Source organism: Aotus nancymaae, unplaced genomic scaffold (assembly GCF_030222135.1).
Source record: "Aotus nancymaae isolate 86718 unplaced genomic scaffold, 86718_ANA_hifiasm-v0.15.2.pri h1tg000062l, whole genome shotgun sequence".
NCBI lineage: Eukaryota > Metazoa > Chordata > Mammalia > Primates > Aotidae > Aotus > Aotus nancymaae.
In genome coordinates, this window is record NW_026988476.1 from 22,048,295 (window position 1) to 22,192,473 (window position 144,179).

The window sequence follows — 144,179 nt, forward strand, 5'->3', positions numbered from 1 at the left end:
TCTGCAAATCTTATCCCGCCTTTAGGGGTCAGCTCAAGTTCCTACTTGTTCATTAATCTCTTTATCTAATCTGACCATATTTACTAATTAATTTACTAATTAGTTTCATCTTCATCAAATGAATTTTTCCACCTAGACTACATAGTCATTGTCAAAGACCACAACTGTCTACTTCTTTGCATATTTCATGGTTCTAGGGTGCAAAAGCATTTTGTAGACAGCTTTAAGTTTGTATATTGAGTGTCATATAACAAAACATCAGGAACTGTATTCCCCATGACATTCCCAATTACGTTCATGGACTTGGAGATTCCAAGCATGAATGTAACTGTATAAATAAAACTGTGGTAACAGGGGGAGTTCAAATTTAATATTATTTAAAAGGATGGAATTGGTAATATTAAAGAAAGGTAAATTGTTTCATATCATTGTATGCTCGTAAGTATCTAGCATTTTTAGTGTGCCTTCTGTTTAAAACACTTTAACATAAAAAGAACAGACTGACTTTCATAATGGGGACAAATATGTATAAATTAGTAAGCCAAATATGGACATTCCTAATGATAAAGTCATCTTTATGATGATTGACTATAATAATAGATTGAAATTGAACTTCATGGAACCCTGTAGTGAGAAATGGTCCAGTTAGACACCATGCTTGGAACGAGAGAGAGGACATATATTCTAGGTTTGGGACATTTTAAGTATTTTTCCAGCATTTGGACTGAGAGCTTTAACAGCACTTCCCTAAAATGCTTGTGTTCAATTTCATTAGGAAAAATGAAATACAATCCTCCTTCTAGGCCAATGGAGAGTATTATCAGAGATGATAAAATCAGTAAAGTATATCAAAGGACTAAATAGAGGAAAGGGCTGTGTTCAAAGATGGCCAGTGCTAATTCATTTCATTTGCTGAAAATAAAGCAAACAAATTTAAAGTTGAAATAAGGCATACATTAATAATGAAGTGTAAAACTTCATTGTTATGATGGTTGATATAATTTTTTAAAGTTCAATAAATACTAATTAATTACCAAGTACATATTTAGCCTTGTACATCACACCTAACAGCAATAGAAGTAGTACTATACAACCTTTGTAATTTGAAAACTCTGGGAAATTAATTTTTCTGAATAGCCTACTTTTTATACCAGATAAAGTCTCCCTACTTAAAAATATAACTACTTTGGATGCTAGGATTGAATGTCCTTCTTCTTTCATCAAAGAAATAAATATAATGTATTTTGCTTAATGACTGCTTTGAAAATTATTTACTTCCTTAAAAAAAAATCCTATCGATAAGTACTTTCAGTTACTATCACCTTGAAGGAGCAGGAGGAAGACAACTTAGAAGAGTCACACGTGATTTTATAAATACAAAAACAGCAGACATTTGTTCATACAATTATACTTTCTCTAGTGTTACAATCAAAGTTTGATTGTGAGCACTCTTTACAATCATAGTGGAAAAATCCTTTAGACTCACCTTCGGCCACTGGCACTGATACAGGCATCACAGTGATGCAGACCATCCTGGTGATGTGTAGGGCATGAAGGTGTTGCAGACATGGTGATGCAGACATCATGGTGATTCCAGGCCATCATAGTGATACAGACATCATGGTGATGCAGTCATTGTGGTGACACAGATATCATAGTGCTGCCATCATCATAGTGCTGCAGTCAGCATGGTCATGCAGGCATCATGATAACTTCTGCTTTTCATTCCCTACATTACTGATCTTGTTCTCCATAGCACCTTTCATATTTTCAATATAGTTTCAAGACACATGAAAGAATACTTAATTTTCTTATGCATTTATACTGCTTAACATAGACTTTGACTTTCCTCACTTGAATTACACATTAATTATTCAAAGAAAAATAAAGCCTTTCTTTAAAGTTGCCAAATGGCCAGGCGGGGTGGCTCATGCCTGCAATCCCAGCAATTTGGGAGGCCAAGGCAGGCAGATCCCCTGAGATCAGGAGTTCGAGAGCAGCCTGGCCAACATGGCAAAACCCCGTCTCTACTAAAAATAAATAAATAAATAAAGTAGCCAACAGCTTTTGAACTGGTAAAAGATCTTTCTAGATAAATGTCAGACCAACCTTGTTTGAAAATTTTGTGATCTCTTCCCAGCAATTAGGCAGTTTCTTTTGCCTTGCCCACATTGCCAGGCCTCTATATGCTCTGTTATAATAACATGCTGTGAAGTAGTAAGAGATATATATGTATTGATCTCTGCCCCCAGTTCCTGACAGAGCTCCCAAAACCTTTGTAAATAGGGGTGCTAAGACCATCTTTTGTTCTCATATTTGGTCTTTGACCCTGGTCTCTAAGACCTATGTCATTTCTTGGGTATAAGAGCACGTTTTGTTCCCGTGAGGTGATTCTTTGTGAGCTTCTAGATGAGCTAATAATCTTTCATGCCTGCATGACAAACCCTCCATAAAAATCCCAAAAGAACAGTGTTCGGAGCCACACACAGCGGCTCACACCTATAACCCCAGCACTTTGGGAGGCTGAGGCAGGATGATAGCTTGAAGCCAGGCATTTGAGGCCAGCCTGAGCAACAAAGTGAGACCCCATCTCTACAAAAAAATTTAAAAATTAGCTGGGCATGGTGGTGCGCACCTGTAATCTTAGCTAATTGGGACGCTGTGGCAGGAGGGTCACTTGATCCCAGGAGTTTGAGGCTGTGGTAAGCTATGTTCATGCCACTGCACTCCAGCTTAGGCAACAGAGGGAGACCCTGTCTCTTAAAAATAAAAAATAAACCAGAGTTCAGAGAGTTTCGAGGTTGGTGAACATGCTGGGAGAGTGATGTACCCCTACTCCAAGGGGATACAAGCTCCTACACTCGGGACCCTTCCAAACCTCACTCTATTTATCTCTTTCTCCAGCTCTTCATTTATATCCTTTAAAATATCCTTTGCAATAAGTTGGAAATAGTAAGTAAACTATTTACTTGGGTTCTGTAAGCTGCTCTAGCAAATTATCCAACCTGAAGAGGTAGTCATGGGAGCCTCTGATTTGTAGCCAAGTCAGACAGAAGTTGTGAGTAACCTGGGGTCCTACTACTTGTTACTGGCATTTGAAATGGGGGACAGTCTTGTTAGACTAATTTCTTAACCTGTGGGATCTGTTTCTATCTCCACATAGATAGTATCGGATTTGAATTAAATTGTAGGATGCCCAGGTGGGACAGAGAATTGCTTGGTATGGGGAAACCCACACATCTGGTATCAGAAAAGAAGCATGTAGAGTGGTGTAAGTATAAAGTAGGAGGAAATAGTTTGATTGTATTTCTATATACACTTCTCATTTCAAGTCTCCATCCAGTGTAATCTTTGAAATCCTTTTAAGCAACAAATTAAAGTTAAGTCAACCTTAGATGGCTCCATTAATGCAGGCCGCCCAACTGAAGATGTAATTTAATGACTGATACCCTTAATGCACAGGCAGTTTCCCATGTGTATAGTCAATGACAACCTGTCTGTGCTTATTTCTTTGCCTGATGGCTTGCAAGCATTTTGCAACATCAGTTTTAAGATGTGTCTCAATTTCAGATGTGATGAAGATGGATTCTGTCTCTACCTTCTGTTTAAATTTGGGGATCTGGTTTTTATCCTTACTGACAACTGCTTCCTCTTGGCACTGTCAAGCAGTCTTCCAAGAGTAATTCTCCTGGTTTTTTGGAGCCTAAAATCATAGTCCAGTAGCCTTTATTGAAGCTGTCTAGAGACCCCCCTCCCCTTACTTCCTGGTTCTCAGTTCCAGTCTGGTTTGGTGAGGATGCTGGATAGCAAGGTTTCAGCAATTGCTAATCTGCGGAGATCCTTGCTGTGATCAAAAGTGAAATCCTTCACCTGTCTGGTAGATCCCATCCCCTAAACCAAGAAAACTGTTCCACCAGTTTATTCTTTCACCTCCTGCCTATCCTGCATCATCAGTTTTTGATTCTCTACCTCATTTCCATTATCATACATAGTATTATTTCTCCATCTTAAATAAAATTTGTTTTTTTTCTTGATCCTTCCACTTCCCCTTCCAGCAACTGCCTTGTTTGTTGACTTTTTTTTTTTTTTGCAGTATAACATCAAAAAAATTATCTATATCCACCATCTTTAATTTCTCTTTTCCTTTTCTTTTGCAAAGTCATTTTTATTCTGGAAATAATCTCAAAGTTACAGAAGAGTTATAAGTATGGTGCAGAGAATTTTGTTTTCTCCTGACCCAGTTGAGAATAAGTTGCCAAAGATGTCCTGTCACCTCTGAATACTGTAATGTGCATTTTCTACAAGTAAGGACATTTTTCTACATATTCATAATACAATGATCAGAATCAGGAAATTAACATTGATTCATTACTACCTTCTAACCCTAAGATCCCATGTAAGTATGCAAATCGTCTCAGTAATGTCCCTTTTAGCGAGAGGACCCAGTTCAGAATCATGTGTTGCATTTTGTTGTCCTGTCTGTCACAGTTCTTTAGACTTCCTTGACCTCCATGACCTTGTCATTTTTGGAGATTATATGCCATTTATTTTTTAGAATGTCATTCAGTTTGGGTTTGTCAGATAATTATCTATAATTAAATTCAGGTAACAAAACTTTGGCATTAATATCATAGAACTAATGGAGTATTAATTTCATTGCATTCTATTATTGGTGGGACATTATCTCAAATTGTCACTGATGGGTAATGTTAACTTTCATTACCTAACTAATGCAGTTTTTTCCAGATTTCTCCACACAAAACTATTTATTTTCTTTTGTAGTTAAAAAATATTTGGAATTTGGGAAGGAATTTCCTCTTTTATTCAGAGGTTTACAGTCTGCTACTATCATCATGTATTTTGATGTTTCAATTGGCACAGACTGAAAGTGGTTACTGTGTCCTTTTCACATGCTTCCATCATACTTTGAGTATTTTCTTAGTTTTTGGCATAGGAAGATGTTCTAGGCTCCCCTGGTTTTCCCTGCTCCAGTCCTGGAATCATCCTTGTCTCTGAAGAGCGCTGGTTCCTGGTTCCTTTGAGAATGGTATTTAGATACCAAGATCTAGATGCCAAATGTGCTCACTGCTGAAGTGTTGCTGCCCTGCCGGACCTCTCAGTCAGTGGATAGAACCAGAGAATACAGTCATACAGTCTCTCTCTCTCTCTCTCTCTCCCTCCCTCCCTCCCTCAATCCCTCCCTCCCTCCCTCTCCCCCCCCCACCCCTCCATTTATATTTCCTTCTATACCTGTATGTATCTGTATATGTAACCATAAGTTCACACCAACACCCCCAATTCCTATCCTACACTGCAGGGTTCATTCCAGTTTTCTGCTTTCTGTATTTGTAACTCCCTTTACCTGCAGTGAGTTACCTGGCTTCCCTTATCCTTGTTTGGTCACTCTCTTGTAGGGCCTCCTCTCTCCACATGGATGCCTTGCACATCATTCAGACTTCTATACTCCTTAGCAAACCGGACCCTGCATAGATGCTCTTCTTATCCTGCTTCAGCTCTGACATTCCACCATGAGTCCCTGACCTAGTGCAGAGGCCTAACTTGCTTGGTCCCACCTAATAGTTTTAAGATTGTATTGTTCAGGAAGAAGAAGAAGAAGACCTATTTACTCTTAAACCCATTCCAATGAGGCTTTCACACCCACCATTCCACTGAAGCTTCTCTCATCAGGATCACCAATGACTCTAGACTGCTAACTCTAATAGTTATCAGTTTTCATCTTACTCAAGTGTCATGGTAGCATTTGACTCATTATGACTCATTATGACTTGAAACACTTCCTTTATTTGCCTCTTGGTACTCCTCACTGTCACAGGCTACTCCTTATAATTCTCCTCTGGTTTGTCTTAGGCTCTCCAACTTATTACATTTAAGTGTCCTAGGGTTCGTTAGTTGCTTATCTACTTTCTTGGTGATTTTGTTAGTTTCCAAGGCTTTGTGTACCATCTCTGCCCAATTATCTGTCTCAAACTCCAGCATCATACATCTCACTAATAGACATTTCAATTTCAATCTGTCTAAAACTGCATTCTTGATCTTCACCCCCAAAAGCCTCCTGTCATAGCCCTACCCAGCTCAACTGATGGCAAGTTTATTTTTCATTTGCTTGGTCCAAACACTTAGAGTTATTCTTAATTTTCCTTTTTTTAAATTCATACCATGTGTCTAATCCATTAGAAAATCCTGGTGATTCTATATTCAAATGCTATTTATCCAGAATTAGACTACTTTGTACCATCTCTGCTATTACTACTGTATTCTGAATCCCTGTTGCCTTTCACTTTGATTAAAACAGTAGCCTCCAGGGTGGTCTCTGCTTCTACTTGACTCCCATAAAGTGCTGTTCTCAACACAGCATTCTGAGTCCTTCTTTATAATGTAAGTCAATGGGTCAACATTTATTTTATTGTACCTTTCATTTTATAAGTTTCTACCCAAAGATTGATTACGTTCTTAATTAAGCCTAACTATTGCAACCTATTCCCCAGACCCTTACGCAGTCACCAACACACTCTCTCAATCCCCTTTACCCGGATCTACTTTTTCATTTTCTTATAAAACTTACTACCTTCCAACATCCTCTATATAACCATTATGTTTCATTGCCTATTCTCACCATTCTCCCACTCAAATACTATATAAGCAATTTGATTATGCTGTGCACTGGTGTAGTTTGATTTATGTTTCTTCATTTGGGGTTTCCTGAGTTACTTGAACCTGTGGATTTGTAGTTTTCATTAAAGTTGGAAATTTTTCAGCCCTTATACCTTCAAATACTCTTTCTTTGTCTTTCATTCCCCGTATCTCTCTGCTCCTTCAGGGACTCCAATTATATGTGTAGTTATCTCCTATCTCAGTGTGTTTTGTTCATTTTTTTCAGTCTACTTTCTATGCTTCATTTTGGATAGTTTCTACTACTGTCTTCAAGTTTGCTAATCTTTCTTCTACAATGGTTAATCTGCTAATTCTATTCATTGTATTTTTAATATCAGATATTGTATTTTTTCATCTCTACATATTTGATTTATGCCTTTTTATGTCTTCCATATGTCTTTTTATCATATGTTGATTTATTCTACCTTCTAGATCATGTGGACAGTATTAACAATTGTTATTTTAACAGTATTTGTATTATAATGTTATCATCAGTGTCAATCCTAGATCCTTTTTCTTGGGACTGACTTTTCTCTTCATTACAGGAGACATTTTTTTCTGCTTATTTGTATGCCTGGCAATTTTTTTTATTGGATTCTAGACATTGTATATTTTATCTTGGGACATATTGGAATTTTATGTTTCTTTAAATATTTGGAGGTTTCATTCTGGGCTACAGCTAAGTTACTTGTAAACATTTTTATCTATTCAAGGCTTACTTTTCAACTTTGATAGGTGGGTCCGAAACATTTAACATGGCACCGCTAATGACGTAATAACCTTGTTAGGGCTCTACTCAATGTCTTGTGTGCTAGGAAGCCTTTCTACTCTGGCCCTGTGTGATCTCCAGGATTGTTTTACTTGCTCCTTCCTGATATTCTTTGCATGGCTTCAAGTGGTTTTCTCCTATGCATGTGCCAATCAGTATTCAGCTAAAAACTCAAGATGAATCCTCCAGAGGCCTCAAGATCTTTCTTTCCCCCAGTGTAATTCTGTCTTCTCTGCTATTCTCTCCTCAATTCAGGGAGATTGCTGAACTCTGTCTGGGTACTCCTTCCCTGTGCGGTGGCAGGCAGTAAGCCGGGGCAACTGTAGAATGTATCTTATCTCCTTCTTTCAGGGATCACTCCTCTGTGCTGCCTGTTGTCTAATAGTTAAAAATTATTTCTTCATATATTCTGCCCAGTTTTTAATTTGAGGCAGGAGAGTTTAGTTGGCTCCTGTTACTCCATCATAGTCAGAATCGGAAGTATAGAATGCTATATAAGCTCTACAGGGATAGGCGTCTTTGTCTATTTTGTTCTCTGATTATTGCAAGTATCCAGACTACACCTGGCATATTAGATGCTCAGTAAATGTTCATTGCATGAAATATCTGTTGAAGAAGATTATGTTTGAGAACTCCTTCAGCAGTTACTATGAGTGTTGAATATGTGTCAGGCACTGATTATACAGTGGTAAATAACACAGGTGTGTTTCCTGCCTTCGTGAAGCCCAGAGCCTAAAGGGAAAGCAAATGTTAAACAGCAAATAAACAGTGTTCATAATTATAAATTGTGATAGCAATTTATAATTTTCTGTGAAAGAAAAGAATGTGAGAAAGTACTCTCAGAGAGAATAATGAGGAAAGTCACTGCGGATGAGGTGATCCGTGAAGGTTCTGCACGGAGGTAGTATGTTCTAGGGTACTAAATAAGTGACGCTCTGAGGCAAAAAAGAACTTGGAGTTTTGGAAAGTAATGGAGATGTGTGGGAGGGAAGAATGCCACAACATGAAATTGGAGAGAGGGGCTGACCCAAAACATGGACTACTTCTACAAATTACAATGAGAAGTTATTCAAGGTTTTAAATAAGGGAATGATAGGACTCCATTCATATTTTTAAAATATCTTTCTAGCAACAGTCTGGAGAATACTTCTCCTGCATAGTTATGAACACAGGAAGTCATTTAAAACTGAGATAATTGAAGATTTTTTGCGGTATCGGCTCATTTGGCTGTCTGCTCAAGACTATGGTCTCCTTCTCAGAATTATGATTTTAAATTACAAAAGAGACTAATTATTTTGACATGAGGGTCATTAGAATATTTTTATAAAACATTTTAAAGAACATTCATTAAAATATTTAAAATATCAATATTTAAAAATACATGTGATGTAGTTATACATAGGTACTCCTTTGTTAACTGATTATATAAGATCTAATAGGTCTATAATCGTAAGGTGGATGAACATAAATGCAATGTTGAGGTGTCTGCAATGAATATAATGTGATTGAAAGTATCTGGTTTCGTCAGTGACCAAGTCACATGTACTGCTAGGGCTACTGCAGTGTATTGTCTATATTTATAATGAGAGGAAATGCTAAATTTCCATTTGAGGTTAGTGAAAATTAAAGATGTAAATTGTTTCTATTATTTGAAGTTCACATACCACCCCCTGAATTCTATCTGTGGACCCCTTGGGTAATCCAGATTAATTGCTTTTTATTTGCAAAGTTATTTTAGTAATCACAGAGAGAGAAGACTGCAGTATGAACTGGGGTAGCTGCAATAGAGCTAACAGGAAGGGAACCAAACTTGAGATATCTTTGGAGGAAGAGTCAACAGACAGAAAGAGAGAGATCTTCTAGAGTTATTGGGAAATCTTCGTGGAAGAAGTAGGCATAGGAATGTGAAAGCAGCTGTGTGTAAATGGTAGCAGGGATTGTCAGAAAGCAGAAAGATCTGCTAGGCACACTATTGCTGTGAGTCATGATAAGGCAAGCGACAAGGAAGACAGCCCAGGTTAGAAAAGAGGAATGTTCGTGAAGATTAAGTCGGGGACACTGAGACTCACAACTCAGTAGCTCAGGAGCTGTGGGACCTGGGGCAAACACTTAATGAAGCCTCCACTTCACATATTTAAGATGAGAATGATAATAGCTTGTGACCCCATAATGTTATTGTAAGGATTAAATAAGATACCTTATGTAAAGTGGTTAGCACAGCTCTGACACATAGCAAGGGCTGATAAATATTAACAATTATTCTAATTACTGCTGGGATTCTGACACTCTGTTGGACCATTGCCCACAGGAGATTGCAATCTTGTTGAGGAAACAAGATAAAACACATAATATATTTTAAGAAGGAAACCATTCAGAATCAAATGTTCAAATATAAGGATAGGAGCAACTCTAAGTTATTAAATTTTCCTAGTATAGCACTTCCTGTATCATCAAAAGCTTCTGAAAATTCATGCTACATAGTCGCATGTGAGTGTCGCTAATGAGTAGGAATGAACGGTGCCGGTTCTTAACAAATAAGTTTTGGAGATCACTGATTGTCTCTGCTGCCTCACAGCTGAGCTCCTGTTTGGTGTAACTATGACTATTGCTCAGACAAGAAGAAAGAACGAAGAAAAAAAGTGATCTTAATTCAGTCTGAAAATCTGTCCTTTGTTTTCATTTAGGGGAGCTAAGACAAACAGGCTGTTTCCTTTCATTTTGTCATAGAAGCACCTCATAAAGAATTTGAATTTCAACCTTTGCAACTGGGCCCACATTGGAGTAGTTTATATGCAGATGACTGTGGCTTAATGGCAACACATTAGGGTTCAAGTTCTTTTTCTGCCGTGTGCTTTGCTGTATGATATTGAACAACTTATATAACCTGCTGAGCCTCAATTCTTCATCTATAAAAAGAGGATAATAATTCTTACCTCAGGATTATTGTGAAGATCAAAAGAGGAAATTTAATTCAATATCTGGAACAATGTAGGTACACAATAAAAATATTTTTATAAGCACTGTAATGTCTATTCAAGAGTGAGACTGATTTTTACACACATATCATGTATTGGGTTGACTAGTGCCCCCTACCATTTATGCCCACCTGAATCTTAGAATGTGACCTTACTTGGAAAGAGGGTATTTGTAGATGAAATCAAATTAAGAGGAAACATACCGGATTAGGGTAACCCTAACTGGTGAGATGGGAAATTTGGACACACAGAGAAGATAATGCCATATAAAGACAGAGACATTCAGGAGAGAATTCCATGTGAAAATAGAGACAGAGATTGGAGTGATATGTCTGCAAGCCAAGGGACATCAGAGATTGCCAGCAACCACCAGACACTAGGAGAGAAGCATGGAACAGATTCTCTCTCAGAGCCTCCAGAAGGGACAAACCATGCTGATGCCTTGATTTCAAACTGCTAGTCTCTAACAGAATAAGTTTCTTTTACGTCACCCAGTTTGTGATGACTTGTTCAAGACAGCCAGAGGAAATGAATACACGAAGCGATGCCTATACCTCTTTGTTTCAATCAGAGTCGGCTAGATTCTGTTACATTAGTAACAGAAGGCCCCCTACCCTTCATTCTTAGGGGTTTGTAACAGCACAAGCTCACTTCTCACTCCTACCACATGTCAATGATAAATCAGCTGCCAGGCCAAGGCTTTCATAGTAGTACAGTGGTGTTGCTTTCCTGTCACTTTCATCAGGGACGCTGGCAGATGGAGCAGCCTCTGTCCGGAATGTTGCCTCTATCTGTTCTGTGGCAAAGGGAATAGAGAGTTCAAAAATTCAAGGGTTTATGGGATTAGAAGAGGAAACTGATTCTCCTACCCAATCAGTAAATCATAAAGTTGAAGTAGCCTTAAGTAACAAAGGCCGGGTGTGGTGGCTCACACCTGCAATCCCAGGACTCCCAGAAGGTGAGGCAGGAGGATGGCTTGAGTTCAGACATTCAAGACCACCAGCCTGGGCAACATCACAAGAAAATTTTTGAAAAACCAGCCAGGCATGGTGGCATGCACCTGTAGTCCCAGCTACTCAGGAGCCTGAGGCAGGAGTAACAAAGGTTTAATCAACCCTGCCCTGGGACAAGAAACAAATCAAGGGTGTGGCCACTATGCCATTTGTTAAAACCTCTGCATCAATTAAGAGGGTTCCTTATAAATTATTTTAGTTGGACAAAGTGGCAGAGAGGAAGGGACATGGCAAACTATGCATTGGCTCTTAAAGCTTCTGCCCATAAGCAATCCACACGAATTCAGCAAGCTCGTGTCACTGGGCAGGTTTGATGTTATCATGTGGGCATGTATGTCTCACTTGTAGGGAGGGGCAGTGAATATCTGTATTAATAATATAATTCACCCCAATCTTACTTTAGATTGTCCTGTCAGTAGTTGCTTGAAAGGCTTTCATAGTAGTATAGTCGTGTTGCTTTCACATGGAAATGTGTTATATAATGTAATAAATTTGACCCCAAATGGCATTCCCCGTGTTGATCATTTACCTAGTCCCCAGATGTAGCCATAGATGACTTTTAGTTTATTTCCTGAAACTAAATCCAGCCTCTCAAGTAGTAAAAATTTCCTGTGGTGAAGATAGTCAAAGGAAGGTACTATAGGGAACTCCTAACAAGTAGCTACAAATAGTTGTAAGAAATGACAGCATCTGGCCAGGCAGGGTGGCTCACACCTGTAATCCCAGCACTTTGGGAGGCCGAGGCGGGCAGTTCACAAGGTCAGAAGTTTGAGACCAGCCTGACCAACACAGTGAAACTCCGTCTCTACTAAAAATACAAAAATTAGCTAGGCATGGTGGCGCACACCTGTAATCCTAGCTACTCAGGAGGCTGAGGCAGAAGAATCACTTGAACCCAGGAAGCAGAGGTTACAGTGAGCTGAGATCACACCATTGCACTCCAGCCTGGGCAACGAGCAAAACTCCATCTCAAAAAAAAAAAAAAAAAGAAAAAGAAATGACAGCATCACCAGACACAGCATGACTACAAAATGATAATGGCTAGCCTGTGTGGAAAATTTGCTATGTGCCAGACACTACATGATTTATACAGATTATTTCATTTAATCCTTGTGACCAGGGCTGGGACTAGGGTGGAACAATGAGATATTGGGGCACAAAAGTGAAGGAGGGCCAGGCGTGGTGGCTGATGCCTATAATCCCAGCACTTTCGGAGGCCAAGGCAGGTGAATCCCTTGGGGCCAGGAGTTTGAGACCAGCCTGGCCAACATGGCAAAACCCCATCTCTACCAAAAGTACAGAAAATTAGCCAGGCACTGTGGCACACACCTGTAGTCTCTGCTACTAGGATGGCTGAGGCAAGAGAATCACTGGAACCTATGAGGCAGAGGTTGCAGTGAGCTGAGATTGAACCACTGTACTCCAGCCTGGGCAACAGAGCAAGACTCCATCTAAAAAAAAAAATAAGAAGAAGAAGAAGGAGACAGCCACTCATGGGGCTGTGCAAGTGCCAGGTTGACATCTGCATGCCTCTGCTAGCAAGTGCCTCCTTCACTTTTGCACCCTAAGTGCCTCACTCACCTTACCCTAGTCCCAGACTTGCTGGCAACAATCCTGTGAGGTTGGTATCATCAGCTTTCACCTTTGCAGATGAGGAAGCGGAGGCCTTTAGAGGCTGAGTATCTTGCGTCACTTTCACACAGCGATGGAGCAAGGATCTGATGCCAGGATATTGGCCTCCAAAGTCTTGGGTCTTGACTGACTGTGTCAGACTCTAGTGTTGGTTGTTTCTGTCTCCCTCTCCAGGTGTCCAAGGCAGCTGCAGATTTGATGGCCTACTGTGAAGCGCATGCCAAGGAAGACCCCCTCCTGACCCCTGTTCCGGCTTCAGAAAACCCGTTTAGGGAGAAGAAGTTTTTCTGTGCCATCCTTTAAGTCTTCAAGAGGAGCCTGAAGAGCCTCCGGGCTCCTGGGACATTGATATAGAGTTTTTAGCAAAGTGGGCACCTTTCTAGTCCACGGCATTTGAAGAGAGCGAGGAGAACCATCCTGGAAACTCCAGGCTATGCATGTTTAAAGATCTGGTCCCTTTTATGAGAATGCAAGCCGATCCACATCCTGAGTTAAGAGATCTGATTCTGCGGAACTGCCTGGAGGAGGGGAATATACAAAAATACAATTGGTGTCACTTCTTTTCTGCTGTCCCCCAATGCCCCCAAAAATCCTCATGTTTCTGCTTCATATTTTAAAAAATAACAATTAAAACAGACAGCTGTACTGAGGTAAGATAAGTATGACCTTTTTGGGATGAATATTGTCTTTAGAATACCCTTTGATAAGCTGAGCTGTCCCGTGTAGCCGCAATTTGGTTTGATGGCCTTGATGTTTAGTCATTGTGCCTTTCTTTTTCTTGCTTTCTTCTCCTCTACTCCTCCTTCCACCCCTCCCCATTAGAGTAGTGTTGAGATAAGGCTGGACTTGTCTGTCAGATTGAACTCCAGGAACGATCACACAAAATGTTTAGGGAGATGTTCCCCGTGGTGTATCCTCACGGTAACAACGACAAAAAATGCCGGTTGTCTGTGTTCTCTTTTCACTATTCCTAACGTGTACATGATAGCTTTGATTCTGCAAGTAAAAGTAAATCATGTGTTGTGACTGGTGCTTTCATATATTTGTGACAATTTTTGAGTAATACTGCATGAAACTGTCCCTATGTTACATCCATTCAGAAGTTTTGTTGTTTTACTCTAAAGCAGGGAAAGGAAATGAGAAGGAAAAGCCCTGGGGAGGAAAGAAAAATCTCAGTATTTTGAAAATTGAGATTACTTCAGAGCCTTAGCCACGCCTAAAATACCTCCTAGTTAATAGTGGTATAAATGCCTCTTCAATACGTTTTCCAGAATCCAAAGTATTTTGGTTGATCCAGGATCCAGGGCAGCACAGCTGTCACCAAGCAGGAGCGTTAAGGATTCGCCATGAGTTGGGAAGTGCTTTTGCCATGAGTATGAGCAAGTTCCCTCTTTCCCTGAATCATGGACATTATAGATTAGAAGAACGTTTTTTGTGTTCTTAAGAAAACCATGGGCCTCCTTTGTTCGGATCTCAGAAGAAATAAACCCACAGCCCCAGAGAAAGTGACCATTCTCAGAACTCCAGCTGCTCACCCTCCAGGTAGAAGGACCCCAAGTCGCCACTCTCTGGGCGGCAGGTGAGGTCCCCACAGTCGGCTCTACCAGGAAGAGTTCTGGCTCTTTTGTCCACTGAGATGATCTTGGTTTTTCACTTCTCCAATTTTTAAATAGAATCTTTGTGTTGTTCTCCATATTGTTTGTTAGTCTCTAGGTCTTTATTTACAACTTCCTTGCAACTAGAGCACTCCTTTCCCAAGATACGGTATAGTGAGAGTAATTTTTCGCCATAGCTGTAGTCTCCATCAGTAACAGCAGGCCCTGGAAGCCTTGATCACCTTTTTCTGTGTCATTTTCAGTCAAAGAGGGCCTCTCTTACATCTTGTTTGCTTTCAAATCCCAAGATACCATCTCTGTTTCCCGATTAATTTTATTCTCCTCTCTTTCTTCTCTATTCTCTTTCTCCTGTTGAAAAGAAAAGCATGAAAAAGGAAGAGAAAAAGATTTGCTTTGCCAAGGACAGATTTTGAAACAAACTAGGTCAATGTTTTCCTTAGCTCCTTCATGGGCATGCTGGTGAAAGAATAAATACATCCAATTAAAGCTTATGCTGGGGTGGGGGAGAAGAAGATACTGAAACATTTGTGAAATGTGTGAATGCACTTCTGTAACCAGATGCTTCTGTTCTTCTGTTCAAATTGTGGGGAGTTTGTTACAGTCAGGATGCCCATGAAGATTTAGGGGTTTAAAAAAAACCTAGCAGAGTATTTATTAAACTACAGCATTGTACAATTAGCTTAGTAACACTGTGGAATCAGCTAAAACATATCACATTTTTTAAATGGGCCAAAAAAATGAATTGAATATATGGTCACATGAAAACAACTGTGAATGAATAAAACACTCTTTGGCCCAGATGATTTCCACTATTCGCAGCATTTCTTTTTCTCAGAAGGACTCTTTATATTTCCATGTAAATTTAGATCTTTGGAGTAATTAAGAGGGAATTAGAATTTCTAGGGAGCATTTTAAGGAAAATGTTTTGGCTTTTTCATAATTTTATGTATTACAGTATGGAATTATAATACCAAAATATTTATATGAGTTTTGGCTTATTGGTATTTGTACTTATTCAGGGGAAAAAGTCTTTTGATTACTTATGCCTCTAAAGAGCTTAATTTATTTAGAAATTCAACAATCATTTTCACCAGCATAATTTTCTCTTTAGGGGTAACCAACAGGAAAAGTCAGCTTAATTATTTAAGGCCCTAGTTTCTACATACAATATATTCGATAGTAATGAAAATCTGCCATGGAATTAACTAATAAGCAGTAACAATAAACTTCATATTTAGAATGCAAAGTCTATAAAGAACAAAACCATCTTACATCATCCTCAATATTAACTCCTTTAAAAACTGTTATTTTTTAAAAATTTGAAACCAAATACTGTTTAAATCAGAAGATGCAAATAAATACTTTGATCTGTGCTTGATTTTGTTAATAATATTTGAAGGAGATCGCCTACCAAGGACAAATTCAACAATAAATTTAAAAATCAAACAACAGTATCTCCATACACTTATAGTCACACACGGAATTTTGAGAAAATAAAGCATGCTGTCTTTAGGAATTTTTATACTTTATCTTTCTTCCTAAATATTTGCTTCTAGCTGCTCCTGGCAATGGTGAATTGTTATATATGCATTAATGTTTTGCAGCCCAAAAGTTGTTCACATCTTTCCTATATAAGATCTTTGGAGTGTGTGTTTCAAAGAGAAATACAGAAATGTTAAAGCAGGAAAACCTGAATGTGATGTGCACATTTCATCCCACATGGACAATGTATGTGTTTTAATAAATGGAATTTTCAGATTCATTTCATACGCAGTCAATTTCATTGTGAAGGCCTGTGGACCAGCTCACCCATGGATTCCATGGCTAATTTGAAAAGGATCTGATGGTATGATTGGATAGGGAAATAGGAATCCATTGATTTTCTTTAGGATTGTGTTAATAGAGAGGTCCTGAAGAAGAAAAAACTTGACAGTCTAAAAGCATTTCTTACAGAGTCTGTACATCTTGGGTAAAGCCCCTGGGGACAGAGAAAGGTGGGGGCTGTGAGGAGAGTCCTGGGCTATGCAGACAGAGGAACTATATTTACACTTTGGCTTGCTGCAGATATGCCACAGTGGGCTTTTTCCCTTATGAAAAATAAAAACTAAACAACAGAAGTGCTGTTCTCTGTAGCTGTCCATGATTAAAAGGAGTACAGGAGAAGCTAAGTCCTTAGAGCTCTAGAGGCAGCAGCTCCTTGGCGATCTTAGTCAAGAAAGACTCCTGAATGTCCCTCAGATGATGCCAGTGAGTAATAGACCCTGTTAGTAAAGAAGGAGACACTGGATCTCCTGGGACTTGTGCCAGCAACAGCAGCATCTGTAAACCACGGATGAAGGGGACCACTTGGAGTTTGCACACTAGCGCACCACTGCCATCAGTGTTTCTCAAACTGTGGTCCATGGACCACTTGCTTCAGAATTACTAATACCTGGAATGCCTCTTTATAAGGCAGATCCTGAGCTCCCCATGAACTCAGAATCTCTGGCAGTGACTCAAGAACATGCATTCCATTGCATGCTATAGACTGAGGACCCTACAGTATTTATGACAGCTAGCTTTTCATACTGCCAAAGGAAAGGCACAAACAACTCATTAATATTCTCGTTATTCTTCCCACAGCCCCCAGAAGTGGCTGCATAGGCATGAACATGTAACTGAAGGGTGAGAATCTAGCCAGCAAAACTAGACATGCCACACTGAGGAAGACGCTGCTGGGCTTTGACTCTGCTCCTGTTTTGTTGTGCCCCTGTGGGAGGACTGCCTCCAGTTTTCTTTCTTTAATAAGCTGGTCACATTGTAGACAGCACTTACAATGACAGAGGGAATTGGAGCTGGGTCAGCTCCAATCCACAAATTGCAAATAATTTGCCAAGGGAAATCCCTTTCCCTTCGGTTCTGCCCCAAATCTACATTTTCTTCTATTTAGAACCAGGAGACTTAGGCAGAATTTATTTTAATGAAGAAGGCCGTGGGCTCCTGGGCTTTTCCTTGCAAGAACTACTGCTGCTTCTCCCTGGAAGACATAAGAAAAGCCAGGAGGCGGGGTGTTGGGTCTCCACCATGAAGCAACAGAAAGACGGTGCCCGGGGAGCTCAGTCCACACTGTGCTCACGCATTAGCATGCGATAGAGAACCAGAACTAGGCCCCAGCGCTCCCACGCGACCTCGGGCAAGTCCTTTAACCTCTCCTGCTATACAGTGGGGACAAGAATACCTGATTCATTTATCTCACAAGATGGTCAAAACAAATGAAGGAGGCTGGGTGCCATGCTCATAACTGTAATCCCAGCAGTTTGGGAGGCTGAGGCAGGTGGATCACTTGAGGTCAGAAATTGAAGACCACCCTGGCCAACATGGTGAAACCCCATCTCTACTAAAAATACAAAAATTAGCTGAGTGTGGTGGTGGGCACCTGTAATCCCAGCTACTTGGGAGGCTGAGACACGAGAATTGCTTGAATCTGGGAGGCAGAGGTTGCAGTGAGACAAGATCATGCCACTGCAGTCTAGTCCCAGTGACAGAGCAAGATTCCATCTCAAAAATAAAAACTTTAAAAAAAAATGAAAGAGGTAAAGGGGCATTATAAAGGCAGAGGTGGTAAAGAACCATTAAACTCTACTTGACAGCAACCTTCGAAGAGAGGAAACTGCTTGATAGCTCCTGCTCACCTCTTAACTCGCCTCCTTTCTCTCTAGCCCCTGAATGCCCTGGTTGAGACCCTCAGTGCCTCATATCTGAATTCCCGCCACACCAACCAGTATGGCCATTCTAACGCTCATCCCCTCCGACTTTCAGCCACCCCAGTTGACCCTGAGTATTCATTAATCAGGACTTCTTTGGTTGCAAGTGACAGAAACCTATGCTCCAAAATAGGTCCCACTTCAAGCTCACTGCAACCTCCGCCTCCTGGGTTCAAGTGATTCTCCTTCCTCAGCCTCCTGAGTAGCTGGGATTACAGGCGCCCACCACCATGCCTGGCTAATTTTTGCACTTTTAGTAGAGACGGGGTTTTGCCGTGTTGGCCAGGCTGGTCTCAAACTCCTGACCTCAGGTGATCAGCCCACCTCAGCCTCCCAAAATGCTGAGATTACAGGCATGAGCCACCACGCCCAGCCGAGAATCTTGTCTCTAGGGTAATATAACCTTTAGGAAGTAGAAAACACTGGGTGGGTGGGCTTCTCTTTAATCTTTCTCTCATTTTAGGGCAGCTAAGAATGAAGCTCTCCCCTGCAAAGGGGTCAGCAGTTGGCTCTGCGCACAAAACAGTGGGCCAAAGCTGAGTGGAGGTTGTCACCTCTCCTCCTCCAACCTGTGCTGGTTCCATGCCTTCACAACATCATGGGGACATTATCTTCAGCCAGCAGTCCTTTGGCTTTGGTGATACCACCATGCTCCAACCTGGAAGTCAGATTTCGTGGGCTTCAGGCCCAGGGGCCGGAGGAAATGCATTGCTGGCTGCATCACCTTGATTTAGCCCTGGGGGAAAGGGCCTTTCCACTGTCCCTGGGAACACTATCTCTAATTCTCCTTCCCTGTGTCTGCATTTGTCTATTTACATTCAGCTATAAATTAACTAGAACGTTCAATAAAATTAAAACTTCAGTTCATTAGCTGAACTAGCCACATTTTAAGTGCCCAATAGCCACATGCAGCTGGTGGCTATTGTTTTGGACAGCGCAGATCCAGAGCAGTGCCACGACTGTGCAAGTTTCTGTTGGACAGTGCCGCTCTAGCATCATAGTTAGCAACCATTTTCCATCACAAATAACTGACACAATATACCTTCCTTTTGAGCCCAAATTTTGAGAAAATATCAAAAAGTTTAAGAAAGTAAAAGTAGTATAATGACCCCTAACAATGACAAAATTGGCCATTGGTCATGGGAAGTCATTGGTCATGGGAAATCATACAGGCTGTAGCATAGAAGAGATAGGCTGCAGATTATATGTCATTCTTGGAATCCTCTAAGTCATATATTCACCCATTTCTCTGACTCACAAACATACCGTAATAATAATCATAATGATCATAACAGTAGCTGCAACAGTACAGTGAACATTTACTAAGTACTTACCTTTGAGCAAAGCACAATGCTAGACATTTTATAGACGGCCCTTCGTCTAATTTTCACAATAACTGTAGGACATGGATATTATTTATCTCCTGCAGCAGATAGCTTTGTGCCTCATGACACATCCACGATCCACTGCTGATTTCAGCCACAGCTGCAGTGGAGAGGTCTCTGCAAGCTCATTTTTCCCAGTGAAAATGGGTGCCCTGGGGCAATTCTCAACCAACGAGGGAGGAGCCTGGAGAAATGTCTCAGGCCTCCACCCTTTCAAAGAGACATCTTTGGATGCATTTTACATAGTTTCTCTGTGCATCCCTAAGAGGATGCTCAATCCTCAATCAGTCACAACAGTAACCAGCTCAATAATATGCCATATTGCTTTTTCCTACTTAAATCTGCCTCATTTTCTCTCTTCCTACATATCTTCTTTCCAGGATCACCCTCAACATGATCTTTAATGAATAAACTACCTGCATCCAGGTCCTTGGCGCAGGCTCTGCTTTGGGAGGAACTCAAACTAGCTTACCGCTACTTCATAGATGAGGAACTTAGGGTTTAGAACAGTTGACGTTTCTCTAAATTCTCATTGCCATGAAGTGGCAGATCAAGGATACAAACCTAGGTTTCTCCCAATTCCAAAGATTTAACACTTAACTATGATCTTCAGTGTAAATCAGAATGTAAGTACGTAAGAGGGAGGTGATAATAAAAACTCTGAATCTGTTCTTATTTATAGAATAAATGGATTATTTATAAGCTTCAAATCTCTGAGTTACTTCTCTAAAATGAAGAAATCAATGAGCTCGTGTCAATATTTACCTTTCCTTCACAGTGGTCATTTGATACCTAGAAAGTATCAGCAGTAGCTTCCAGGTTCATCTTGCACTGAAAATATTTCCTGGTATCAAGAGGGCTGTGCAAGGAAGAACAGGAAGAGTGATTCTAACAGGGAAGGCGCAGAGTGTTGATGTTTTTCTTCAGGACTTTCAGGAGGAAAAACTCCCTTTCTTTCCTGACTACTCTTCTAATAATTGCTTCTCTGTCATCTCAAAGCCCAGTGACCCTCCAAGGGTCAGAAGCAGGGTCATCTGAGTAACAGTGGAAGCTTCCAGAGGCTTCACTCTCCAAGCCAGGATTTAAGAAAAAGATCAAGAAAGAATTTCAGGACAAAGGCCCTTGCAAATGCAGTTTTGAGAACTCACTCCGAGCTTCTTTGGGAAAAAAGAATAGGGCTTGTTTCCTTCCCCCACCGTCACTCCATTTCCTGTCCCCACTCGAGCTTGTAACACAGAATCCCAGCACAGATCAGCAGATGCTGCTACACATGCATACACTTGCATATGGCACACACCAGGAAAGGCTGTTCCAGAATGCTAGGGAAAACCAACTGTCACTCCAAGAAGGGACGAGCATGATGTACTGGCACACTCACCACATAAAATCACTACTCCCACCTCTACGTCACCTTGGTTTACTTTATAACATCAGTTCTCAAAGAGCATTCCAATGTCTCTTGAGGGTCCTTGAGACCCTTATAGGGGACCTACAAGGTCAGAACTATTTTCCTAATATTATTATGATGTTATTTGCCTTTTCTGTTCGCCTTCTTTCATTCATAATTGGAGATTTTAGAGGCTACGTATTGACGTCACAACAGATTTAATGCAGATGCACTGGCTTCTTTCACAAAGGAGGAGACGAGGCAGTTGAGCATCTACTAGACGTGATTCAGTTGCATGTCTAAAACAAGAATTCTTTTGCATTGCTATCGGTCATCTATAATTTACAGTTACAAAATAGTTCAAAGGCAAGGAAAGCACTGAGCTCCTACAGCGATAACTCCGAGCGAAGTGCTGAGGCTCATGCCTGTAGTCCCAGCTACTCAGGAGGCTGAGGCAGGATCAGGCTGAGGCGGGAGGATCGCTTGAGCTCAGTTCAGCCGAGGAAACATAGTAAGACCCTGTTTCTAAAAACAAAAAAGAGAAAGAAAAGAATTAGATAACTTGGAAGAGTAATACTCTAAACAGTGCATTATTTTCTATTGAAGTATAGGTTTTGCCTTACAGCTGAGACCCCTCTCAGGTGCCAGGCACTGAGCTAAGCTAAGTAATTCAGAAAAAAGAAGAACTTAGTTTGTATCCTGCTCTCCAAGGCCTTACAATCCATTCCTGTTATGTCCCATCACTATCACTGAAGAGCACCTCTGTTCTCACAGAAAGAAATGGCATTTCTTAGGGTTTACCTCTATCTGTTAGGTAATAAAAACTAACATCAACTTAGTACCTACTGTGTTTCAGTCCCTCAACACACTCCCTAAAGCCCTATCAGATGATAATATCCCCTCATATTACAGAAGAGGAAACAGAAGCTAGAGAGTTAAGTCACATGCCAAAAAGCTCAACCAGTAAGGTTCTTTCGGGGCTCAAACCTCAGTAGATCCGGCTCCACCTTCACTCTCTCCCTTAATCTGGTGCCAGTCCAGCAAAGGGACTCCTTGGCAAGAAATGCATGATGTAGTTAGTATTCACACCAGAAAGAGCAATTGTATTGACCCTTGAGAATCATGGGTTTTTATTAACCCCCTTAACTCAGTCAGAATTTTTAACAGCACTTTGCTTAGCAATAGACATGGTAGGTCCTGAAAGAGATGTCTTGCTTCCTTTGTCTTTCTTGAGGTGGATAACTATTTCTGGATGGTCTAGGAAGAAGAATTCATAAAGATATTCTCTCAGAGAGACACGCATATGACAGATGGAGTTTAGAAGTTGGGCTGAGGATTGGCTCAGAGCAGGAATTGGCAAACCACAGCCTATGGGCCAAATCTGGCTAGTTTTTAGATGGCCTATGAGTTAATAATGGTTTTGCTGTTTTAATGATAATAAATCGTTTAAAAATATTTTTGTGACACGAAAATTACATGAAATTCAAATTTCAGAGTCTATAAATTTTCATTAGAATACAGCCACACCCACTAGTTTCATGTTTTCTGTGCTTGCTTTTAAGCTACAAGGTTCACGTCCCAAGACAGCTTCCTAAAACAGATTCGGAAAGCAGGGTGATGTTACAATTGACCAGAGCAAAAATTTAAAAAGACACATTTAAAGATCAGAAATAATGAAATGAATTTGCAAATGGATGAAAAACTGGCTTCCTTACCAAAGGGGAGACAAGTCAGTTGAGCTTCCACTAGACAGAATTCACTTGCATGTCTAAAACAAGCTTCTGTTGCGTTGCTATCAGTTATCTACAATTTACAGTTACAAAATAGCTCAAAGGCAAGGAAAGGCACTGAGCTCCACAGAAGAAGAATTAGATAACTTTGAGCCAAGTGTGATGGCACATGCCTATAGTCCCAGCTACTCGGGCAAATAGTTCTTCTATTTGCAAGATTGTCATAGAAACTGTATGCCCTACAAAAGGGAAAATATCTGTTATCTGGCCCTCTGCAGAAAAAGTTTGCCAATTCTGGCTTAGAGTGACTTTTGTTTCAGAATAATTTCTCAGGAACCCCAGAGTGAGTAGTTCAGAAGGACTTCAAGATGGCATGTCCTATATGCCACAGTGCTCAGAATTACTGGAGGAAATTCTATTATTTTAGGAGATTCAGTAAGAAGACCAAACACCACTAGAGGCTTAAAATCCTAGTCTGAATACCACTTTGGGAAGGTCCTCGTCTGGGTTTCCCGCAGTTGGCACCGCTATCATTCCATGGCTGTTCTGGTTCATGTCCTGTGGAAGTTCACGTGCCTTTACCATTAATTACAATAATTACAACTAAGTGGTGCCTCCTGTGTGGGAATTTGCCATCCCTGACAGAAGACTTGCAAATCGTTCTTCTTTCTCAAGAGCACACTCTGCTGGTCAGTTCTCAGAAGGCGCCACATCATCGCGTCTTCCTCTGCAGATACTCTTTGCAGTCAGAAGCCGAAGGTTATTTTGATCTAGAAAACAAAAGTATTTTAGCTATTGCCTCCATGGCTGTTCGAATTTTCAAGCACATGGGCATTAATATCTCAAGATGTAGAACTTCTTTACTGTAGAAGACGGTGAAAGAACAAAACTCCCTTTGAATGCAGACCTTTGAATGCAAAGTAACAATCCCCTAGGTGAGCAGGAAAGGCATAGATAAGCATTCCCTTGTTGCATGCTGTCTCCCCAAATTACTTGATAATAAGGCAAAGCTGAGTGCATGGTTTCCGCCATAAGGAAGTCTCAATAGAAGAAGAGCAAAGTCTTATTTATGAAAACTCTGACGCTTAAGGCAGATCTTTAATGTGGGAGAGGGAGGTCTGATTAGAATAAGGACTGTGGGCTGCGGAGACCGCATGCGCCCCGTGAACAGCCTCACCCTTGCCGCTCCGCGCCGGTCCACACCTGCCGCCAGCTCACCATGGATGATGATATCGCGGCACTCGTTGTTGACAAGGGCTCCAGTATGTGCAAGGATGGCTTCGTGGGCGACGACGCTCCCCGGGCCATCTTCCCCTCTATCGTGGGGCGTTCCAGGCACCAGGGCATGATGGTGAGCATGGGTCAGAAGGACTCCCACGTGGGTGACAAGGCCCAGAGCAAGAGAGGCATTCTGACCCTGAAGTACCCCATCGAGCTCGGCACTGTCACCAGCTGGGACGACATGGAGAAGATTTGGCACCACACTTTCTACAATGAGCTGCATGTGGCTCCTGAGGAGAACCCCGTGCTGCTTACTAAGGCCCCCCTGAACCCCAAGGCCAACAGTGAGATGACCCAGATCATGTTTGAGACCTTCAACACCCCAGCCATGTACGTGGCCATCCAGGCCGTGCTGTCCTTGTATGCCTCTGGCCTTACCACTGGCACCGTGATGGACTCTGGTGATGAGGTCACCCACACTGTGCCCATCTATGAGGGGTATGCCCTCCCCCACGCCATCCTGTGTCTGGACCTGGCTGGCTGGGACCTGACTGACTACCTCATGAAGATCCTCACCGAGCACGGCTACAGCTTCACTACCATGGCTGAGTGGGAAATCGTGCGTGACATCAAGGAGTAGCTGTGCTAAGTCGCCCTGGACTTCCAGCAGGAGATGGCCACAGCGGCCTCCAGCTCCTGCCTGGAGAAGAGCTATGAGCTGCCTGAAGGCCAGGTCATCAGCATTGGCAACGAGCAGTTCCGCTGCCCTGAGCCGCTCTTCCAGCCTGCTTTCCTGGGCATGGAATCTTGTGGCATCCACGAAACTACCTTCAACTCCATCATGAAATGTGAGGTGGACATCAGCAAAGACCTGTACGCCCACACAGTGCTGTCTGGCGGCACCACCATGTACCCTGGCATTGCCGACAGGATGCAGAAGGAGATCACTGCCCTGGCGCCCAGCACGATGAAGATCAAGATCGTTGCTCCTCCCGAGTGCAAGTACTCCGTGTGGATCGGCAGCTCCAGCCCGGCCTCGCTGTCCAGCTTCCAGCAGGTGTGGATCAGCAAGCAGGAGTAAGACGAGTCCGGCCCTTCCATCATCCACCACAGATGCTTCCAGGCAGACTATGACTTAGTTGTGGTGCACCCTTTCTTGACAAAACCTAACTTGCGCAGAAAACAAGGTGAGATTGGCATGGCTTTATTTGTTTTTTGGTTGGGTTTGGTTTTTTTTTTTTTTTTCTTTTTTGGCTTGACTCAGGATTTAAAAACTGGAACAGTGAAGATGACAGCAGTCAGTTAGAGCAAGCATCCCCCAAGGTTCTACAATGTGGCCAAGGGCTTGATTGTACATTGTTCTTTTTTTTAAAGTCATTCCAAATATGGTGAGATGCATTGTTATGGGAAGTTCCTTGCCCTCCCAAAAGCCACCGCACTTCTCTCTAAGGAGAATGGCCCAGTCCTCTCCCAAGTCCACACAGAAGCTTTTGTTGTAAATTATGGAATGAAAAAATTTTTTAAATTTAGCCTTAATACTTTTTTTATTTTGTTTTATTTTGAAAGATTTTAGCCTCAGTGGCTACCCCTTTTTTGTCCCTCAACTTGAGATGTATGAAGGCTTTTGGTCTCCCTGGGAGTGAGTGGAGGCAGCCAGCGCTTACCTGTACACTGACTTGAGACCAGTTGAATAAAATGCACACCTTAAACATGAAAAAAAAATACGATTGTGACATAATCGTTTAGGATTGGTGGACGCAGCAAGGGAATGCGAATCTAGGAATGTAAACTGTTGATGGCTTGAGACTTTTCAGAAAGTTCTCCTATGAAGCATAAAGATTTACAACTTGGCTTTTCCAGGGCAAAGTCTCTGGACTAGTAAAGTTGTGGTCCTGAAGGTGATGGGATAATAAATGGCTGGGTAGGGTTTTCAGCCTCAGAGGATGGTGACTGTCATCTAGGAGGCCCAGTGTGAAGGATGTGAGCATAGCCATTGCCCCAGTGACTTAGGACAAAATGTTGGGCCTGCTCTGGGCTTCCAGCTTTGTTAGGGGTGACTGGAAGTGTGTTTATACCTCTTTCAGTGTGTTTGGACACGGGAACTCTGCAGTTATAAGGTAGCCTACTAGGAAAAGGGTTGATCTTTCTAGGCGGCTACAATTCTGGTTTGACATGAGCATCTGTGTTAGACTGGAAGGTGCCAAGGTGAATGAGAGACAGATCCTTGGGATCCTGCCCCTACTGGGGAGGAGCTCTGCAGAGGCCCACGTTAGAGAGCTACAGAAGGTGCACAGTGGACAGTGCCCAGGCTTGGTTGGATGTGGAGAAAAGTCAGGGAAACCTGCCCATGGTTGATGTCAAAACTGAGATTCAAAGGGTGATAGGAACTCACTAGGCTGGGAAAGGATCAAGGGAAATGCAAGAGAACCAGGGGGTTTATTGTGGAGGGTGAGGTGTTAAGTTTTGGCCACGTTGGCTGTGAGGTGCAGAGAATGGGGCTGCCCCAGAAATGCAAAATTGGAGCTTCTCTGAGAGGTGGGGATTGAACAAGGGGGTTTAGGCTTCACTGGCAGGGACAAAGAGGAAGGCATGGAAAATCCCTGGAAAAGCTAAAATCACCAAAGGAAAGAGCATAAATCAAGAGTAGAGACAGACACCCCCTGGGGAAAACTGTGATGCTTATGCTGCAGCATCAGTGGTTCAAGAAAGCTGGCCAGCTTCAACCTTCCTATGCCTCTCCCTCCAGGGCCAGAGGTTGTCAGAGGAGCCAGAAAACTATCTTGGGACATAAGCCTGTCCCAACATCTCGGGGCCACCTGCCCAGTGGAGAGGGCCATGGACAACACGAGGTATGTGCTTGGGAAAAGAAGGAAAAGAACTCCCCCACCTCACAGGGTGGGACCAAGGAGGACAGAGAAGGTAATTAGTTTTTGTGGAGCAGAAGATTTGGCCTATTTCTTACTCTGAATTTAGTCAACTCAATGCCTGAAAGGTTGGGAAACAGGAGTGGGAAAGAAATCGTTCCAAATGAAGGCTGCCTCTCGGGGGATCCTGCTGTGCAGGCTGCAGGAAAAGCAGGGGTGTGCCTGGGCTGTTGCTCAGGTCTCAGGGGTTGAGCAGAAACAAAGAATGGTCCTGAAGGGGGACAGGGCAGAGCAGCGGCCCAGGACCGGGCCCAAGTTAGGAATTCATGTGTAGAAAAGGTTAGGACAAGGAAACCCACGACGTTCTCTGTGACAGCTGTTCTCAATCTTGAGCACATCAGAGTCAGCTGTAGGGCTTGTTAAAACACAGACTGCTGGCCCAACCCTCGGGTTTCAGATTCAGTAAGTCTGGGCTGGGGCTGGGGAATGTGCAGTTCTAACGAGTCCCCGGTGATGCTGTTGCTGCCAATCCAGGGACCAGCATTGAAAACCGTCGGTCTATGAGATCCCCAAAAGGGGTTGCTATGGTTTGAACATCCTCCAGAAGTTCATGTGTCAAAAACATGGTCTCCAATGCTGCAGTGCAGAGAGGTGGATCCGCGTTTGCCATCTTTTAGGTAGGCAGGTGAGGCTGAGCTGCCCAGCTTCACAGGCCACACTGTGGCAGAGAATCAGTGTCCCCTGGGCTCCTGAGGCCATAGAGTTCTTGTCACTTGGATGGTGTGGGAGCAGTGAGATTTTCCTGTATGACTAAGAGCAGCATAACCCTGACATAGAAAATCTATAAACCTGTGCACCAACAACCAAAGAGTGGACAGAGATGAGAATGGCCCAGGGGATGCCAGTGTGGGTCAGCAAGGACATGGAAGTGCTCTGCTAACTATCACCCATTCCTTGGCATGTCAGAAGTGCCCCCAAATTTAGATGCAACCCTTGAAAAAGGAGATCATAATGGATTCATCACAAATTGACAGTGATTTAACTTCTAAATTATGTGAAAAGAAGTTCAAAGCGGAAATTAGGTTCACATGTATGGTCTGTTTTGTATCAGTTCTTCAGCAATGGCTGGAATGAACCACCTAGGAGAGACTTTACTTCACTGCCCATCTCCAGGAGATCCATACTTTTTTAAAAACCAAATTCCAACTCTTTTCCAAATGTGAGGAAAGGGTGTGAAAATGGCAGCAGCTTTAGAAACATACTGCACTGAGCTTTAAGTCTAAGGCTGCCAGAAATTTGGGCTCATTGGGGAAATAGCTCAAACCCTCATTAACAATCTAAATTATTTATTCCTACCTAGTCATTAGTGGGACCAATGAGGTCAGGTCCCAGTTTCCACCAGTGCCACCAGGGAAACTCTACATGATTACAGCTGGAAAGGGAAGGATGAGTGAGATTTCTTTTCCCTGGCATTTGCTAACACCCACACCCAGCACTGAATATTAGATACCGAGCACTAAATTCCCAGGAGGCTGCTGCTCTTATTCGCCAGAGCTAAAGTAGGAATGACCCAGCAAACATGAAAAATAAAGAGAAACGAAGTGTTCAAGTAGAAATTGTTATAAAGAGCAAAATTTTTCCCTTTATTATCGAACCTCAATAGAGTAGCACATTTATGATATTTTCCAGGGAGATTTTTAAAAGAAAAGATGTATAAAGAAACTATCGTGCTTTTTCTGAGCCTAGGACAGGAATTGAGGCCAGAATCTCACTGGAAAATCAAAAAATCTCTTTGAGTTAAAAGTCACAGTGGTGGAGCTGGGAAGTATATGTCTTCTCTGCTAGCAGCTATATTCCTCCCTTTCTTTCTCATGTGCTCTTTCTCTCAGGCTTAGAATTTATTTTTCTATAATTGAAAAATGATCCTAGTGACTGTTCAGCTCTTCCAGCAATGCTAAGTAGTAAACAGGAGGTATGAAGGTAAGTCTCAATCACCCACAATAATGGCTGGAAAGAGAGTAATTTGCAACAGATAATCCCCCGCATCCATTATGCTACACCAGACAATGCAACAACTTCTGACATTCACCGGTTGCCACTCACCTCATCACTGCAATGGCTTCCTAAACTGGTCTCCTAGCTTCTCACTCTCCACCAGCTCCATTCATTCTCCACACAGTAGCCAGGATCTTACAACCCAAGCCACAGCTTGTCACTCCCGTTTAAAACCTTCAGTGGCCTCCTGGTACACATGGAATAAAGTCCATACTCCACACCATGGCCTTCCTCCTCACTTAACATCAATACCCCCAGCTCCTGGCTAACAGCCCTCCTACTGCCCTGATCTTCCTTCAGCTCCACAGAAGCAAACCCTTCCCAACAAAGGGCCTTTTTGCTCATGCTTTGCCCTTTCCCTCATTGGGAAATCTAGGAACAGCTCATATTTTATCGCTGGCTTAGATGTCACCTCCTAGATGAGGCCTTCTCTGACGACCCTGTCTAATGTAGGTCCCTTTGTGTTGATCTCTGTCTCCTTTGCCTTGTTGTGTTCCTGTTGGTCTGTAAGCTCCATGAAGGAGAGGATCATGTCTTTCTTCATCATTATATCCCAAGTGTCCACCATGGTACATATTACATGCTGAATGAATGAATGAATGAATGTTCACCACCCTCACTCTTTACCCAGGTCTGACATCCTCCTTACCTGACTCATTGTGAGCTACCTAGGCCTTTAGATGTTGATATAGTTTGGATGTTGTTCCTGCCCAAGTCTCACATTGAATTGTAATCTTCAATGTTGGAGGTAGGGTCTGATGGAATGCCACTGAATCATGGGGGCAAATTTCTCATGGATGGTTTAGCACTATCCCCTTGGTCCTGTCCTCATGATAGCGGAGTGAGTTCTCATGAGATCAGGTCATTTAAATGTGGTGGCACTTCCCCCACGCCCGCCTTGCTCCTGTTCTGGCCATGTGACATGCCTGCTCCCACTTCCCCTTCTGCCGTGATTGTAAGTTTCCTGAGGCCTAGCAAATACCAGAAGCCTAGCAAATATCAGCCATCATGCTTCCGGTACATGCCAAACTGTGAGCTAACTAAGCCTTCTTTCTTTATAAATTACCAAGTCTTGGCTATTTTTTAATAGCAATGTGCAAGTGGCCTAATACATATGTCATGAACACAAAATACTTGTGTCAGATTTTGAAGTAGAAGATGGAATATCTTGTATTCTCCATCAAAACAGACTTTTATTTAAAATGTTCACAAGTCTGAAAGCCATGGCAGGCTTAGGGCAAATCTGTAGGAGTTCACCATCCCCTGCCTCCTCTACAGCTTGCAGTTTGAACTCAGTGCTGTGGTTTTAGAACCCTGGCAAGTCTGAACCTAAAGTAAAGCCTGCTGTTTGGCACGCAGCTGTCAAGACAATGCTGTCTACAAGTTGGTCAAAGGATTTTTGGGGAACAAGATTTCCCAGCCCTCTAAGGTCCCTGCAGTAGTACCCCCTGTCTGATTCCTAGATCTTGGAGAAAGACCAGTTCTCAAGAATTTGAAAGAAAGGAAAAGGTCAGGCTTTTGTGGACCTCTCAGCAACTCTGCCTGGGGGGTCACTGAGGTGCTAGGGAAAGGAATATGCAGGGGAGATTTGTAAAGTAGATGATCTAAATTTGACTCTATGCTGGTCAATATCATATGCTATCATAACCTTTGCCTTATTCATTACCTGCTTTCAAACATTCAGAGGTGGCTTTTCTGTAACTTTTGGGAGAAGAATCCACATAATCCTATCATCCAAATGTTGATCCCTGTTGCTCTGCCCCCAACCCTGCCTCCCTAAACCCTCTCCTCTCCATCTTTTGGGACACTGCATATTCCTTGTTCTCTTAATCCTTCCAACCACTTTTCCCATATTCTATGACTCTTCCTCCTACTTCTTCTTGAATATGAATACTGGGTTTTCCCAAGATGAAGTCTTCAGTCCTCTTTTCTTTCCCTGTCTTCTCAGGGCGCTCACTATAATGGTTTCTAACTACAGCTTTATGCTGATGACTCCCCGGTGGACATCTCATCCACTCACTCACATTCATTCCTGACATTTCAGCAGTGATTAGGGGCTATACCTACCAGGACTTCAAATTCAACAGGTCCAGAAGGTAATTCTTCAGCTTCCGCAGACTGGTTCCCTTCTACTGGTGCTCCTGTTTCTATGCAAGAATTCACTGCCATCACATCTCTGATAGGTGACCTTCCGGAAGTCCCCTTTAAGCCATGCACCTCCTTCTCATCTTATGTTGAGTCCCACCAAGTCCATGGATCATCTCTTTTATTTCTCTCTGGAATCTGTCCTCATGTTAGAGCTATTAAGTTGTAAGTTACAAAACCCCAACCAAATCTGGCTCAAGTACAAAAAAATACTTTATTGGATCACATCTCAGAAAAGTTGCATCTAGCCCCCTACCAGACATTTTTGGGAATGGTCTGTCTCTGCCTCTTGGCTGTATTTTCCTCTGTGTTGTTTTCACTGTTTGACAAGTGTTTCCTCTGAGGTATTAGATGTGGAAGATGAATGCTTTATGTTCTCTGTATGACAACATAAATTTCCATTCATTCCTATTCCTTTTCCACCAATAAAATTGGGCTCTACTGCCCTGCCATTTTGCTTTTAATGCTAACCTATGATATTCCAGAGCCTGATGTTAAAAAGAAGCACATTTTCATATTTAACATAAAGAGTCTCAGAAAGAGATGAAGGAGATGTTCTCTCATCAGGAGGCTTCCCCAGGGAGAGAGACCTTTCTGCATTATACAACTTGTCCCAAAAATTCTGATTTCATGGGATGTTCAATTGATAACATTCACTGGAATATTTTTGTACACTATAGAGACATTTGTGGCTATTCCTAATTATTATCAACTTGTTCTGTTCACTGTCTTTGGAAGACTAATTTGAACAAAGGTTTCTAGTAAAACAGCTAAGACTTTAAAAGATGTTACAAGTTGTAAAACTGTCCTTCAAAGAGCAACTTGTACCTCTGATTGGTTGCCTTTCTTGATAACGTGTTGCCCTGGCAATACTGTTGAAATGGCCACCTCCACATTTCCGAAACCATACATGCCCTTGCAAATATTTTAGGTTTTGTGAGTCACGTGGTCTCTGTTGCATTTATTCAACTCTGCCCTTGTAGCACCAAAGCAGCCAGTTAGCAAATGGGCATAGCTGTGTTCCAATACAACTTTATTCATGAACACTGAAATTTGAATTTGATATAGCTTTCCCATGTCATAAATATTCTTCTTTTGATTTTCCAACCATTTAAAAATATGAAAACCATTCTTATCTTGCTTTTTCACTGAGTACTCTATCTAGAAATCTCTTTCCCCAGATATTTGTGTTAGGTAAGATATTTCCTTACCTCCTTCTAGCCTTTCCTTACGCATCACTGTCTCAATGAGGCCTAACCTGACCATCTTGTCTAAAACTGCAACACCCATTATATCCTACTTTTCCCAGGATCCCACTCCTATTTCTTACCCCCTTACCTTGTTATGATTTTCCTATAGTGCTTAGAAGCTTCTGAATAGTAATTATTTGTGATTGTACTGTTTGTCTTCCCTTGCCCAATGATAAGCTCCCTGAGGTCAGGGATTGTTGTGTTTAAGTTCTCAGATGCCTCCAAAATACCTACAAGATTGCCTGGCATGTAACTGTCACTCTAAACACTTTATTGAACAATTCAACAGATGAACTAATGGCCTATCAAACCTCTGATGAACCATTAGATTGGAGTTCAGGTCATTTGATAATAAAAGTTGGTTTCCAGATCCTTCTACCAAAAAGACACATGCATCCTAATGTTCGTCGCAGCACTATTCACAATAGCAAAGACATGGAATCAACCTAGATGCCCATCAAAAGCTGAATGGATAAAGAAAATATGGTACATATATCCCATGGAATACTATGCAGCCATAAAAAGAACAAATATTATGTCCAAATTTGCAGCAATATGGATGCAGCTGAAGGCCATTATCCTAAGCAAATTAATGTAGGAACAGAAAACCAAATACCACATGTTCTCACTTATAAGTGGGAGCTAAACACGAGGTACTCAGGAAAACACACCAAAAAAGATGGTTTTCTTTTCTTGAAGTACACAGAGAGCTTGGTCTTTATAAATGGAATTGTGTAAGATTTACTTTCTGTTGGACACTTCATTCACAATAGGCCAAGGAACTCCTTCAAATTCAGAGAATAAAAAAGATAACTGGGTTTTAAAATAAAAAATAGATTAATATTTATAATGTGTTATACTTATTTTCCAAAATTTGGTTTATCCCATGCCCCAGTATGATGGGTCCCTTTAGCATTCTACATCATCTGAATCTCCCTCTAACCTCCCCACTCCTGGTGGTGGCCAGAGCTGATGACCAGGGACAGTCTTAAGTTGCTGACAATTGGGACCCTGAAGTAGAGAGACTAGGGCAGGAGCAAACAACTTCATATTTTGCATTGAAAGGTCAATTTCCAAAAAAAAAAAATTGGTAAGTTTTTTCTTATTTTTTAAAAAGAAATTCATTGTCTGCAATTGCATTTCTCCCCCTTTTAATTTATTATTTATATGTAAGTATTAGTTTTCCTTCCTTGATTGGTTCATTTTTTTCATTTTTTGGTTAGTACTTCATTAATTATACAACTAGCATGTACCACAATATGAGATTATAGCTGCATCTTTGATCAAATTTTGTTGGAAATGAGACACTCTTGAACTGGTTTTCTTGATTCACTCGATAAGCAACTTAATTGGAAAATATAGATTGTCTTATTGTGCCCCCTTAAAACTAAAACCGTTTTCTGGCCTCTATACTTCTTTTTATTATTATTATTTTTGAGATGAGGTCTTGCATGTTGCCCAGGTTGGCATGATCATGGCTCACTCCAGCCTCAACCTTGCAGGCTGAAGCGATCCTCTCCCCCTTAGCCTCCTGAGTAGCTGGGTCCACAGGCACACACCAGCATGCCCAGCTAATTTTGTTGTTGTTGTTGTTGTTCTTGTTGTTGTTGTTGTAGAGACAAGGTCTCACTATGTCACCTAGGCTGGTCTCAAACTCCTGGGCTTGAACTATCCTCCTATCTCAGCTTCCCAAACTGCTGGAACTACAGGCATGAGCCACTGCACCTGGCCTGTACTTCTTTGTAGTACACTTTGTACTTCTTGTAATTCACTTATCCCTTTCTAACTCTAGATTACAAGTATTTATTTACACATCTATGTTTGTTATTATACTTAAATTTACTGAAAATAGAGACTGTAGCTTAGTCATTTGTATGCTCCACAGATCCTAAGTGTTTAATTAAAATCTGTTGAAATGAAATGAAATGAAACATACATAGTTGGTTTACCCCCAAGAATTTAAATAACTTCCCTTAGCTTGCCATGACTTTTCCTAATCAGACCCCTGCCTTTGTCGGTAGCCTTATCAGCTGTCATTGCCTCCCACCCTCCAGCCTCTATAAGCTCTAGTCCCTCTGGGTCATGCTGTTGATCATTTCTTGCCTTTATACATCCTCTTCCCTCAAACTAGTTTACTCTTTTGACTGCATGGTGAATGCCTCCCCATCTTCAAGACGTAGTTTATACTTACCTGTCTATTGTTTCCCTCACTAGCCTTTTAAACTCCATGAAAGTAGGGGCCTGGTCTGTCTTGTTCACTGCTCTCTCTCCACTGCCTGAAAACCAAGTAGAGAATGGATCAGGAAAGATCTTAAATACAATAAAGAGTTTTGATTGTTTCTGGGAAGCAAACAGGAACTACTAAAACATAAGCAGAGAAAGTTATGGACAGGTTTTTGCTTTAGAAAATCTCTCTCATTGCTGTGTGGGGGAATGGTTTGAAGAAGGCAGGACTGGCCCTAAGAAATCAGTTAGATAATTAGAGTAAGCAAAAGTGATGACGGTCTTTTTTGTGGCTGTTATCAGTGGGGTCTGGAAAGAGGTGAGGGATTTGAGAGTTAGGAGAGACAGAACGAATTGATGACCTACAGGATGCTGTGACTTAGTGGGAGGGGGAGTGAGGGACGATCTTAGTTTCAGATTTCACTCTGGTTGAGGATATCTGGAACTATCGCGTCGTATTAACAGTTGTATGTTTACCTGTGGATCACTCCCAACTAGTCTAAAAACATCTTACTACAGGGACCTGGCTTTGTAGTCTTTGTATTGCCAGTGTTAGAAGAGCACCTGTTATGTGGGAGGAGTAATGAATGAATGCACTCAAAACGCTAAACAGTAATTCTGTAATCCAACGGAAGGTACAGCGAATACCAAAAGCCTACATATACTACTCTCTGTATGTTACAGCAACAAAGAAAGGAAAGCGGCTTCCCGGTGGTTTTCTGCCTATTGTACAACCAGGAAGCTGACAATAAAGTTTGTTTGAGCGTCGACGTCCGCCGACGTAGCCCCGCCTCTTCAGCTGGAGCCGCGATTGGTAGGCATTTGCTGGCGGCCGCTGCTCTTAAGCCACGATTGGCGAAGGCCGCCGTCATTTCAGAGCGTCCGGCGCCAGCCCGCCCTCTCGCCGCGTAGCCGGTGTCTGCGCCGCCCGCTCCACCTCGCTTCTCCCCTCCCGGCCGAGGCCCGGGGGTCAGAGCGAGAAGCGGGGACCATGTTCCGACGCAAGCTGACGGCTCTGGACTACCACAACCCCTCTGGCTTCAACTGCAAAGGTGAGGCGGCGGCCTCGGGCCGGCCGTGTGTCCCGGACCCGGGCGGTGGTCCCTGCCTCAGTGCCGCTCCCCGACCTCCCCGCCGGGACCCTCGGCGGCCTTGTCTCAGCCGGGGGCCTGTCTCGGCATTGTGACTTTCTGTACTTGCTTAACTCCTGTCTCGGCATCGTCACTTTCTGCACTTGCTTAACTCCTAACACCACGCAACTATCTTCTCAGCACACAAAAGGGAGAGCATTCGTCTTTCTCATTCACCATTCAACTCTATGGTTCCCCGGGTAATTAGGCGATACCTTGAGCACCTGCTAATTGTGAGCCAGCTCGGCGCTGGCTTCTGAGGAAGGTGCTGAGTAACTTGAAGACTAGTTCACTGCCTGCCAGGAGTCAAGGGGTCAGGGGGTGCAAGGGGTGGAAGCAGTCAGATCCCACTGAACAGTTTGAGACCAAGACGGTACACAATGAAATCAAAACCGATCACAGTGGGAGAGTAAGCGCGTGTAGTAACGGGCTAATTGTGTTGTGTGGTCTTCCAAAAAAGTTAGTAACAGATGAGTGGGGAGGTTGAATTGGAAATACAAAGGTGTTTGGGATTTTACAGCATTAGAATTTTAAAAAGTAGTTACGTTGCTACTCACGGTAACTCAGCAACTGCCCACCACTACCCATTTACTTTTTATAGTTCTGGCCTGTGGTAGATAAGTAAGTTTGAAAGTGATCAAGTATTACTTGTGATACTCAAGGAAGCTTGAATTTGACTCACAAATTGAAAATTTCTAAGCAGGATTACAGTGTTTTGTTGATCTCCTGTAGAAGCATATCAAATTATAATCTGTTGTTTTTTTACTTTAACAAAAAAGGATCAGTGACAATAGAGCCTAGGTCTGGATTGCAGTCGTTGAGTCTCCATGTTCTTATTTGTAAAATAGGGTATTACCTACCTCAAAAGAAGTAAGGGGAGGATTAAACAAAATAATGTATGCACTTAATGCGCAGTTAACATTACGTGACAACAGTAGTCACTTAATTTCTTGTACTTATTTGTTATGTTATTTATTTGACTTTATTACTTTGCTATAAATTTAACCTTGCCCCCTCTCCCCTTACTGCCCTCAAAGGAACTGGAATATTAATATCTAACTCTTACATAGCAAAACTGTGTGCCAGGAACTGTTTTTATCCATATTTATTTTATTTAATCTTCATAACAAACTCTGTGAGGTAAGTTCTATTATCACCCTCATTTTGCAGCTGAAGAATCGGAGGCACTGAAAATGTAGGTGATTATCCCAAGTTCACACAACTACTAAGTATTTGAACCCAGAATTTGAATTCTGGCCAAGATTTGAACAGATCATTGTTAATTTGTGACTCTAGAATCTGTACTTTGACCTCCTCCTTCTGGTTCAATTAATTTAGTATTTTGAGGTTAAGGAAATTCCACAAGAACATATGTCTGTGGAGAAGGAGGTATTTTATGTAGTGCTTCTAGTTATTTATGTGATTTTTTTTTTTATTGCAGATGAAACAGAATTTAGAAACTTCATTGTTTGGCTTGAAGACCAGAAAATCAGACACTACAAGATTGAAGACCGAGGTAATTTAAGAAACATCCACAGCAGTGATTGGCCCAAGTTCTTTGAAAAGGTAAAGAATTAGGAAGTAAAGTAAAAGTACAGAGAGCTTGTCTGAAAATCATATGAAGATGAGCTTAAAATTACTTTCTTAAGATAAAAATGATAATGATCGTGTTAGGAAAGCTGGATTTCAGGGATTTTGCTATTTTCTTACTATGTTTCTTTTGCTTTTAGAGCAAATTATTTTACGGCTTCCTACCAAGCTTTCAGTATTAGATATAAATAGTTTTCTCTAGAAACATGACATTTCTTAAATAATAATATAAATATTTCACTTTCCTTTAATGGCCCAAATCAGAATTTTTGTTAAACTGAAAATGGAGCAATAATACACTTACAGTGCTATTTCTTATATTGAAGACATTGGCCAGGTGTGGGTGGCTGAAGTGGCAGATCGTATGAGCTCAGGAGTTCCAAGACCGGCCTGGGCAACATGACAAAACCCTGCCTCTACAAGAAAATAGAAAAGTTAGCTGGGTGTGCTGGCATGCGCTTGTAGTGTCAGCTAATTAGGAGGCTGTAGTAGGAGGATCAGCTGCACCTGGGGAGATCGAGGCTGTGGTGAGCAATGATTAGAACCCTGCGCTCTAGCTTGGGCAACAGAGTGACAACTTGTCTCAATAAAAAAGAAAAAAAAAAAGACATTGACATGCTTGAAAACTAAGATTGTCATGTTTATACTTATATTTAACATAGATATCCGTTGTTGTATACTAGAGAAATAGTCCTTAAAACATCTCTGGTATATCATATTTTTGTGCCTCGAATAATTTTCCCATTGATTTAGTAACTTTTTGCATAAAAAAGAATCAGAAAAAATCCTTTCACAGTGTCATTACTTACATTAAACATTTTCATCAGTTATATTACTTTGATGAGTGAGATATTTTTCTTGAAAAATATGAAAAAGGCTAAGTTTTTGATTTGCTAGAACAATGTGATTAGGTACTTTCTCCATAGAATCAATGATTTTATAAATTAGGGATTGTATAAATTACCTCAGCGTTAATAACCTTTCCGTGTCTCAATTTTCTCATCATTAAGTGAGGGTAACAGTGGTACCTATCTCATAGCTGTGGCTCTGTTGTTCATGAGTGACTTCATGGAAGTGCCTGGTGCTTACCAAGTGTGGTATGCTTCCTACTGCCAATGCCTCTGTACTGCTACTGTTAATACTACTGTATGCTTTTTCTTTGCTCTTAGAAAATATTTTTAAATTTTTCAGTGGGCTTCTTAACACTTGGAAATAAATTTTTAGGATTTTATTTTGTTTATATTACATTTTATGATCTGTTCATGTTACAAGACAATACAGAATTCTACATGTAGAAGGGTATTTGGAGATTATAAAAAATTTTCTCGGCTGGGCGCCGTGGCTCACACCTATAATCCCAGCAATTTGGGAAGCTGAGATGGGTGGGTCGCCTGAGGTCAGGAGTTCAAGACCAGCCTAGTCATTGTGACGAAACCCTGTCTCTACTAAAAACACAAAATTAGCCAGGCATGGAGGCGCATGCCTGTGATCCCAGCTACTAAGGAGGCTGAAGCAGGAGACTCGCTTGAACCCAGGAGGCAGAGGTTGCAATGAGCCAAGATTGTGCCATTGCACTAGAGCCTGGGCAACAGAGCAGGACTCTGTCTCAAATATATATATATATAGGGGTGTGTGTGTGTGTGTGTGTGTGTGTGTGTGTATGTTTGTTTGTGCATTTCTGATGTGAAATACCTGGAATGATTAGGTAAAATGACTTAAACATATCAGAACTTACCTAAGCAGTTATTATCCTTCAAGTTGGTTTCTTCAGAATGGTGATGTCATTGTTAAAGCATATTTGAAACTTCCCTTTTGGAATTGCTTTTAAATCATGAGTTACATTGTTTAAATACCTTTAGTATTGACAGTTTTTTAATACTTTGAAGGTAGATATGCCTTTTGGATTATAACCAAATCTTGTGAGTTGAAGGGATAAGATTTTTGGTTAGAAAATTTGTTATGACTAAAAGGTACTGATTCATTAATTATCCCTGAAAGGATTTTTACAAAGTTCCAGCAGTTTTGACTGATAACATCGTGCTAGAATTAGGTTTTAAGCTCTTGAGAGACTAATTTGAAGGACAACATTTATATTATTATAATATTATAATAATGTTATATACAATGTTGAATATAATACTATTCAACATTTATTTGAATGTACAGGTTCTGACATTTAGTTAAAATACTTGGTTACACCCTACATGCATGTTGCATGGCTACTCTTTGCAGTGGCATTTCCGTAGTATGAAAATTAAGGTTTAGATAATGATTTATTGTATATCCTTTTTAAAGGTACCCTTTTTAGTTAATTGCTCTGTGTATTTTGAGACTAGGAATCAGAAAGCTTAGATTCTAGTCCCAGGTGTGAGTCCTGTATCCCTTGGTAAGTGTCAGTCTCTCTAGGCCTCAGCTTTCTCATCTATAAAATGAGGAAGTTGTTGTATTCTATTTTTTTTCTGAAGATGGTACACGTAAATGTTCCCTTCTGTTGGGTTATATAATTGCATCTAAAGTGTAATAATATAAATGTTGTTAAAATATTGTTAGAGATCCAAACTAAGGTCTCTTTATACTCTACCATTCTTTCTTCTGTGACTTTATGGTAATAATGAAACTGGTGGTTTTTTTCTTCCCCCTCACAGTATCTCAGAGATGTTAACTGTCCTTTCAAGATTCAAGAGCGACAAGAAGCCATTGACTGGCTTCTTGGTTTAGCTGTTAGACTTGAATACGGAGATAATGGTACGTTTTGTGGGGAATGTTTATTTTAAAGAGGAAAGATGGGAAAGGCAGTGTGAAAATGTAGGGAACTTACCAGTTTGTTTTGTCTAATACTATTTTACCTTTGTTCATTCTTATCACAAGTTGAAAGCACTTTTACTGTCTTTCATTTGTGTTTATATATTTCTTTTAGAATTTGGAAATGGTGCACTTTGGAGAAGGCTAATTGACTGTCTTCTCACAAAGTAACACCACTTTGATAATATGGTCTACACCTTAGCCTTTCAAATTAAATTGTTGTTAGTGTGTCAGAATTGATGGGACTTTGAAGTGTTGTTGCAGCAGGTCATTTCTCAAGAGACTGAAACATGTCTAATGCTAATGTACATTAATACTCTATAGGCCAGAATATGTTACTTATGCTTTTGTCTTATCAGATACTTCTATGGTTGGAAGCTTCTGAATATTAGTACATATAGTGAAAACAATATTCCATTAAACTTGTGTTTCGTCCCATTAGACCATTTCATTTTTAAAGGCCTGCCAACATCTAAATGCAAGATTTCATTATCTTATCTTACCTCCATCCTCTGCATTTTGTGTTTTTCAGTTAGTTCCAGTCCTTTTGATTACTTATTTGGAAGCCTTTTTATATCTTTGGCTTATCCCTTTCCCTTCATCCTGCCTACACTGACCTTTCCTCGTGCTTGTTGTGTCTTCATTCCCATTGGCATAATCCTAATTTAGGCTTTTGTCACTTTCTGCCAAGAGTATTGTAATATCTCCCATTAATGTCACCTTTTCTTAACTGCATGGCCAACCAAGCTAACTTTCTGAAACATAAATCTGTTTTAGGCTGCCACTTACTCCTTGTTTCCGAAGAACAGTTCCAGTTACATATTCATGTTAATAAACATCATACATATTCATAAACACTAATTTCCCATTTTCTACAAAAAGAATTTTAAGCTCCAACCTGGTAGTTAATGATGACTGATACTCAACCAGTATTCACATCTTGACATCCCAGCCAAATTAGAATAATACTGTTTCCTGTTTATATCCCTTTTCCCCCCTCAGTTTCTTTGTTCACACTTTTCCCTTGGCAAATATACCATTTCATTCTCTCTCTTCACATCTAAATCCTAACCATCTTTTTAAAGATCCATCTCATATGCTGCTTTTGTCTTAGCAGCAGTATTATTTCCCTCTGAACTTCCATAGCTTTTAACTCTGTACCTTTTAAGTCATTGACCACTTTCCATTTTGCTTCTATGTCTTACTTGTCCCAGTAATTTGTAAGCTGATATTCAGCTTTGTTTCCTACATGGTATCTCTATTAGCTTCCAATTGATGCTGTAACAAATTACTACAAACTCAGGGACTAAAAACACAATTTATTATTTTAGAGTGAGAAGGCCAACATTAGATGTTGAAGGTTAATGGATTATAAAAATGGAACAAACAGAATATGAGTAAAATAGATAGAGATGTAAGAATTTATTTGGGACCAACCAAAAAACACTTTTGATAAGCAAATTGGCTTATATACAATTCCTACCAATCTAGAGCAGGGTAAAGACCTTGTTAAAGGCCCTAGGAATCAATTTATACTACACCAAAGCTCGGTTAAGTGACATTAACTCACTGGGTTAATGTCAAGTGGTCAGCAAGCCTGGTTCCTTTTGGAGGCTTTTTCAGGGGAATCTGTTCCTTTGCTTTTTTACCTTCTAGAGGCTGCCTGGATTCCTTGACTCTGGCCCCTTCCTCCATCTTCAAGTCTAGCAGCATAGCATTTTCCAGTCTCTTTTTGACTCCGCTTCCATTGTCATAACTTTGTCTCTGGCTCTGATCCTCCTGGGCCCACCTGGATAATCCAGAATAAATCCCCCATCTCAAGATCCTTAATTTTATCATATTTGCAAATGTTGCCATATAAGATAACACATACACAGGTTCTGAGGATTGGACATGGACATCTTGGTGGGGTAGAGGTCAGTATTGTGTGTCACAGTACCTGACATAGTTTCTTGCACACAACAAGTGCTTGTCAGTTTCAGTAATTGTGTGTGAATACAGTCTATGTGAGTGCTTAAATACACTGATTTGGAGCATCAGCCAGTTTTTTGCTGGTGCATCAGACTTAAATTTCAGAAGCCTTATGGCAAAAATCTTAAAGAAAGCTCTAATTTGAGACTTAGTTTACTTTTCTATACAGTTTCAAAAAAAAAAAACAACCTTTTCTTCCTTTAGAAAATAAATGTATTCATACACCTTGTGGCTTTGGTGTAGTATTAATTGATTTCTAGGGCCTTTAACAAGGTCTTTTTATCTACCCTGCTCTGTATTGGTAGGAACTGTATATGAGCCAATTTGTAGCTTATCAAAAGTGTTTTTCAGTTATTGCCAAATAAATTCTTACGTCTCTGTTTATTTGTTTTATTCTGTTTGTTCCATTTTTATAATCCATTAACCTTCAGTGGTAGATGCATATGGTTTTATATACCTATTTCTCAGTAATAGCATGTTCTTTTAATGAATAAAAGAAGCTTGTGTGTGAAGTGTAAATTTTTCAGTATTGAAAAAGGAAGTTAACATATAGTTGAAGGTGAATGGTATCAAAAGTGTATTAAAAGTCAATTAGAAAACAAGTTTCATTTATTTAGAATTGCAAGAACAGACTTGAAAATTGGTCAAATACTGTCTCTAATCAGTAGGAGGCGCTGATGTTCTTTTGTGGTTTTACATTGATATGTTGCCTCCTTGACTTTTAGGTTACTTATTTTAAAATTTGCTGAAACTGTTGTGAGTTTTTATTATTTGTGCTCTACTATTTTTTTTTGAAGCCTTTTGGTGGCTTGTCAGTCAACGTTATTGATAACTGAAATTTTTTAAATACAAAATTTCAGATGTATAGAGAAATTACAAAACAGTGCAAAGAATTTTCATATACCTCAAGTCTACAAATTCAACATTTTACCTCATTTGCTTCATCCTTCTCTCTACCCAGACACACACATCATTTTTTTCTAAACCATGTTAGTAAGTTGTAGATTTCTTTTTAGTCTGAAACACTTTAAAGTGCATTTCCTAAAAATAACTTTGTCTTATATAACCACAGTACAATGATCAAAATCAGGAAGTTATCTTTGATATACTACTGTTATCTCTAGATGCTGTGCACATTTTACCAAGCCCCCACTTCTCCCGGCAGAAAAAAACCCAGAGCAATCCTGGATTATGCATTGCTTTTAGTTGTTACATCTCTTTTAGTATCTTATAATCTGGAACAGTTCCTGTCTTTATTTGTGCTTCATGAAACTGACATTTATTTTGTCTCTCAGTTTGGATTTATATGATGTTTCCTTATGATTAGATTTGGGGTTTATACTTTTGTTAGGAAAAACACAGAAGTGATGTGTTCTTTTTAGTGCATCATATTAGGAGGTAAGTGATAGTGATATGTCACATTACTAGTTATGTCACTTTGATCGCTGGGTTACGGTTTCTCCACCATAAAGTTTACTGTTTTCCTCTTTGTAATATATCTTGTGGGGAGGTACTTTGAGACTATCAATTACGTTTTTGCTCCTCAAATTTCCCCCACTAGTTTTAGCAACCATATGATGATTCTTGCCTGAATCATTTATTATGTTGATTATCAACAAGAGGTGTTTTTCTACTCATCATTTTTTCTACATTGTTTGTTGGGTTTCTCCTGTAAGCTTTCCCATCTCTAATCTTTCCCATCTCTAATTTAGTTGTTTGTTTAAATCAGTGTAGATACATGGATTCTTATTTTACTCAATGGATTTATAATCTTTTCTGTCCATCACATATTCTGCTGTTTATACTGTTCCAGATGTGGCCCCTGGGAGCCTTTTGAACTCCAACTTAAATTTAATGCTTTTACTTTTTCCTCGTTTCGTTAACAGATCACATAAGCACTCTATAGCCTAAGACGCCATTTTGAACATTGTTTAGTGAATTATTAATAACTGTTTTTATTTGTGAACTTAAGTATAATTTTTCAAATGAAAATAAAAGCTACCTTTGGAATTCTGAATATCACATTTTCATGAAATAAGTTTGAGGTTTATATATGATGGTGTATTTGATGTGTTGATTTTTTTGTAACGCAAGGTTTTTGGATTTTATATACAGCATTCAAAAGAAGATATTGGGGGGGGGGGAGTGTGATTTTTAATGAGTTTGTATTTAATCTTATGTAACCTATACTTAACCCTCCTCCCGTTCTTCTACCTCAAATTTCAGAGGAAGCTGTAAAAACAGATTTTTTTCCTTTCTAAAATTTACATGTTTGAAATGATCGCCTTCAGAAATGTTAATGAAAAGAGATTTGTGTCACATAGTCCAGTAATTGCTTTAGCTTAATTGAAAAGATGGTTACATTGTCTTTTTACATTTTCTATAGTAAAAATTAAGTTTGATTGGATGGGTTATTTATGCCTACACAGGTTGAGCATCAATCCTAAATGCTCCAAAATCCAAAACTTTTTGACCACTGACATGAGGACACAAGTAGAAATTTCCACACATAAGTACTTAACGCAGACATTGTTTCATGCACAAAATTATTAAAAATACTCTATGAAATTACTCAGGTTATGTGTGTAAGTTGTATATTGAACATGAAAATGAATTTTGTGTTTAGACTTTGGTCCCATCCCCAAGATACCACATTTTATATATGCAGATAATCCAAAGTCTAGAAAAATTAAAAATTGGAAATTATTGGCATTTGCATAAGGAGTAGTCAACCTGTAATCAGTTTAGCTCAGTTAAATTTGGTAAATAGCAGTAGTCATTTTACCTTAGGTTGAAGTTCTTACAAATTATATTTTTGCCTATTTTTATAGCTGAAAAATACAAGGACTTAGTACCTGATAATGCAAAAACTGCTGACAATGCAACTAAAAATGCAGAACCATTGATCAATTTGGATGGTGAGTATATAAATGCATAACATTGAACATCAATATTTTTGGTTGCTTAAGTGTTTTTTACTTTGAAGAATGAAGTCCACGTTTACTTGGTTTTAGTAAATTAAGAAGGATCCATGCAGACAGCATTTATGTTGACATTTTATTCTCTATAATGTTTTTATAGTGTGCTTTCTCCTTCCCCTTGCATTTGAACATCTGAATGTTAATTTGATTTGCTTCTAGAAATTTGGGGTTTTAATTTGTATTTAATCATTTAATTGTTTACCTTTTTGAATGTATAAATTTCTTTTAATCCAGTGACTATGAGACAAGTGGTAAAATTTTCCATTAAGTCTCAGATGTCTTTGAGTAATTTCTCTTTTTAAAAGTATGAAGAATCTAATTACCTAGATTATGATATGTTAAATATTCCTTCACTGGCTAATTCATTGTGACCTCTAATTTAGGAGGTAACCCTTTTTTTTTTTTTTTTTTGAGACAGAGTTTCGCTCTTGTTACCCAGGCTGGAGTGCAATGGCGCGATCTTGGCTCACCACAACCTCCACCTCCTGGGTTCAGGCAATTCTCCTGCCTCAGCCTCCCAAGTAGCTGGGACTACAGGCACACGCCACCATGTCCAGCTAATTTTTTGTATTTTTAGTAGAGACGGGGTTTCACCATGTTGACCAGGATAGTCTCTATCTCTTGACCTCGTGATCCACCCGCCTTGGCCTCCCAAAGGAAGTAACTCTTTTGAATGAGTGAGGCTCCTAGACACTCCTGGGCGGCTGCTTAGAGAAAAAGGTTTTGGGAAAACTATCCATTGAGGGGATCTATGTATTAAAATTAACAGCCTTGGGAAGAAATGTTAATTAAAAGTGCTACATAAATTATTAGCCTTGCAGAATAAGTTACAGGACAAACCTAATGTGAGTTAAATTAGTCATTTATTGAATTATTCAAGTTGGCTGATGAAATACAGATGCTCCTTGAATGATGATGAGATCATGTCCCAAAGTCGAAAATATCGTAAGTCAAAAATTCATGTAATACCCCGAAAGACCCATTGTAAAGTTGAAAAAGGAAACTGGAAGCACTGTAAGTTCAGATTTTCCTCATCTTGCACTAGGGTTACATCCCACTGAATTCATTCTAAGGTCAAAAGCTTGTAAGTCCAACCATCCTAAGTTGGGGACCGTCTCATATAGTCATAGGAAAACCATTTTATCTTTTACCAATTTATTTAATTGTTGATAGTCTGCAGGGCTTCATTTTTTATCTTGTGAGTAGCAGTTTTAAAAACTAAGAGATTTGTTGTTACCGAAAAGTGAAAAATGTTTTTGTATGTCCACAAATATGTCTGTAATTATACATTTGCAGAGTTGTAAGTTTTTCTTTATTTTTAATCTTCTATAGTAAATAATCCTGATTTTAAGGCTGGTGTGATGGCTTTGGCTAACCTGCTTCAGATTCAACGTCATGATGATTACCTGGTAATGCTTAAGGTCAGCTTCATGTTCTTGATTCTTGACAGAAACTGCATGTAGATAAATGTCTTTGTTTTCTAAATATTAACTATTGATATTAAAATTATGATCGAATGACTAAAATACAGTAGAAGAATGTGGGATATAAAACAGATTGCATGGTTTTATCTAATTTAGATTGTCTGTTTTGTGCCTGCCACTATGCTAAATCCTTTGCAAAGATGTTCTCATTCAATCTTGCCAACAGTCCTAGAGACAAATGCTAATATCTATTTAAAAATATATATGATATGAAGAAACTGAGACTTAATGAGGATAGGTAAATATGTGTAAAATGACAGAGCCAGGATTTTGAGCACTGTAACTCTGTGGTCCATTCTTTTTCCCACATTACCCTACTTCTGTTTAGTTAGTCCTTTTAATGATTCATGGTCTGTATTCATTAAGATGGTGAAAAATGCCAAATGAGTAATGGTGAATTTGGTCAAAAATATATATAACTCCAAAATCTCTTTGAGAAATGAATGTTTCTGACCCCCATCCTACATAGGCCACTCAGTTTATAACTATACTTCAGGGAGCCCAGTAATCTGAAAGAGGTCTCTTGTTTCTGAGAGAAATCATAAACTTCAAAAGATTTATTCCTAGTAATCATGCAAGTACAGTGGTGTGGATCAGGGGAGTGGTACTTAAGATACCAGACTTGGAAATTATTTTAGAAATTATTACTGATTTTACAAGAGATTAAAAGCTAGACCTTGTGCATGTAAACTACTTTGTGATAAGTTGAATCATTAAATTTCACTCTACCCAGAAGAGATTAAGCCATAACTTAACATGCTTTTTAGATTTTTATGTACTAAATATCAGTTTTGACAAGACTATTGTATTCCTAAGTTATTAAAATTTTCTATACTGTATCTGAATGTTAACTTGGATTTTCTCAAAACAGATTGCATGCCAAAAGACAAAAATGTTTGTAGTGAAATTTAGCTATTTCAAAGGCCTGTTCTTTATTCAGACAATTACGTTAATTGCCTTGGAACAGTTCTACAGTGATCATGTCAGCTTTAACCATAAAGTAAGTGAGAGGAGAATCAGATAATGGATAGCGTATTTGGGGTGCTTTTGTTAGACTTCAAAACCCAAGGGGATAAAGTATAAATCAGCTACAATAAAAAGCTATAAAATTCTAGTCCTAGCTGCACATTGGTTCCTTTTGAGTTATTTTAAGAGGCATTCAAACAGTAACATAATGTGGAAAACATCTTAGTACATTTGTCAAGTACAAGAATCAGTATATTAACTATTCGGCAACCAGACTATTTAATATGTTTGCAGTCGCTGTTAAACATTGTTTGAATTCTCTTTTTCAAAGATAGCATTTGGTTTTTTTATTTAAAGTTTTCACACTTATTTTTGAGTTGTAACTGTCATCTAATTAAAATTCCATTTAAAAAAAATTTGATTTTTAAGTGTGTATGGATATTTGCATGCATGCATGCCATAATGAAATGCCTTGGTGATTAAAACCACCAACAGTGTCCTTTGAAAGGTAAGAAAATATTTTACTAGAGTGAAGTGATAAAAGCAAAGTGTAAGACAGTATGCATGATCTGCTACCCTTTGTGTCAAAAATGTGTATTCGTGCATAAGCATGCTCATCATTTCACAGTTTTAGTGTGAGCGTACATAAGAATCTGTAGGGGATCGCAGGGCTAGGAAGGAGACCTACTTTTTGCCATATGTCCTGCTGTATTTAATAGGCACATGCATTACCTATTCAAAAATAGTTTTAATTGTTGCAAGCATCACTCAACATTATTAAAATACTAGAAGTGTGAAAGGTACATTATATTAGTGGTTTGGTTTTTTATTTTTAATTTATTGGAGAGTTTATTAATGAACTAGGTAATTCTGACTTCATCAAATTGAGCATCCTTATTCTCTAGGCTCGTAGAAGAAAGGATGACAGGTAGACAACCTATAAAAAGTGAAACTGTTTTTGGGTTTCTTAGGCAATTCGAATTTTGGTTCAGGAGCGCCTGACACAGGATGCAGTTGCTAAGGCAAATCAAACAAAAGAGGTATGTTTCTATAAATCCTAAATAAGTTGTTAATGAACATTTCTTCTGCTATTGCCATGATTTTGAACTTTGCATGTATCTGTTTCAGATATCCATTCTACATAAACAGCTTAGAGAAAGCATAGCTTACTTCAGTACTTTGTAAAGCAAATTGAATGTATTCTGTGGCTGGGGGGTCATTTTTGAGTGAAAAACAAACTTCACCTTCATCTCACTTTGTACCTTAGAAAGCTACAAGTAGCTCATCCACAGTCCATAAATTGTGCTTGTGGCCTGTTGAAGTTTATTTAAAAGTATTTACCCTTAAGAAACTTACTTGATTATTTTGACTCATGCTGGAGAAGAAGGAACACACTTCACTACAAATTAGGTTTTTTTTTTCCATCTAAATTCTATTCTTGTTCTTATTTCTTCAGAGTAAATTATTGTTTTATTCAATTTTCTTGCATAAAACATGAGAAAGTAATTTGGCTAAGGTCACCTAGTTGGTAAGTGATTGAGCTCAGGCGACTAGTCTGATTTGAGAGCCTGTGCTCTTATGGTAGATGGGAACAAGGGTCCATGTGTGGATCTCAGCATTAGCTTGTCAATCTGCCCAAGTGAAGGGATAGGGGGTTTTGTTGGAGTGTAAGGTTCAAGGTACAGATGACTGAAATGATATCTTTCAGTCCTACTTTGTAGGCTGAGAAAGCTGTATCATGTGACTACCTTCCCCTTAAAATACATGCTTCTGGAATATTTTTAGATTATATCAGAAATCGAAATATGCCTAAAGTTTCATTGGCTGTGCAGCAGTGGAGAGACTGTCCTCCAGTATCTGATAACACCTCCCTCCTGCAGCAACGAGGTTGTAGTGAATGCCCTGGGCACAACTGTTTTTTGTCCTCCCTGCACCCTTCCGCCTTCTCCCAACGTGTTTTGTCCTCCAACCCCTTTAGGCAGGCCCAGAAGTGTTAAAAGGTTACTAATGCCAGGGCAGTATTTCTGAAAGACACTGTTTTCTTTTAAAGGTTCTTATTGGCTCATTATGTATGAATCGGGCCACTGGAAGTTGCATTACATATCAGCTTATGTCACCCACACCATAGAACAGACAGTAAATTGTTCTCTTGTAATAAAGTCATTCATTCATTCATTCAGCAAAACTATGTCTGCTTTGGAAGGCAGTGTAAATAAAGGCCTAGCCAAATCTCTTTACTCTTGTTTGAAAGTAAAATTTAGTTTTATTTTTAATGCTCCAAATCTTAATCTTGGTGTCGTCTCAAAAGACAGTAGCCTCTAATTTAGTGGCATTCTTATAGTTTAGTGTACTTGTAACCATTCATAAACTAGTATTTGAGGCATGTGGTAGTTTTTAGGGGTAGCTGTTCTTGGTGGTCTCTTGGCAGACAAAGGAAAAAAAGCAAGCCTCTGGTACTAGATGAACATATAAAGCCATTCAGTACAATTCTGCTCTTTAATTTTGCTCACTGTGCTTTCTTGCCCATTGGTTTCTTCCTTTACATGGAGCCGAGGTAGATTTACCTTACTAGATAAGGCAAGAATTAAGCAGTGATTAAAGCATTTGAATGGTAACAGGTTTTAACATTGAAAGTACGGGTAGTGTGTTTTTTTTATTGGCAGTGATTTTATATAATCAGCAGGGAGTACAGACTGATTGTCTTCATTTTAAATATTTGTTTCTGTGAAGTTTGGCATCACAAAATGGTATCATCATAGTCACCATCTTTAGTATGTGCATAGGTGCTGAGTGGTTTAGTTTTTCTTCATTTTCCTAGACTGTTTCAAAGAAACTTCCAAGTCAGCTCTTGAAAGTTAAATTATACATAATCTTGGTAAAACACCATGCTGGCTGAAAAAGTGGTTACATTTTAGATAGGTTTGTACAGTTTCTAAAGACAAATTAATGTGCTCAGAAATGGAAAACAGTATGAGGTACTCTTTTTGCCCTGTATACTGTTGCTTACTGTAGCCAAAATAAGATAGTAACAGCCCCGCTCATATTGTCTTTCTCAGCAGTAATGACAAGGCACTGCTGCAGCAGTAAAGATATAGTGTTTGTATGCCAGGTCTAAAGGATTGGATAAGCTATAGAGCCTCCTGGTACATTTAAAGGTAACTTTTTCCCCTAACTCATTGAAATAGGGAAAACTCACTGATCACAAGGCAAATCTAAACAAAACTCCTAGTTCCCTTGCTCGTGCAGCTAAAAGAGGTTAAACACTGGAATAGGTAGGTACGTTTCAGTTTTAGTTGAGAAAAGAATGTTATTGGTAACCGTATTCTTTTTTGTTTTTTAAGGGCTTGCCTGTTGCTTTAGACAAACATATTCTTGGTTTTGACACGGGGGGTAAGTGATTGATTTTAAATTCAAACTATTTTTTTTAGACTGAATACTTGAGGAAAATTAATGCCTTAAATGCAAAAATTATGTATTGAAGCAGTGTTCTTTTCTCATAAAACAGATGCAGTTCTTAATGAAGCTGCTCAAATTCTGCGATTGCTGCATATAGAAGAGCTCAGAGAGCTACAGACAAAAATCAATGAAGCCATAGTAGCTGTTCAGGCAATAATTGCTGATCCAAAGACAGACCACAGACTGGGAAAAGTTGGAAGATGAACGCTTCAGGACTTCTGCTTCTCACCTACTTAGTACAGTTGGGAACCATGTACACTTCTGGCATGTTTGGAAATCAAAATGTCACATTCTCGGGGGAGGAAGCCCAGAAAATTGGGTATGTTCTAGAGATTTACCACCATTGCTTTTTTCTTTAATAAAGTTTAGGAAAGTAGAATTTTTATTATGTACTGTATGTTTACATAAATCTTCTTTCTCCTTTGTGGTTAAGGTATATGCCAACCCCCAACTTTGTCCTAGAGACAACATAGATCCGTAAGTAAGTCATAGGAAAACTTACTTAAAATGTTTTATTGGAATAATCTAGAAAATTTTAAAACTGTTACATCTTTGGTATTAATAAAATGTAATACTTTCTGTGGGTACTTCTATAGAGGCACTTACAGGATCAGAAAATACAAATTGACTCATTTTAGCACCTTGTGATATAAATAGAAATGTATTGATGCAGAGGTAAAAAAAAAAAAAATCTTAAAACTTTGGTTGGGAAACTATAAATAATTAGTCCTTTCCCATCAGTTCTGCATTGGCTTCTCCAACTCTCAGGGTTTACGATTGTATCTTTATATTGATCACATGTGCTTTAGTTTCTTGGCCAGAAATAATCCATAGCAAAAATCAGATTTAGAATCTTAAACTCTAATTAATTCTTAGTTATTGAATTTGACCTTTTAAATATGGTATAAATGTTTACAAGAAGTCGCTTTAATAAGCAACAATTAAAATTCTATTTGCCTTTTTTGCAATAACAACCTTCATTTTTAGAAATACAGTAGTAAAGATTGAGGTATAAACTTCTCACAAAAGCCTTTTTGCACTAAAAAATGTTCATCTTGTATGTTCAGGAACGTCTAATGGCCTATTCTTTCTTTCTTTACTTTCTTTGCCTTTGCAGTCACTGTTCTTTAAGGTCCAGGTTCTGATTGATTGTAAACTCCAAGTCTTCCTTTACATTACTGTATTTACTTTCTTCCTGTGAGAGAGGAGAGACTGGGGGGTGAGTGTATTGTAACCAAGTTGCAACAGCAAGTCTTTTTCAGGTAGATTTAAGGCAGTAAAGACTGGCCCTCCCCCATGTAGTGGCCATTAACTTTCCCAGCTCAAAAGTGGCTCTCAGAGCAGGAAGAAGGCAATGGTGGCAGTGTCACAGACAGCAGGGGTAATCAAGTATCTCATATATCCCTTCTCTACCCTGCTAATTTAAAGGAGCATCCTAAAGCATGTTTTACCTGTTGGACAGTAGGGGTAGACCACAGTTATCCCGTAAAGGTGAGATCGCTGTTCCGGGAGATACTCATCAGTAAACTGGCCACTGTCTTTATTTACTGCTACAACACCATCCCTGGTAACAGAAAGGAAGAGTTTAGGAAGAGTCATTTACTAGATTAAAAAAAAAGGTCAGCTACAAAAAGTTTCAGTAGAGGAAAATTTCTGCCAGCCTTCTCTGTCCAAGGGGTGATGCTAAAGCCACACTGAAGTTGAGGACCACTGCTCTAAATCCATTGTTCATTTTAACTGCATGTTAGAATCACATGCTGATCTATCAATCAAATTGGATTTGTAGGCCATGGGGTAAAGGGCTTAGATTTTAATGTTCCGTAGTTCCTCAGTTGAGAACTAGTCTAAATAGTATTTTTCGGTCTGTTAGACAACATGTCCACAAGTGTCAAAGAAAAATCATCTTAAGCCCTGTATCTAATATAGCTCATAGTATCACTTAAGGGTAGTCTCTTATTCTCTGAAGAACATATTTAGATTAATATGCTTCCTTTTTAGATTATCAAAAAGCTTTGCTACTTTTAAGCTGTATGTGAGCAATACTGTTCAATTTCTGGGTGAGGTAAAAGGATGATTTCAAAAACATGAAAGGATGAAAAGAAACATCCTTGAAGGATCTTATCTGCCAGTGAGGAGAGGTGATGAAACAAAAGCCTCAGAGGGCTTAATTAGGAAAGTCACGTACTGACTTGTAAAGCAAGTGGCATGTTCTCTGGAATAGTTGGCCTTTTCAGGCTTGACCAGAATGTGTGAGGCTCACCTCCTCCAGTCCGTGTGGTAGAAGTGATCTGCATAGCTTACAATGCCAAAGGGGTACTTGAGGTTGTTTTGAATGACACGCCGTCCAGTTCCATCAGGTAGTGTGCACTCCAGTTTTTTGGTTCCTTTTAAAACAAACGGAGAAAATGAGATCATTTCACACCATGGAGTAAGTAACAAGCTGCTTTGCCAAAAATGATAGTGACAGACTCCTTCTCTAAGGAAACAAGGGAAGAATGGGAAATAGGATATTTTACTTCCATTGCAGTGATAGGTTAGCAGCAGTAAATTTACCTGGTCTTTTACTAGGCTCTAGTTTGTTGGATAACATTCCAGTTTTTAGTAGAGATTCAAACTTCCAGTCCTTTTTTGGAAGACAGGATTGCATTTACTGAAATCTGGTAAGTTTCTGCCACAGCAGGGCATTAGACATAAATATTTTTATAATTTGTGTGATTTCAGGCCTTAGCTTACAAATTATAACATCTGGGTAAATACTTGCCCTTTGTAAGCAATGTGTTAACCAAAATTCTTACCATTTTAGTTGCTTTTTTCTTCCTAGCTAGAAAATATTTTAAAAATATGTAACATAGCTCATACTTCACTGTAAACGAATCAGTCTTAAAATTTTTACAGTAGCTATTTCAAGTTTCACATTTCTCAGAGAGCCCCAATTTAAATTTCAAATACTTTTCAGAAATGTAACTTGTTTTACACAACTGGGTTATAAAGGTGACCTATCTGCATTATAGGCCCTTTTATTAGATTACAAATTCTTCAAGAAGAGTTTTTATATTCTTTAGTGAAGAACTAGACACACAGCATTTTTTTCAATTGTGCTGATAAACAAAAGCAAACAAATGTGGGTTGCTAATGCCCAGGTCATTACTGAAGGAAGCCACCCTGCTACAGTACTTTTCAAAGAATGTCCTTAGCATTATAACAGATGGTTATAGTGATCCTCTTCCCCACAAAAAGAATAGTTTCTATTCATTGAAGTTTGTCAATGCAACAGTGGCTAATATTTAACTGTTAAGAGTATGCCAAGCACTCACGGTCAGGCAAGCAGTACAAACTGATTTAGCCTTCCTTCTACCCAAACCCAAGAAAGTTCATTTTTAAAGACTCATTTAAGAACAGTATTTAAAAGTTTACAGACAAAAGAAAGGAGATTATGTGCTGTACTGTTATCAATGTGTTTAAACCAAAAGATCTAAGTGTTGGGATTTGATTTTATATTAAAATCTGTTAGTGCTCAAACTCCTGTAATGAGGGGTTTTCTATTTGCATTCCATTGGTAGTATTACCTGCATCTGCCCAGCAGAGCAGTTTGGAGAAAGAGTCAAAGGTTAAGGCATTGGGTAATCCAATGTCTGTATTGATCAGAATTCTTCTGTTTTCTCCATCTAAAGATGATGTTTCAATTTTAGGAGCTTCTCTATTCCAGTCTGTCCAGTACAAGTTGCTGTAGATAAATTAAAAATCAAGATTATAAAAGAATAGCTATGTAGCCTGTGGTAGGCAGCATCTAAGCAGCCCCCAGTGATCCCCATCTCCTCATATATTACAGCCTTAAGCAATCCCCTTGAGTTTGGGCTGCATTTAGTGTCTTGCTGCTTCTAGTTAAGAGCATATAGCAGAAGTGATGGGCTATCATTGCCAGTATTAGGTCTCAAACTGGCTTCTACCTTAGGTGCTCTCTCTTGCTCCCTTTGAGGGAAGCTGGGTGCTACGTTGCAATCTACCCTATAAAGAGGAACATGTGCCAACGAACTGAGGTCTCTGGCCAACAGCCCTTAAAGGACATGAGTCCTGCCTATGGCCCATTTGAGCATGCTTGGGCTGTCTTCCCCCAGCTGAGCCTGGAGATGACTGCAGTTTGGCCATTACCTTATTGCAGCCTTGCAAGAGACTCCATGCCCGGGGAGCTCTGTTAAGGCACACTTGGATTCCTGACTCACAGAAACCGAGACTAAACATTGTCTTGAGCTGCTAAGGTTTGGGCAATTTCTTACACAGCAGTAGGTAAGTATACATAGCCATATTCCACTTTTGCCTGCATCACAAGGTTTTCCGATTATTATAACTATGTGGAAGAAGTCATTACTAAGTTCCTGTCACAATCCCTGCCTCCCAGATACCCCTGACTCAACTGACCCAAAACCCTCCATTGGTTGAAATCCTGAATTGGATCTTGGGTTTACAATAGAAATACAGCTGTTAGGAATGGCTTTGATAAAAACTATGGAACTTCAAGAGATGTGGACCAGGGATTTGAGAAGGAAACGGTTATTTTCCTCTGCCAAAAATACAATTTGGTACTTGCTGACGGGGAATCTCGATTGTTCTGTACCTGGCACCCAGGAATGGAAACATTTTAAGTGAAGCACTTTACCTTTTAAATGCCATGTTAAAAATGAAAGATATTCCTAACAGATACTGACTAGGAAATAATATGGTCCTGTTAAGTGGAAACAGGTTATTATAAGGAAACAAACGGGTTTATAAGTTGTTAGAGCAGAAATAATTTTGAAAGCACTTTCATAAAATGCTATTTTATAAAAGCTGTAGAAGCTTTTAATAAGTCACTTGAGCGACAGAGAACCTCAGTGAGAGGAGAGAGAGGAAGAAACTATAGATTTCCCCTGTTGTGAATTTCCTCCCTTGTGCCCAATAGATGAAGTGGAGAAAAGCTGAAAGCAAAAGCCAGAAAGCAGTTTCCACTTTGTGCTAAGGTGGAGGTGGCCAGAGGGTGAAGCATGTGTATCATTGTTTCATCCCTTCTGATCAGTCTCCTCCCCAAAATGATTTAATACCATTGAAAACAGTACATCCAGAACAAGCTCACACATATTTGGTGTAAATTATTTGGGGACTGCCGGAGAAAGAAGATTCCCCAGGTGAAATCTGTAGAAAGCAAATGAGAAATACCCAGGAAAGCTTGACAACCATTCCACTAAGCAGTTGAGGGAGATTAATTACCTATCTTACATTGAAACCTGGTTCAAGGGGGATTTTCTTTTCACTAAAAATCTTTAAAGTCCTTTAGCATTGTCTGGATAAGAAACTCCTTTTTTCATCTTTAAACTCATGGCTGTGTTGTGGATTTCAGCTTAAAAGTATGCTTTTTCCCCCAGACCATGGAGATATGACCAAAGTATCATTGCTCACAAAATGGCAGCTCTCCCCAGTTTTCAGATCAAGCACCCAGAAGGAATGAGGGGCTGGGTACAGTGGCTCACACCTATAATCCCAGCACTTTGGGAGGCCAAGGCAGGTGGATCACCCAGGGTCAGGAGTTGGAGACCAGCCTGGCCAATATGGTGAAACTGAAACCTTGTCTCTACTGAAAATACAAAAATTAGCTGGGCGCGGATGGTGCGTGCGTGTAATCCCAGCTACTTGGGAGGCTGAGGCAGGAGAATCGCTTGAACTCGGGAAGCAGAGGTTGCAGTGAGCTGAGATTGTGCCACTGCACTCCAGCCTGGGCGACAAAGTGAGACCTTGTCTTAAAAAAAAAAAAAAAGGACCTTCCAAATGTCAGAAAGAAGAGCCTAAGCCTATAGAAAGTTTTTAAGAGGGCTATTAATTCCTATGGCTAAGTCAACTGGAATAGAGAAAGATACACCTTTCCCTGTGTGTAGAATGCTAAGCTTGGAACCACCTTTGAGGCTCTGTACTAATTTCAGAGTCAAAAAGCACTTCCCTGCAAATTAAAGCTGAAGGTTTGCTTTTACTGATTTGAAGGGCATCTGGGAATTTCATTTGGTAGAAACTCCACTTAAATATGGCAAGAGTTTCTCAAGATATAAAAATTCTCCCTGGTTCTAACAAGTACAGAAACACTGAACAAATCCTGTATATCAAATATAATGACCTTAGCAGTTATCACAGACAGGGAAAATGTTTATCTTAATTTCTGCTATAGTAACACGGAGGCATCTGAACTTTGGTTAATGTTACTTGATGGAGGTCAGCCCTACTGTGGGCTTCAACACTGGTTTATAAATGTGCTGCTGAAGGAGTCCCACCTCACTTCAAGCTAAGTGTCATCTGAGGCCTTGCCTGTCCTAGAGTAGCCCCTAGTTCTCACTACTATTGTTTATATGCAATCTTATTTACTCCTAATAGAATATAAGTGCCATGGAAGAACAGACCTTGTCTTTTCCTAGAACAGGTCCTGACATCTAGTAGATCCTTAGTAAATCTTTGTTACATGAATGCATTTGAGCTTTTACTCTCGTTCTGGCCTTCCCCACATTGTAATTAAAACCCAAGGGCTTCACAGCAGGATCTACAGGTAAGAGGAGAATTAGGGGAGCCCAGCTAACCCTCGGATTGGATCCACAGCGATGGCGCGGGGATTCACCAGATCTGTGTGGAAGAGGACCCTGCGCTCAGAGCCATCCAGCTGGGCCCTCTCTATCTTATCCAGGACGCTGTCCGTCCAATACATTGTTCTGCGGATGTGGTCAATGGCAAGTCCTTCGGGGCTTATCAGACCTGGAAATAAAGCAAAGTCAGGACTGGAGTGTTTGCACGGCATGGAGGACCAACCTGAAGCAGAAAGATCTGTTTTAACAGCTTGTGGGGGAGAGGGGACAGGAAAACAAGGCCCAAGTGTCTCTAAGTTCCAAGAACCAGGTTAATAGAGAAATGTACTTCTGTTACGTATTCCACCTCTAGCTTCTAGACTAGCAGACCTACCAGCTTGACACCAGGTGTCCACAGTGCCAGAGGAAGGCTGAACAGACTAAGGCCACACCCTAAATTCTGACTGAATCCTTTTCTTTTGAAAAGTGCTCACAGTAGGAATCACCTATTTCATTCCTTATGTATGAAGATGTTTGCTTACAGAGGGGCTGGTCTTAATACAGCTCAATAAAATGACTTGCCTAGAACTTAACCTCCCCTAGTGAAGAAAAATCGAGGGGAGACTTCAGCGTAAAATAGACAAGTGACTTCATAGAATCAAATAAAATGCAGACTCTGCTGAGTTAAGCTGCTGACCTGAATTCACAATCGTCTCAGGCTCTGCTCCCAGTTCCAGACTGACACGGCTGATTGTCCGTCCAGTAACATCTGTCCAGTACACCATCCTCTCCCGGCAGTCATAATCAATTCCCACAATGATGGAGCCCTTTGTGCACCAAATCATAAAATTAGAATAATTAGGTTACATTCCCCTTTGTTCACAGTCAACTGCCTTGTTCATGCACAGCTGCAGTAAGCAACCCTGCACTGGGATCCTGTAGGCAGCACAGCAGAGTGGCTGCACATGTGGGCACTCGGGTCAAACCCAGGCTCAGCCACTTATTAGCTGTGTGGCTTTGGGCATTTAACCTCTCTATGCCTTGGTCTCCTTATTTGCAAAATGAGGCCAATAGTGTACCTGCTTCATATGGTTGCTATAAAAATTAATTTCAATGCTTACGGTATACCAATCAGTAATTCATAATAGCACTTTTGAAGGGCTTACTGTATTGGTACAGTAAGCCCTTATGACTGATGGTTAAGAAGAAAATATCAACCCCTTCAGTAATTAGAGTGCCTTAAGCAAAATAAGTTGTTAGCATTCTACTGGGTAAAAACTGAATCCTTTCCCAACCAATATCATCAGCACTTTTCAAAGAGCCTTAATAAAATTTGCCACTATATGCCAACAAAAACTACTCTCCCTTCCTCTGTGAATGTGAAGAGATCTTTCCTCTACCTGAAGTGCAATCACTTAAACTGCTGCCCCTGACTTGGTTACATTCTGCATTAAAGTGTAGCCAAGTACAGTGACTCATGCCTGTAATCCCTGTCCTTTGGGAGGCCAAGGTGGAAGGACTGCTTGAGCCCAGGGGTTTGGGACTGAGCAACATAGTGAGACCCTGTCTCAAAAAAAAAAAAGAAAAAAACAATTAACTCGGCATGGCGGCATGCACCTGTAGTCCCAGCTACTCAGGAGGCTGAGGTGGGAAGATCGCTTGAGCCCAGGAGGTCAAGGCTGCAGCAAGCTGAGATGGTGCCATTGCACTCCAGCCTGGGCAACAGAGATACACCTGTCTAAGAAGAAAAAAGTCTATAATTTGTTATGTTAAGGAACTAGGGAGTGGTGGTCCTCCAACTTCTGGCTAGTGAAGTCTCTCCTCCTCCCTTATTGCTAAATAACTGACAGTCTTTAAAAAAAGAAAACAAATGCTGAGTCTGATATTTTTCCTCAACTTCATGCAGAACTTGCTTCATTTAGTTTCCAATCCAGGATCCTGCTCTGAGAAACCCAGCAGATGTGCAAAGCCAACATTCAAGGGTCATCTGGCTGTCCCTGAGGTCACACCAGTTCCTGCCTTGCCTAACAGCCTCCAGGGGCTTGGCTTCGCTTACGCCCCCTGGGAGAGTAGTCAGCACAAGAAAGATTATGCAAAGCAGGATTTGGCTCCTGTGGAAAAATGGGCAGCTTATATGGGGGGACCTAAGGTCAACTACACTTTTATTTGAAAATTAAAATTAAAAGGTCATTTGTCCCAGGCAAGAGTACACATTCAAATGAGCTTCCATTAACCTGGGGAATAATGGGATTCATAAACCCATGTCATAATCTCAAGGTTAGAGAAAAAGTCCCAGTTTAAGGAAATTTCTTTAAAGTATGCACATAACCCATGTTCCATTTCTCTCACTTCCACTACCACTACCATCACCACCCTGTCCCCATCAGGGCCATGTTCAGAAAGGCAATCAAGCCATATGACTTGAATAAAAGAGGGTTAGCTTAAAGTGATGACAACTTCTTCGTCTCTACCTCTTCCAGAGAAGGTTTTACAAAACAATGCGCGAGTCCTTGGGGGAGGGGACAGGGCCCCTTGAATCTTAAAAAGGACACATCTCTTCTTAAACACTGGTTTCTAAGCTTTTCTGGAACCACATAAGTAGTGCATTAACAGAAGTAAATATAAACATGAACACCATACTATTCTTATGGATAAGCAAGTGCCTGCACCGTAAAGTTGAACAATGAAATCAGATGATTTCCCACCATCGATGCCGTTCTAGAGCGCCATCTTCATGTTTCCCCATTTTAGAAAAGAAAACCCTCCCCCCAAAATGGGGTGTTTTGCATTAGGGAGGCTGCTGACTCAGGAAGCATCAAGCATCCCCTGGGGAAGGCTCTGTCCACTCCTCTCCCAGCGTCACACACTCCAAGTTTTCATTTTTGGAGTCAGGGACGGTTAGGAAATAAGTGGGTCAAAGTGGCAGAACCCAAGCCACTTTGGTTCCCAAGAGGGAAGGGCTGCAACAGTGAGGCAGTCATTAACTGACTTCCACTTGGGAGACCCCAATAAATCGCAGAGACCACACCTTGTGGCTGGGATAGTCCCCCTGTCACACTTTGCCTTCCAGGATTTCTATGGAGACATTGTGACATGAGAGAACCCTGGTGACTTAGGGTAACAGTCTGTCCATTTTCCCTTGGATCACTATACAGCCTCCATATCCTGACAACTCGAAAGTTCCCTTTCCATACATCTGAAACCGCATGAACCAACGAGAGAGCACAGCCTTGGTCAGTGACAGGTAACTCCCAGCAACAGAGAGCCCTAGTTCTGTGGTGGTAGCTTCGGGCCCATTCCGATGGGCTGCAGCCCAGAAACCCTCCAGGACTTCCCTGCACCAGTCCATTGCACTGCACCAGGGCCTGTGAAGAGGCTCCCACTGGGAAAGCCACATAGCTCCACACCCCCCACCACAGGGGAAATCCACTTTACATGCAAAGACAGCAGGGTCTTGGCTGCATCTTTCTGAAGCCTGGTGCCATTGAGGGGTAAGTGGCCGATCTTCTGGCCCTGGGTATAGAGCAGGAAGGTGCCCACGGATGGAGGGGTCACGTCTGGCCGGGGTGTGGGCCGGACTGTGGGTGGAGCGACGGTAGGTATACCTGTGGGATGGAGGGTGGGAGAGGAGGAAGGGGAACAAGGGCAGGCAGGGAGACAGGCAGAAAAGTTACTTTCCCAAATACCAGAGCCTCCAAAAATATCAAAAGTTCTTCACCCTACCCAGATGTGCTCCAGATGTTTTTCAAAAGAAATTCTAATTTCTAGGGTTTTTATTAAAGGATCAATTATGTAAATCTGCCATTTACTAGGGAAGAAGACAGCAAAACACTTCCCTACTTCCCTCAGAACAAAGCAGCACAGGTTTTGGTTTTTTTTTTTTCAAGAGAGAAAAAAAAACAGAGCTAGTATTGTGTCAGCTTCTTTTTAGTGCTCCAGAGTGACACGTGTCCCCTGTCACCCTGGGCTGGGGAGGGGGAGTAACTGCCTGCTGAACGAGTTCCAGATGTTCCAATTATGGAAACTGCTAATGACAAAAACCAGACACCAAACGCAAATTGGGATCTTGCGTGGACCAGATTATAAATCAACATAGCACATAGTGACCTCTTTCATTAGACCTGGTGACCCCGCATGTCCCCCCACTTCACCACAGCTGGCAGCATCCCTAGCAAAGGCCTCAGATGCAGCTGGGGGGAGTAGGGGCCGGCCTGGTGCTTACACGCAGGGGTGATGCCTGGCTGGGAGCGCGTTCCCTGCACCTCTCTGCCATCTTTGTCCACACACCAGCAGAAGTCACTCTTTCCATGGCACTGCAAGGGGACGAAGTGGCCCAGGTCATCACACTGGGGCACGTACTGGTCGTCCCGGGGGCTGCCACCATAGTGCTCCAGCAGGTTTTCCCTCCAGCGCTCACAGACGGTCGGGGGCCTGTGGGTGGGCTCTGAGCAGATGGGGAAGAGGGAAGAAGAAAAGCCTTTTATTGTGAGCCAAGGACAGAATGCAAAATGTAGCTCGAGACCCCACATGCCTGGCCTCCTGGCCTTCCTTCTCCTACTGTCCAGGTCTCACCCAAGCCTGTGGACACCCAACTTGGGAAACAAATGTGTTCTAAGTAGTTCTCTACCATGGGAATCAGAGATCATCTGATGCTTCTTTTCTGCCAGGAAGGTCTGTCATCAAGGCCCAGACACATCAAGAAAGAACAAGAGGAGATAAGATCAGCAGTGCAGCTGCCTCAGCCTGGGAAGGGGCATAATCTCCCTCTGGCCAGGAGAGGCCCACAAGGCCCCTCCTGCCTGCACCTTGGGCGCTTCGGCTGACTGAGCACTTATGCGGGTGATCTGTGGGGACTCAGTGGCCCTGGTGATGCTTAAAGCCAATTTGTGTTCTTCCTCCACTTGCTTCCAGTTCCAGGACCTGGTGGAGAGAGGGCCATCTTGAGACTGGACAGTGTGTGTCTTAGAAAGTATTTGGAAAGCCCAGCTACGCCATGGCACCCCTCTGTATCTACCCATTGGAAAACCGTATGGAGTAAAGGTAACGCCGAGTGGAATTCCTAGTGAGGCACAGCAGAGGTGGTGGCAAACAGCTTCAAAGGGGTTCTTACACAGCCCAGTTTCCAGAAGTGCTTTAGCCACCCTGTGCCTGCGATTATCTCAAAGCTGAATCTTCCTGCAGGCTCTAGCTTCCTGCCACGTTGCCTTTCCCCCTCTTTCTCCGGCATCCTCTCCTCTTGTCCCCTCCCTCACAGCTCTCTCCAGGCTAAAGTCCCGCTGGCTTCGGTTGTAAAGCAGTTTCCTCCCAGGCTGCTTCCACAGGGCTATTGAGGCTTTGTCCAAAACATGGGTGGTTCTGAAAAGACTCTGGCTGCAGCAGGTTAATGAGATAACTTGTTCATTCATGATGGGACTACCTAAAGGAATGTCAACAAGAGGAGGTGCTTCTCCTTCCTTTCTAATTCCTGCAACTTAAAGCCTATGGTCTGCAGAATCACATAGCCAATAACCCTACTTGCTACCACCACTTAGATGTGTAATAGAAATGAGAAACTAATAGAAACTGAGCCCCTGCCTTCACCATCAAACCAGCTCTTCCCCTAGTCTTTCCTATATGAGTAAATGGCACCTCCATTTTTCCACTGCTCAGACCTGATTATCCTTGACCCTCCTTTCTCTCACCATTTACATCTGATATGTCAAAAACTCTTTTTAACTGTGCCTTCAGAATCCACTCAGAATATCTTTACTTCTCACCACTCTACCCCCTCACCCTGGTCAAAGCCTCATCCTCTCCCTGGGATTTCTTCAACAGCCTTCCCACTGGTTTTCCTGCTTCCACCCTTCTCTGCCCTCACTCTCTCCAAAACCAGTGTAAACTAGCAGCAGCCAGAATGGCCCACTTAAAACACAGAGGCATTTCATGTCACTCGGCTCAAAACCCTCCAATGACTCCAAAGAACAAAGCTGGGAACCTTATGTTTGGGCTCCAGCACCTGCAATCCCTCTGGGAACATGGAAGACTGTAAATGAAGTTGTCAGAGCTCAAACCCAATTAGCTTGACTGCACGACTCACCAGAGTTGGGGGAAGCCAATGCCGTTCAGTTGTCGCTGTAGCTCACGACCCATGGAAGGCAAAGCTCTTCTTAAGACCCCGTGGAGAAGGTAAGACTCTGACTTCTTCACCCAAATGGGTCTCAAGGAACACAGAGGGAAACACTACTTCCTCAAACACTGCAGGATTCCCTGGAGAAGTTCCCAACTCCACCCCTGCTCCATATTCTGAACTCCAAGGATCCATTTTTGCTTTAAGGGACCACCCTGTGGTGTGTGTCTGCATTCCAAACAAAGAGACGTGCCTAACTGCTGGGAAATGGGTGTCTCAAATCACTCATACAAGGGCATCCCTTTCATTCGTTACTATTTGCAGCTACTTTTCAACCCGACCGGGGATTTCTTTCTGTTCTGCTTCTGGTTGGCAGAGGTTTAAATATTTTGAAATCCTGGGCACAGAGCATCCTCACCCTCCCTCAAGCTGACCCCATCACACAGATGAGACCAGTCAGAGACAGCAACCAGAGCCAAACCAGCACCAAGAGAGGAGTGTGGGCAGGGGAAAGTCCACACAAGAGAACATGGCCCTATTTTCGTCATTGACTGCTCAGTCTCTTTGTTCCCCTTTAAATCACTGTCCTTAGCACATGCTTATCTTAATAAATTTAATCAAATTCTGAACCATTCCCCAAAGGCACCCCCCAACCATCTGATTTCTTCAAATCCCAGATGGAGTAAGAACCAAGACATTTCAAAGAGAAGGCATGAGGGAAATAGAATTTCTCTGAACTTTTTTTTGCACCTTTAAAATATTTTCCTAAAAATAGAAACAAAGAGGGACTATGGATCAAGCCATTACCATTTTTACCTATGTGGATCTGGGAACCACTAAGTCCTGGCCATAACAATTAACATTATTAAAAGGGAAAAAGCCTATTGGTAATTCTCCAATTCTTCTCTCACACATTAAAAGCCAAGCGTAGTATTTATGGAACCCTTCTTGATAGTAAAAATGGATCTTTGGATAGCAAGCTGTATAGGAATCATTATGGCTAAAATGGTATCAAGACAATCTGCTCTTCAGTAAATAAAGTTCTTCTGTAATAACTAAGGAAAAAAGTTTTACCTATCCCTGAATAATTCAACAAGGAACAGAAAGTTGCCTTATCTGCCTGCTGTTGGAATCGACTGTGAACACTTGATCACCACGCCCCACCCAGATGGTAGCAGGCATGTTCTCAGATTGAATGGGCTAACAAAAACCAGAAGCCTGTGCCTCTTCAGAGATGGTGGGCTAGACTAGAGAGGGCTGAGACTGTCAGGTTACAGAAAACTAGCTGGATCCACCGGCAGGTGTCATTTTTCTTATTTTTCCTACTGATACTAACAGCCTTCATACCATTTCCTGTAATTCAGAAGGCAGAAGTAAGCGAGATAGTTACATAGGAAGGCAGTTTTCCTTCTGGACAAAACACGAGTCTGGCCAGATCTTCTAACTGTCAGATCTCTCTAAGCTGCCATAACAGATCTAGGGTAATGGTCTCAGCTGACGTACATACGCAAACTCAACTTCCGGTTTGTACTGGACAAGGTCTAAGAGGCCACTGTGTAGCAGATCGTATGTGTCATGCATGCGTATCTCTATGTCCTTATGACACAAACATGCATATATGTACACACTATTATTCAAGTCTTCCCAGGAGGAAAGAGGCTATGAAGGACGGTGACTGGTCCTGTGCTTGTGTGGTCTACCCACCATCAGTGCCATTCTACTCCTTGAGCCCCAGGCCTAAGCTCACCTGGTGGTGGTCCACAGTGAGGCGGGGTGGAGCCAGGTGGAGTTTGGGTACCAGGAACTTCATGACCATCAGGGTCCACACACCAGCAGAAGCCAGTGCTGCCGTGACACTGTAGGGGCAGGAAGTTGCCCCGCTCGTCGCACTGGGGGATGTGGAGCCGGGCCCCAGCGTAGGCATACTGGGCCTGGGCGTGGCGCTGTTGTTGCTCACAGGGTGTCAGGCCTGGGGTGGAGTCTCCCAGGATCAAGGCAGAGGAAGACACAAAAGAGAGAAAGAAGGCAATGCAACCCATCCACTTCACCAGCCAACAGCATGGCATGGAAAAAATAGGAAGATGCTGGGATTTTGGAGCCTGAGATTCTTATTTTATAATACCTTGCCACTATTTACCTTGTTTCTCTCCCCAGTCCTTCCAGTTCATCCCATAGGTCCCCATCTGGCTCTAAGTGTAAAGCAGCCCAGCGCCTCTGTTAGCCCTATTGTCATCTGGGGAAAATGAGGGGCAGCCATGGCATTCACTCCAACATCCCAAGAGACTCTGGAGAAAACAAGCCAAAGCCCGTTCATCCCCCAAGGCCCAGAGGTTAAGTCTGAGAAGCTGCAGGCTAATGGCAGTCACGAGACTGCACCAAGCTGGCCAAGCTCCTCTAACACAGTCACCATGGGCTTACTCCTGGCTACCAGAGCATATGGCTCCTGTTTAATAAGCTTCAACTCAATAGTTCATCCAAATTGCACTCATCAAGGTCAAGCAGATCACTGGGGCAGTTAACCAACTAGAGCTGCTATGAAGGAGAATGATGGGTGGGTCATCTTCTGCATGCCTCCAGGAATGTTACAAATCAGTGAACTATCAGTAAACTAGGCAGCAGGAGGTAACCGAGGAAAAAAAATCCAAAGCCTGAAAAATCCCCCATCTAAGCTTCAGACCAGGCTAAATCAAGAGTGAGCTGTCATAGAAAAATACCCTTGAAGAAGCTAAGAGATTCATGTGTCTAATCTGGTCCTCCGACTCTTACCAGGTAGGCACTGAAATCCATCCCCATGATATCCAGGTTGACAACGGCAGGAGAAGGAACCAGGAGTATTGTAGCAGGTAGCTGCGGGGTGACATCTGTTTTCTGAGCATTCATCTACATCTGCAGAGGTCAGAAACAGGAAGAGAGGAAGGAAAGAACAACCATGAATGACTTCACTACACAATCTGTGCTAATGCATGGGCTCTGTACGCGTGGATCAACATCCAGTGAGGTGTCAGCTTCAGAAGACCTTTCAGCATGAGCAGAAAAATGCTGACACCTAAAGGTAAGCTTAATAGGAAAAACAAATCATTAGACTAAACATGTTCAGTGTAGAAATCAAATGGGTAGTCACTCGCAGGAAAAAAAAACACACACACATCCTAGATCATGTTTCGTGGACAGTGAATTCCAGGAAGTTGTTACCTTTGAACTAACCTTTAGACTATAAGTCATAAACTTCCTTTCAGCGATGCTGCAATACAGACAAACATACGCAACAATGGTTTTTGTTCTTTCTTTCGTTGTTGGCACCATCTCCCTGTAAGATTCATCCACAGATGCAAAGGAGCCAGATGAGGCCCTAAATATTTTTCAGCTAAACAGCACATTCCGTCTCGCCTAATCAGGGTCTTACTATCTAGAACCACCCCCTACCCCCCCATTAACCAGGTATTTTCTTTACTCTCCACTTTTAGAAAAAATATAAGAAAAGAATATTATCTACGGTTTTGAAACAATACATAAAAAATGAAAATCCTAATTTGCCAGGCCTGTCTGTACAAACAATTTAGGCCCCTACATTTTCCACATAGCACCATGAGGATTAATTTTCACCATCCTATTTCTCAAAACTACAAAATCCTGACACTTCAAACAAAAGCCAACTTATACTCCTTTTATTTAATGAAATCCACATATACTGACAATAGCAAGTCACCCCCCAGCCCCCACAGAAAATAAGAAACTCTGAGAATTTAATGGTTAACACTAACACCCAAGGGATGAGATAAGCTATCTTAAGAGACGGGAAATCTTTCAGAGTAACAGGAGGATAAACAAAGGTGCAGGTCTGATTAAGGCTTGGCTGAAAACAAAACAAAGCAGTAGTTCCGTCCATAATAATTACCAAAACTTTCTTTAAAATGTGTGAATAGAAAAATAAAAAAACAAAATGTGGGATGGTGTGATCAGTGGGAAACCTAGAAAATGAGAGTGCTGCGTCAGTATGACACAGCCCACGGTAGACACACATCAGCCTGGGAAGGCAGAGATTTCAAGTCTGAAATTTGATGTGAATGGGCTGGGAACAGGGCTAGCTTCTCACCCAGCCACCCATGACCCACATGGAACCTCTTCTAGGGTTGCTTGCACCACCCTTTGTCCTGACCACACTGTCACCGAGTCATCCTCTAATAACTAACGTCTATTCTCCAGTACCACTAAGTACACACACTGGACATTAAGCGTAAGGTGTTCTGTTCACTGGAGAGGAATCTCTTACATTATAATTAGAAAATAAGCATTCTGCTCATCCTCCGTCTCTGGGGAGTTTAGTCAGCATGTATCAGTTCTTTGGAGTCCCCGAAAAAATTCTCAATACTCAATGCAACCTAGAGAGGCTCCGCCCAGGTGAGTGGTTGGCTTCCCTGGGTATCATCATTTCACCTACAAAGTCAAGAAAGGGGATATCAATTTGACCACAAGGGTAGAAACAAACTAGGTATTCTGGTTGACTCCTCAGTTACCCAAAAATCCACCAATGTTGTCACAATAATCCTTGAGCTTGGCTCTGCCCTCTTCAAATGGACAACTCAAATGCCCAGCTGGGCAAAACTGGTGATCATCCAATACCTTGGACCTGGAAGAGGATGTAAAGCTAGCTGTAAAACCAAAGCTGTAAAAATTAACATCCAGCCACATGCAGGAAATTAAATCTATTCACAATACACATGCTAAAAGTACTTCTAAGGGTAACAGGAACCCCAAGCAATGACAGGAAGCAGGAATTCCTGAGGCACAGGGCCTATTTCTGGAGCCCATAGAGCAGTTTCTTATTGTAGTTTTGAACTAAAGAGAGAGGGGATTCCCCAGAACTACCAAATAAATCACTGATGTGCTCAGAACCTACGGCCTAGGAATTCTGACTAAATCTGAAAGGCCAGCCTTCCTCCCTACAGATGCTTTTGGCATCATCAAAGATACTAAAGTTTTGGGTAGACAGAAACTATTATAAATCACCAATAAGGAGGAGAAAGTCCCCAGAGAGACTGAAGATATCACAAGTGAGAAATTCCTGCCCCAAAGATTAAGGCTCCCTGAATCACAGTCCTGACTCTTCCTTGGAGGGCCTCATACCATGATAAAGACTAGAGGCCAGGCAGCCACTCCAGGGCCTGAGTATGCACAGGACATGAGATGTCAAGAGAGAAAACATGGAAAGACTTTCAGCCCCATGGCAAGGGAGGAACTTTCTTTATTGCACCATTGGAGAAGGAGGCCACTGCTTATGCTTAGTAATTACTAGCAGGGGTCTGTAGGGATTGCTATAAAGACAAACATTCAAGAAGTAGTAGAGCCCCTTTATCACTCAGGTAACGAAAGGTAGCTTAATCTCAGTGCCACCCTCCACTCTATCATCCATTAAGCTGGTAAAGAACCTGTTTGGCAAATGTGTTATAAATCCTTCCTTTTGAGTTCATGCATGAGTTCATGCTTCAACATGCTTCTTACTGCCCTAATACTGAGCAAAACCAGCAGGAATTGCTTGATGATAAACCTAACCACTGGCCTCGAGTTCCCCAGTCTCCCACCCTTTCACCACTGCCCACTTGCCTTTGAGCCCAGTGAAATTTCCTGGCATCAATTAACCTCAAACCCATCCCACATCACAATAAAGGCTTTAGCCCACAGACCCCACTCTCTCTCTACTCCATCATCTGTTCTGTTCCGCACCCTGCTGATGGCACCCCTGTGTGGCATGTGGTGACCCCGCTCCAGACCTGTGAGTGTGATAAACTATTTCCTTTCAATCTTCATCCTTGTCTCCTCCTGTAACCACACTGACTTTACCATACCATACCCAACATCTACCTACATTCTTGGAACAGGACACCTGGCCAGGCACATAATGAAGATTGTACTTTCATTATTTAAAAAAAAAAAAAAACGAGGAAGAGAGAAGCCAGGCCAGGCATGGTGGCTCATGCCTATAATCCCAGCACTTTGGGAGGCTGAGGTGTGTGGATCAATTGAGCTCAGGAGTTTGAGACCAGCCTGGGTAACATGATGAAACCCCATCTCTACAAAAAATACCAAAATTAGCTGGGCGTGGTAGTATGCACCTGTAGTCCCAGCTACTTGGGGGACTGAGGTGGTAGGATCACTTGAGCCTGGAAGGTTGAGGCTGCAGTGAACTGTAATCACACTCTTGCCCTCCAGCCTGGGTGATAAAGTAAGACCCTGCCTCAAAAAACAAAAACAAAAGCACAGAAAACCCCAGAAAGAATAATGTCAGTGTATTTACCCTTAAGCCCCTCCTGAGTAATGATGGCTCTGGGTAATGGGCCATCTGTAACCCAGCTTCCTCCACTCACACTTGCTCCTCCTGGGAAGGTCCCAACTCAAGACAATCTGCTTTTGCACCTGGACGAGTCACAACAATCCAAAAGGACAAACAAGCTTGAGAAATATCCAGCTCGCACCAACACACGTTTGAAATCACTCCAGATTGAGGGAAGTTGGAGAGGATTTAACTCTACTTGGATAAAAGCCTCCTGGCTAGTGACTCAGACCAGACTGAGAACCCAAATCCAAGTATGGCCCTCTCCAGGGAGCTGGGTTTTTAACAAACTGTGGCTGGAGAAAAACCCACACAACCCCTTATTGTTAATTTGATGGAGGAAAAAAATGTGTGCTTTAACAATGCACAGTTCCCACAAAATAGAGCCTCTAAATATTTTTTGGTCACTGAGACACATGTACACTATGGAATGCCTTTAAGTATGCACACATACACATATTTCTATATTTATTCTTCAAGTTACTTTCATGATTAACCTAGCCTGATTTATGCATGGGTCTTTAGGAAAATGGCCATTCATTCTCTACTACCCCATAATATGAAAGTTTAGAAGGCGACCACATGGTAAGTGGCTGTGGGAGGCAGCCTCTGAGATGGCCCCCAACAATTCCTACCTAGTGATATTCATGGTCTTGTGTAATCCCCGCCCCTTTAGTAACGTGCTTTTAATCAATACAATAAAGCAACATTGAAGGGATGTCATTTTTGTGATTATGACTTCTATCTTTCTAGCAGACTTTCTCTGGCATTAAAGTAAGCTGTTATGTTGGAGAGGCCCAAGTAGCAAGAAACTAAAGGCAGCCAACAACCAGCAAGGAACTGAGGTTTCAATCCAATGGTCCTCAAAGAACTGAAATTTGCCCATAACCGTGAGTGGATCTTTCCCCAGTTAAGCCTTCAGATGAGACCACAGACCCATCAGACACTGACTGCAGCCTTGTGAGAGATCCTAAAGGATCCAGTTGAGCCATTCCCAGGTCCCTGGCCACTGATATTAAATGCGTATTGTTTGAAGCTTTACATTTTAGGGTAATTTATTATATAGTAATAGATAACCAATACACTGGGCAAGCACGTGATGAGTTTGGCATATTTTTAGTTTGTAGGCTTTAGAGAGAATCCTGAAAGTAAAGAACCAGAGATAAAACAGGGACAACTGAAAATGACAAAAGTAGAGAAGGCAGTAAAAACAAAAGAATGACAATACTTAAAAATTCCCAATACAGAAAAGTAGCCAATTTCAGAGCCCTAACGTGACCTCAGAAGGTAATCAAAGTCTTGCAGGACAAGTAGAAGAAAAAAAGAGGGAAAGAATAATCATTCTAGAAGCAATCAAACCGGGCAGCATCTAATCTAATATTCTTAACACTCATCACATCTAGGCTGAAATTAATTTCAACTTCCTTGCTTTGAACCAGAGGGCTAAGGAACTAAATATTTTAAAAGCATCATCTCTGCTGACCTGAGCAGCCAGATGTTTAAATAAATTCTACAGACAAGATCTTTTTCAAGGAAGTCTCATTTCTTAGAGCTGGTACAAGGGTTAAACCAAACCAAATGATATATTTCACAAGAACAGAAAAGCAGCATTCCCACTTTGGCACCACCCCCTGAATTCCACACCTGTAGAGGGTATCTTTAAAAAGTATATCTATTTCAGATATATTCAATGTTTTCTCACCAGTATATCTATTACAGATGGAGCTCCTGGCTGGTTAAGAGGGACAAACATCTGTGAATTACAAATCTACCTCATTCTAATTGGGAAATACTCTTTATCTAGAACTAGGGGTGTTTATTCAAGAGGTCCATAGTCTTCTTACATTACTGGGCCTAATACCAAGACACACAGGAATCCCAACTGAGGGTTACCATCTGTATTAGTCAATTTCCTGTTGTTTATAACAGAGTAACTGAAACTGAGTAATTTTTAAAGGAAAGGAATTTATTTCTTATAGTTCTAGAGGCTGAGAAGTCTAAGGTCAAGGGGCCAAATCTGGTGAGGGCCTTCCTGCTGGTGGAGACTCTCAGTAGAGGCCTGAGGTGGTACAGGACATCACATGGTGAGGGGGCTGAGTGTGCTTAGATGCTATTTTAGGTAGGTTTCTCTTCTTAGAAAGCCTCTAGTTCCCGTCCCATGATAACCGACTAATCCATCAATAGGGGCAGAGCTCTCATGATCCAATCACCTCTCAAAGGCCCAATCTCTCAATACTGCCACATTGGAATGTAAGTTTCAACATGAGTTTTGGAGAAGACTCAAGCCATAGCATCAACTTTCAATAACACCACCAAAGATATCTGTTTAGGAAAAAAAAAAAAAGGTGGGGGGTGGCTTTGGATCAGTTCAGCATAGATTGCATTCTCAAGAAAACTATGCAGCAGAGCTTCTGTACAGCAGCACACATGGAAAGAGTAAGAATGAGGCTCAGACACCACCATGTAGCCTGCCCCATCCAGAGAGAAGTGGAGGGCTGAGCTGCCATCACAGTGACCTCTGTTCTGTCAATGACACATGGCCTCAGCCTGCTGACAACTCAGCCCATCCTGTGGAAACCAAAGGGAAAAAGGAATGGAAGAGGGATGAGAACCAAACATCTGGTGAGGAGGAGGGAGGCTCGTGCTATTTGGATCTGATATAAAGCTCCCAGGAATTGCAAAGCTACTCCTTAGCAAATCAGCTCAGTGGGCCTGGGCAGATGGTAGCAGATGCAGACAGCAATACCAGGAGCCAGGGAAAGTCTGCCTTTCAGGTTCATGTTCTTCAGCAGGCCCTTTCCCATTACAAATACTTTTCCCACCATCCTCTCATCCCCAGTGTGTCATTTTACCATGACCGTATGTGTGACTCACATGAAACTGAGTTTCAGTCTGATCACATACCACAGGGTATGTTTGGAAAACCTTTTGTGGTTTAAGTAGATTTACTGAATGATTTCCATTTTAAAGAACTCCTAATCCTAGTTTCAAGGACATTTATACTCAAGAGTTATGTCTATCCTTTAAATAACAATCTCACACATTCTAAGTTAGATTGCAATGGCCAGACTTGCAATTGGTTTGGTGCTTTTTATGCATTAAGTCTTAAGATAGTTAGAATTCTAGGAGAAAAGTTTTGATATGTGTATCTTTTTATATGTGTGCAGTTCTCTATTTTGAAAGAGAAGAAAAATTAGTAAGAATTATAAATGTGTTTAGAAATGGCTTAAAATATCACTTAAAGCAGAAGAGCACAAACGTAAGGGTTGACTTCAGCCATTAACCAAAGAGACTGAAAGATAGAGACTGCCTAACAGGAAGGTATGCAACTTTCCCTAAATTCTTCCAGCCTACCCTGGCTCCAAGGAACCAAGGTTAGAAGCTCCTGAGTGCTCCAGGAATGCCTCCACCAAGGACTCCATATATGGTCGCCAATGTAGTCCAGAGGAAATCACCCTTGGCTCCCCTTTCTAACTCAAAGGATGCTTTTTTCTCACTCTTTTGGCAAGTGCAAGGCTGTTAGAGTAAAAGGAAGTCCTTTGTCCTTTCTAGGAGAGCTCCATCAATGTGGGGATGTGCCTCCAAGGCGATTTTCCAGTCGTCGAGGCTGACCCACAGTTACTCACCAGTGCACTGGTGCCCGTCGCCAGCATAACCAGGCAGGCAGGCACAGCTGAACACGCTGCCTCCGTGGTGAACACACCGAGCCTGCCCAGCAGGAGCACAGGTGTGACTGCCGTCCTCACAGGGGTTGGAAGGTGGGGTGATCACTGAAAAGAGAAGGCGGCAAGGGTGTCCAAGGGTTTAGGGCTGCAGGCTCCTCATGGCATGATCCACAGACAAACAGCAACAGACCAAGGCATGCAGGTTTTCAGACCCTACCCCAGGGCCAATGATTCAGAATCTGGATTTTAACAAGATTCCTAGATGGTTCATATGTTATTAAAGTTCACAAGTACTGGTATGAATTTGTGGTTAAAATATTAAGCATAAAAATCAGTCATCCAAGCAGTCCTCAAAGTTTATAACACTCCAGAGCAATTGCTACACACACACACACACACACACACACACACACAGTTTCTCCTATCACTTCTACCCTCCTCATCCCACTGGATTAAAGAGGGCATTTTCTTTACTCTCATCCAGCTTTATCAATGGGATGCATTGGGATAGTTCTTTTGATCCATTTTTAGGTCCGCAGTATTTTTTGGAGAAATAGAAGGGGTGTATTTGTTACAGAAGGAGCTCTTTAGCCAGTCAAGTAGGACATGTGTCAGTGAATTATGAATCCATCTCTTCTAATTAGAGAAATACTTTAGGCTCTATCTAAAGAACTAGAGGTGTTTACTAGAGAGGTTTATCATCTTGTTACATGATTGGGCCAGAAATCCTAACTGAGGTGAGCATCCTTCAGTAACTCAACGCCAAAAATATCTATTTAGGGAAAAACAATGAAAATAAACAGGGCTGAATTGAGCCATAGCTTTGAGTTCTTTCTTTCTTTTTGAGACAGAGTCTCACTCTACTACCTAAGCTGGAGTACACTGGCACACTCTCAGCTCACTGCAACCTCTGCCTCCCATGCTCAGGCAATCCTCCTGTCTCAGCCTCCTGAGTAGCTAGGACAACAGGTGCATGCCACCAGGCCTGGCTAATGTTTTGTATTTTTTGTAGAGACAAGGTTTTGCCACATTGCCCAAGCTGGTCTCGAACTTCTGAACTCAAGGGATTTACCTGCCTCAACCTTCCAAAGTGCTGGGATTACAGGCATGAGCCACCACATCCACCCAGCTTTGGGATATTTTGACGTAAACTATGTTCTCAAGAAAACCATATAGCAGAGCTTCTGAATGACAGAAGTCAAAACACTGATAGACTAAAGAGTAAGATTAAAAAGCACCATTTTGGCCACACAAGAAAATGATTTTGGAACTCACAGATGCAAGTATACCGGTCATCTGCAAACTCATAACCACTCCGGCACTCACACCTGTAGCTTCCAGGCAAGTTGATACATACAGAGCTGGGGCCGCAGCGATGAAAGCCAGTTGCACATTCATTTTCATCTAAGACAAAATGAGAACAGAAAAATTCTGCTTAACTCAAGGGTCCCAGAAGTGGAGGGTCTAAAAACTCAATGTTTTCTCATGAGTATGATGCTTCAATGGGATAAATGGGTAGCAGACATAGAATTTTAAAAAATCAGCTATAAATGCATGTTGTAGACCATCAGAAATAGTAAAAATTCATGCCATTCAAGTAATAGCCACAGGAAGACAATTTTTAAATGAATATTCTAAGAATTCTTTAACTGTTTTAAAAATAATGGATACTTGGAAGAAAACCAACATTTTTTTTAACATAAAAAATTTCTACCATGCCTTTTTGGGATATAACAAGTAAAAGAAACAGAATGTCTGTCTAAAACTTAAAGAAAACCAGAAAATGTGCTTTTTAGTAAGTCTAAGAACTTTTTTCCCCCCAAGATGGAGTTTCACTCTTGTTGCCCACGCTGGAGTGCAGTGGTGCAATCTCGGCTCGCCACAACTTCTGCCTCCTGGGGTTCAAGCAATTCTCCTGCCTCAGCCTCCCGAGTAGCTGGGATTACAGGCATGCACTACCATGCCCAGCTAATTTTTTATTTTTAGTAGAGACAGGGTTTCTCCAGGTTGGTCAGGCTGGTCTCGAACTCCTGACTTCAGGTGATCCACCTGCCTCGGCCTCCCAAAGTGCAGGGATTACAGGCGTGAGCCACCGCGCCTGGCCAGAACTACTTATTACAGGCTCAAAGTTACAAAACTTAAAATATCCAGGAATTGCAACACATGTTTTCTTTTCACAGCCCAAGTACAAAATACTCCACTCCAAACCATCTTTTCAAACCTAAACAGCTATACTTTAATTTTTAAGTAACTATATTCAGATTAACAGCTGCTAAAATCATTGGCAACTGTGACTGTAAAGGTGACAGGTACTTGTCTTCTACAAACATAATGCTGGAGAAGGCAGAGGAAGAACAAGGGCTACATGAAGGAGACACAAGAACATGACTCTTACCCACACAGCTACGCCCATCTCCCTGGTACCCAGATGCGCACTCGCAGGTGTAATCTACACCTGTCCCTGGATGGCACCGTGCTGTTGTGTCACACGTGTGGCTCCCATCATAGCAAGGATTCACTGGAGAGGGGTCTGCATCTTCTGCGTGAGTAGAGGGGAAATAAAAGCACAATGTGGCTATTGGTAAGAGAATGACACAGAAGGAGAAGAGTCCTCAGAACTGACCGCATGTCTGTTTTGTGGCACACCTGGAGACCTTACTAAATCATCCCTAACCGAAGCTAGGGTGGATTGTCTGCACCTCAGTTTTAAACTCCAGACTGGCTTCCTATTGCCTACCCTACAGACAGCTAGTACCTTTTGTTGCCTTAGTAGGTTTGCGTCCAGGGAATGAAAACGTCCATGTCTATTTAAAAGTGCTTTTGCTCTTCCTGTGATTCTTGGGATAATTCTGTGTGGTGAGCTATTGTCCCCATTATGAGTAATTTTCACAGACAAGGAAATTGAAAGAGACATGGGAAAAATTGCCCAAGCTCACTAAGTCAGGAAGTGGTACAGCAAGGATTCAAACTCCAAATTTCTGGTTCTAAATCTGTCTCTTACTAAAATTCACAAATTTTTATGGGTAAATATAATCAATTTTTTAAAAATCTTGCTTCTGGGCTGGGCACGGTGGCTCACGCCTGTAATCCCAGCACTTTGGGAGGCCGAGGCGGGTGGATCACGAGGTCAAGAAATCGAGACCATCCTGGTCAACATGGTGAAACCCCGTCTCTACTAAAAATACAAAAAATTAGCTGGGCATGGTGGCGTGTGCCTGTAATCCCAGCTGCTCAGGAGGCTGAGGCAGGAGAATTGCCTGCATCCAGGAGGCGGAGGTTGTGGTGAGCCGAGATCGCGCCATTGCACTCCAGCCTGGGTAACAAGAGCGAAACTCCATCTCAAAAAAATAAATAAATAAATAAATCTTGCTTCTGAATGATTCCTAAGACTAAACAGGAATGACTTTCCCAGTATTTACTCTTCAGGAGTAGCCTTGCCAAGGATCCATCACTAGGTAGGGATTACTTAACAAATGAAATCTTCCCTAGAGAACTCTATTTTGGCTGAGCATGGTGGCTCATGCCTGTTATCCCAGCACTTCGGGAGACTAAGGCACGAGGATTACTTGAGCCCAGGACTTCAAGACCAGCCTGGGCAATATGGCAAGACCTTGTCTCTACTTAAAAAAAAATGCCAAGCATGGTAGACCAAGCTTGTAGTCCTAGCTACTCCAGAGGGTGAGGCAGGAGGATGACCTGAGCCCAGGAGCTTAAGCTTGCAGTGAGCCATGATCATGCCACTGCACTCCAGCCTAGGTGACAGCAAGACCATGTCTTAAAAAAAAAATCTTTATTTCTACATACAACATAGTAGTCCATGCTCACTGAGCATTTATGTGTGAGTACTGTTCTAAACAGACAGGAGGATGCTTGATTACATTCTCCTAACTACATGCTGAGTAAATTGTCATCTTCAGTTTTGCTGTATCACAGAGAGGCCAAATAACCTGCCCAGGGATACACAGTCAGGACAGGTGGATGGAACTGGAATAAAAATCTAGCAGTCTGGCTCCAAAGCCTGTGCTTTCCACCGCTTTGCTGTAACCCTCACCGAGGGAACTTGATGAAATTACCTAGTGGCACAGTGGTATTGGAAGGAGAGCCAGATGCTCAAATAGAATGAATCTATCAACTCTGGCACTTGCGATTCTGCCATGTAAAATGGAAATAATATGTACATCTGCCACTACTGCTAAATTAAGAAAACCCAACACAATGTATTTGAAAGGCAATTCCCCAGTGGCAGGTCTACCCAGTCTTCAGTGACTGCATTCCTCCTGCCTTCTCACAGGGGCCGCCGTTCATCCTCATTTGAGGTTCAATCTCAGTTCCTAGAATTAACTCTAATCTTAGGCTCAAGAGATTTCAGGAGCCCCAGCTAAGCCTGTCAGGTTCTACATCGAGCCATCTCTGTTACGAAGGGGGCTCCATGTAAGTTGTGATAACTCGGGCTTCTGCCTTATACATCTGTGCCCGAGGCCTTGTCTTGATAGCCAGCTTAGCATCCTCTGAGTCCTATCCTGCTCGCCAGTTCTCACTACCCACAGACACCAGCATCATGGCATCTGTAGGCAGACTCTGGCAGTACCACCCACTTCACCACCTCCTCCTGGATTCTCTATCATTTCACTCTGTCTGACCCACGTCTCTCTCCCACCCCTGCTTTGTACAGAATCTCTACTAAAATGGAGAAATAACGAGGGAGATCAGGTGCTTGTCTTACATTGAGCCTTCAGTGAGGACATGACCCTGTCATTCTCCATTGCAACAGATGCTGACTCAGGAACCTGGTCTGTACTCTCGAGGTAACTCAGCAACCACAACCCCATTGCCATAGGGTGAGAGTTGCCCAAGTGACTCGGGTCTAAACCCCAAGGGCTGACTGCTGCAGCTGACCTCATAGACTGGACTCACTCACAGTCCTTCAGGATGTCTGGCTTTTCCCCATTGCCTGTCCTACTGCCCATGTTATGGCTCTTCCAGTGTTTTCTCATAGCCTGCTGTGAACCAAGATGCCTCAGCTGAGACACCCTTGTGTTCTGGTAAACACTTTCCATCCCACTTTATAAGAAACACCACAGTGCATTCTTGTAGTGGAATATTCCCATATTATTGATTCCCATATTATTGGCTGAAAATAAGATGGGCTATGGGTTTATCCTCAGTACACCGCAATGATGTTGGCTGGGGTATACAGAATCTTTGCCAAAACAAGGGACCAACAAATAATCCCAGCACTTTTTAAACCTGATGAACTATGTAAGCAAACGCCTAGCTTCCTGAAGCACGCAGACATCCTTGAAAGTCCCTTCCTCTGAATCTCTTGGCTGACAGGAAGGAGGCACGGCACTGGGGTTGTAGTTGCCGAGTTAACTTGAGCATAGACCAGGTTCCCGAGTCAGTCCTCAGCAGGTTACACCGAGGACAAGGTTATGTCCTCATCCATGAGGACCCTATGTAAGACAAGAAGGTGATTCTCCCACATCGTTTTTTCTCCATTTTAGGAGAAGATTCTGTACAAAATGCCTGGCATACTCCACCAAAGCGGGAAGTAATCAACACGTTTTAATTTATGAATATTAACGCTTAGCCTTCTTATTCAGTACTTTCCAGCATCATCATTTCGCCATGGCACATTCCAGCAAAGATTAGTGAATTCACATGGAACTCAAGAGCTTACCACCCTGCTAGGCATTAAAAGAAAAAAAAAAAAAAAAGCAACTCAAAAGTTGACTTGCAAACTTGGACAGGATATATTATCCTACCTAAAATTGAGAAGAAAGTGTCCATAATTACTTAATACTGATTTAAAATGTATGTGACTGACAGAATTAGTTCCATAATTTGCAATGCTCAGTGCGAAGTGAATATGTGGATCCCACGGTTCAAAGCAAAGCACTTAACCAAGCATGGAGCTCTTCTGAGCACGGCCTCGTTCACTGAACTTGGCTTCCCGAAACATTTTAAAAATACATTTCCAAAACCATTTCACTACTCATTCTCTGTGACTTGTAAGCTTTTCTCCTATTATAGTAAGTAAAGAATGGCAGTGTCCTTCTTAAGACATTTTCTATTTCACCCTCACCCTCTTAAACTCCTTGACTCTCTGACAGAGGATCTGGAACTAATTTACTCATTTAATCAAGGGGAAGAGCGGTTTTCCTTAAAGGAACAGTCCGTTCAGTTTCACTGCACAGCCCTCTGCCTAGAGCCTCCTCAACTCACCAAAACGACCCTTGAAGTGGAAGGACAGGAAGCATTTTTGGATCCTGTTCTATGACCCCACCAACAAAAAACAAAAACAAAAACAAAAAACAGCTAACCCACACTTAAAGCTCAAGCAATTGGTGGGAGGTGGCACTGCTGGTTGGGAAGTCAACAAGGGACAGAGGCTCCAGTTACTCACTGGGAAAGACACCCCAGTTCAGTTCTGCATCCTCACCCTGGGAAATCACGCCACACCCACATCAGGTGTGGGCAGCTGTGTTGTTTCACATGAGTTCCAACCAGATGATAGTTCCCACTGGAAAAAGTAAGCAGCTCTTAGGAAGATACTGCTATGCTCTGAGGGCGGAAAGAAAAAAGAACTTTTCCTTTGGGTGTTTCTTTGTTGTTGTTGTTGTTGTTTTTCTCCGATTCAGGTAGAATGAACAGTACTACTGTGGGTAGATGAAGTAGGGTTTAAACACAAAGCATTTATAAAAGACATATTGCCTCTTTTAAAGTTTGGTCTAAATTATGAGGCAGTCATAAGGCCAGTGTGGAACAGCAGAGCCATGGGGGTAAGGGTGTGAGTGCTAGAGCCAGGGCCCGAGTTTGAATCCCAGCTCACCACTTACTAGCTATGAGCAGGCAAATCACTTCATTTCTATACCTCAGTCTCATCATATGGGATAACAAATAACCCCACCCCACCCCACCACTGGGTAGAGGTCGTTGCAGGGATTAAATGAGTTAATTCACATAAGGTGCTTAGAACAGTGCTTGGCACCAAGTAAACCATCCTTTGCTATTTCCTATTAATATTTGACTGGGGTGGGAGGGAAAATCATATCAAATTCTAAAGAAAACGAACAACTTGGTGCCTGCCAGTTTGCTTTCTCTGATCCCTTCTTACTCTCTGGTATGTCTCCAGGAAAAGTACACCCAGAGATGTATCATTTTCCTAAATGATTCCAGAATCTGAATGGGACTCCACAGCCCAGGAGATTCTTTCATGAATGGTTGCTTTTACGTATCAGATGCCTATACCCAATGAAGGGCTGACCTGGACATTTAGAGGTAAAAACCATTCTCCCCAGTAGTTTTGTTTAAATCTGTCATTGAGAAATCTACTACCGCAATCTTTCCCTCTCTGATGTACATGTTCCTCTAACATCAACTCACATTCTCATGTATTAATTCACTGCCTTACAAACCCATCTTTGGGCACCCAATGCCTACGTTCCCAACCAAGTTTCCCAAAACCAAACCAATCAACCAAATCAACGTATGATTCTCATTACAAGTTATTTCTGCCTCCTAGAAAAGAGTCCAGTCCTTGTACCTTAATATTATCATATTGCTGAAACAACACTTCTCTGGAGCCTGCTAAGGCTTAAGGGGCCTTCAGCTCCAGTAACAAACCACAGAATCGCATGTTACAGATTCACTCTCTGAGGAGCTAATTCTGGGCTCAATAGTATCGATACAGTGGCTGAACAAGGAAGATGGTCTTTTTCTCATGGTGTGGTTCTTACATTCCAGGGGAAAACATGACCTTCTGTTTTTCAGAATTAAAGTGTCCCCTCGATCTGACAAAGTCACTTCCCATCTGTGAAGTTCCCCAACTTCACAAGCTCATTCTCTGGCTTGCTTAAAACATTTTTTTAAATTAAGGCCTTGCTTTTTAGCGTGGTTTTACATTTAGAGAAAAATGGAACAGTAACTACAGAGTTTCCATATCCCCCCAGCCCCCCAGGTGCACAGTTACCCCTATTAACATTGTACATTAGTGTGGTACATTTATTATCCTCAATGAATCATTAACTGATGCCCATAGTCTGCATTAGGGCTCACCCTTGGCGTTGGACAGTTCTAAAGACTGACAAATGCACAATGGCCTACATCCAACATTACAGTATCATACAGAATAGTTTCACTGCCCTAAAAATCCCATGTTCCACCTATGCATCCTGCTCCTCCTTCCTCCCGAGCCACTGACAACCACTGATCTTTCTTCTGTCTCTATAGTGTAACTTTTTCCAGAATGTCACATAGTTAGAGTCATTCTATACGTAGCCTCTTCAGACTAGCTGCTTTCACAGAGCAGCAGGCTTTTCAGTTTCATGTCTCTTTGTGACATGATATGCCTAAAATACTTTTATCTGTATTTTTAAATCAGTCTTCATAGGTGAGGATGATGCTCACTGAAATTTGAGAACCACTGTTTATCTTGAGAAGGGGTCTTGTATGTGGCCAAGGCTGGTCTCAAACTCCTGGGCTCAGGTGATCCTCCCACCTCAGCCTCCATAGTAGCTGGGATTACTGGGATTACAGGCACAAGCCACTGTGCCTGATGAGAATGGTTCTACAGTTTTGTTTCTACCACTGTTTCCTTCAATTCATTTATTTTTATATTTATTTTTGAGTCTTGCTATGTCATTGCCCAGGCTGGACTGCAGTGGCACAGTATCAGCTCACTGCAACCTCTGCCTCCTGGGGGCAAGCAGTTCTCCTGCTTCAGCCTCCTGAGTAGCTGAGATTACATGCACATGCCACCACATCTGGCTAATTTTTGTGTGCATATATATATATGTATTTTTTTTTGTAGTGATAGAGTTTTGCCATGTTGGCTAGGCTAGTGTCAAAATCCTGACCTCAGGTGATCCACCCACCTCAGCCTCCAAAATGCTGGAATTACAGGCATAAACTACCATGCTCAGCCTTCAGTTGAGATGTAATTCACATACCATACAAGTCATCTATTTAAAGTACATAATTAAATGATTTAGTATATTCAGTGTTATACAACCATCACCACAACCAATTTCAGAACATTTTAATCACCTCCAAAAGAAACCCTGTATCCTTTAGCTATTAACTCCCTATGCCCTCATTATCTCCTAGCCCTGGGCAACAGGAATATGCTATGTACGTGGATTTGCCTATTCTGGATATTTCACATAAATGCAATCATTCAGTATGCTGTCCTTTGTGACCAGCTACCTTCATTTAACATAAGGTTTTCAGAGTTCATCCATGTTGTAGCACGTATTCGTACTTCATTCCTTTTTATGGTTGAATAATATTCTAGTATATGAATGTTTTTTGCTGTCCATCAATTGATGGACATGTGGGGTGCTTCGACCTTTTGGCTATTATTCGTGTATATACATAGCAGCATTATTCATAAGTTTTTGTGGGGACCTATGTTTTTATTTCTTTTGGGTATATAGTGAGTAGAATTGCTCTGTTAAATGGCAACTTTGTGTTTACCATTTTGAGAAACTGCTATTTTCTGTTTTTCACAGTAGCCACATCATTTTACAATCACGCCAGCAACGTATGAGGGTTCTGAATTTTCCACATTCTCACCAACACTTGTTATTATCCGTTTTTTGATTATACTCAACCACATGATGTCAAGTAGTATCTCATTGTGGTTTTGATTTGCATTTCCCTGATGACTAATGATGTAGAGCATCTTTACACATGCTCATTGGGTATCTACGTATCTTTTTGGAGAAAGATAATTGTAGATCCTTTGCCCATCTTTTAGTTGGCTTTTTGTCTTTTTATTGAGTTGTAACAGTACTTCATATACTCTAGAACAAGTCCCTTATTAAATACATGATTTAAAATACCGTCTCCCATTCTATGGGTTGCATTTTCACTTTGCTAATAATGTCCTTTGAAGTACAAACATTTAAAATTTTGATGGCATCCAGTTTCTTTTGTTGTTGCTTGTGTCGTACCTAAGAAACCACTACTAAATTCAAAGTCACAAAAATGTACCCCTATGTTTTCTTCTGAAAGTTTTAGCTCTTACACTTAGGTCTGTGGGCCCATTTCGAGTTTATTTTTGGATATGCTGTGAGATAAGGATTCAACTTCATTCTTTTGTGTGTGGTCACTCAGTGGTCCCAGCCCTATAGTTAGCAACAGTTTAAAACACTGTTATTTCTCCACTGAATTGTTTTGGCACTGTTGTTGAAAAAGCAATTGACTTTTTTTTTTTTTTTTTTTTTTTTTGGAGATGGAGTTTTTTTGCTCTTGTTACCCAGGCTGGAGTGCAGTGGCACCATCTCGGCTCACCGCAACCTCCGCCTCCTGGGTTCAAGCAATTATCCTGCCTCAGCCTCCCGAGTAGCTGGGACTACAGGAGTGTACCACCATGCCCAGCTAATTTTTGTATTTTTTTTCAGCAGAGACGGGGTTTCACCATGTTGACCAGGATGGTCTCGATCTCTTGACCTCGTGATCTACCCGCCTTGGCCTCCCAAAGTGCTGGGATTACAGGCGTGAGCTACTGTGCCCGGCAGCAATTGACTTTTAATGTGAGTGCTTATTTCTGGGTTCCCACTTCTATTCCATTGATCTGTACGTGTATCCTTATGCCAGGACCACACCATCTTGATTACATTTTGAGTTTGAGAAATATGAGTCTGACTTTATGCTTCTTTTCTAAGACTGTTTTGGCTATTCTGGGTTCTTTGAGTTTCCATATAAATTCTACAATCAGCTTGCCAATTTCTGCAAAGAGCTAGCCGAGATTCTGATAGGGATTATGTTGAATTAATAGATCAATTTGGGAAGCATTCATATCTTAACAGTATTAAGTCTTTCAATCCATGAATATGGAACATCTTCCCATTTAACTAGGTCTTAACTTTTTTCCAAGAATGTTTTGTGGGATGCAATGCACAAGTACTGTACTTTTTTTTAAATTACTTTTTGAAATAGCATTTAATTTTCAGTTTGCTCATTGCTACTATAGAAAAATATAATTTTGGTATACTAATCTTGCATATCCTATAACATTGCTGAATTTTTTCTTTAGTTCTAATAGTTTTTTAGTGAATTCCTTAGACTTTCTACATAAAAGATCATGTCATCTGAGAATCATTTTATTTCTTCCTTTCCAATTTAGATGGCTTTTATTTCATGTTCTTGCCTAATCCCCCTGGCTAGAACTTCTAGTACCGAGTTGAATTAAAATGGCAAGAGCAGACATCCTAGTCTTGTTCCTACGCTTCAGGGAAAAGCATCCAGTCTTTCACCATTAAGTATAATGTTCTGGGGATTGGGGAGGGGGAAGTTATACATGAAGTTCTATATTGTTTTCTTTTTCCAAGTACTAGCTCTTTGCCCCACTTTGGTTTTGGATGAAATTCTTCTCATCTGTTTTAGCTAAAATGTCACTTTCTTGGGGACATCTTCCCTGATCTTCAAACTAGACTCATAGCTCCCTGCACTTACCACACTTGTAACAAATACTTATCGGCACCACTCTCCCTCCTAATTCCAGTCCACCTTGTTCACAGGTATGTTCCTGACTGGCACACACAGCTGGGTATTGCTATAAACCAGCCTCATATACCGTGCCCTCTCTTTCCTGACTTTGGCAGGGACACTGTTCTTTGCCCTAAAATTCCATTTTTTTCTCTGTTTCCAACTCAAAGGCAAGGATCTGCTTTATTCATCCTTATACCCAGCACCTAACACAGCCTGGCACGAGGTAACCCTTAGTAACCTCTGTGAATTATTCTAACTCTACTTAAAAGGATATCATTTTTGCCCAACAACAACAAAGAAAACCTTACCTTCAACTGGGCCAATTTGATTGGTCACAGCAAATCTAAGCACTCTTTCTTCATCATTATACAAGGCAAAGACCCGGTCTATATTCAGCTGCTGGGTGGTGGGGAAGGCCGGGCGTCTGGGGGCATGCCTGCACACCTGGTAAGTGATGTTCTGGTGGACGCGGTAGGACCATGTTTGGTTGATTGCACCAAAAGTGAGAGAGTACTCTCTGGAACTTGTAGAGGTTACAGCTGCAATAAACACATTGGTAATTTAAAACATATATATATTAAATACAGAGATTTTCATGTGGGGTGTTTTTTTATGCAGAGTTTTTCATCTAATTCTTGGAGCATGTTCCCTTGGGAACTTCCTGAGTTTATATAAAAAAATGTGCAAGGAAATCCCAAGAACCTGAGTGGATACAAAGTCACAGTGCTGAGAGGGAGAAGGCACTACAATCGTCCATGTCATTATATGCAAAGAATAAGTGCGACTAAGTGCCAGCCATGCCAACAGTGCTCTATACATACTGCCTCATTTATTCCTCACAACAGCACAGGTAGGTGGGCACTAAATCATGCAATCAGAGGCTTACAGAGGTGAAGTAGGCTAAGATGCAGTGCTGCTACATAGAGCTAGAACTGAAACTCACACTGGTTTGACTCTACACCTTAAATTTTAAACCAATCCATCATCTACATTGCACAGAAGCGATGACTTCCAACACCTTGCACTTCAGTAAATCCGAAGAATTCCAGAGAAAGGAAAGGGTTGTCTCTCATAATCTGAGTCTGGGAACAAGCCCAGGTCAGTTATCTGGACATTGACCATTTTGTTCACAGCCCAAGTCTCTGCTTCCTGTTTCTTCCCTACATTCCTGCCAGGCTGCTAGCTCTCAGCACAGGAGAAGCAGGGATCAGAGGAAAGGCACAACTCAATCTAGATTGCCGTGCTGCACAACAGCAACTGTGATGGAGGCAGCCTCTTGCACGCAGATAGTATTTTCACAGAACACATCATGCTTCACACATATTACTGACCATGTAACACAGAAAAAGCATTTTTATTTCTACACTAAAGGTGAGAAAATACATTCTCAGATATTAAGAGGCCTTTCCCTACAGATAAGCAAATCCAGGATACAAGTTCTTATCTTTTGACTCCAAATCTAGCATTATTTTTAGAGTAAACTACAGCATTCTCTGTGTTTTTTGTTTTTTTGAGACAGAGTCTTGCTCTGTCACCCAGGCTGGAGTATAGTGGTGCAATCTTGGTTCACTGCAACCTCTACTTCCTGGGTGTTCAGGTGATTCTCCTGCCCCAGCCCCCCAAGTAGCTGGGATTACAGGCACCTGCCACCATGCTCAGCTCATGTTTGTATTTTTAGTAGAGACAGGGTTTTGCCATGTTGGCTAGACTGGTCTCCAACTCCTGACCTCAGGTGATCCACCTGTATCAGCCTCCCAAAGTGTTGGAATTACAGGCGTGAGCCACTGCACCTGGCCTCTGTGATTTTTAAAGCAGCCTGAACTTATCAGCTGAAGCAAGGTTGAGACAAAAATTCCAATAATCAGTATTTTCCATGTTGCAGAAAGCAGGATGGTTAAAAACTGTACATAATTATACCATCCCTAGCCACCCCCATGGACCATGTTGCTACTGATTATGCTGTTATTTGAAAGTACTGGGTAGGGATATAGATATTCTTGTGTATAGCAGCCAGCATTCTGCTCACTTACACTATATATTTTATTCTAACTATAAGAGTAATAACATAACAGAGCTCATTTTATGTTCCATTGACTGTTCTAGGACATGCCAGGTAGTAAGTCATTTAAGCCTTAAAACTATCTTGTGAGATGGGTACAATCCCCATTTACAGTTGTGAAGACTGGTTACACATACCAGAGTCTGAGTAGTGGTACAGCTCCTTGTAGGGAGAGATGTGGGCTGTGAAATTTGCTGGGACGTAAGGCACCTGGCCTTGAATGTTGGTCTTAATGCTCAGATAGTTCTCTGAGTCAAGTCCCTCAGCAGTTTGAGTGATGCGAACCCTCTCCTCTCCAGGGTAGAATGTAACTTCCATGTCATGGATAAAGGCAGCACCTGGAGATGAGAAACATTTAGCACAGGGATGAAAAGAGGCCTTACTTAAACAGTTACCAGTACACGCTGCCCCCTCCCAATTTCTACTGCTCTTGGAGACTGTGCCTAAGGAGATTATCTGATATCTGAGAGTAAGCACTATCAGCTGTTGATTCCACACCTTCCCAGACTTCTCCACTGAAGAATATGGCTCCATCCTGCCTTACCTCACCCAGCTTCTCTCTGCACAAGCTTGTATTCTGAGAAACACACTCTTGGGAACGTCCTCGATTTTCTCTAAGGTTGCTAGACTTAGCAAAAACACACAAGCCTACCGACAACCAAAAAACCACCCAAGACATCCAGGGTTTTTTGTCTGAATTTCAGATAAGTATGTCTCATGCACTATTTGGGGGATACTCTTACTAGAAAATTATTGTTTATGTGAAATACAAATTTAACCAGGTGTACCATGTTTAATCTACTTTTGACCCAAGGTTTTATTCAAAGTTTGATGAAAGGCAAGAACCTATAAACAGCTACTGAGCTCTGCAGTTAAAGATAGGGGAAGGACTTCTCTCACAGAACTTTGTTTTTCATGCAATTAAGATAAAACCACTAGGAATCAAGTTTTCAGATGGAAAAGTAAGAATCCAAAAAGTATCTTCTAAATCCTTGTCAGTGGGTGGCCTTCCCAGCAGCACTGGTACCTCCTAGAAGCTGGGTAGAAAACCAACGTCACAGACCCCACCCCAGGCCTGCTGAACCAGAATTTGCATTTTGGCAAGACCTCCAGGTGATGTGTGTGCAGGTTCAAGTCTGGGGCACACCGGCCTATACTATTACAAGTTGTGGAGCTGGGAGGAGAAGGGCACCCCTTCCCCATGAAGTAAAATCATCCCCAGGTGCCCCAAGTACTATTTTTGCATTTATTTGACAGATGTGTGCGTAATTTAAAAAGCCTGACAAATATGCTTCAACAAATTGAGGTTAGAGGACATGAATGCTCTGAATGGAAACATCCTGTTTCTCAGAACAGCTGGGAGAACACCGAGAAGAAATCAGTGCCTTTCAAAAATCAGTACTGTGAGGTCAAACCATTCCCCACAACCTCTGGCCAGAAAACTACATACGTGTGGCTCTAGCACGTTAAGCAAGGGATTCCTCTTTCACTGCGTAAAGGCCTAAGACCTTTCCCCCAGGAACACCACTGCCAAAGCAACGCCGAGTACCGGCCTTCTCAGAGGCCCTGCTCACCTGTGAGGCTGAAGCCATTCTCAGAGCCAGGTTTTTCTAAAGCAAAAAGCCAGCCAAACAGGCCACCAATTGGTGTCAGGGGGAGGAGGGCCTGGGCTGCTGGCTGCGGGATGTGGCTGATGGCCGTATAGGCTCTGCCGTCATTGCCCACGACATAAGCATGCAGGTCCACATCAGTGAAGTGCACAGGTGTGTGGCCCACGTGGAGGTGACCACTTACTTTCCCATTCACTCGGTGAGGTGCCCCTAAAAGACAGCAAATCCAGTTAGGCTTGGGTATCATCCTAGCTAGAGATGGGTACACACAGGTATATTTATTCCACTGACAACTTCCAAAACTCACTCTTTAGCAAGTCATTTTAATGATTCCCTAACCAACCAATTATCCATCTATGAAACAGTCCTGCCTCCAATCTGTTTTCTCCCCTCCTCCCCCTCTCCACTCCTCTTTGGCTGTAATGAGCTGGCAGAAGGAAGCATTTCTGGATAATTCTCAAATTGGGAATCAGCCCAAACCAGTTCTTTCCTCAAACATTTATTGAGCACCTGCAAGTTGCTAGTACTCTGATTTAAGCAGTAGAGATGTTTGGTCCGTAAAGCAGAGCTCACAGTGGTAGCTGGAAACAGGTAAGCAGTAGGAATAGACACAGGAGTCCCCAGCCCCAGTCAATCACCTTCGGGCAGACAGTGCTTCCCATTTCCATAAAACCTGGATTGGCAGTGGCAGCAGAAGCCAGTGGCATAGTCCGTGCAGAAGGCATGCCGGGAGCACTGTCTGTGGTTGTGTTCACAGGTTTCCTTGTTGGCACCATTATATGTGAAGACTGAAAAATAAAACAAACTTGCCTTAAAAGGACTAAATGATGCCAGTGTCATTGCTTCATCAGGGACATAGCATCTGCTCCATAGAAGCAGCTTAGATCATAATAAACAAATAGGTTTTTGATGTTTAAGAGACCAGCGTAACATTCAACCCAAGGGAATTCACCTGCTTCGTCTGCTGGCAAGAAGAATTGCTTACTGCTCCCGGCTGGGTCTCATTGCAGAGCTGGTGAACTAAGATGAGGTTGCACCCATGGGTTTCAGTGCAGTAAAATGAAAGTAAACCAGTAAGTACAAGTTAGGTTGAACTTCATGAAACCGATATTTTTGTGGGTCAAAAAGGGCCAAATAGCACTTTTTCTTCTTTTTTTTAAGATGGAGTCTCGCTCTGTAGCCCAGCTAGAGTGCAATGGCACAATCTCAGCTCACTGCAACCTCCACCTCCCAGGTTCAAGCAATTCTCCTACCTCAGCCTCCCGAGTAGCTGGGATCACAGGCGCCCACCAACGCGCCTGGCTAATTTTTGTATTTTTAGTAGAGATGGGGTTTCACCATCTTGGCCATGCTGATCTCAAACTCCTGACCTCGTGATCCACCCACCTTGGCCTTCCAAAGTGCTGGGATTACAAGCGTGAGTCACCGTACCTGGCCCAAATATCAGAACTTTTATATGGTTCAACCTCAAGACATTCTGATAGGAAGACATAATAGAAAAGCTAACAAACATCTTATGTCTAACCATCCTTCTTTTAGGTAACACTGAACTTAAAAAAAAAAAGATAATAGCCGGTCTCACTACCCAGATTGTTTTGAGGGAAGCATCTTAAAGAACACACGCACCTACCTCAAAGAAAGGGCATGGGGAGAAGGAGATGGTGGAGGGCAAAATAACAGGGACTCAAGCTATTACAATGCCCTATACCCGTGGCAGGGTTTACGCTGATGGATATGGCACAAGCATTATTTCCACGCAGTAGCAGACAGCTTGGACCCCACTCACAGATCTTCCAAATTATGGAGAACCAGGATAAGCTCAATGCCCCAGCAGCTGTTTCTTCCATTTCCTACTTATTCTGCCCATTAAAAGAAGAGGGCCATCTGTGCTGCAGGGAAATTGGGGCAAATGCCATGGTTCATAAAGGAACTGCACAACGGGGTAGAGTGTGGTGAGGGTTGTGGATGGATAGGAAGGTGCTTTCCCCAGGACACTGGGGACTATGCCAATCCCAAGCATGGCCACCAGGAGGCCAAGTGGCTGCACACACCTCTGCCTCCGCATCCCCAGGAGCTGGGGTTGGCTGGAGACTCCAGGAGCATGCTGTTAAGCAGGGATGGCATGGAATTCTAGTGTGAGACACTGACGCTGGCGTCAAGGACGCCCTACTCTTAGGAAAAACCACATGGTAGCTGTGTTCCTGGTCTGGATCTGCTAAGGAAGAGACAGGAGATGAAGGAAGAAATCCAAAGATCAATATTTACCCAGTATTCCCAAGGTGAACAGAAAACAAAGTAATGAGACATAGCACCATGTAGGTAACAATGTCACCAGGATAAAGACTTGCAGCAGCAAAATATAAAAAAGTTCACACTTAAATAGTCCTTAACATACACAAGCTTTACGTTTATTAACTCTTAATTTGCACAACAACCCTATGTAGCAGGGACTTTATTTTTTCAGACAGGGTTTTGCTCTGCAAAACCAGTCTGGAGTCACCCAGGCTGGAGTGCAGTGGTGCAATGTCGGCTCACTGAAACCTCGACTTCCCAGGCTCAAGCGATCCTCCTACCTCAGCCATTAGCGTAGCCACAGACACAAGCAAGCACCACACCTGGCTACTTTGTGTGTTGGAGGGTGGGGGTGGGGCTCCTCCCTTCATTGCCCAGGCTGGTCTCGAACTCCTGGGCTCAAGTGAACTTCCCACCTAGGCCTCCCAGAGTGCTGAGATTACAGGTGTGAGCCACTGCTCTGGCCAGGAACAATTTTTTAACCCCTGTTTGCAGATAAAGCTGAAGCACAATAGACTGAAGTGCCTGAAGTCACACAGGCAGTGAGTGGCAAAGTAGGGATGTGAACCTGGGAAGTCTAGTTCGAGAATCTTAACTGCTCCTCTCCATGACCCCTTCAGTGGGACCCAAGTATGGAGATCATGAGCACTAGATTAGGGATGATCACATGTCTGGGGCTAATCAGTACAGACTTCAAGTATAATTTGAGTCATACTTTATAAATCAGGTTTAATGGCAGAAGCGAGCACGGAAGATGAGGTAGATGAATCTTACAGCATGTTGAAAAACAGCACAGGTAAGAAGTGAGAGCAGCAGCAGCGGCATTAGCTTTTGGACAGGACTGGAGTACTGCCTGCAGATCCTCGGGAAAGCAGCAAGCTGAGGGTTAGCAGGACAGACAGTGTCGGCTCAAGTGGAAAATCTGATTGGAACACAGTAAGAATGAAGTTAGGACTCAAGATTTAGTTTAGGGCCTGGATGACTTGGCTGAGAAATTCCAGTTCGATAAAAATAGAAAATTAGGCATGATTCAACTTTATTTAAGCAAGAAAGTGACAGGCTTAACTTGGGAAAAAAAAAAAAAAGTAATATAAAACTCAAGGCAGAAAAAAACACCCAGGATGGATCATGGTAAAATAGACTGCTGAGAAGAAAACTGTATCGCTATAGTTGGTTTAAGAAAGGGGGAAAAAAACATTCTGAATAAAAAGAATGTAACTTGGATGTGTCAAAATCTCAGGCTTCTCCAGCCCAGAAATTAACAGCTAAGTGTAAGGAAGCAGTGCCTGGAGGAACTTGCATACTCTCAGTGTGCTCCTGGCTTAAGGGCCATCAGGGCTTTCTCCCAGAGTTCGAGGGATGAGGGGCTGCAGAGGTGCTAAGCTCTAGGATTCAACCTCAGCCCGTCCTCGGGGGCTCTGTGGAGACTGTGAAAACCGCCTTTCAGCTTCCTCACCTCTAAAATCAGGGTAACACCTCTTCCTCACACCTGCATTGCCAGAAGTTGCCTTTCTTCCTAACTGTACTTCTGAACACCAAATAAAAAGGCAATTTGCTACAGGTCTAAAGAGCGGTCATTTTCAGAAAATTCAGATAAAAAAACAATTCAAATTCTACACACTGTTCTGCCCACAGATTAAGGAAATGATGGGCTCGGATTGTACCCTATTTCAGTTATTTTGTGAGGTCCTGTTCTGCAACCCAATTCTTATTCTAAGACTGAATTACGAAACAGGGAGAGAGAAGATGGAGGAGATAAAGTATAGATGTGGAGAGTTAACTTAAAAAACTAGGTGGAGTCATAGCTTTTATCTAGGTAAAAAGAGGCACAGCGATGCAGCCAGCAACGTACAAGTGCAACTGTGCAAAGGTTTAGATATTGACTGGAAGCCAGACTACATGTTTTTATTATATTAAAAGAAACAATGAGTAGGCTCCCAGGAAAGGCTATCGTGAGACTCAAACCGTAATTACAATGGGTTAACTAGTTACTGGTAAGCTAACTTGGGAATCATTTTAAACAGTTTTTTGTGGAATATTGTATTTTTAGGATGGTACTTACTGAGCCAAGAAGCCACACTCACTCTCCCAGCTTCGTGACAGTCACGCAGGGGGGCGGGAAAGAGGATGGACCAGCCCCCTAATCCGGGGGAAGGCAAGACTCCATTTATAATCCCTGTTCCACACCTGCCTTCATACCCAGGTGCACACACAGGTTTGCACACTTCACATTTACAATGGCAGCTTGTTAGGTGAAAGGTAAATGCTTTTTACAATTTTTGTTCATTCATTCACTAATTCAACAAACATTTACTAACCATTCACTATAGACCTGGCCCTGGTCTAGAAACCGAGAATATAGCAGGGAGCAAAAGAGACAAAAATTCCCGTCCTGAAGCTTACGTTCTCCCCAGCAGCAGTCAATAAACAAGGAAATTACTTAGTGTGGTGGATACGTTAAGAGCTGTGCAGAGAAATACAGCAGGGAAAGACAAGAGGGTGGGAGTGGGGAGGTATACGCGCGGCTCTTTTAAATAGCATGGTCAGGGAAGACCTCGGGAGATGGTGACTAAGCAGAGGCCAGGAGGAAGTGGGGGTGTGAACCCCATAGATGAGGGCAGGTAGGGTGCTGTGTCAGACAGGAGGAGTGTGTGGGCCTGTGTGAGGGACGGTGAGAAGAGAGCTGGGTCATTCATGCAGGGCCTCAGAGGTCACAGGAAGGATTTCGGCTTTCATCTGAGTGAGATGGGAAGCACTCGAGGTTTTTGAGCAAAGAGTAGCCTGCTCTGACTACGGTAAATCAGGCAGGAGCTGGTGCCTTGGTAGTAAGAAGTGCTGGTACAGAGAATGAGAAGGGCCCAGGCCTGGGATATTCTGAAGGTGGAACCGAGAGGGCTTGCTGATGGATTGGATGTGGGATGATGTTCAATCCTTATGTGGGAAACCAAAAGGGTGGAGCTGTCAGTTACTGAGATAGGGAGACTGAGGAGGAGCAGGTCTGTGGGGCTCAGTTCTGACAACGTGAGGTGTCAAGGAAATTCACCAAGGGGTGAATGACAACTTACGCCCTCAGCACAGCACCATGCAGTCGTTCACACGGAGAGCTGCATTTCTTCCAGTAGATTCCAGGGACCAATGCATCAGGATCACCTGAGGGCCCACCTTAGACCTACCAATTCCACGCTCTGCGTGCATCTCCATTTACACTTTAGCCACCCCTGCAAGTGATTCTCACACCAATTGGTGTTGCTTGGGATACTCACAAGCCTTGGATTTCTGAGCTAGGTGTTGCTCATTAATATCATTAGCAAATCTAATCTGACCAATTAGCAACTCCTGGGGTGGGTAGAATGTTAGGAAATGCTCTTATGCTCATTCCTGGCCATCTGAGAAGTGGAAATCAGTGCTCACGGCCCACTGGGGCATTTATCCACAAGAATGCAACGTGAAGATCCTTTAGCAAGGGTTAAACAGAAGCACAGCAGTCAGATATCCCTTCCCTGAATAAAGGCGAGAGCCGGAGCTGGAACCGTGGTGATCCCACGTGCAGCTATTTATCCAGGGTGAGAAAAGCCAGACCTCTCACCAACGTGACTGCTCAAATTTCTATGGGAATTGCAGTTAGACTCAAAGACACTGACTTTCTTGAAGACTTGGAATGAAGATCTGGATCCCAGCTAGATGAGATGTGCAGTGAACAAGCCCAAGGAGAAGCGGCACTTTTACTTTTTGTTGTTCATTTGTATGTCCCTTCCCATCGTGGCTTTGAGTATATTTTCATGTACTTCTTCCTATTCTAGTAAGAAGGTATTAATTATCTCCATTTTATAGATTAGAAAATTGAAGCCCACAGAGATTAAATAATCTTTTGGCTCTAAATCCCACCAAATTGAGGAGGCATCAGAATCATTGAAGTGCAGAGAAATATGGCAGGGACAGACGAGGGTAAGAGGGGGCAGGCGCACTTCACTCTTTTAAATAGTATGGTCAGGGAAGACCTTTGGAGAAGGGGACATTTGGGCAGAGGCCTGGAGGAGGTGAAGGAGGGAGCAGGCTTTAAAATGCAGATTCTGGTTCAGAAGGTAGAGGAGGGGCTTGGAAATCAGTGTTTTTAACCAGGTTCCCAGCTGAGTGACAGGATGAGAGCCCACACTTTGAGAATTACACTTTCTAGTCCATGGCCTCCTCTGGGACTCACACTCTGCCAAGGAGCTCCTGCCACAGAGGGTCAGCCCATAAAGAGACAGGTCTCCTGGCACCTCGGGACACAGCAGGAGGGTGGAGGCTGGCCAGGTTTGGATGACCTCATTTTGTCACGGATTTGTTAACTGAGGTTTGATAGTTGCTAAGGGATTCTTAATATGAACACTTTTTAAGTCTCACTTTCATTTTTCCATTTAATGCTTTTTTTAAAAAAACTTTTCTCACGTCCTTAATAGAAAAATGGGGTGGGGATACATCAGAGGAAAGAAGCAAACTCCCTGCCAAAGGACTTGAGACTTGTCCTAGCTGGGAGTTGGTAATAAAAATGGGAAATTCTCCTCTGCCCTTGTTCTGAGCCATCTTTCAATCTTCATTTTCCCAGAAACACTTAAGCATTTGTCTGCAGCCCTTGGCCGGCCTGCCCTTCTTCACAGAGGGCCCTGGCCCAGCCAGAGGGAAGGCTCCCTGGTGTGGACCGGGTTCACTGGGCCAACACAGGGACACAGGAGGCTTCCTGCACTGGGCTGCCTCAGGACAGCTGGAGCCACTATTAACAATTTTTACTGCTACCTCAAAAAAAAAAAGGGCATTTTCACTGCAGGACAAATTTTTCTAAGTTTCCCCATCTCCCAGAATGACAGACTAGTTAGAAAAACCATATCCAACTTTACAATGAAAAACTGGTGCACTGCTTTTTCCTCCAGTTTCATGTTTGTTTAATTTTAATGTATGTGTGTGGCGTGTAATGATGCTGGTGGCAAACAGTAATCAGAACCCTGGGGGTGGCCTTTTATAACTGCTGGCATGACACTAACAGGCTCTCCCCACTTCTGGTGAAGGAAGAGGGCCCCTACCAGGAAATCTTTTCATATAGGTGTCTTCACAGGTATGGGGGGGCCTCCTGGTCAAAGACCCTCTATAATCTGGAGGGGCACCCAGGGGATGGTCTTTGGCGCCTGGAGGGTTGGATTGGCAGCAGCACCTGCTTGAATTCTTCTCAGGGTAGAAGTCAAGCTTACGACACACTCCTGCAGCCTGTCCCAAGGCCAAAAGTGGAATGCGACTACATGCGGTTTCTAAAAGCCAGATGTCCTTCCTCCTTCTAACTCATCATGCAGACTGACATTAAGTTCAGCTGCATATAGCACTGCCTCAGTAGGCTTAAGAATAACTAAGACCCCTCCAGGCAAACCTCATTCTCCCTATTCTTCTCACAGCACAGGCAGTCCCATGGTCCCAGGCAGCTGAAGCCCTCACTGGCAACCCTCTCACACCCCACCGCCTTAACAACCTTTGTCTCTCTCTGTCTCTCTCCCTCCCTTCCTCCCTTCTCGTTCCCATCTCTGCACCTCCTCTCTTGTCACTTCTCTGTTCATAATGTTTTCACACTTTCTCCCTCTTAGACTCTGACCCCAGGCCTGGCTCAAGCCCCCCTTCTTCACAAAGACTTCCCCTCCCCAGCTGCAGTGACTCCTGGACAGTACCTTTGACTCTGTGTCACCCTACAGCTTTCTCTAATTCCTGCATGGCTTTGTTGAAGTCTTTGCCCTTGCTAGACAAGTTGCTAAGTATTCCCAAGCTCAGTTTCCATCTCTGTAAAATGGAAAGGATGATAGTACCCACTCTAAGGGACAATTTTTTTTTCAGACAGTGTCCTTCTGTTGCCCAGGCTGTGCAGTGGCACCATCATGGCTCACTGTAGCCTGGAACTCTTGGGGTGAAGTGATCCTCCCACCTCAGCCTCCTGAGTAGCTAGGATCACAGGTGAGCACCACCACACCCAGCTAATTTTTTAAATTTTTTATAGAGACAAGGTCTCCCTATGTTTCCCAGGCTGGTCTTGAACTCCCCACAGGGTGATTCTGAGGACTCACCGTGGCAATGCAATTTAATGCCAAGTTCCCACTTTAGAGCGCAGGCAGCACTCAGCAAATGCCAGCCAAAACTGCTACTAGCACCAAGTCAGAGACGGGTACATGGCAGGTGCTGGAGTAACTTTTTGGTTTTACAACAAAACTACCAGAGCTCCCTGGAGACAAGACAAAGCATGCTTGCACATCCATCGTACTGCTCACTGTTCTGTGGCTAAGGAATACAGAGCTCGAGTGTGGCCGGGACCTTCCTGCCTAGTGTAGACATGACCTGAAAAGAATCTACATTTCTGAACAAAAAGAAAGGTCTGTAAAAAGGGGGCTCATTTATTAAAAAATAAATTTTAAAATGAGTGATATTTTCTGGGCCTTTAAATAAATCTTTGTTTTGTTTTGTTTTTGAGATGGAGTCTCGCTCTGTCACCCAGGCTGGAGTGCAATGGCATGATCTCGGCTCGCTGCAACCTCCACCTCCCAGATTCAAGCAATTCTCCTGCCTCAGTCTCCTAAGTAGCTGAGATTACAGGCACACACCACCACACTTGGCTAATTTTTTGTATTTCTTTGTAGTAGAGATAGGGTTTCAATATGTTGGCCGGACTGGTCTCGAACTCCTGACCTCACGATCCACCTGCCTCAGTCTCCCCAAGTGCTGGGATTACAGGCGTGAGCCACCGCGCCCGGCCACCTAAATCTTGACTACTATGAAGCTTCAAAGGGAAACTAAAATTTCCTGGGCAGATGCTTTGAGCAGGTGCTTCCGAAGCCCAATTTCAGTTTTCGCAAGTACGCGATGAGGTCTTCATTAACTCCGTTTTAGAGCTGAGGAGAGCCAAGGGTCAAACAGACTCTGTATCTTGCCCCAAACCACATAGCAGAGCTGGGAGTCAAGGTCAAGTCCACCTAGTACCAAAACCATACACTTTCTATTTCATCAGTAAAAGAAACCAGTTGGATACCACATGGCTGGGTCCTTAATACCGGGCAATGTTCTATGTCTCTGTCACTCACACACGGCTTCCCAGAGTAAGGCCACACTTAAAAGATAGATCTTTGAGGTTCCAATGTGTTATGTGAAAGAAATGGTCACTGCATCCTCTCAAAAGTATTTAACCATAGCATGCTTCTATACTTCATACATCCCTCTAAATCCCTTTTAAAAAAAACTGGATTTTTTTTTGTCTAAGTTACAAAAACTTCTAGTTAGATTTTTTTCTCCCTAAATATGTATTAACCAGCTTTTCACAGGCATTTTTGCCATTTCCAAGATGTCTATAGTAGACTGCATCCGGCAGCTGATAAATATAGTTCATGCCCCACAAGATTTATAGCTGCGCCTCTGTTCTTCTCTATGGCCAGTTCCTAAAGCCTCCTGCACTGTGACTCCAGCCATCTCGACCTCTCACAGTCTGAAGCAGGGTGTGCAGCCCCTTCTTAACTCTTTAACACATGACTCCATGGATCTGCTTTTTAATATTTCCAAGCTCTTCCCAGGGAAGGAAATCATAACCCCCAAATGAGAATGCCAATCAGGAATGCATCTTTCCCTCAAATCCCTTTGAGAAAATATTTGATACATGGCTTTAAAATTTACTTAGAGGAAACTCATACTGTAAATTCTGGAGATTCTCGGAAGGATCTGAAGGCTCTAAAGACTTCCAATAAAATTTACATCTTCAACTTTATGGAAATGCGATCCCTTAGGCACAAATTAACACAAAACTCTTTAATAAGCACATTCTTCTTTCTCTACCCATCATCCGCCCCATTCCCACTGTTTTAAATCTTCTAAAATTAGTAACAGCAGCCACTATTTATTAAGAACCAGTGAGTTACAGACATGAAGCCACGAACTTCACAAATATCCTGTCTCATTGAATCCTCCCAAGAAATTCATGAGAAATCAGAGGCTTACGCTTACATAAGTTACTTCAGGTCACCCAGCAAGCTTGGAAGGCCAGGATTCAAACTCGAATCGGACACCAATGCGCTCCCTGAATCCTTACACAATGCCACATTAGTCAGAAAATGTTGTCTTCCCTCCTGAAATAAGTACTTCTCCGTGCAATATCCTGCAGATAATACCGGAGCAGAGCCCAGAAGGTCCTTTCTGCTAGGTCAGCCTTGTTTTTGCCACAACAGTGACAGGAAACAGAAAAGGTGGAAAAACATGGAGATTGAGAACAAAGCAGTCACCTCTGACCTCTTTCTTCCTATCAGAGGTCAGATGAGCAGTCCCTGGAACAAACGGAGTAAATGTGGGGTCAGTTTCCCATTCACATCTTTCCATGCCTGATAGGAAAGAAACAGCTGGCATGGCAAGTCTCAACGAGGACTGACATAGGCCCCGTGTCCACAATAATTAACCAACGCCTGCTCTCGGCGTCTCCCTCCTCGCCTCTCAGTCCGATCCGTGAGTCATGAAATGAGGACAAGGTTCCAGGGAGGTGCATGCCACAGCTGCATAGCCATGAACCAGAAATGACAGCAGACACAGGTGTTTAGTCATTGTCCTTCCCCGTGGGCTCTCCTCTCCCACACATCACAAGCATATCTCCCTAACCAAGGGCAGCACTAGGGTTGTCCCGTAACAGAGTCTGAATCTGGCATGTTCATCTGAGCCAGCACAACTCACCACTTTAAAAAGCACAGACCCGTCCATCACTGGAATGCGAACGAAGCCGCAAAATGTTTTACCTTTGCTGAACTTTCAAACTGAAATAGTTCATTACACTTGAGAGCGTAGCTGGCATAACAAACCCAGTTTTCCCCCACTCACTTCATGAGGCCCATATTTTTAAAAAAACATTATTAATGATCAAGAGATTCCAAACAGAATCTGCCTGCCAAGATTTATTTGGCAAAGGAAATTCACTCTATCTCTTGAAGCACAGGGATTAAAAATTCGATCTTTTTACTAAACTTTTCACCTACTAAAGAGAAAAATCACAACTCTCTGCAAAACCAGCATGGTTAAGATGAAATCTCAGCACCCAGTTTTCTAATGCACTCACCCTCGGTGTTGGAACCTACGTTGTCTTCCACTCCCACCTCATACGTCTCTTGACTTAGGGGTGTAGAGTGACCTGAAGCAGGGTAATTTCGAAGAACAATTTCTTCTTCAGGATGGGCTGGGGGAACATCCATTTCTGAAGGCACTGGCCCTCCATCTGGGTAGGGCTGGATGTTTCTGTTTTCAGGGGAGGGTGGTGGGGTTTTCCAGGAAGGAGCCAGTGAATCTCTGTCTACCTTTGGTGGAGCTGGGCTTCTGTTCCCTCTCTCGGCCCAAGGCTCAACTTGGCCTTTTAAATCTGGGGCCTCTACCTCTCCCAGAGATGTTCCTTCTTCGGTGTGAGGGTCCAAGGTGGCAGATTCTGTTTGAGGATAGAATGGCCAATAAGAAGGTGTTGGATGCAAGAGGGACAACAGATCAGAATCTGGAGAGGACATCCCGCCCTCTAAAGGCCTTGTATCCACTTTGGAGGGGAAGGAAACATCAATGCTGCTGTGGCCATTCAATGACTCCTCTGGTTCACCCGGAAGGTAGTCAACTTCCTTCTCATTCACATCGTAGTAATCCAAATTGTCCTCATTATAGTCACTTTCCAGGGCTGTAGCATGGCTTAAGGAACGTCCCAGAGGAACAGAAGAGTGGGCAGCGGAAAGGTCTCCACCAACTGTGGCTGGCCTGACATTGTCCAATGGCAAGATGCTGCCGATATGGAAAGCCCACACTCCAGGAACCCCCAGGTTGCTTAGTCTAAATAAAAAGGAAACAGTCATTGTAACAAATGTAACAAACGTGTCCATTCACCCACCTTCCTAGAAGGTGAGCAACTTATTTTAAAACTGAAAGACAGCTGGGCATGGTGGCTCACACTTATAATTCCAACACTTTGCAAGGCTGAAGTAGGAGGACGACTTAAGCCCAGGAGTTCAAGACCAGTCTAGGCAACACAGTGACACCATGCCTCTACAAAAAACTTTTCTAAAAAAATTAGCCAGGCACGGTGATACACGCCTGTGCTTCCAGCTACTCAGGAGACTGAGGTGGGAAGATCAGTTGAACCCAGGAATTCCAGGTTACAGTGGGCTTTGGGTGCACCACTGCACTCCATTGCTGTGGCAGAGTGAGACCCTGTCTCAAAAAAACAAAAACCTGAAAGGTTATTAAGATCAGGTTCAGTTTTCACTGGTATATAAAACCAGATAAAAGCAGACTTACATGGTAACTGAAAGGATCATACGGGACTTTTGATGTGAACCATCTTTTATTTAGCATTATATTTCAAAGCTGTATGCCACAGAATGCCAGACCATCAAATCATCAGTCTGCTCTACAATCAAAATGGTTTAACCAAAATCTGGGTATTTGAAAACAAACAGGGAATGGAGGAATGTTTTATCCTTCCTCTACTTGTCCAAAAACTTATAACACATTTTTAAAATGTGTGCTTAAAACTCTTAACCAAACACTGACACCTGATGACTAATACATGCTTTCAAGAGTCAGTGATGCCACTTCCCTGTCCCAAATGTTTCACATTCTTCCACACAATCTGCAAGTTAGAGGAGATCATATTCAGTTTTATAGAGGATATAATATGTTTTAAAAGGTCAACTGATCTTCTGAAGGTCACATAACAAACAATTGGACCCAAATTCAGTTAACATCAAAGCCCATGCTCTACACATCTACGTTATATTATGACAGAAAACCATAGCACACGCTGCGGTCAATAAGCATCTGAATTATCATTACTCTACAGAATGTTAAAGACATTTCATTGTTTATTCACTTGAACTAATCAGTTCACTAATCCACAAAGATTGGTGAAGCAATGTCAAAAAATTCCAAGAGGTACAAATGCTAAAGTCGCGTATCTTTTTTTTTTTTTTTTTTTTTGCAGTGAAAACTAAAGTTAAGGGGCAAACAAGAAAGTAGCTTAGAGGTTTTTTAAAGACTTCTGGAAACAGCTCACTTATTTTCTCCACGAGAAAAACATGAACTCCATTCAGTTTCCAAATATCCCAGTAATCCATTATTTTAGAGTCAATGATATAACCTAAAGAGAACAACTACATATAGGATTTCTAAAACTATAGGAAAACTTGAGTGAACAAGGGTCTGGCTACAATTGAATATGCCAGTTTGTATACTCTTCCAATATTTGTACAAAACGCTATGTGCAAATTCTCCCATGCTATGGAATTTCCTCAAAAGTCAGTCAATGAGGAATAAGAGTTAATGACTAATAAGATAATGAAAAATTCACTGAATTGTATAAGAACAAAAGCTCTTTCTTCATTTGGGTAGGTACTCATCATGTTCACGTGGATTTCTATAGTAACAACATTTTTCAGTATGGTTTGAGAAGGTCTTTCTCTTGTGTGTGTATTCATGTGTGTGTATGTGTGTAGGTAAACCATCGTGGTAAATTTAGGGAAGGAGAAGCATAGAAAGAAAAACTGATCTTGTGTACAATATGCTATGCATATTTGGTAAGTTCGTAACAATTAATGTTGGTGTTTATTGGCAAGCAAATAAGGAAAACTAAAGACAGTAAGAGAAAATCCTGACAGTCTGAGGATATTGAGTTTATTTATCACATTAGAGGTGTTGCAACTATGAAATTTCCTCTTGAAGTTAGAAACAGAAACTATAAAATCTTCAAAGAGTGGAAAAAGACAGATTATGACCATAAAAGATAAATAAAATAACGTTCTAATTATATATAAATCATTAGCCTGGCTTTTGTCATTATGCATAACGGAAAAGTAACCAATCTGAGTTTATTTTAAAATCCAAGGTCATTTGCAAAACTTAGTAATAGAAAGAACTTAATTTATTTCTAGAAAGGAAAATCGGGTTACAAAATGGGATGACAATGCCTTCCTCCCTGGGCTGTTAGGAGAATTAAGTGAGAAAACCACATTAAAATGCCCAGCACTGGCCAGGCATGGTGGTTCATGCCTGTAATCCCAGCACTTTGGGAGGTCAAAGCAGGCGGATCAACTGAGGTCAGGAGTTCAAGACCAGCCTGGCCAACATGGTGAAACCCAGTATCTACTAGAAATACAAAAAAATTAGCCAGGTGTGATCATGTGTGCCTATAATCTCAGCTACTAGGGAGGCTGAGACAGCAGAAAAGCTTGAACCCAGGAGGCAGAGGTTGCAGTGATCCGAGGTCATTCCATGGCACTACAGCCTGGGTGACAGACCGAGACTCCATCTAAAAAAATAAAATAAAATGGCTAGCACCAGTCCTACATGTCGTAAATACTTAGTAACTTCTGTCTTGTCTTCCAGAAGATAGAAAAGTATGATTTCAAAATATGCACATGTGTATTCATATTTAAATTTGCAGAGAAAGAGTATAACAAACATTATGAACTGTATAATTTATGACCTTTGAGCTCACAATTGTGAGACAAATTTGAAAAAGAGAACAATTGACTAGGAAAATAACTTTACTTTTACTTACTTATTTATTTAGAGGTAAGGTTTCCCTCTGTTACCCAGGCTGGAGCACAGTGGTATGATGATGGCTTACTATAGCCTCAACCTCCTGGGCTAAAGCGATCCTCCCACTTCAGCCTCCCTAGTAGCTGGATCTACAGGTGCACACCACCATGCCCAGTAATTTTTAAAATTTTTAGTAGAGACTAGGTCTCACTATGTTGCCCAGGCTGGCCTTGAATACCTGAGCTCAAGAAATCCTTGCACCTTGGCTTCATGAAGCGTTGGAATTAGAACCACCTTGCCCAGCCTAACTTGACTCTTTAGAGATGCATACTAAAGCATTTAGGAATGAACTGGCATGATGTCTGTGGCTTACTTTAAAACATTTAAACAAAGAAACAAATAAATACAGCAAAATGTTTACAATGTATAAATCTAGGTGATGGGCACTTGGGTGTTCATTTTGTTATTCTCTCCACTTTTCTGTAAATTTTTGAAAATTTAAATAATGAAAAGTAAAACAGAAGATTATATAGAAGGACATTTCTATAACTTTGACGTACAGAAGATCTTCCTAAGAATAACACCAAGATCCAAAATCAGAAAGGAAAAGACCAGTAATTTTGACAATATGAAATGTACAACTTCTAAATCATAAGTAAATTTAAAGACAAACCACAACTGGATAAAGTATTCACAGCATATGAAAAGATTAATATCTTTACCATGTTTTTCCTTATTTATAAGAGCTCTTCCTAACCACCCCAATAGTAAAGGATATGGATCCTTCCTCTAGGAGAAAGCTTAAAATAAAATTTTAAAAGGATGTGGTAAGACAAGTCACAAACACACAAAAGACATACATAGTTATGTGTCACTTACCAATGGGGATGCATTCAGAGAAATGTATCACCAGGCAAATTTGCTGTTTTACAAACATCCTAGAGTCTACTTAACGCAAACCTAGGTGGTACAGCCTACTGATAATACATATATATATGATATAGCCTGTTGCTCCTAGGCTACAAATCTGTACACCATCTTACTGCTTTACTAAAGGTGACTGTAACACAATGGTAAGTATTTGTTTATCTAGACATATATAAACAAAGAAAAGGTACAGCAAAAATACAGCATTCTAATCTTATGGAACCACTGTCATATATCACGCAGTTCATCATTGAACGAAATGTCATTATGCAGCTCATGACTGCCAATGGATATTAAACACACAAAAAGTATTCTATCTCCTAGTAATCAAAGAAATTAATGTGCAAAAATGAACATTTTGTATGTATTATATTTGCAAATATTAAAAAGAATAAAAGCCTGTAGAGAACAGACACTGTTGATCACAGTTCTATATTATTGGTGAGGATATGGTTTGGTGCAACATTTCTAAAGGGCAATTTATTAATATACATTAAAACATTAAACTGCATATACTCTTTCTTGGCAATTCCACTTTTAAGAATTTATTTTAGGGAGAAAGGAGATTGTGAGCAATGTTTGTTATGCTGCTTACTGCATTGATATTTATAACAAGAAAAATCAGAAATATGTGAAATGTTCATTAATAAGCTGTCTTTATAATACAGAACATATATGCATAATGTTTTATAGCCTTAAAATGGTAATATAGACAGACATCTGACTAAAAGACCCCTATAAGAAGTGATTAATGTGAAAATACCACTTATATAGCAAAAGAATCATTTTTGTTTTAAAAGTTTTTGTATATACCTAAATCCTAGAAGGACTGTAAACACTAGTTGTCACTTGAAGTAGTAATCAGGGGTAACTTTTACTTTTATTTCACATCATTCTGCGTTGCTTGTACTTTATTTTTTATATTAAGCATGGATTATACTAAAGAAAAATATGTGAGTCATTCAGCCCCATATCTTTCTCTGCTTTCATCAAGCAATTCAGAGATTTCTGGGAAGTATCAAAGATAAAAATGTGGGAAGGCATGAAGACGGGTAAATGGAAATGCAGTCTGTGTGTATGTTTGTGTGTCACATGTCACGACTGTGGGTGTCAGTTCCAAGAGGCCCTTACAGCGCTGCTCAGGGAACACAGCTGCTTTTTCCCACAGGCCTTTTGGCCCCACTGTCTCCTGTCTCCTGTGTAGATGCCAGCACCTACCCAGGGTCCTGTAATTGTTGATCTATTTGTCTATCAACCCTAATAGGGTACAAGCTGCCGGTATGCAGGACCAGTGTCTTAGAAATCTTTGTAGTCTATATGCTTCGTCATTGTGAGCTCCCTATAATGCCTGAGTGATAAATCTATGCTCTCCCAAGCAGATGAGGAGGACAGAACTAGAGGAGGGAGAGTAAGGAATCGAGTGGGCTCCAGAGTCCAGCCTAAGCGGCAGCCTAGATACAGCACTAAAGATGCCCACTGTGGATCACAAGGATGGGAAAGGAAACAAGGACTCAGCATAAAATGAAATAAGTAGTTCAGCACTCCAGACTTGAGTTTGGATTTTGGCTTCACCACTTAACTTTGAGATCATAGGCAATTTACGTAACTTCCCTAAGCTGCTGTATAAAATCAGGAAAATAGTAGTACTAACCTCCTACAATTCCTGTGAGTTTTAATTAAGATAACATCTGAAAAGTGTTTAGTACAATGCTTGGCAAATAGTAAGTTTTCAATAAATGTCAGCTCTCAATAACCAAATCTGGCTATAATGGTCTCTTTCTGGTAGCCGAGCAGAGCGGATGGCATGCAAAAGTGTAAGGTGTTCCTATACCTACCTGGGACTGATTGAATGAAACTGAAAAGTAGTTAAGGGAGGCCAGGAAGTAGCCAATGTATTCTGTCTGGCTTCTGTATTCAGGAAAAGAATAAAAGCAAGGGCACACCCCGCCCCCTCCCCCCCAAAAAAAACCACCCTGAAGTTAATAAATATCTTACTGGCACTATCTGGACTGGTAAAATGCAAAAGAGCTTATTATTGCACTAGCTAAGTAAGCCCTCTGGATCATTCATTCATTCATCCATCTATTTATTAAATGCCCATTATGGGCAGACACTGATGCGTCTAAGGAATGGGTTCAATTCATTATAGGTAATGAAGCCAGAGAGACATCCTCAGACTTCTGGAAACCTATAAATCTTAGTTATTTTTCCTGCAAATTACATTACTCAATTTAATGTTTAACAGTATCTGTCCAAAAGACTAAATCACAATGTTTCCCCCTGTGAAATGATTAATCTGGAAAACCACAAACTGGGCAGTTATATGACTGGATATTTTTATGTGGTTCCAAGAGCAATGTTTTTCATAGCAAGCCTCAGTGGCTCTACAAATATACACACATACTGTTCTGTTTCCAGTATCTATACCCAATAGAGCAGGAAAAATAAAGGACCTTTTATGTTTTGGTGAACTTGATCCTTCCAGGGCTTAATTTAGTTCCTTCGTTTTGACTTGATGCCTTGCTTAGAAGCCACCAAGATATTATTTAATGGTCTTATGGTCACTTGTGTTCAGGTACCTCCTAAAAGTCCTTATATTCAAATAGGAAAGGACTTCGGCTCACTGTTACTTACTGATAGAGATTTTTCACAGACTGTTCAGTGCTAGCCAAGCTGAAATATGGTCCTTCTGACTTCAGATCATCAGCCTCCCCTCGGCAGAAGCCCACCCGAGCTGGAAGCTGAAGCTGAACAGTGTAAGACTCTTTGGGCCGGGTTCCAAAGAACTGCAGGCCGTTGGCAGGATAAAGAAAGAGGGCGTAGGTATCAGACCCATCAGATGCCAAAACTGCCTGGAAAGTATTCAGCTGTGGGAAAAAAAGAGAGAGAGAGAGAGAAACATTCTTTAAAAAACAAACAAACGAAGAAACAGAATGCAAGCAACGCATCATAAAGTGCGAAGAATTTCCCCCCTTCTCAGGATTCCTCCAAATTGCTTTTTTTTTGAGACGGAGTCTCACTCTGTCACCCAGGCTAGAATGCAGTGGCCCAGTCTCCACTTACTGCAACACCCGCCTCCCAGGTTCGAGTGATTCTCCTGCTTCAGCCTTCCGAGTAGCTGGGAATACAGGCATATGCCATTAGGCCCAGCTAATTTTTTTTTTTTTCTATTTTTAGTAGAGACAGGATTTTACCATGTTGGCCAGGCTGGTCTCGATTTCCTGACCTCGTGATACTCCCACCTCAGCCTCCCAAAGTGCTGGGATTACAGGCGTGAGCCATTGCTCCTGGCTCCAAATTGTTTTTAAACATAATCTTCTTTAAAATTTCTTCTTCGGGTTACTAATATAATATCATCAGTGATATTATTTATTATTGCAAACATCATTTGTCAATTTAGATTAATAGTTGAAATATGCATAGGTAAACACAGGTTAAAAAAATATGTACTTTTTAAGGTTTCAAAGTTCTCTCAACCAAACCTCTTTCAGAGCTAAGAGCAATCAGCAAAATTAACTTGTCCATCCCAGTCACTGCCCTAGTTTATAACTCTAGGCACTCAGCATCTCTCATCTGCATCATTCATTCATTCATCCATTTATTAAATACCCAATATGGGCAGGCACTGTGTTAGGCACTAGCTGATCAAAAGGCCTCCTTACTGTCTCACAGCCTCACTCTCTTCCCTCTTCCATCTACTCTTTCATACGAGCATCAGAAATGCGCTCATTTCACAAATGACAAAAAGACATGGGGCTAACAGGGCTTCCTCAGGTCAGGTGGCGTATGTTGTGGCAGGCTGGGCAGCTCTAGAGCCCACACCCTAGGGCATCCTAACCACTCCTCAACATGCCATTTAAGGTAAGTTGTAACCTGGCTGCATATGCCCACCCCAGGCTCAGTTCCACTGCATGTCTGTCAGACTATTTACTAGTCCCCATTTGTACCATGTCCTCAGATGCTTCTACACTTCACTCATGGTTCTTTGTGTCTAGAAACCCTCCTAACCTTCAAATGCTGCCACTCGGAGGTGTTTGTGATTCCCTATAGAATATTTCTGTTCTCTGAACCTCTGTAATACTTTTATGGGTGTCTCTAGTGAGCATTCACCTCATTTTGCTAGGTTAGTTGTTTACATGTTTGTAAACGCCATTCATTTATTCATTCATACACTAATTCAAACAGCTATGTGTCTACTTAAGTACTAGACATTATGCTCGATGCTGAGGATGCGAAGGCACAAAGGACAGACTCTTCCCAGGAGAGTCTCACTGTGTAGGACAGGGAAACAGCCATGGCTGAAACTGTAGGAGAGTCATTGGAGAAGATGGTTGAGGCCAGAGCTGGTGTGTGTGCCCAGGACCTCAGGGTGGGGGTTGGGAGGTGTCACAGAGGCAGCCAGTGAATGTTATAAATACTGCAGGAGCCAACACAGACCAGAGAGAGACCAGGAGTCTGAATTAGCCACAAATTCAACACCCAGGTCCTTATAGGATCACTCCCCAACATTCCATTTACCCTCATATTCTCAAGAAGACAAGATTTTTGCCTTTACCTTCATTCAGCGACCACTCCTCCAAAAGATCTGTTAACAGTTCTTGGTTCTCTTAAAAGGTGTTCTGTTTAGGCCTCTGAAATGATCTCTCTCACTAAATCACACTACAGGAACTGGGAAGGTTTTAAAATACAACTTACTTCATAAATAATGTGACTCTTAGAAATATGATTTACTGGTAAGTATTACTACCTCTCCATTCTGCTAGACAGACAAACTCAGGCACAGAGAAGAATGTCACATTTCACGGAATGAAACAGCAAGGAAGGAATGGGCACTTTCCTTTGTTCGGTCCTAGGTCTCCTTCCACAGTTTGTTCTAGCTCTTTTCTAACGTTAATTTTTCCTTTCAATGTTTAATTTCAAAGTAGAGTTTTGAGGTTTTGCTAATAGGACAAAGAAACATAGATGTAACACACTTTTCAAGAGAAAATGAAATACAATTAGCCCTTCTTTTAGTTCTAAAACAACATCTGGGTTTGCTTCTTTCATTCATTCATTCAGTTCACAAAGTAGTAGGGTGCCTAGTCTATTTATTAGTGTTCCAGTTGTTGATTGTTCATCAGCAAAGCTTGACTTTTCCGAAAACAAAAAGCAAGGAATGTTTTTAGAGTTACTCAATGCTAGGAAGCCACAACTACCGCCAAATATAAACAAAGGCTGTTCTGCATCATGTCTATCCATAAGATAGTCTACATCATCAACTAATGTGGATTCAGTAACTTCAGAGTCGTACATTAGTCAGAATAAACAAAAATCAGCTAGGGAAAGGAAAGTGCTCAAGGAAGGAGAAAGAACCCCATTTTAAAAAGCTAAGCTTTCAAAGTTCCTGGCATTGATCTCCCATAATCAATGTGAGATAGGAGAGCATCCTGGTTCTAAATTTAGAGGAATTCTATAAGATAGGGAGGTTGTATAGACTGTGAAGAACCGAAGGGGATGGGAAAGCCGGGAGGAGAGAAGTAAACAGAGCTGTGATGGGGAGAGTCTGGCTTTTTGCTGTGCACACTAGGCATTTAGCGCTTTATTTTATTCATTCCTTCAGCAAACCAGCCAACAAATTCATTTCAATTAAAATTTTACTCAATGTCTTCTATGTGCCATCCTTGAGATGAACACTTATTACGGGTGGCAAGCATTTAATTTCTTTGTCTCCACCAAAATAGGCAACTATCAGAGGAAGGAAACAACTTCCTTTTAAGTAGAATTTATGATCCCAAAGTACACACCAAAGGAGTTTGGCTGTTTAAAAGCCACCCACACACTAAATGATCACTTGTAAAGTTCTCAGTCAGTTCTACAAAATTCTACATCTAATTGCTAAAGAGCCCACTTCATGAAGTCTTGAAGGGCTCCCCCTCTCAAAAAACTCCTTGACTGGCTTCCAAACAGGAAAGGTCCTCACATTCCTAGATACAAGCCTCTGCAAGAGCCCCACAGGCTCTGCCTCCAAAGAGAAGCCCTCAGATGGGCTGCCAAACCCGACAAAAGGGTCACTGGTTCCCAGCTCCCCAGGATCCCAGAGAGGAGAGAGGGGCCTCCACGGGGAGAGGAGCAGCACAGAGAGGATCAGGGTGAGTGGCTGCAGGCCCTGTTATCAGAAAGAGAGAAAAGCCAGAGCCCTCTGCAGAAACCAGAGCCGGACTCTCCCTCCCAGGTACAGGACATCCCAATCAATGTTGAAGTGACACTCAGCAGAGCCAGGCTGACGCATACAACATACACCCCTCTAAGAGTTTCTAATTTTTGCAATTCATTTAATTAACCACAGCTATGTGGCCAAAAATCAGAATAGTGACAACCTTTCCTTCAAGGGGCTTGCCTATAGAGGCTTACCAAAATGAAAATTAAGAATTAGGGTGACTCTTATAGGGGTCACAAAGTTCTCTTTGGTCATCTTCCTCAGGACCACATTTTCTCTAGATTTGTAGGATCATTGGGTCCGGCCTCCAGGGTTTGCTGCAAACACTAACCTCCATTCCTTAGGGTAGTTCTTCATCTCCCACTGCCTGTAGGGCACTGTCACATACAGGATCGTCCCTCATTTATTTTACTGCACTAAATCCTACAGATCCTGCCAAAAATTCAAAGACAAATGCTGAGTGCTATCACATCCCTAATACTATATCCTTCATGATACTCTTCAGCAAAACGTCAGAATTTCTAATTTTCACATATGGTTCAGCATTAACCAATTTCCATATATGTCTCTATTCTCTTCATCTTTACAGTTATATCTCAGACGCAGGCTGAACTCTCTAGGATAGACTGTAGACCTCCCTTCTTCTGGACCTCATCTCCAGAAGTCAAAAAGCTACAGTGAAGTCCTGCTTTTACCTCTAATTTTCTCTGTGGAATCCAACCACCTCCATCAATGACTACCAACCTTTGAGCCAAGTCAACATGTCTCAGTCCCCATGTTGAGGCCCCCATTGGTCAATGTCTTGGTTTGTCTTCTGTTGCTTATAACAGAATACTTGAAATTGGGTAATTTACAAAGAAAATGAATTTATTTCTTATAATTATGGAGGCTGAGAAGTCCAAAGTTGAGAGGTCACATCTGGTGAGGGCCTTCTGGCCAGTGGTGACTGTAGAGTGCCAGGGCACTTAGGGCATCACATGGCGACAAAGCTAAGTGTGCTAATGTGCTAGCTCAGGTCTCAGTTCCTCTTCTTATAAAGCAGCCAGTTCCACTCCATGATAATCCAGTAATCCATGATGAATAAACTAATCCATTCATGAGGGCAGAGCCCTGATGACCCAGTCACCTTTCAAAGGCCCCACCTCTCAATATTGCCACACTGAGGATTAAGTTTCAACATGATTTTCAGAGGGGACAAATACTCAACCCTAGCAGGCAACCTTCCACTCATCTGTCGTATGTTACTACCATTTTTCAGCCCCAGCTGTCTCAACCTTCTCTCACGTCATGCTCTAGCTCAGAACAGTCTCTCCTGTTGCCTCATTCTCAATATCCATTCTTTTTAGCCCTTTCAACCCAACTTAAATTCCAGGTAAACAAAACATTCCTCACACTACAGAGACCTCTATAACTCAGTTGTCCCTAACCCCATCCCTAAAATGACAAAAAGAAAACACAGCTACAGTAAACACTGGTCCTCTACATCTCCCATTAATAAGTATTTCAAAGGTCTACATCATAACCTTTTTGCTCTGTGAACCTGTGACAGTTCAAGAAATCCCAGATTAACTGAATCGACAAACACTATTTGTTCATACTTTTTTCAGATTTACACCTTGACATTCCTGCACTATCATGTGCAACATCTGGTCACACCGAACATGAATATCCACGGAGAAAAAGGGCACCAACTGCAATTGTTTTTAATGGCAAAGATGCCATTGCTCTGAATCTTCCAGTTTCCAGTAACTTTGCGATATAAGATTAGTAAGCCAAAATTTAAGAATGTCATGTAAAACTCAGGCCTTCAAGCAAATTCGATTACTGTTTGCCAAAATCTATCTCCAAAGAACTATTGAAACAAGAACTCAAGTCCCAGAGCTCTTTAAAATATCAGAAGGACTTTCAACGTGGGTAATTGAAAGAACAACCCCTATCCAAACAGAATCCTCCTGAACATTCAGAAACATTCTGAAGCCAACTAGCACATGGCAATGTCTGAAGGTGAATTTTAATTAGAAAAGTAAAAGAGAGATTGAATTTACAAATCTTTTCTACGCTAAACCTCTCCCACCCCCAAAAAAGGACCAGACAAAAGTTTTAATTCTGAAAACCTTGCATTTAAAGAGTTTTTATGCAACCTGAAGATAAGAGGATAGTTACCAGAGGTTTGGAAGGGTAGTGGGGGTCAGGGGAAGGTGGGGACAGTTAACGGCTACCAAAAAAAAAAAAAACTGAATAAGACCTACCTTTTGATAGCATAACAGGGTGACTATAACCTGTGATAACAGGTTGTTATAGTCAATAATAACTTAATTGTACATTTTAAAATAAGTAAGAGTGTAATTAGATTGTTTGTAATACAAAGGATAAATGCCTAGGGGGATGGACACTCCATTCTCCATGACATGATTATTACGTATTACATACCTGTATCAAAACATCTCATGTACCCCATAAATATATACACCTACTATGTACCCTCAAAAATTAAAAAAATAGAGTCTTCATGCAAAGGATTTATATCACAGCATCCTTACAAAATAGAGATCAGTGACGTGGGCAAGAAACCTCACCTTTTACAGGAGGCATGTGCCATCCTTCTATGGTAAAGAAGCATTTTCATGAGTTAAAAAACTGAGATGAATCATATAGTTTCAGCCCTTCGAGTATGGCATTTTGGATTCAGGTCTAATTTCATAGAAGGATGCCATAAATTTCTCCAGGAATGAGGGAGTTGGCCATTTACCAAGCCACCCTGGCCCCACTCATATCCATTTGGAGGACTTCAAATGTTGATGACAAGACTAAAGACCAGGAGCCTGGGATTTTTTTACTTTCCGCAGGTAGAGAGTGTAAAGCACATTGAGGGCAGACTCCTATAAACTAAAAAACATGTAAACTAGTACCTGGAAGGCAATTAGGCAAAAGTTATAAAGAACTTTACCAAAAGTGCATCTTCTCTGACCTACCAACTGCACTTTCTGGAACGTCGACTAAGAACATGTTCAAAGATTTAGCTTTTTGTGATTTGTGCTATCTTTAATAATAATGAAAAACCAGAAAAAAGCCTTAATGACCTCTGGGAATATTGGTTGAGTATACTGTGGTAAACCCACAGTATTATGCAGGATAATAGCAGGATGCAGTATTATGCATCATTATAAATGATGTTGTAGAAATACATTTTTTTGACATTGAAACATATTCACAATATACTATTCCATTAAAAAAAGCAAGTTCTAAAACAGTATGTGCAATTGACATTGCACTCATCATTGTTAATAGGAATAAAGATATGCAGAAGAAAAAAACTCTGAAAATGGTACACAGAAAAATGTTTATCAGTGGTGGGAGAATGAGTGGTTGTTTTCTTTTTTAAAATTCTCTGTATTTTCTGATTTTTTTTCCTTCAATGAACATATAATTAGAAATACTTGTGTACTTAAGAGATGGTTCTAAAAATAAGCAACCAAACAGCAAATTGCCTTATGTTCAAAGGGGCTCCACATCTGCACTCCCGCTCATATCCGCTAAGCATTTTTTTTTCTCATTGGAGTGACCACCTGCCAAGGCCTCAGAAGATGCCTAGAGACAACGTCTTTTTCCTCACTTACAAGCCACTCCAGCTCTGCTGCCTCCAGCATCAGGTTCAGCGCAAGAGTAGGCTCAGAAACAACTCAGAGCCAGTCTCCGGGTTGCGGCCCCCGAATTCAAGCCCATCCTTAAATTCGCTCAGAAGTCAAATATCCCTGGTCACTTACCTCTCCCGAGGGCAGTGCCCCGCGCTTGACCTCCTCGTAAGCGCCCACCTGCTCCCAAGTGGCCAGGAAGGCGTGGGTGGGGGTAAAGCGCGCGGCAGAGCGCGGGAAGCCAGCGCGCACATAGTGGGCGGCCAGGCCCAGCACTGCCGGGGAGGTGTCCTCTCGGTACAGGATTTGGCCCCTGCCGTGGCTCGTGTCGATGTCGGCCAGAAAAGGGGCGATGGCCGGGAAGTCGGTGGGGAAATCATAGTCCACATACTCCGTTTCCCTGGGGAAGTCCTGGGTGGAGATGATGCCGTTGGTGCCCACCTGAGAGAGGAGAGGGACAAAAAGGTGACGGTCGCTCAAGCCCAAGGACGACTACCCTGACGCGCAGGGAGGGAAGGGAACTGCCTTAGGCAAAAAGCCTCTCCCTCCCAACCGGCTGGCGAGTCTGGATTCAGGGAAACAAGAGCAACTTTTGCAACTGTCCCAGCTCCCCTTACCCCCACCGCGATGCAATAGGTCCAGGCGCCCTAAAACTCTTTCACCTATCTTCTCACTCCCCTCACAACCCGGGAGCCCCCTCTACCCGGAGAGGAAGCCTCCAGGTCTGAGGCGGGAACACCCCAGCTCTGCAGACGGGCACAGCCTTCTCGAGCTCCGATCTGCAAGCCCCGCTGGCCGCCCTAGCAACGCCACCTTTTCTGCCTGGGGCGCGTATGTGACTGCGAACAAGTCCCGCTCCCTCCTCCAGGTCATTCTTACTCCCCCAAAGCAGCGGAGCAGGCAGCGGCATCGCTCTCTGACCGGGTCCCACCGCAAGGGCTCAGGGGGGCTCCGAGCGAGGGGGCTGTTTCCTCCCCTCTGCAGGCAGGGATTCCCGGAGACTGACCCCTGGGAAGAAGCTGTGGGAAAAGTGCCGAGTAGCGCACCAGGAGGGGGCTGAACTTACGTAGAGGTTGCTGAATCGGGCTTCGTAGAAGTGCAGGGGATTTGCCAGCTTCACCACGGCTGAGCTTTCGTCGTCGCCTTCCTGCAGGAGCTGGTCCCCCCACGACTCCCCGTATGGGAAGAGCTCGTCTGGGTGCAGCGCCGCGGCCCGCGACAGCAGCAGCAACAGCAGCAGCAGAAGCACTGGCAACGACGACAGCGCCGGCCGCCCGGCCACCCGGTCCCCCTGCATGCTCGCTCGGCCGTGCGCTGCTCCGCTGCACCCTGCGTCCCGCCCCGGCCTCCAGCCCACTCTCCGCGCAGCGCCAGCCTCGAACCTGGATCCCCGAGGGCTCCTGGGCGGGGCGGGACTCCAGGCCCGCCCAGCGCGCTAATTGGCTGAGGTCCTCGGCTGGAGCCAATCACTGGCTCTGAGAAAGTTCGGCAGTGGCCACCACATCTGGATCTCGTTAAAGTTTTCTAAGGCAGCGGCCGCGGGAGCGGCGGGGCTGGCGGGGAAAAAGCCCCTGGCCAGGGTTGCGCGGAGCTGCTGCTTCCACTCCGCCCCCAGGGAGCTCCCGGGTCATCCTCTCATCCGGGCTGCCCCGCGGCCCCGACGAGCCCCACCCCCGGGACCAAATGGCCCGCGAGGTCTGGGGCTGCGGCGGTGCCGGAGATGAGCTCAGAGCCAAGGGGACCCCGCGGCGGCGAGTGCGGCTGCTGGCCGGCGCGCTGTGGCCCCGACAGGCTGGCAGGGCGCGGGCGGGCGGCGGAGTTGCGGTATGAGCTTTGCGCCCTGCCCTGGGGTCCCGGGCGCCCCTGGCCCTGAAGGCCCGGCTGTCGGTCCAAGAAGCAAAGGGGCAATATCGCGGTCCCCTCGGCTGCTTCGCTTCACCCAGAGACGCCCTGAGAAGAAGTGAGGCTTTGTAGGAAAGCAGAGGGGCTGGCTTCTAAGTTCTGTTCCCCTCCAGAAGGCCGGCCGCTGGGGAAGACTTGGCCATCCTCTGGAAATACCTGCCCCGGGGAAAACCGCAGCAGGGAAGACCATGAAATGCGACTTTGCGTGATCCGCTCCGTTTAGGGAGTAGGACAAGGCAGCTCGTTGGGGCACCAAGCAGAAATGGGCGAGGCTCCGGGATGGGAAGACCCTGATTTGTCGCCCATTGCTGCGGCCGTCGGAGCTGCCTGCCCCGCGCGGCCACGGAGGCGGTAACCTGAGCTGCTCCGCAGGACTGGAAACCGCACAACCTCGAAACCAGCTGCGCAGGAGAAGGGGAACCCCATCCACCATAAACATCCCCTCTGCGAAGCCTCAAGAACCAGAGGAGATTTTATTGCCATTTTTATTATCAAGAGCTTGAGATTTCCCAGATAGTCTGTTTTCTCTCCCAGGCCCCCTATGGGGTCCTTCAAAGCAAAGATATTTGAAAAGAAAGAAAGAAACCGAAAAAGCAAATCCTTGGAAATGCCTTAAAGGACCCTCCAAAGACACTGCCCTTTGTAGGTGTTTCTTCCTATGGGCCCACTGGACCAAACGATAAAAACCGTGAAGGCATCAGACTGAGACTCACAGAGCAGACACCAAATGGAAAACTGGCCAAAAGCAGTTTGCGTCCTCAGAGTGGAGAGTTGTATGTTTGATGTTATAAAAATGTATTTATGCTCGCACTCTTCTCATTCTTTCTGGGGTCAGGTATTTTTATTTTACTGAGCATGAAATGAAGGTTCAAAGACTTTAGATGACTTGACTTGCCCAACATCACCTGAAGTTACTCCCTGATCTGGAAGCCTTCACTGGACCTCTGTAGTTTTACTTTCTCTCTCAATTCAGCATAATAATAACTAACATTTATTTAGTGGTACTAAGCTATAAGCTTTGGGGTAGGCAGACTCTGAGACAGTATCCAGTGATCCCCATTTCCTCGTGTTCATTCCCCTGTATAATCCCTGCCCCAGGAGTGTGGACTGGCCTTATGACTTCTAACAAACAGTGTGGCAATAGTGATGAGAAGAAGGCTAAATAAGATTGTGGCTTCTCTCCTGTTAGCTGACACTCTCTCTCTCATTGACTTTGATGAAGCAAGCTGTTATGTCAGGGAGGCCCACACAGCAAGGAACTGAGGAGGGCAGCCTCTGGCCAATAGTCAGCGAGGAACTAAATTCTGCCAACAACCATGTCAGTGAACTTAGAAATAGATCCTTCCCCAGTTGGGTCTTGAGATGATACCTCAGGGCTGGCTGACATTTGATTGCAGCCTTGCAAGAGACCCTGAAGCAGAGGACCCAGCTAAGCCAGGTGCAGATTCCAGACCCACCAAAACTGAGAATTATAACTGTGTGTTGCTTTAAGCTATTATGTTTTGGGATAATTTATTATGCAGCAATAGACAACTAATAACAGGTAGTCACTGTGTTAAGGAAACTAAAGCTTAGATGGGATTTTTTAAAAATCAGTTATTATCACATGGCTGGTAAGTACTAAAGCTGAGATTTGAACCCAGTTCTGTCTGATCTCTAAACCTCTTCTCCTAACCACTAAATTATATTGCAGCAAGGCGCTTTGAAAAGTAACTCCAGTCTATGTCTCTAAATTTATCTCCTGTCACAGCCACCCTGAAGTCTCACCTGAAGCTGAGACTTTAATTCTCAAATACAACATCCTCACAGGTAAGTCCTTTTACCTACAGTTAGATTTCTTGGTCAATTTCAAGCCAACACCTTCTCATCTTTAAGACTTGAATCAAAACCCTCCTCCAGGAATCTGGGAAAAGAAAAGAACTCTACACACCTTTTGCAAAAAAAAAAAAAAAAAAAAAAAAAAAACATGAATAATCCACCTTTTGTTTATCATGTAATTGGTAAATAACCATAAGTATAATCAGTCAAGCAGCCCATGCCACTGCTCTGACTATGGAGGAGACATTCTTTTGTTTCTTTACTTATCTAATAAATTCACTTTCACTTTACTTGGTAGACTCACCCCAAATTCTTTCTTGCATGAGATCCCCAAACGCTGTCTTGGGATTTGGATCAGGAACGCTTTCCGATAACACTACTGCCCCCTTTTGAGCTATGTATTCATCTTTGAAACTGCTTGCTGTTGCCACAAGTAGCTATAAATTAACCTAGTAATGTCACACTGGACACTGTAACCCATACCCTGTAGCTTAACAGTAGCCAATCAATGAGCAATGTTATATCTGTAAACCACTGTGAATTCCTGACAAACAATTTTGTATCAGCCTACTCCCTGCCCCCCTTTTCTGCCTCTAAAAACCCGCTTGTAATAAAGGCAGTGTGAAACTCAAATCCAAGGTTACTTGGGTCTAAGACTTCCAGGCAACTGTCCTCACTTTGGGTCAAGCAAACTTGTTATATTTTGTGCCTCTGTCTTTTCCTTTCCTTGAAAGCAGCTTTCCTGGAATCTAGTCTGATTTAGAAGCCCTTTCTCTTTGCTTCCATGTGCCCTGTGGTTGCCGTGATCATACCTCCTACCTTTCATACATGTCTCCCATAATCCTGATCTGACATAATCCTGATCTCCACGTGCTTCCCTCACCACCACCACCACACCTGGAGGACAGGGATTTTGTCTTCAGTGTCTGCTGCAATGCCTGCCTGGCTCATTAAAAGTATAAGAAATGTTTGCTGAATGAGTGAAGACAAGCAAGCCAGCCTGGGACTAGGACCCAGGTCTGCTGGCTCAAAACGCAACATTCTTTCCCCTGTACCACCTTTTCTGCTAATCTGACCTGACTCTTGTAATCCTCTTTACCAGGCTGCCTAGCAACTCACCTACCACTGCTCTCCAGTTTTTGTAATTCTTTCTTTCATTCATCCGTTCAACAACGATTTCCTGCAAGTTTACCATGACAAACACAACTCTGCAAGAAATAAAGGAATACAAGATGTGGCCCCTGACCTTAAAGAGCTTATGATCTGGTTGGGGAAACAGACCATAAGAGGATGTCGCTAGTTTTGAATCTGATGTGATCTCAGTACAAAGATATAGATCCGATAGAGAAGAAGCTAAAATGAACAGTCTTGTTTCCCTGTCTGCATAAAGCGGCTGAATTCTCCCTAAAATAGGAGGCTTTGGACAGCTGTGCTTAACAGGACATGACTTTGAGCTTTTATTCTAATATCATTTTTAAAAGATGCTATGGCACCAAGAGTGGTTTCTCCTTTAAAATGTCACTTTGTGTCTTGGGTAAAAGAAAAAACTCTGTCGTGGCTCTTTCACCAGTCAAAGTAAATACTGAAAGAAATGCTTTGCTTGTAACCACAGCTCTCTTTGCAAGAGTAGAATTTCCACGACCCGCCAGACTGGCTGAAGAGGCAGAGGCCCCTTTCAGGCTGGAGGTTACAGAGGACTTCTGTAGCAGTTTTTAGCCTTCTTGGATTGGATCCTCAGGGTACATCAGAGCATTGCTTGAGAAGTAAGATTATTTAGATGCAGGACTTTTCATGAAGCCAAGGATGCTACCAGATGCCTTGCCAATAGACCTCAGCAAGAGTCTCCACAGTTATATATTCTTTGAGATTCTATTTTTGTTATAAATATCAAGACTTCAAGAATGACGACTTCCTATTATTTTAATCATGAGAATGGAAACACATTTGCTCCACAGTGTGGCAAATGGATGTTGGTATTTAAGAGCAACTTCTATGGATAACACCAACGGCTGTGTGTACATGTTTGTATTGGAGGTAGGCTTGGCAGAAAATGCCCCAGTTCTTGTTGCCCACAGTGATTCTTTGCATAATTTTACTATCCATTAAATTCCAGGGTGTGTGTACTAGCATGTTAAATAGACTTGAACAAATTAGTATGTCTTCGCAGACTCAAGCTTACTTGAAAGTAGGTTAGCCCTAAGGAGAACCATGATATGAGAGAATATTTAAATTAAAGTGTGCAATATCAAAAGATTCTCTTCAAGCTTTTGGTTTGAATCACTGCAGATGCAATTCTGCTGTGACATTTTTAAGCAGAGAGAGGTTTGGTGCAGCAGACACTGTTGGCTCCTCTCCCAAAAGCCATCCCTTCTTATTTTTTGATTTTAGAAACCCCATATTGTTCAGGTAAAGGGTGCAATAAGCCTGGAAATGATGGATTGTGCTCCCTCAGTCCCGGCAGATGCACCAAGATTGGTGGAAGCCAATCATGATTATGCCTTTAACGCTTACAGCGATACAGTCTCCTGTATCTTCAACCCTTCCCTCCCTATTGGCCTTTGCTCCCTGCCTCTAAATACAGTCTTACCCATAAAATAAAAAACAGATTTTCCTACTTATTTGTTGCCTTAGTTTTATTTCTCTTACTTTCAAAAGCTCTACTGGAAAGGAATTTATACTTGCTGCCTCCTTCTCTCTACTGCAAAAATAATCTTCCCAACCCCATCACTGAACTGCTCAGGCAAAGACCAACAGTGAAATCATACTGCCAAACCTATACGTAGTTTTTAGGTTTTATCTTACTGGGCCTTTTTGTTTCTGGCCCTACTGACCATTCATTTCTAGACATTCTCTACTCCCTTTACTTTTCCGGCCATTTCATTGTAGTACCTCCTTCGAGTTTCTCACGCCCTGCCTCCAATGTCTAAATATATGGCATGATGATGGCCTACTGCTCTTCTCATGCCTCTGTCCTCGAGTGTCTTGACTCCTCTGATGGCCAGCATCCCACTCTCATGACTCTCAAATATATCCCCAGGCCTGAGCCTTCACTTACATTTTGAACTAATGTCCATCTCCCTGCTGAACATCTCCTTGAGACAGTATCTAAGCCTCCATCTAGCATAACTAGATCCAGTACTCAGGATTTCTGAGTTTTCCGTTGCAGTCCATGGCAACAACATTCACTCTTTCTCCATTACCTGTGGCCTGTCTCAGGCCCTCACCAACTCTCACCTGCTAGCTTTTGTGGCAGAAATCATAGGTTTTCTTCTTCAACGCTTACTTCCAATCTCCTACTTCCTGGCCCCCATCTACTATAGAAGTAAGATTATTACTTTCTCAGCCTCTCTTGCAGCCAGAGGTGGCCATTTGATGTAGTCCTGATCTGACTTCCAGAGATCTCATGAAAGTCTGGGGGTTTCTGGAAAGATTTTGTGTTGGTGATTAAAGGGAATGGTTGTATCTTTCCCCATTCTTGCTACCTTAAACACAGAAGTGATGTTTTGAGCTTGGCCAGCCATCTTTTGACTGTGAGGTACAACAATGAGGATAAAAGCATGACCAGGCAAGAACCCAGAGGGGAGCTGAGTATCTGAACCAGTCAGCAATACCTGCTGTCACCAGACTCTGGCATGTGAGCAAACAGACTCCTACGTGCTGAGTCCACTGTTGCATGCAGCAGCACCCGCTCCTCACGATCGAGTTTTTCCCTCAATTCTTCCTCTACATTTGTCCAAAAACAATCTGACCACCACACATTCTTTTCATGGATCTCCCTCACCTTTGGGGAAAGCTAAAACTGTCCAGCAGGGAAAGCCCTTTGTTACTGAGTACCAGCTCGGTCAGGAGACTCCCATCCAGGTGGTGCTGAAGGTAATGAGAGGCAGACACCCAGATAGAACAACAGAGTGGATCTATCCGGGGACCAGCAGCCTTCGAGCTGAGAGCCTCAGGCGTTGACAGCATGTCAGGCTGAAGGCCCTGAGCAGATTCTCATCCACGTATTTATTATCTCTTAAACAGGTGATTCTTATTAATAAACAGGTGTTCTGTATTTACTCATAACTCAGAAATATACCAAGTAGACAGCGGTTACCCGCCTACCACTAATTGCAAACTAAAAGGTATTCTCCACAAAGAAGGCATGGGGGCAGGGTAAACTTAAGGTTTCTCCACACTTTGTAGCTTGGCTTCTGTCTGTCACCTCCTGCCCTTTCCTGCCTTACATCTTAGCAATGATGAACTACTTCTAGGTCACCACCCACACAAGCATCTGGACCCTTGTGGGCCTCTGCATGGGCTGTTCCTTGCCTGGAACACTCATCCCATCTTCTGATGATCTCTCATTCCCTTCAGTGCTCAGTTCAGACATTACATCACATTGGCAGCCTCTCTCAGCTGCAGCTTCTACAGAGAATGTCTCCCCAAGCACATGCACAACACCCAGGTCACCCCCTGTCCCAGCTTCTCACTTATGTGGCTGAAATGGTCTATCTATGTCTGTCCCTTCCACTGGCTAAAGGTCTTCAAGGATAGTTTTCATGGAATGATACATTATTTACTTCTTTTTTCCCTATGCTCTCTTATCTACTCAGTTTCTCTATTTCAGACTGTTTTTACTATGAGCATAGGAAAAGAGAAGGGCCTTAGAAATGTACTGAGGCTTGATAGTCCCACATCGTCACTGGAATGTGAGCCAACCCTTGAGGACAGGACTGCATCTTCCTCATTCTCCATCTCATGGGTCTAGCACAGGGCCTATCTGTTACAGAAGGGCTGTTCAGTAAACCCTTGGTGCTTTGAATTAGGAAAAAGTCCTCTAAAGATATCTTTCATAACTCCTGTAATTTTTTTCTGAATAATCCACTCCCTGATTCTTTACATATTTGTTATATTTTGGATTATTGCTGAAAAATGGGTGTTAAATGGTTGGCTTTTATATTAGTAGAGAGATACCTTCCCTACTAATTATGTTTGAAAATGTTGTTGCTAGTGGCATTATTTTCCTCCAGAAAGAATAGTACAGAAAGGCCACTATTGCTCTCTCCCCTCTTGTAACTCCTACAGAAAGAACAGGCTGAACCACACAACTTAGCACGTAATCATATGACATGAATATCCATCTTATTCCCAAAGACTTCTCTTCCCATCCAGACTGTAGTTCCTCAAAGGTTCTATTTTTCACTTCCTTCAAGATTCCAATAGCTACCTTACACAATGTTGAGTAAATAAAGTCTGGTCACCTTCTAATGAGCTGGGTGACTGCCCAAGAGTGACGCCAGCACGTGCTGTCTCCATTGGGTAGTGGCCACAGCTGAGTTTCCAGAGGCTGTTGTCCTTGGCTTCTTCTGTGCTTCTTTCTTAGACATGCTTTGTTTCTTATGAAATCGAGTCACCTCATTTCTGTTGCATGTGACCTGCTAGCCACTGTCACCTCCTCTGGAAGTTGATGCATGAGTCAGAACAATGTGAATAAAGCCAATAATAATAATAATAATAGCAAGCCTTAATTGAACTTTTATAATGTAGTATGCTCTGGTTAAGGACCATGCATGCAATATGTGCAACATTTCATTCATTCAAGGAACATGCCCAGTTTGCAGATAAGGACACTCAGCTGAGGGGGATTAAGCAACTTGATCAAGAACCCAGACAGTGAGAATGGAAGGCAGAACTCAAACCCAGGAAGTCAGCCCAAACAAACCCAAAAGGTTTGATTTTAGAACCCAGGCTCTTAACCACTTAAAACAATAGAGCTGATGTTCTGATAGACCAGTAACATGGTCCTAGACTATACCTCTAATTCTTCCAATCTGATGAAAGAATTCTGTCTAGTATTCTCTATCATTTATAAAGCTGGAATTGTATTATCGGTATTGAATACCATCTCATAAATGCCTAGAAAATTATAAATATCCAAAATTTGTTGAGGAAACATGACCTCATGCCCTTAAGGAGCTTGCAATCTAGATTTGGAGATAAGAATAGCTATAATTTATTATTTATTATGCAGTAGACACTATCTTATTTGCAATCCTTACAACAACCTACAAGATAAGGAAAATGAGATTCTAAGAATTTAAGTGACTTGCTCAGGCTATAACAACTTGTGCTAACTGAAGTTGGATATGAATGGCCCCAAGGGGTCACTCACACATAAACATAGTTACGCTTCATTAATCTGGTGACAGAAGCCTGGTTCATTAGCCACTCAGAATGACTGTGATCTCCAAAATGAATCAGAAATCCTCCAAGTATGGACATCAGAAATTACAATAACAAATAAATGAAGAGAAATGTGAAGACTACAAAATCACCCCAGTCTTTGATTCCATTCACATACATAGACCTCCAAAAAGTAGAATGTTCATATCAGACCCAAAGATTGACAGATAAAGATACTCCAGGAGTTGCATAGGGTACATATCCACTACCAAAGTAAAGTGGGAAAGGAGTCCCCTCCTCTGTGCTGATGCCACGGTTTTACTACCGAGAAGCCTGAGCAGACCTCAGAAACAGCTACGGTTCTCAACCATAGCTGCAGATCAGAATCACCTGGGGAAGTTTTTAAACCCTCAAAGCCTAGACAATACCCCAGAACAATTAAATCAGAATTCTAGGGGTGAGACTCAGGCATCAGTAGATTTTAAAGTTCCTCAGGTGATTCAAAGTGTAGCCAAGGCTGAGAACTACTCTCTCTAGACACCTTATAAATGGGTTTTTCTTTGGTACTGATTCGTTGAACCTACTTTCAATTTTTTTTTTCAAGATAAAATCATCTTTATAGTTTATGTGGCAAAGCAGTGAGATTTAAACAAGTTCCTTAGGAGTCAGCATAGATTCAATACTTTTGTAAGGGGAAACATATGATCTCACCATCTCCGTGGCCCAGATCTGTGAGGAAGTAGAATGATCCATGGCTTGACCCTACTTCTAGGGAAGTAGAAGAAAAAAGTAAGGCTTCTAAGTTTTCCCAATAATGTGTCAACTCTGTTAATGAACATCAGTGGCCTCTGATATGTCCTGTAAACCACACTAAATATTGCTGTGTCAGGCAACGGGCAGAGAATTTGGTCAGGAATTAACCACAACCCAGCCCTTAACAATGGTTTCCTGGACATACTTGATAATTGAGACACAGCCTAATATCGTTTCTCTATATTCCTTCTCTGCATTAAGTTAAATTATCAGAAAATAATGTACTTGGATCGTGTTATTTTACCACTCCAAAATATTCCTTGACTGCATTAGGATTTAATTTTATACTTTCAACTTTTTCTTTCAGGAGATGGGGTCTCCCTACATTGTCCAGGCTGTTCTGAACTCTGGTGTCAAGTAAATCTCCTATCTCAGCCTCCTGAGTAGTGCTTTCAGCTCTTACAGAAGGTCTTTATGAGAAAAATCAACTTGATACTCATTTCAGTACGTTTGTAAAACTATACTCAAAGACACTGTCTACTACTATTTTAATAAATTTTCTCATATAAGGTTTGCAAGAAAAATGCCTCCTAAAATATGGGACCAGGACTAAGTGGATTTGCAGTCAAACTGGGTGCTGCTTTAATTAGACTTTGAGTCACTGTATAATGCCATGTAGGTCACTTGGTGCCAGCCACAAAACCTGAGTTTAATCCAGTGCTCATTTTATTGTAGAAAAGTATTTTGAAGTTAGTTCTTCAACTTCATTGTGCTAAACACTCAGCGTGTCAGCATTCCCACAAACCCAGTCTTCCTCCCACCTTCCAGTGCAGCCAGTGCACCACTATTTCCCCTGACAGCCAGGCTGGAATTCGCCATTGGACTTCCCACTTTCCCTCTCATTGACATCCAGTTACTTGACATCCACAGATCATAAATTCACAGAGATCAAGATTTTGTCTACTTTACCCCCCAAAATATTTCCAGCCCCTAGCACAATACCTGACTCCTGGTAAATGTTCAATAAACATTTCTGTAAGAAATGAAGTTCATAGATTTACTTCCTGCAAGTGTCTTGCCTGCTTCTCACTCTTACTTCCAAAATAGAGACACAGGTCTCACCATCTTTCCTCTCACAATACAACACTCACTGGTCCATTGCGTTCGAATCCACCCCTGCTTCAATCCACACACTCCAGTCTCTCTCAGATCAGCTGCTGCTCATTAAGCCTTCTAAAATTCCTGAATATGCCCCTTCCTTGCTCAAAGGTGCCCCTTGACCTAGAATTCAAGATAAATGTTTAATATTATTCTTATGTCTGTTTCCAACAGTCACTATATGGAAAGAAAAATGGGAGCAGAGGCCATCCCATGGCAGGCCAGGGAACTGGGAGAGGGTCAGAATGGGGACAAATCACCTCTGTACCTTTCAGGTCATGGGACTAAAAAGAGGTCATGTACATGAAAGCAAGTTAAAACAGCAGAGCACAATGAATAAAGAGGTTTTGTTCGTAATTGATGTCCATGAAGATAACCTGGAGTCATAAAAAAATGCAAAGTATTTCAGCCTGTCAAACAACTGTCTCATTTTAGAAAGGCTGCTGTTATAGGTTTTGGTTCCTAATCTTACTAGATTAGAACAATCTTTACATTTGTAGAGGAGTTTGTGGTTTACAATGCAGGCCTCACAGCCATTATCTCATGTAACTCATTCCAACACCCTTAAGAGAGGGGCATTAATATCTTTGTGGAGAGGGAGAGTGACATGCCCAAAGTCATTAAGTGGCAGTACCTTATATAATTTTCATGGTGGAATTTTGTTTGTGGACACATTCTTTACTTCTCTGTTATCTTTAACTAAAACCTTGAACTTTGGATGTGAAATTAGGTGCCATGGTCTCTCCACCACAGCTGTCTCTTCTCTTCAGCACCATCACTGCTGTGAGTACTTCTGGAGTGATCATTCACTGCACTGTAAGTAGTAGCAGTAATAGTGGTGGCAGTAGTAACATATAGCATTTATTGAATGTTTCATGACCCAGGCATGCATCATTATTTCATTTAATCCTCCTAGTAACTCCTGGGAGAATAGTATTATCCCATTTTGTATTTTTGAGCTGAGGCTCAGAGAAAGAAACTGGGCTGGGTTACATAGCTCCTAAGTAGTGAGGCTGATTTGAACCTGAGTAGTCTGACCTAAAACCTGAATACACTATGTCATATGCTCTAGAACCTTAGGAACATCTCCGCTGTTCTAAATTGTCCTTTAAAAGTGTCATTTGCATTAGCTGAGCATGGTGGTGCGTGCCTGTAGTTCCCAGCTACCTGGGAGGTGGAGGCAGGAGGATCGCTTGAGCCCAGGAGTTTGAGGCTACAGTGAGCTTTGATTGTACCACTGCACTCCAGCCTGGGCCACAGGGTGAGACCCTGTCTCAAAAAAAAAAGTGTTATTTGTCTCTCCTTGCCATTTCTATAATTTTTGTTCTGTATATTGAATAAACAGGTACTTTTATCAGTTGACTCAGAAAGAAACCTGAGCACTAGGTATCCTTGGGCTTCATTATGGATTTGGTCTAATCGGGTTTCTTACATTTTCTCCCTTCCAGAAGGAGCCTGAGAAATCCTATAATCTAACCTCCACATTTTTGTGTGACAAAACTCTGACTCAGTAAGATTAAGTCACTCGTTCAAGCATCCCAGCACCAGTAGGAAGAAAACCAGGTCTCCGGTGCCATAGGTCAGTGGCCAGTGAGCCACAGTTCCAGCACTTTCTGTTGCACTTCAAGCCAGGAATGAACCAGAGAGGAGAGAAGAACAGCTACTGCCAGATCAGCGCAAAGCACTCGCAATGCACTCTTTCTGAGCTCTCTGGCTATTGTCTCTTCAAACGTAACGTATATAGGAAGGGCTCACGAGACCCTTGTTCAGTTGACTTAGATGTGGGAGCATTAACGTGATAGCTGGGATTAAAAAGACCTTTTAGCTCCTACTTAAAGCATCTGGAGGCCACAGTAAACAGAATAACAGGTAGATTCAAAAAAGCAGAAAGCCAGCTTCTCACTGTTCTTTTTTGGCAGGAGGGAAAAGGTGGTTTATTACAAGAAGGGGAATAAGACAATAAAAAGGCGCTTGGGGGAGGGCCTTCCCATCAGCTTAGACCCTCAGGGTGCTGTTATGAGAAGTGGTCACTTCACTAAAAACATCTGGTGGACCACCGCCATTTCTTACGGTGCAATTTTAAAGACTTATTTACACAGGACAGTCTGATTCAGGCTCTCCTGTTTACAAACCCAAATTGGTCAGACCTGAATCATTAATAAGCCATATAATTACAGTCGGTCTCTTTTTTAGGCTCAGCTGGAAAATGGACTTGGCAAAGCTCAGCTTAGCTTCCCATCCTTGGGCTCGGGAGATTCTGTTGTGTTGTTATTTGTGTGTGTGGTTTCTTCTCTTTCTCCTCCTCTTTCTTTTCCTCTTGTTTTTATTTTGTTTTTACTGCTCCTCAATCTGACACACAAACTTAAAGAAAAAATATAATTGGGAACAGTGCTGATATTTTGCCAAATCTGATGCTAACTGCTAGAGGTGATTCTCATGCTGTCCATGAGGACTGCAGTTTACCTTGTGGAGCCTAAGCAGTTAGGGTCCCCAAGACTGTAAGAGGAGAGAGACCCTGGTTCTGCCCCTCAAGTGCCTTTTTAGTTCATAGATTCGGTAGAAGAAAGAGGAGTTTGAGGAATTTAAGAAAAACATGATCAATCCATCTTTTGGGTAGGGAAAGGTAGCCCTCACATGTGAAGGGGGAGCTCTCTGGTGTTCAAGGCTTGATGGACAAGCTCCACAACCACTGTCGTGCATGATGAGGAACTGAGCATGTCCTCCACTCCACATAGTTTGCATCCATATGGAGAGCTTCCAAGCTATGGTTCTGAACTCCCAATCTTAACTTAAATAGCAAGAGTTAATTTACACTTGACAACTGCCCCTGTCAATTTAAAAGCAGTTTCCCCTAACAGTATCCAGAAAATTTACAGGATGAATCAAGACTTGTGGTGACTTTTTAAAAAATAAAACATTAATTAAATTGTTCTTCCAACTGCATGCTTTTTAAAGTTGTTTTTAGATTTACATATAGTAAAATTCAAATTTTTTGTTGTATGATTCTGTGAGTCTTTACAAATACTTAGAGATGCATAACTACCCCCACAATCAAGATACAGAAAGGCTCTGTGACCCTAAAACATTTGCTACTGCTTCCACTTTCCTCACTCCACCCTAATCCCTGACTACCACTAATCAATGTGTTTTCCAGCCCTAGGGTGGTGCATTTTTCAGAATGTCAAATAAATAGAATCAAATTGTTTTTTGAATTCCTTTTTTTTCTTCCTCACTCTGTCACCCATGCTGGAGTGCAATGGAGTAATCATGAGCTCAAGCAATCCTCCTGCCTCAGCTTCCCATATAGCTGGGACCATAGGTGTGTGCTACCACACCCAGCTACTTTTTATATTTTTTTTGTAGAGACTGGGCCTCCCTATGTTGCCCAGGCTGGTCTTGAACTCCTGGGCTCAAGCTATTCTCCCACTGCAGCCTTCTCAGATGTTGGGACTACAGGAGTGAGCCATGGTGCCTGGACACGTTCCTTTTTAGCGTTGAGCAGTATTCCATGTTACAGGTGTACCACAGTTTGTGTTTATCCATTCACTGGCTGAAGGACATTGAGCTGTTTCCCAGGTGTTTGTTAGTGCTCATGAATAAATCAGCTACAAACATTCATGTGCAGATTTTTGTGTGAAGATAAGTTTTTCTTTCACTTTTTCTAGGACTGGAATTGCTGGGTCATATGCTAAGTGTATGTTTAACTTTTAAAGAAACTGTCAAGCTGTTTTCTAGGGTGACTGTGCAGTTTTACATTCCCACTAGCAGTGTATAAATGATCTGGTTTCTCCACATCCTCTCCAGCATTTGGTTGTCACTATGTGTTACTTTTAGACATTATGATGCATGTGTACGTATCTCATTGTGGTTTTCATTTGCGTTTCTCTCATTATTAATGATTTTGAACAGCTTTTCATATGATTATTTGCTGTAAGTGTATTCAAAGTTTTTAAGTAGTCTTTCTTTCAAACATAATATATGCTTATTTAAAATTGAAATATAGAACACAAAAGTTTCCTATATTAGTGTCTAGATATAGCCGCTATTAACAACTACTTCATGTATATTTCTCTATATTTTTTCCATATATATGCTAATATTTATTATTTATAAAAGAATTTGTTTTTGCAAAAATGGTGGTATTTTACTTGTACTGCATGAGAATGTGCTTTTATCGCTTAACAATAATCTTGTATAGCTTTCCACATCAGTATATTTAGATTAACACCCATTTTTTCTGATGACTTTGTAGTATAAGCCTATCTTGGAGATATTGTGGGTTTGGTTCCAGACCACTTCAATAAAGTAAATACTGCAATAAAGCAAGTTACACAAATGTTTTTGGTTTCCTAGTACATATAAAAGTTATAGTTACACTATAATGCAGTGTATTAAGTGTGCAAGAGCATTATGTCTAAAAAACAATATACATACTTTAACTTAAAAATACTTACTCAGGAGGCTGAGGCAGGAGAATTGCCTGAACCCAGGAGGCGGAGATTGCGGTGAGCCGAGATCGCGCCATTGCGCTCCAGCCTGGGTATCAAGAGCGAAACTCCGTCTCAAAAAAAAAAAAAAAAAAATACTTTACTGTTTTAACTTGTGGCCATAAATTTATTAAAATTTAAAGAAATACTTTATTGCTAAAATATATTGATAGCCATCAGAGACTTCAGCGAGTTGTATCTTTTTTCTGGGGGAGGGTCTTATCTCCATGGGCTGCTATCTAATCAGGGTGAGGGCTCCTGAAGGTTAGAGTGGCTGTGGCAATTTCTTAAAATATGACAACAATGAAGTTTGCCGCATTGATTGACTCTTCCTTTCACAAAAGATTTCTCTGTAGCACGTGATGTGGTTTGACAGCATTTTATCCACAATAGAATGTCTTTCAAAACTGGAATCAGTCCTCTCAAACCCTGTTGCTGATTTATCAACTAAGTTAATGGAATATTCTAAATCCATTTTCAATGATATTTACAGCATCTTCACCAGGATTAGAGTCCATCTCAAGAAACTACTTTCTTTGCTCATACATAAGAGCTAACTCCTCATCCACTGAAGTTTTATCATGAGGTTGCAGAAATTCAGTCACATCTTCAGGCTCACCTTTTAATTCTAGTTCTCTTGCTATTTCCACCACATCTGCAGCTCCTTCCTCCACTGAAGTCTTGAGCTCTTTAAAGTCATCCATGAAGGCTGGAATCAACTTCTTCCAAATTCCTGTTAATGTTGATATTTTGACCTTCTCCCATGAATCACAAATGTTCTTAATGGCATCTAAAATGGTGAATACTTTACAGAAGGTTTTATTTTATTTATTTATTTTTTGAGACAGAGTTTTACTATTGTTGCCCAGGCTGGAGTGCAATGGCATGATCTCGGCTCACCTCAACTTCCACCTGCCAGGTTCAAGCAATTCTCCTGCGTCTGCCTCCTGAGTAGCTGGGATTACAGCCATGTGCCACCACACCTGGCTAATTTTGTATTTTTAGTAGAGACAGGGTTTCTCTATGTTGGTCAGGCTGGTCTCGAACTCCTGACCTCAGGTGATCCACACGCCTTGGCCTCCCAAAGTGCTGGGATTACAGGCATGAGTCACCATGCCCAGCTCCAGAAGGTTTTAAATTTAATCTACCCAGATCCATCAATGAACCACTATCTACAGTAGCTATGGCCTTAGGAAATGTATTTCTTAAATAATAAGACTTGAAAATCAAATTTTTCCTTGATCTATGGAGAGCAAAATGGCTATTGTGTTCGCAGGCATGAAAACAACATTCATTTCCTTGCATATCTTCATTAGAGCTCTTGGGTGACTAGGTTCCTTGTCAATGAGCAGCAATATTTTGAAGCAAATCTTTTTTCTGAGCAGTAGGTCTCAACAGTGGGCTTAAAATATTCAGTAAACCATGCTGTAAACAGATGTGCTGTCATCTAGGCTTTGTTGCTCCACTTATCGAGCACAGGCAGAGTAAATTTAGCATACTTCTTAAGAGCTCTAGGATTTGGGGAATGCTAAAGAAGCACTGGCTTCAACATAAAGTCACCAGCTGGTTTGACCCCTAACAAGAGAATCAGCCTGCCCTTTGAAGCTTTGAAGTCAGGCATTGACTTCTCATGAGCTAGGAAAGTCTTAGATGACATCTTCTTCCAATAGAAGATTCTTTTGTCTACATTGAAAATTTATTCTTTAGTGTAGCCACCATCATCAATGATCTTAGCTAAATCTTCTGGAGAACTTGCTGCAGCTTCCACATCAGCACTTACTGCTTCACCTTGCACTTTGATGTTATAGGAACAGCTTCTTTCTTTAAACCTCATAAACTAATCTCTGCTAGCTTCCACCGTTTCTTTTGCAGCTTCCTCACCTCTCTCAGGCTTCACAGAATTGAAGAGAGTTAGGATATTGCTCTGGCTTAGATTTTAGCTTAGGGGAATGTGATAGCTGGTTTGACCTTATATCCAGATCACTGTAACAGTCTCCATACGGACAATAAAGTTGTTTTTCTTCCCTATCATTCATGTGTTCACTGGGTAGCACTTTCAATTTCTTTCAAGAACCATTCTTTGCATTCACAACTTGGTTAACTGTTTGGCACAAAATGCTTAGCTTTCAGCCTATCTTGGCTTTTGACATGCCTTATTCACTCAACTTCCATTTCTATCTTTTGATTTAAAGTGAGAGACACTTCCTTTCACCTGAACAGTTAGAGGCCATTGTAGTGTTATGAATTGGCCTAACTGCAATATACCTGTGTCCCAGGGAATAGGGAGGTCCAAGGAGAGGGAGAGAAACAGAGAAACGACCTGTTGGTGGAGCAGTCAGAACACACACCCATTTATCTATTAAGTTCACTGTCTTATATGGATGCAGTTTGTGGAACCCCAAAACAATTACAGTAGTACCATCAAAGCTCACTGATCATAGACCACTATAACAGACGTAATAAAAATGAAAAAGCTTGAAATATTGATTGTTACCAAAACATGACACAGAGACACAAAATGAACACATGCTGTTGAAAAAAATGGCACCAATAGACTTGCCCAATGCAGGGTTGCCACAAACCTTCAACTTGTAAAAACATATATCTGCAGAGCTCAATAAAATGAAGCCTAATAGAATGAGGTATGCCTGTATTCAGGTACATGCTTTATTCAATTGTCTATCATATTGTATTTCCTAGTAGAATATAAATTTGCTGTTTTTAGGTCAAATGTCTCATTTTGACAATTCCATGTTTCAATGTAATAGCAGTTGTATTTCAGATATATTCCAGTAACATGTGAAGTTATACAAACTTCATGATGAAGTGATGCATTGTACATATCCCAGATTTGAGCTGAAAATTGCGTTGCAGCAATGAGGACTAGTTTAGAGAAGTGTGATCAGTTGAATTACGTGGAAATATGAAATAAGTGTTAGACTTTCCGCCGAATTCAATGAGGAAACAGAGACCGGAGTGAGGAAATTAAAAGTCAATTTATTCGGCTCCCGGGCGAGGTTCTATGGTCCGAGAAGGGGCCAGAGAAGTCGCGCTTCTCTTCTTGCGGCGTGGGGTTTTATAGGGAATAGAGGTAGCTGATTGACTACGGGGGAAACAAAGACAAGGTAGTTCTATTGGGTATTAAAAGACTGGGGACGGGCGAGGTGAACAAAGCGGGGGCATTTCCATTGGGTATGAAGGGAGTGAGCATGGACGAGGGGCTGGCCGAGGATGTACGGGGGAGCTACCATAGGGCAGGTTCTTGGCAGGCCCTTTTCAAAATTTATGGCAGGTGCAGGACTGAGATTGGAATGCGGACATGGGCAAGGGGAGCCTGCGTGTAGAGGGCAAATGCTGAGCAATGTGCTCAGTATGATGATGTAGTTTTTAGGCACGAAGAGAGAAGGGCATGTCCATTCGGCTCCCAAGGAGGCACCGGCCTTACAATAAGTTCCAGTTAATTTTATGTTAATATTTTAAGAAACTTGGAATATGAGTAACTGCTTTATTTTAAGAAATAGCAAGAACACCCAAAATTTATGACACTGTATTATTGTTCCTCTGGGTTTTCCATATTAAGCAAACTGATTATGGTATGCAGTTTAAATTATTTCACTTAAAGGCAATTTCTTTTTGCATCAATCACTCCTATTGACCCTCATAGTTTTCTCATGGGAGTCAAAGTACTATCAGTGCCCTCTTTTTTATTTATTTTATTTCTTTCTAGTGACTTAACCTTAGGTCCCTATGCTTATTTAAATTTAGAGATAAAGGGGAAATACTGACAATGTTCATTCTTAAGTAGAATATTCTTTTGGTCTTTTTAGCATAGATAAGCATGTTTAATCCTAGAAGGCTATACAGAGTTAGAAAAGAAAAAGGAAATATCAGAGACCTTAGTGGGTATTTCCTCTCTCTCTTCTCTTTTAAGAGTATTTAATCTTTTGGTTTTCTAAGCAAATCTTTTGCAGCTGCTTAGTTCTCTGTTCGTGCCAAGTACCCTTTGTTTATACTAACTGCACCCAAAGAATTCTTCTCACACAAGTTGTACTACTTAAGCTCTTTTGCAAGTCTCAGACTTTATCACATCTATGCAGAAACAGAACCATACTTTTCTTTCTCAACATTCCTTCTGGTCAAAGGAGAATGTAGAGGATTTAATTCCTTAAATGTCAAGTTTTAACCCAATATTGCCTGTGATTTGCACGTGTCATTATATGAGAAAACTTTCATAAGCTTGTGGCGAGATGTGCCTACCATTTCCATACAGAGTAAATTTTGGATGACAGTGCCAAGGGGCAAGACTTTAGTTCATCTGGATTCAGGTAGTTGTCCATCTTAACCTTAAAATCAGCAAGAACCAAAAAAATCTAAAAAACAATAAAACCACTGAAGCAAGTTCTCCTGGAGAAGACTGACTCTCATCCAAAAGTTCACAACTTCTCAGTTCCAGGAAAAATAATTATTTGGGACACATTTGTAAAGCCCTTGAAAATTTAAAAAAAATCAGATATAATTTTAAAAATCATAAACCCCCATAGTACACAGTAAACTGAGCTAATTCTGAACTCTTAACATTTTTTCTGAAGTTCAATGGCTGTGAAGAAAAGAAGTTCCTTTCATTCAGCTGTGTCTGTTCAAACCCAAAACTTAATATTATAACACGTGGGGCATAAATCATAAACTCCATTCCCTTACATTGTCTCAGTTGGCACTTGTTCAACCATTTCTTTTTTTTCTTTTTTTTTTTTTTTAAGAAACAGAGTCTCACTCTGTTACCCAGGCTGGAGTGCAGTGGTGTGATTATGGGTCACTGCAGCCTCAAACTCCTGGACTCAAGCAGTCTCCCTTTGGCCTTTCAAGTAGCCAGGACTACAAGTGTACATTACCAGGCCCAGCTAATTTTTTATTCTAGCAGAGATGGGGCTCACTATGTTGACTAGGCTTATCTCAAACTCTGAGCTCAGGCAATCCTCCTGCCTCAGCCTCTCAAAGTGTTGGGATTACAGGCGTGAGCCACCACGCCCAGCTTGTTCAACCATTTTAGGGATGAGGTAGTGAAAGCCAGGTGGGGTCAAGTGACACATCCAAGTGGCTGAGGATGCATAAGCAGTGACTGAAGATGGGCTCAAATCCAGACCCTTGGATCCCTCCATATTCTTTCTACTGTACTATGATTGCTTTACTCAGAATATCCAGATTAAAAAGTAAAAACACAGCTAATCCTTCTGACATTTGCTATCACCCAGATGCAGGTGACTGATGTATTATTTTTTGGCATTATGTAGATAATATTTCATCTATGTCTAATCTTTCCAATCTTACTTGACTAACATTAATTCTCTCCAACTGCTATTCATTTCTCGGTCCCTCTGGAAAATTTCATCACGTACAGGGGTCGTACACTTAGGTCTAGCCTTAGTCTAGCCACACCTTCCTCACGTGTGTGCTGTGTGACTTTCATCGACTCACTTATCTTCTCCGAGCCCATGTTTCCTCATTTTGTGAAATCTGAAAAATATGAGCTGCCTCCTCAAAATGGCTGTCTGGAAAATCAAGGGAGGAAATTCCCGGGAAACCTTTGAGGCTGTGCCTGACTGGATTAAGGGCTCAGCAGCAGTGTTCCAAAAGGATGCCCTGCAAGAACGAGTGTATGGAGACACAAATAGTAGAGGGACTGTGGACATTCCACCAAACAGTAGATGACACCAGCTGTTCCAGGCTCCAAAATGTATTTGATAACAATATGGAAGGTAGAGTGTGGTTTGCTAGAGGCATCTGATACCAGCCAGAGTCAGTTTTGTGAATTTCTTTGCAATTCAGTATTCAGTGAAGTCAAGTTGGTAGCTTGAATCAGCCATGATGAGAATATTTACACCATGGGAAACCAGCAAACACTATAAAGAAGGCCTCCCCTTCCCTACCCAGAGAGCTGATTGTTAAACATTCCCCAGAACACCACTGATAGAGATCAGGTCTAAAGTCAAAGAAATCAAGGTTCGCATCTAAGCTCTGATACTTACAGTACCTCCTAGAGAAGCTCTTTAGTCTTCTGATTCTCTAGTTCCTCAACTGTAAGATGGGGCTAATGGTATTTAAAGTCCTGTTGGAAAGATTAAGTGGTGTAAGGTATTTGAAACACTTAGACCAGGACCTAGCAAATACTAATGTCAAATAGTGGATGACAGTGGTTACTATTGTTGTTGTTAGACAGTCTGGAGTAATTTAAGTCTTAGGTGTGTCCTATATATTTCACTTCTTTGGAATGGTACTAATGAAGAACCTGAATATGATTGTAGAGTGAACTTGACAGCATAGGTTGGGAAAGAATTTTTTTTATGGGGAAAACATTCTATTTGGGTTCTTTTATTGTGTCTGTTTGAGAAAATATTTAAACAAATTTGAACGTCTAAACAAAGACAGTTTTAAAGCCAAAAATCCAAGTGCTCTGGGAATCTCCTCTTAGCATTTTGCAACAATGTTGGGCCCAAAGCCAGAACATGCTACAAACTTTTTGAACCCATCCCACCCTGCCTCAACAGCAGTCTTCCCCCTAGGGAACAGAATTGGATACAATGCCTAAAAGAGAATCTTCCTCCTTTGAATATCTTAAAACCTTCATTCATTTTGTTTTTTTGTTTTTTTGAAATGTAGCTAAAAACCTGCAATTTAATAGCCTTCAAAATACCCCAGGGCACAGAACTCAGAGAAATAGCTAATGCTCAAATATATAAATCTGTAGCTCAGAGGCATGTGAATGGAAGACCTAGGCCTGAGGTCCTCCTTGCCATATGGCAGGAATAGCCCAAACCACAGGGATGAATTCTTTGTCCATTCCCAATCTGCCCCTTCAGTTCCCTTGTCATTGAGGGAGGAGCTGGTGGTCATTCTCCTGTTGATGCCTTTGGTCCCTTGCAGTAGCTCAAGGCAATCCAACTAGGCAGGTAGGGGAAGGGTCAGCCATTCATTTCTCAGTCTGTTGCCAGGCCATGCAGAATATGCAGCAGGAAAGAAAGAGAGCAGACATGATGGAGCCTGGAAGCCACACCCCTAGCTGATGAAGGAAGGATGTAGAAGGGATGACCCCTGGAAGGTCCTCCAGTATTGGGGAAATTCTACTCCTTCCTCTTTATCCCCACTATCTGTCTCCTCTTTTTGCTGGAAGGACTGCCAAGAGCACATAATGCGTTCAATGTACCCAAGAGCAGCGTAAAATACAAGATTCTTTGTAGGCAGCTACCCCTTCATTCATACATAGAATTTCCCTGGCGCACCATACCGTGAGCTGCACCACCACTGCCCCACTGCTGTGGAAGCGGAAAGACAGACGACATTACAATTGTGCTTTGTTCTACTGATAGAACCCCAAGAGGTGAACTCTTTTTTCTGAGGTTGCACCGTTTGTTAGTTACCTGTGTCTGCAGCTCAGATTTTTTTTGTGTTTTTTTTAACTTCCTTCCAAATGTAATTTTTCCCAGTCCACAAAGTGACTGGAACTCTTCACTTCTACGATCTTAAACTTGGAGTCTCCATCTCCGAATTGTCTTTGCGATTCTACTTCTTTGGGCTAACTTGAACCAAACTCCCACACAGCAACGTCCCTCCCCTTCTATTTCTACCAACATCAACCTCATCTGGACACACTTAACCCCATACAGAGGCTGGACCCCAGGGTCTGGCTCCAGGTCTTACATGTCTCCCTTGCCTGGGCTTATATGTCTATTCTAAATTCTGTATAAATTTTCTCTTTATACATGATGAACCTCAACTTCTTAAATGTCTATTTTCTACAAGGATCCTGTAGATTTTAGGTCTAGCCACTCTACTGTCTCAGCAGAGAAAGCAGAGACTGAAGCTGCATTCTATCTTACTACCATGTTGGGAAGTGTAATCGCAGGAGCGAGGGATGCAGGGAAGGAAGGAAAGTCAATGGTTGGGTTCTCTATAGAGTTTTCTGCCATTGGTTTCAACTGGTGCCTTAATCTTGTGACTTCAGATATTTTAAAAAGGCATTATATGAACTGTGTCTCAGATGAGGACAAAAGGTAAAAATTTGTCTATCAGTTGCCATCTTCCATTGGTCAAGTATACCCCACGGGGCATTACTGCCTTCTGCACTTCCAGGCTGCATATATCTGAGGACAGAGTGGGATTTTGTCCATGCCTCCGAGTAAGTCAGGAAGCTGTGCGGCTGGGGTCAAGAGCATACACCATGTAGAGATGATGAGGCCCTCTCAGTGTGTGCTTGAGCAAAGTCTGTCTGAGTTCACGCCAGTGCTGGTGCCCACAGCGGGACCTGAATAAGACCTGGTGAGACCAGCTAAAGGTGTCTGATAACACATACCATTGCCACCTCCCCTGCCCTGCATTTCCTTCTGAAGACAGGAATGACAAAAGTTGTTCATAGCTGTTATTGGCCTTTCTTTTGTGTTCGTGATTCCATGGTCACGAGTCAGAGAGGGCTTATTTGGCTGAGCTCAATACTAACACTTTTCTCACCCTCTGCAGGTAATCATATTCATTCAAAACTTACATCTCAGTAGACTCTTGAATGTCAGGGTTCATAGGACTTATTTTCTAATTGATCGGATAACCAACCATCTGAAGCACTGCAAAAGAGAGATGTTTTAGTTTCCTTCTTTTGAACTTGAATTTTAATGATTACATTAAATGAGCCTGCCATCAAGAAAGGAAATATACTGTCTATGCAAATGATATAATTTTATTGCCGTATACTAGGAGTGGTCTTTATAGATTATTATAGATTATAGCTTATTAGTCCAGCTAATAAATTTTTTCCAGAAAGAATGGCTTAAGAATGAATTTCAATGAAATTCATTGTCTTTGGCACATTTTCAATATTCAATCTGTAATCATTTTCAAAATTCAATCTGCAAAACCATTAGGGGGAAGTTAATATTATCTCCTTTCAAAAATTTCCAATTTAAATAATCTCTTCTGTGTCATAGAATTTTGGAATCCTAGAGTCTTGACTGCTCACATACCTATGCATTAGGGTAGATTCAGAAATGTTTCCTGAGGATGATTTTGGTTCAGCCATGCAGAGGTAGGGTAGCCATTCATTCAGGCAACTGTCCTGGTCAGGCTCCTTAATTTCAGTCAGAGAATCATAATCTTACCCTTGGCTCTATTGATTGCCAAAGCATTTGGATCTGGCTTTTATTAGCGACTCCAAGTTTTTGCTAAATATTACAGCTTTCTACTCTCTGTAGTCCAAGACTTATCCAAAGCTCAGCTGCAAGCATGAAGCTTGCCAAATGGCATATAATTCTCCATTCGATTGGAGATTAGCAACTTTGCCCTTGGCTCAAGCAAGCTGACTAGCAACCATAGCTGTAAAGCTATGCCCCCTTCTCCCTCCCAAGCCATCTATCAACCACAAAATTAAACTTTGAGGTTATATTTTCAATGGAAGAATGTTAAAGAAACAGCCATATAAATTCTGTATTATAAGGTAACCCTACTGAAGCACTGTTCCAGAATCTGAGTGGAGTCCTAGTCAAAGAAACATAGTACAGCAACTGAAAAAGTAATTTCAAAATAATGCAGACTTATAACTTGTGTTTCTTAAACACAGTGAAGGAAATACACACTTCACAGCAATATTTCTTTTTCTCTTCTTTTCTTTTTTGACAGGGTCTCACTCTGTCACCCTGCCATAATCATGGTTCGCTGCAACCTTAGCCTCCTGAGCTCAAGCAATTTTTGCACCTCAGTAGCTCAGACTGCAGGCGAGCATCACCACACCCAGCTAATTAAAAAAAAATTTGTAGAGATGAGGGTCTCACTATATTTCCCAGGCTGGTCTCGAACTCATGGGCTCAAGCCATCCTCCTACCTTGGCTTCCCAAAGTGCTGGGATTAGAGGCATGAGTCACCATGACCAGCCACATAGCAATGTTTCTTAAAATCTTATCTGTTAGCAACCATAAACATTGGAGACTACTAGAGAGGAAAGGGAGAGAGGGGCCGGGGGTTGAAAAACTTACTAGTGGGAATGATACTCAATACCTTGGCGAAGGGATCATTTGTAGCCCCAAACCTCAGCATCATGCAATATACCCGAGTAACAAACCTGCACATGCTGAACACGTACCCCCTGAATCTACAATATAAGTTGAAAAAGAAAAAAAAATCACATCTGTAATTCATTATCTTGATTGTGGTGATAGTTCCATGAATGTCTACATATATGAAAACTTGTCAACTAATACACTTTAAATATGTGTGATTTATTGTATATCAATTATACCACAATAACATTGTAAAAAGTAATACATGAAAATACCAGAAAGAAAAGCCGCATGTGTTCAACCATCACACCCCACACTTCCTTCAGAGTCTCTCAGCTCCAAATCTCTGGGATAATTCCTGACTTGTCCTAACCTGCTGACCCATTTTCTTTCGCCACCTGTATGAGCCAAGGTTCTCCAGAGAAACAGAACTAATAGAACTTACATATTTTTAGATAGATGTAGATATAGATAATCTATTGGTTCCATTTCTATAGAGAGAGAACAAAACAGAGAGAGAGAGAGAGATTTATTATGAGAATTGGCTCAAGCAATTATGAAGGCTGAGAAGTCCCACATCTATTGCCTATAAGCCAGAAAACCAGGAAAGCCAGTGGTGTAATTCAGTCCAAGTCTGAACGCCCGAGAAAGAGGAGTGCTGGTGTCCAAGGGAAGCAGAAGATGGATGTCCCAGTTTAGATAGAGAGAGCAAATTCACCCTTCCTCTGCCTTTTTCTTTTCACCTGTCCCTCAGTGGATTGGATGATGGCTACCTACATTGGTAAGGGGATCTTCTTTATCCAGTCTGCTTATTTCAACACCAATATCTTCCAGAAACACCCTCACAGACACATGCAGAAACTCCTTTTTATCAGTTATGTGGGCATCCCTTAGCTAGCCACACTGACATGTAAAATTAACCATCACACCACCCCACCTCCTTTCCTACAAATTCTTCATCACAAAACCCAGAAGAACTAGTCTACTAACCACAGGATCCTGCTTAGAAAATAAGGGAAGAGGAAAAACTAAACAGCCAAAGCTAGAATCTTCTTTGAGGAAGAGTGAAGCCAGGGGAAGGAGCGACTAGGAGCATGTATGATTTGCAGCCCTCACAAAGAAATGTCTATACCTGAAAAAAATATCTTATTTAACGTGCCACTGGGACAACACCAGCCATGCAGAGTGGGGTTCTGGCCTGTGCCTCTTGGGGTTTTCTTGAGAAAGTATTCATATATATTAACATGGAAACCAATTTCAAGTTAGCCATTTCTTGAGAGATCTTGTTTTGTTTTCTGTGGTTTCTAATGAAACAACCTCTATTTAGTGAACATGTGCCAGTGCATTATCCCTTGGCTTGCAAACTCCAAGTGGATAAAGTCTTAAGTCTGACTGGCCCTTGTTCCTAAGTTTCAAGACCAACTGTTGTGCTCTTGGTCTAACCACTAGAATGAAGCGGCGCTGTCTGGTCATATCTGCAGTGATGGTTTAAGTCTAGCACACAGTATTGGTACCATAGGTCGACTCTTCAACCTGGCTATTCAGCCCCCTCATATAGTCATCATGAGTCTAGGACCCACAACCTTCTGTCTTAGAGTGGTGCCCATGTCCAAGAAAAAAACTCCAGTAACCAGCTAAGATGTCAAAATAATGCAATCCCTGACTAGTATTTTCAAATACTGTGAGAGAGACATATAGCCAATATTGTAAATGTTTCTTAAAGTCATTTTATTCTCTTTGTACTTTTTTTCATGCCTCCTGACTCTTCCAAGCCAAATTCTCCCCCAAAAACTCTTTAAAGGGCTCCTCTCCCAACCTTAGTTCAATCTCTTTCCCTTTCTTCCCAATTAGTCATCAACAAAATCCAGAAAAAAAAAAAATCCACGAAGGCAGAGCTTTCTTCAAATGGTGGAGGAGGAGAAGAAATGGAGTGAGCAAAGCCAAAATACTCTTGAGGTGTGGAGGAGTGGTAAAGGTTGGTGACATTCATATATTAAATATTATAAATTTGCTCCATCACATCCCTGTAGGATTTGTTAGACAAGAAAGCATGTCATCTGTTATATCATTGTGTCCTCTTTCTGTGAGCAGAGGAAAACATACAGGTTTCAGGAGCATGAAAAGCCATGCTCCTGCTGAACAGCAGATTCATTTTTATAGATACTGGCAATCCTCTGTGGGTTGTGATTCTGTGTCTGCACAGGTCATTAAGAAGCCTACAGCCAAACTGACACCATAACTCCAGTAACATGCACAGAGAATCTACAGTGTGCAAAACAATGTGCTAATATCACATCTGGATTTGATATTTTCTATGTTTATTTTTCTCATCTACCAATTCTCTCATCTATTTATATTCTATGTAATTTTATAAATGGTTTCAGATTCACTATGGAATGAGGTGGTATAGTGAATGAAGGAATGAGTAGAAACACACATATATTTCCTTCTATTTTCTCCTTTATAAGGTTATACCTGACTTTTCTCCTTAATTTTTCTTCTTTAGCTCTACCACACTATATCCTTATTTCTGCTCAGGGTTCCCCTATTCTTCCCAATGACCTGGGATTGAAAAAGCCAGAAGTCATCTTTGGCTTCTCCTTTGCCTCCTCTCTCATGAAGTCACCAAATCTGGCCAGTCCTCATTTCATTTACTGCTGCAAGTGTGCCCCTTCCTTTCTATTCTCAATGCCAGCTTCTGGTTCAGACCCTCATCACCTCATGCCTAGACCATTGCAATATTTTCCTAACTAACTTCCTTGGCTGTAGACTTTCCCCATTACAAATCATCATATAGATGCTGGATCATTATTCCTAAAGCACCACCCAATGCCTATAAACTCCCTTGTTTGGTCTTTCCTAAATTTAAGCCCAAAATGTAAGTATTTTTTAAATATTAAGATTCTTTTACATCTGAACTATCTTTGAGGCTTTCCAGATGGTCCCCAGGTAACCAGAAAGATTTATCTCCTAACCTTATGAAAGGAGACATACAGTGGCGCATGCCTGTAATCCCAGCTACTCAAGAGGCTGAGGCAGGAGAATTGCCTGAACCCAGGAGGCAGAGGTTGCGGTGAGCCGAGATCGCGCCATTGCACTCCAGCCTGGGTAACAAGGGCGAAACTCTGTCTCAAAAGAAAAAAAAAAGAAAGAAAGAAAGGAGACATACAAAAATAATAAGGTGTGTTTCATGAAATTCACACTTCAGTTAGCTTTATCAACTCTATGCATGACTGAAATAAGTATGTCAATGCCTGACTTGGGGATCCAGAAGCCAAGTCAGTATTTTTCTTTCTTAAGTGAAAACTAGACCAACCCCTTACTTTGGATATTTCTAATTATGCTAAATGCTTTTCACAACTTGTACATTAAAGACAAT

General features: G+C 41.8%; 3 protein-coding genes and 1 pseudogene across 5 annotated transcripts in view; 3 read left to right on the top strand and 1 right to left on the bottom strand.

Annotated features, from left to right (window-relative positions):
- GNG2 (G protein subunit gamma 2) overlaps positions 1-16,439 on the top strand; it is a 109,848-nt gene extending 93,409 nt beyond the window's left edge. The window contains exon 4 of the mRNA XM_012451054.2: positions 13,236-16,439. Coding sequence (XP_012306477.1) covers positions 13,236-13,364 — 129 coding nt within the window. The 3' untranslated portion in view covers positions 13,365-16,439. The remainder of the gene's footprint in view (positions 1-13,235) is intronic.
- Positions 16,440-24,141: 7,702 nt separating this feature from the next.
- LOC105716427 (actin, cytoplasmic 1-like) lies at positions 24,142-27,341 on the top strand (annotated as a pseudogene).
- An 8,252-nt stretch (positions 27,342-35,593) lies between these two features.
- RTRAF (RNA transcription, translation and transport factor) lies at positions 35,594-51,439 on the top strand. Its single transcript, XM_012451053.2, has 8 exons — positions 35,594-35,732; positions 37,252-37,376; positions 40,046-40,145; positions 45,005-45,091; positions 46,487-46,575; positions 48,576-48,644; positions 50,946-50,994; positions 51,110-51,439. The coding sequence occupies exons 1-8, from the start codon at positions 35,672-35,674 to the stop codon at positions 51,262-51,264; spliced, it is 735 nt and encodes a 244-aa protein (XP_012306476.1). The 5' UTR covers positions 35,594-35,671; the 3' UTR covers positions 51,265-51,439.
- Positions 51,440-51,558: 119 nt separating this feature from the next.
- On the bottom strand, positions 51,559-115,780 carry NID2 (nidogen 2). 3 transcript variants are annotated; one of them, XM_064365868.1, is made up of 21 exons: positions 115,550-115,780; positions 114,616-114,924; positions 107,290-107,522; positions 100,277-101,022; positions 89,535-89,684; positions 88,861-89,106; positions 87,424-87,624; positions 85,536-85,766; positions 76,127-76,270; positions 75,007-75,135; positions 73,693-73,836; positions 66,505-66,624; positions 65,486-65,719; positions 61,855-62,076; positions 61,068-61,237; positions 58,330-58,459; positions 57,651-57,822; positions 54,627-54,784; positions 53,321-53,444; positions 52,512-52,624; positions 51,559-52,272 (listed from the first exon to the last, which is right to left on the bottom strand). In XM_064365868.1, the coding sequence occupies exons 1-21, from the start codon at positions 115,778-115,780 to the stop codon at positions 52,178-52,180; spliced, it is 4,302 nt and encodes a 1,433-aa protein (XP_064221938.1). In that variant the 3' UTR covers positions 51,559-52,177. The 3 variants fall into 3 exon arrangements, with proteins under 3 accessions (XP_064221938.1, XP_012306475.2, XP_064221939.1); XM_012451052.2 differs by having other exon boundaries at positions 52,162-52,255; XM_064365869.1 differs by lacking the exons at positions 51,559-52,272; positions 52,512-52,624; positions 53,321-53,444 and having other exon boundaries at positions 54,680-54,784; positions 57,689-57,822.
- Positions 115,781-144,179: the final 28,399 nt, after the last annotated feature.

Coding starts and splice junctions, on each gene's coding strand:
- RTRAF (XM_012451053.2), top strand. CDS start 35,672: ATGTTCCGACGCAAGCTGACGGCTCTGGACTACCACAACCCCTCTGGC. Junction 46,576..48,575: donor ATTACCTGGTAATGCTTAAG/GTCAGCTTCATG, acceptor TGGGTTTCTTAG/GCAATTCGAATTTTGGTTCA. Junction 50,995..51,109: donor TCTTGGTTTTGACACGGGGG/GTAAGTGATTGA, acceptor CTCATAAAACAG/ATGCAGTTCTTAATGAAGCT.
- NID2 (XM_064365868.1), bottom strand. CDS start 115,780: ATGCAGGGGGACCGGGTGGCCGGGCGGCCGGCGCTGTCGTCGTTGCCA. Junction 114,925..115,549: donor CCCGATTCAGCAACCTCTAC/GTAAGTTCAGCC, acceptor CTCCTCTCTCAG/GTGGGCACCAACGGCATCAT. Junction 87,625..88,860: donor GAATGGCTTCAGCCTCACAG/GTGAGCAGGGCC, acceptor TCTCATCTCCAG/GTGCTGCCTTTATCCATGAC.